Source organism: Aquarana catesbeiana, linkage group LG12 (genome assembly GCF_042186555.1).
Source record: "Aquarana catesbeiana isolate 2022-GZ linkage group LG12, ASM4218655v1, whole genome shotgun sequence".
Taxonomy (NCBI): Eukaryota; Metazoa; Chordata; class Amphibia; order Anura; family Ranidae; genus Aquarana; species Aquarana catesbeiana.
This window is the reverse complement of record NC_133335.1, coordinates 21,285,728-21,426,365: the sequence shown is the minus strand read 5'-3', so window position 1 is coordinate 21,426,365 and position 140,638 is coordinate 21,285,728. Positions and strand designations below refer to the sequence as shown.

The 140,638-nt window shown below is 44.1% G+C and overlaps 4 protein-coding genes across 6 annotated transcripts; 2 read left to right on the top strand and 2 right to left on the bottom strand.

The window, feature by feature from the left end:
• Positions 1 to 106: 106 nt before the first annotated feature.
• Positions 107 to 14,231, top strand: GMEB2 (glucocorticoid modulatory element binding protein 2; the record flags this gene model as incomplete). 2 transcript variants are annotated; one of them, XM_073607369.1, is given in 6 exon segments in its annotated part: positions 107 to 210; positions 3,231 to 3,385; positions 7,388 to 7,468; positions 9,679 to 9,816; positions 12,222 to 12,344; positions 12,850 to 14,231. In XM_073607369.1, coding segments are annotated over 6 exon segments (1,227 nt in total), but the record flags the coding sequence as incomplete, so codon positions are not given.
• Positions 14,232 to 31,598: 17,367 nt separating this feature from the next.
• Positions 31,599 to 54,208, bottom strand: LOC141113975 (fibronectin type III domain-containing protein 11-like). Its single transcript, XM_073607367.1, has 2 exons — positions 52,682 to 54,208; positions 31,599 to 32,577 (listed from the first exon to the last, which is right to left on the bottom strand). Exon 2 carries the CDS (start codon positions 32,554 to 32,556, stop codon positions 31,624 to 31,626), a length of 933 nt encoding a protein of 310 aa, XP_073463468.1. The 5' UTR covers positions 32,557 to 32,577; positions 52,682 to 54,208; the 3' UTR covers positions 31,599 to 31,623.
• Positions 51,634 to 122,375, top strand: HELZ2 (helicase with zinc finger 2). 2 transcript variants are annotated; one of them, XR_012236839.1, is made up of 21 exons: positions 51,634 to 51,825; positions 56,299 to 57,256; positions 60,155 to 60,338; positions 67,807 to 67,923; positions 68,223 to 68,755; positions 72,400 to 73,032; positions 75,947 to 76,724; positions 79,591 to 79,666; positions 82,543 to 85,933; positions 89,844 to 89,929; positions 94,144 to 94,275; positions 97,071 to 97,235; positions 99,447 to 99,588; positions 101,050 to 101,166; positions 103,483 to 103,675; positions 106,718 to 106,852; positions 108,510 to 108,725; positions 110,318 to 110,471; positions 113,018 to 113,185; positions 116,163 to 121,668; positions 121,865 to 122,375. XR_012236839.1 is itself a non-coding variant. In XM_073607366.1 (20 exons), the coding sequence occupies exons 2-20, from the start codon at positions 56,307 to 56,309 to the stop codon at positions 116,279 to 116,281; spliced, it is 8,289 nt and encodes a 2,762-aa protein (XP_073463467.1). In that variant the 5' UTR covers positions 51,634 to 51,825; positions 56,299 to 56,306; the 3' UTR covers positions 116,282 to 122,375. The 2 variants fall into 2 exon arrangements, 1 of the variants encoding a protein (XP_073463467.1); XM_073607366.1 differs by having other exon boundaries at positions 116,163 to 122,375.
• Positions 122,376 to 126,063: 3,688 nt separating this feature from the next.
• On the bottom strand, positions 126,064 to 126,967 carry LOC141113318 (fibronectin type III domain-containing protein 11-like). The gene has a single exon (XM_073606373.1). It carries the CDS (start codon positions 126,940 to 126,942, stop codon positions 126,064 to 126,066), a length of 879 nt encoding a protein of 292 aa, XP_073462474.1. The 5' UTR covers positions 126,943 to 126,967.
• Positions 126,968 to 140,638: the final 13,671 nt, after the last annotated feature.

The following is a 140,638-nucleotide window of genomic DNA, read 5'->3' as shown; positions in this document are numbered from 1 at the left end:
GTTCTTAATCCGGCATTGACAGGAGCAATCTTGGTATAAATTCCTATTTCCACAACAAGTCCGCTATCTAATATCTTATTGGTCTCTGTATTTCTTCAATTTTCAGTATAATGAACACCTGATCAGTCCAAAAGAATTTGTGCATTTGGCTGGGAAATCTACCTTAAAGGACTGGAAGAGAGCCATCAGGATGAATGGAGTCATGCTCAGGTCAGCACATAATTGGGTAATCATATTGTGTACTCATTGTTGACTCTGCAGTACCTACAATTGCATGTTATCTTTGTTTTATTGTGCTGTTTTATGTTAAAGCGGAACTTCACCCTAAAGTTTTTTTTTTGTTTTTTTTTTTTTCCTGTCAACAATTGTGTATGTATTTTACTCTGGATTGTCTCAGACATCACAGCCTCCTTCAGTATGTGTAAAGTAAAAAGCACCTTAACCGCTTCAGCACTGACACCTGTTTACTTCTTATGGACCAGAGCAATTTCCAAATTTCTGCTATGAGCCTGTTTATTCTGCGATCATTTTGTCATTACCTAAAGAAGAACTGCAGTCTGCTCACATCATTTGTAATGAAAACATCTTTGCCATTCTGAAGCTTCCCTCCAACCACTTTGCATATTGTTTTATATATACTGTGACTCTGTACTTGCCAAATATGCTGCAGAAATCTCCCTCCACTAAGTCTGACTGCATCCATTTTTTAACTGCGGGCAGCTGAAGGATTTACACAGAGGCACACCTCCAGCTCTGCAGCTCTCATTGGCCCTCTCATCACTCATCCCCACCTCCCTTCCTGGTAAACTCTCGCCAGAGTGAGCTGTGCATGATGTCATAAGCCTAGGCTACTGACCAGACAAGAAACTTCCTGGATTTACCCCCTTAATGACCAGGCCATTTTTTGCGTTAAGGCACTGCGTTGCTTTAACTGACAATTGCGTGGTCATTTTTCCCTACATATAGAGCTTTCTTTTGGTGGTATTTGATCACCTCTGCGGTTTTTAAGCGCTATAAACAAAAAAAGCCGACAGTTTTGAAAAAAAACAAAAAACAATATTTTTTACTTTTTGCTATAATAAATATCCCCCCCCCCCCAAAAAAAAAAAAAAATCTTCATCAGTAAATGTATTCTTTTACATAGTAGGTGAGGTTGAAAAAAAGACACAAGTCCATCAAGTCCAACCTATGTGTGTGATTATATATCAGTATTACATTGTATATCCCTGTATGTTGCGGTCGTTCAGGTGATTATCTAATAGTTTTTTGAAACTATCGATGCGCCCCGCTGAGACCACCGCCTGTGGAAGGGAATTCCACATTCTCGCCACTCTTACAGTAAAGAACATATTTTTGATTAAACAAATCGCAATAAGCGTATATTGGTTGGTTTGCGCAAAAGTTATAGCATCTACAAAGTAGGGGATAGATTTTTGGCATTTTTATTATAAATTTCTTTTTTTACTAGTAATAGCGGTGATCAGCGATTTTTAGTGGGCCTGCGACATTGCGACAGACACATTGGACAATTTTTACACTTTTTTTGGGACCAGTGACATTTATACAGCGATTAGTGCTATAAAAATGCACTGATTATTGTATAAATTACACTGGCAGGGAAGGGGTTAACACTACGGGGGCGATCAAGGGGTTAAATGTGTTCCCTGGGAGGTGTTTCTAACTGTGGGGGGAGTGGTCTGATTGGAGGAGGAGAGAGGTCACTGTTCCTAATCACTAGGAACACACGATCTCTCTCTACTCCCTTGACAGAACAGGGATCTTTTTGTTTACATTGACAGATCCTCGTTCTGCCTCTCTGTGGAGTGATCGGAGGTGGCCATCGGACATCACGGCCACCGGGCATGCGCATGGTTTCCGGTGATGCGCCGCGGGCCTGCTATTGCCATTAAAGGGACCGCTGTACCGGTTCGGCGATTCGCGCAGCCGAGCCAACTTGTCGCAGTGTAACGGCGGCGGCTGGTCGGCAAGCAGTTAAACTGACTTCATCTGCAGATGGAAGTTCATCCCTTTGATCTGTAGATGAATAAACAGATACAAAGATAAACGATGTTTCTTTCTATCTTCCTGTTTCAGCTGCTGAGCAATGTTGTTGATAAACATTGCCCGGCTGCTTTTTTTTTTTTTTTTTTTTACAGCTCCAATTGCCGTTGTTCTGTCAAAAGAGCCAATTTGTCAAAATCTCTAATTACGTCACTTCCAGTGACTCTCCAGCAGCAGTAATTGCAGATTTCGACTACTTGACTGTCTTCACAGAACACCGGCAGCGCATACACTACGGTACGCGACATGTTGGCTTTTTTTTAATACAGAACAGCGGCTAAGGACTAAAAAGTTGTCGCCGTCTTGGAGGTGGCCTTGTTGGTTACTAGCGGTCGAACTAACAATGTCCACTCATTATATTGTGTACCGTAGTGTATACGCTGCAGGTGTTCTGTGAAAATAGTCAAGTTGTCAAAAACTGCAATTACTGCTGCATGAGAGTCACCGGGAGTGAAGTAATTGGAGATTTTGACAAGTTGGCTCCTTTGACAGAACACCGGGACGTCGTTTACACTTCAGTTGTCAACAAGGGAACCCCACTAACAGCTGAATGAGTCCACTGGTCCCCCCCCCCTCGGAAATGCCAGTGGGGGGAATGCCGCAGCCGAAAGAACCAAGCCTGAAAGTATCGGAGCATTTGCATGAGTATCGATACTTTTGCATATACTTAGTATCAGCACCGATATGGACATTGCTGCAACCCTAGCTGCAAGCGCTGATTGGATGGCAATCGGCTGCTGGTTTTCCAGCATGCCTGTTGGACAGAAGCCGGACAGGCTGTTGAAGCGGCCGATATTCAGCCTGTGTACAAGCCTTTAGAGCATGGGCCTCAAACTGGCGGCCCTCCAGCTGTTGCAGAACTACAATTCCCATGAGGCTTTGCAAGCCTGAAAGTTACAAGCATAGGCCGAGGCATTATGGGACTTGTAGTTCTGCAACAGCTGGAGGGCCGCCAGTTTGAGAATCCCTGCTTTAGAGTGCTGGAACCAGGAAACACACTCTAGTGGCATTTTCTCAGTGTTCGATTCAGGTCGATTATACTGACAACCCCAGTGATATAACCAGTGGAGCAAACTTAACAGCAAAGTTGTGTACCCTCTTTAAATGCAATCATTTAATGTTTAGGTCGAGTGTATCTGTAAAGTCCTGTTTACTTTTTTTTTTATCAGGAAAATAATGGATTCAGGGGAGCTGGATTTTTATCAACACTCCAAGGTCTGTTCCAACACCTGTCGAAGTACCAAAATTGACGTGACCGGGAACCGCGTGTCCCTCTGCAGCCAGGTGTCCACGGAGTATATTCCCATCACCACATCCAGCGACAGTGAGTGGAGACTCGAGACTAATGCTTCTTTCATCTAATACATTTTTTTTTTAAAGGTATCTTTAGGCTCCATGCACACTGAAGCTCATAAACGGCTGTTTTTGGGAGTTTGGGTGTTTTTTTAAACAGCCCATAAACTCTCCTCTATGTTATCCTATGTGTCCATGGACACATGGACGTTTTTGGAGGTTTATCAGCAGTGGAGTTTATGGGCCGTTTTCTGAACGCCATAAAATCGAGTTGTTTATCTGACCACAAAAAAACGCTCAAATGCCGATAAACGCTCAAAAACGTGGCTCACCAGCGTTTTAACGTTTTTGATCTATTGTAAAAAACGCTGACGCGGAAAAACGCTAATAAACGCTATTGCAAAAACGTTGAAAGACTCATTGCAAAGCTACTGGCGTTTTTTATAACATTATTTTAAGGCCCAGTGTGCATGGAGCCTAATTAAATTTTATTTTACATATACATACATCAAGCAAAACAAGATACACGAAACAGGGGGTACATAGTCAGAGGCTAACAATACAGCCCGTATAAAAGAATAGGCAGACATACGAGGTGTGTCTAAAAAGTTGGGTGAATGGTATCAGAAAACAAACAAAACAGAAGATACAAAAAATTCATTTTATTGGCCTTCAAAACTATCGCCATTTTTCACAACACACTTTTGGCAACGTTCATAAAGCTTCTGGAAACTGTCAGCAAAGTCCTCTTTAGGAATTGATGTCGCACATTCTTGGTTTGCCGCCACGTCTGCGAAATGTGCGCCTTTAATGACACTTTCTTCAGGCAGGCAAATAGAAAGAAGTCCACAGGCGCCAGAACAGGGGATTACGATGGATGATCGAGAATAGGTACGCCGCTTGGATTCCGGATCGAATTGGTAGCACCAGGTCTCATCCCCTGTGACGATGGTTGGCAGAAAGGATGGATCCTGGTCACACATGGAAATGAAATCTCCAGAGGTTTCCATCTGCTTTTTGCGGCACAAACCGGGAACAGATCTTCCAGCTGCCCAAATCTTTGCGGATGATGGTGCGTACCATGTCCTTGCTAATGCCCAGTTCCCTACCTCTCACACTGACTACGATCGACTGCCCACAGCGGGGTTTATTACCCTGACGGTCACGTGTACTCCACGCTAGGTGGCGCTTCTTGACGTTTCTCTGGATTGCCATGTGCATGTACGTGCACCTGGCCCATGTTGTCACTGAGATATTGGACTATTCACCAAACTTTTTAGACACACCTTGTATACACATAAACCATAGTGTAGAAATGCCCATCTCGGGTTCATACCCAAATAAAAAGGAAACTGCTGGTGAATTTACAACTCAAGGTACAAAAAAGATCCAAGCTTTGCCAGCAATGTGTGGCAGGCCCATCAGAACATCAATAGATAGCAGTCACGTCACAGATATATACAGTATAAGAGACCAAAGTTATTTAAACCTCTGTCACCCGAAAGTGCAGACGTCCATCCCGACCAAATTTTGTCGAACGTTTTAGGACAACCCCTGGCGGGGTACATTAGTTTATACATGGGTAACACCTTGTTGACCAGACAGGCCATCATTAAGAGTGCCCAACTATGCTTGCCCTTTCTGGCCAGCTCCTCCATTCATAGAGGCTGTACTATAGCTTCTATGAATGAAAAATGATCTATGAATGAATGGAGAATGGGTGCATGAAAGCTCCAACCCTCCTCCATTCATAGATCCGTAGATCGATTTCAATGAATGCAGGAGCCAGCAACACGAGAGACCCATTGGATTAACAGTAAGTTATGTACCTTGTGCTGTGTTCTTTTTTTTTTATGACTAAACTTATGATTGAGAGCTGGATCCCCAATGGCCACAGGATCAGGAACACTGCCACCTGGTGTTAAAGCTGTATTAAACCCCAAACCAGAATTGTAGTATTTTTCAGTTTACCAATCATTAGATGTGGTGGCTGCATCAGTTTTTTCTTTTTATTTGGCTTTTTCACCTGGTGATCTATCCAGGAACACACCTCCTGTATTACTGAGACACAACTCTGGAGGAATGAGCATAGGTAGCGCACAGCAGACAGCAGCATTATCAGTCTGGGGGGGTGGGGGTTAAATATATTAGCAGATTTAGATGCACTAACAAATTGAAGCCAAACTGCAGCTCACGCTTTATAATTAGTTACAGTAATTAATTTTTTCCTTTTTGGGATAAAGGTTTTACATAAAAGTTGAACATTTTAACCACCCCCTGCCAGTGTTAAAGTGGAGTTCCACCCATTTAAAAGTCAGCAGCTACAAAAAGTGTAGCTGCTGACTTTTAATAATCAGACACTCACCTGTCCCACAGTCCAGCGATGCGGGTTTACGAAGCCCCACTCCTCTCCGCGGCGTCGGCATGCTAATGCCGCGTACACACGATCACACGTTTCGACAACAAAATCCATGTTTTTTTCCCAGAGGAATGTTGGCTCAAACCTGTCTTGCATACACACGGTCACACAAATCTTGTTGGAAATTCCGAAAGTCAAGAACGCGGTGACGTACAAGACGTACGACGAGCCGAGAAAGATGAAGTTCAATAGCCAGTGCGGCTCTTCTGCTTGATTCCGAGCATGCGTGGAATTTTGTGTGTCGGAATTGTGTACACACGATCGGAATATCTGACAACAGATTTTGTTGTTGGAAAATCTGAGATCTAGCTCTCAAATTTTGTTTGTTGGAAATTCCGACGGAAACTGTCCGATGGAGCCTACACACAGTCGGAATATCCGACAACAAGCTCCCATCAAACATTTCCCATCGGAAAATCTGACCGTGTGTATGCGGCATTACTGTGGGCGCCCAGCTGTGGCTTCCACTGCGCATGCGCAAGTGCACTGTGAATGGCCGGGCAATATTCTGGAACCTGTGACGTGTCCCAGAAGATTGCAGGGAAATATGGCATGTCGGGGTCACCAACACTTAAAGCGGAAGTTCCATTTTTGGGTGGAACTCTGCTTTAAGTGATTTGTCTTATCCATGTAAACTGATACATTCTGCTGGAAGGGTTGAAATTTAAGTGCCACGCCACTGCTAAGAGGTCCAGACTTTATTCCATTAAAGGTCAGGGGTACAGATTAAGAAATAGACAACACATTTCGGGGGTGTACATGCCCCCTTCACCAGGGCTAGAAATAACATGAGAAGATTATTATTAAAACCAAACAGTGTAAGGAGTGTCAAAATAATGACATAAAAGAGAACATGAGTGCTGAACAAAATAAGAATATGGGTGCTGAAAGATAAAAAAAAAAAAAAAAAAAAAAAATTATTATAATAATAACACTAATAATAATCATCACTATTATTAAAATGATACATTATGAATGAAATGTTAACCTAATAAAAAGAGACAAAAAAAATAAATAAGACACTCGAAACTGGTATGTGTATAAATTGAGCCATACATCATAGAATATAATTGTATGGAGGGAAAATTTTTTTTTTTTTTTTAAATATAATAAAAAATGTAAACCAAAAAATGATTATTATTATACAGGATTTATATAGCGCCAACAGTTTACGCAGCGCTTTTAATAATATTATTATTGAGATTACTACTGACAATAATAGCCATAATCACTATTGCTCCACATTCTGCTGGAGACCTTGAGCTTGTGAAAAACAGACTTACTGGCTGAATTACCAGATGAAAATAGAAGAAATAAAGCCTAAAAAGAAAAGGAATGCAGCCATCACATCAAAGAATTGGTAAGCTGCAATATGTTTGCTTTTGGGTTTAATGTCGCTTTATCACATAAAGCGACCCCCCCCCAAACCCCCCGCTGTCCTTGTCCTAGGAACAGGGCTTGTATATATAAAACAATTATGCAGAATGTATAAGAGAGTCAGTATAATGATCAGGCATCTAAAAAAATGGCAGAAGTCTCATGACAGGTAAAGCGTTCCATCACTGCCATACATAATAGATTCAGCTGCTTTTAACCATCTCTTCTCTTGTACAGCTTTTACTGTTAACGGGAGCCCAGCAACTATTACTATAGAGACGTGTGACGGATCGGGAGACTGGGGCAATGTGATTGGAGGTAAGTTCTGCAAATGGTATAACGGATATTTTTCGTTTGCAGTGAAAAGAAAAGTTGAATGAAAGAGATTGCAACTTCACAGTCTGCTGGTGAAAATGTTGTCGGCGTAACAAATCACTGTTTCATATATCAGATTGAAAGGTCCATCTATGCATGGAGCGAACTCTTTTTGAGCTCCAGAAGATTTTACCACCTTCATGACCCGGCCATTTTTTGCTATTCAGCACTGCGCTACTTTAAACACTTCAGCTCGGGAAGATTTAAAACCCCCCCCCTTCATGACCAGGCCATTTTTTACAATACGGCACTGCGGTACTTTAACTGACAATTGTGCAGTCGTGCGACGCTGTACCCAAATAAAATTGATATCCTCTTTTTTCCCACAAATAGAGCTTTCTTTTGGTGGTATTTGATCACCTCTGCCGTTTTTATTTTTATGCTCTATAAACAAAAAAAGACCATCAGTTTTGAAAAAAATAAAAAATATTTACTTTCTGCTATAAAACATATCCAATAAGAAAAATGTAAAAAAAAATCTAATTTCTTCATCAGTTTAGGCCAATATGTATTCTGCTATGTGTTTTTGGGTATAAAAGAATCCCAATAAGCGCATATTGATTTGGTTTGCGCAAAAGTTATAGCGTCTACAAACTATGGGATGGATTTATGGACTTTTTATTTTTTTTAATAGTTATTTTACTAGTAATGGCGGCGATTAGCAATTTTTTTTTAGTGGGACTGCGACATTGCAGCGGACAAATCTGACACTAAGTGGCACTTTTTTGGGGACCAGTGACACCAATACAGTGATCAGTGCTAAAAATATGCACTGTCACTGTAGAAATGACACTGGCAGGGAAGAAGGGGTTAACATCAGGGGCAATCAAAGGGTTAACTGTGTTCCCTAGGAGTGTTTTTTAACTGTGGGGGGATGTGCTTAACTGAAGAAAGACAGAGATCCGTGTCCCTGCTTAGCAGAAACACAAGATCTCTGTCTGTCTAGCACCTTTGCCGGTGGTATAGCCGCGCTGCCCATTCATTTCAATGGGCAGGAGCAGTGGAGGAGCGGTATACACACTGCTCCTTCACGGCTCCAAAGATGCTAGCAGGACTTTTTTTTAGCCACTGACCTCACCAGTGACACTAATACAGTGATCAGTGTTAATACTATACACTGTCACTGTACTAATAACCCCAGCTGGGAAGGGGTTAAAGCGTTTATTCAACACTTCATGTTCCTTATATGTGCCTGCTGTACCATGGTACTTGTATGAGAAAGTCTCCTGTTGTTTGTATGGTTTCCTTTGTGTGAAATCCCTGGTGAGCCTACCACTCCCTCTGCTTTCCTATTAAATCTGACCACACTAAGCAGGAGAACACATCGTGGTCAGTTCTCTTGCTATGCTGGGAACTTCGTATGCTCTCATGCAATGATCAGACTTGTCCTGACATGACCCCACTGCACAGCCATTTACTGGGAAGCTCGGTGTGCTGCTGCTTTTCCTCCCCCCCCAGCTCCTATGCAGCTGAGAACAGAGGGAATGTGATTACTTATTTAAAAAAAAGGTAAAAAAGATATTTATAATGTTAGTTTTTTTTTTTGTTTGTTTTTTATATCTATAAAAAAAATGTTTTGCCTTTCATTTCTATTTTAAACTGAATGGGTTGTTTTACAAGGTGATCGTTTACAATCACTTTAATATCGAGGGCGATCAAGGGGGGGGTTAAATATGTGCCCAACAATGTGTAATGTGTGTGTTATGTGCTGTTTTTTACTACAGATCTCTTTGTTTCTGATCCCTGCTTTGCAGAGATCAGAAACACAGATTGCTCCCTCTGTACAGAGCCCTCTGGTAATTGTCAACCCAGGGCTCTGAGCTGTGATTGCACACAGTCGGTCAGCAGGTCTTGGCCGTGAATCATTGGTCTGGCCTCGCTGACAAGCTCCTGCGCAGGCACGCACCCTAAACCCAAAAAAGTAGCGGCGTACAGGTACGTCACTTTGCCTGTGCACAGTCCATTGCGGGCGGTCCGGACCGCAAGTGGTTAAATCCGGCCACAAACAGCTCTGTGTGACAGCTCAAGCCTTTTGGAAATGTGCTCTGGAAAGAAAGATAGGAAGGCCTTGTGATGTGAAGTATCTGAACCATTTTTAAAATGTATTTTTATTCTTCATGCTCGACCCCCCCCCGGTTTTGTCTCCCATGCAGATGACACCCTGGTCTTTTGGCAGGGGCTGCGTGACGCTGGGCTCCTCGGTGATGTTATTCAAGAGTTTCATCGAGAACTGCTGGAGACAATGAAAGGACTGAGAGAGCGGTTGCAGACTCCCCCCATCCAGCTACAGGGTAATTCAGCTGTCAATGTGATTGATTCATGCTTAAAGCTTAAACTCTGGGATCAGCGTCCCACAACCACTATCCAGCCCACTGTATGCTTTTTAATACTTTTTCCAAAAGTCTTCAGGTCAGTTATGTGACATAGTGGTAGGAGGAGATCCTTATCCACTTGACCTCTGGAAGGTTTACCCCCCCCCCCCTTTATGACAAGGCCATTTTTTTGCGATCCGGCACTGCGTTACTTTAACTGACAATTGTGCAGTCGTGCGATGCTGTACCCAAATAAAATGTGTCCTTTTTTTTCCCTACAAATAGAGCTTTCTTTTGGTGGTATTTGATCACCTCTGATCACCCACCTCTATAAACAAAGAGAGACAGACAATTGTGAAAAAAAGCAATATTTTTTACATTCTGCTATAGAACATATCCAATAAAAAAATAGAAAAAAATCTAATTTCTTCATTAATTTAGACCAATATGTATTCTGCTACATATTTTTGGTAAAAAAAAAAAAAATTCCAATAAGCTTATATTGGTTTGCGCAAAAGTTATAGCGTCTACAAACTACGGGATATTTTTTTATTTTACTAGTAATGACGGCGATCAGCGACTTATAGGGGGGCTGGGATATTGCGGCAGACATTTTGACACTTTTTGGGAACCAGTGATCCTAATACAGTGATCCGTGCTAAAAATATGCACTGCCACTGTACTAATGACACTGGCTGGGAAGAGGGTTAACATCAGGGGCGATCAAGGGGTTAACTGTGTGCCTAGTCAGTGTTTTACTGTACTGTGTGTGGTGCTTTTACTAGGGGAAGAGATGGAATTTCTTCCCTGCTTTACAGGGACACAAACTCCATCCCTTCCCTCCTGTCAGAACAGCGATCTACCTTGTTTACATTGGCAGATCACCATTCTGTCTCACTTCCTAACAATCGGCGGGTGCGGAGGACATCAGGTACCGTGTATCCGCCGATCGGCTTTTGCTGTGTGTGCGCGCCCCTTTACCTAACTGGGAAAATATGTCATCACTTTGACGTTTAGTATGGGGTTTATGGCTGCAGGTAGATGCCATAACCCTGGTATCATTTTTTCCCTCAGGCGCCGGCCTTACTAATAAAAATGCTCCAAGCATCAACTTTAGAAGGGGCGGGAGGGTTCGTCCCAACCCCCGCCCCCCCCCCCCCCCCCAACCCCTGCTTTCCACTGGTTTCCAGGCTTAACTGGCGGATCAGGAAGCCCGAAAACCGATCCGTTGCTTGCGGTGGCTAGGCATAGAGATGAGCGAAGGAAAGATGGCCTCCGCTCATCTCTGCCCTAGGAGGACCGGAGCAACGTTGTGACCTCACTTCGTGTTCATGTAATCAAGGCCGCTTTCTTTTTTTTTTTTAAGCAAAAGATCAAAAAATGTGTTTTTGTTTTTAAGGGTAGAGGAGAGATTTGGGGTCTTTTAGACACCAGATCTCTCTTAAGGAGGACCTGACATGCTGTATTATTATCACAAGGGATGTTTATATTCATTGCGATACCAATAAAAGTGATTAATATTTTTTTTTAAAGGAACAGTGTAAAAATTAAAAAACTGAAATAAAATAAATCCCCAAAAAATAAAATGTTAAAGCGCCCCTGTCCTCGCTTGGTCGCGCGCAGTAGTGAACGCATACATAGGTCACGCCCACATATGTAAACGGTGTTCGCACCACACATGTGAGGTATCGCTGCAAACGTCTGAGCGAGAGCAATAATTCTAGCACTAGACCCCCTCTGTAACATCTCCACTGGTAACCTGTGGACATTTTTAAAGCATCGCCTATAGAGATTTTTAAATACCGTAGTTTGGTGCCATTCCACGAGCGCGTGCAATTTTAAAACATGACATGTATCTATTTACTCGGCGTAACATCATCTTTTATATTATACAAAATATTTGGGGTATATAATGTATTTTTTTTTTTTTTAAAAAAAATTGCATTTGAAAAACTGCTGCGCAAAAAAAAAAACAGTGTGATATAAAAAATAGTAACGACCACCATTTTATTTTATAGGGTCTGTGCTAAAAAATATATATATAATGTTTGGCTGTTCTAGCAAAAAATACTGATTTTCACTTGTAAAGTGTCAGAAAAAGGCCTGGTCCATGATACTTTGTTCTGCCAGTATGTCCTCAGTTTGTTGTAGACCTCTAGTGGCGAAGGGGGGTTAGTGCAGGGGTCCGTGCCGGAGCGGAGGTGAGTGTTGTTCCAGGAGGAGAGTGTTCTTTGGAATCCTTTTATTTGGAGCCACTGTTGGCTTATAAGTGGTTAGGCAGCAGGGACTGGGCCTTTTTAAGGACTAATGTTTGATCTCTTGCGCGTCTCTCACTATTGAATCTGTTTCTTTTCTTTCAGCCGGTATCCTCTTCTATTTTTCAGACGCTGTGCTGCTCAACAACATTGTCCAGAATTTCGGCTTACTGGATTTGATTAAGAAAGTGCTGGCCAGTCACAAAAGCCAGATGGACCGCTCTAGAGAGCAGTACACCAGAGATCTAGCAGGTACTCTTTCTCTAATGGTTTCTAGAAGCCAAAGTATATGCACAAAGAACCTTCAATGCTCAGCTACCCCCCCCCCCCCCCCAAGCCACCTCTTATACTGACCTGAGCCCGATTTTGATCCAGCGATGTGCATAAGAGCAGCAGCACTCTCGGCTCTCTCCCTGCTCATTGGCTCAGAGATAGCAGCGGGAGTCATTGGCTATCACTGCTGTCAATCACAGCCAGTGAGGAGGGAGTGGGAGGCCGGACCATGCTCTGTGTGTCTATGGACACACAGCCAGCTTGGGAGCAAGCCTGCATGAGTGCCCCTATAGCAAGCGGTTTTCTATGGGGGCACTCAGCAGAGGGGATGTGATCAGGAGCACGCTGGTGGTGGACCCCAGATGAGGAGGTTCGAGGCTGCTCTGTGCAAAACCATTACACAGATCAGTGTAACATGTATGGTATTAAAAAAAAATCTAAGTTTACAATCACTTGAGTGTCGTTGATATCCTTTTCTCCACAGCGCTGGAGCAGCAGTGCGATGAACATAGGAGACGAGCCAAGGAGCTGAAGCACAAGTCTCAACATCTGAACAACGTGTTGATGACATTGACCCCAGTCAGCATGCCCCCTCCGGCCAAGCGACCACGCTTAACCCGTGCAACTTCTGGCCCAGCTGCTATAAGCTCGCAAGTGTCTTCTCAGCCGACGCAGATCACCCTTCCCCAAGGAATGTCCCTCTCTCAGTTGACCAGCATCCCATTTGGTAAAGTACTGTCTGCTTCCTCCACCTCCATTAACAAGAACTCGACTTCCCAAGGCAGCTCGCCTTCCTCCCCAGTTTTGGGAGGCTACACTATCCTCACCCCTTCAGGAAGCACCTTCCCAAGCACTCTGGAAATTCACCCCGACTCCTCCAACCTCACCGTCCTGAGCACGGCGGCTATGCAAGACAGCAACACCGTTCTCAAAATGATGAGTCCCATCCAGCTGCTCACTTTGCCAGGGCTGGGCACCATACAGAACTTTGCACAGTTAGCGTCAGCCGGGGGTACCCTGGTAGCCATGCCCTGTGACTCGGCGGATGGAGAGGATGAACATACCACCATAGAGGTGACATCTCTGACCGAAGACCATATGCAGAAGTAGAGATGCAAAGCCTCATTTTTGGTACCTTAACAGTTTGGACGTGTCATGTGACTGTGATGGATGATGGGAGCTTAGCGGGAGGAAGCTGATGAACCAAAGAAGGAATAGGGAAGTTCTGTGCTTTACAGATCTGCGGCACATTGCACAGAATACGGCCGTAGATGGTTCTAGCAAACAGGATGTTGAATATTATTAGAGAGAGCCTCACGCCTTAGTGGTGAGATCTTCCTGTGGTCACTCCTAGGAAAGTCTTATGGTGCTTTTCTATGTGAGCCTGAGCTGTGCTTTCTAAATGAAGGGGCCAAGATGGAATCCCCAAACCTTCAGTGTTGTTATCATCCAATATCTGCATTGTACAGCGAGTTTAGCCACTAGGAGCTTGTACTCACTGGAATTTAAATGTATCAGAATATGACAGCCCTGCGAAATTTATCAAAGTAGATAGCGTTAGGTTGCACTAGGTGAGAACCCCATTTGCCGGTACCCATGAAGAAGCTTCCATGAACGCTGGAGCCCAATAGACTTTCAGCTTTCATCAAAGCTGCCCTTATGGAATCATGCAGGTTTATTCTTTATGGTGTTCATAAGAAAGGTGGAGAACAGACTTGTTTAGAATTCAAGCTAACAGGCAGTTTTTATGAACCAATAGGAAAGGCTCAAAATACACTCTATGGTCAAAAGTATTGGGACACCTGCCTTTACACGCACAGGAACTTTAATGGCACCCCAGTCTTAGTCCGTAGGGTTCAATATTGCGTTAAACCCACCCTTTGCAGCTATAACAGCTTCAACTCTTCTGGGAAGGCTGTCCACAAGGTTTGTCTATGGGAATGTTTGTCTATTCTTTCAGAAGCACATTTGTGAGGTCAGGCGCTGATGTTGGACGAGAAGTGGCTCGCAGTCTGCGCTCTAATTTATCCCAAAGGTGTTCTATCAGGTTGAGGCCAGTCAAGTTCCTCCACCCCAAACTCACTCATCCATGTCTTTATGGACCTTGCTTTGTACACTGGTCCAAATCATTTGGTGGAGGGGGGATTATGATGTGGGGTTGTTTTTCAGGGGTTGGGCTTGGCCCCTTAGTTCCAGTGAAGGGAACTCTTAAGGCATCAGCATACCGAGATATTTTGGACAATTTCATGCTTCCAACTTTGTGGGAATAGTTTGGGGATGGCCCCTTCCTGTTCCAACAGCAAGCAAGGTCCATAAAGACATGGATGAGCGAGTTTGGGGTGGAGGAACTTGACTGGCCTTCACAGAGTCTTGACTTCAACCCAATAGAACACCTTTGGGATGAATTAGAGTGGAGACTGCGAGCTAGGCCTTCTTGTCCAACATCAGTGCCTGACCTCTCAAATGCACTTCTAGAAGAATGGTCAAACATTCCCATAGACACACTCCTAAACCTTGTGGACAGCCTTCCCAGAAGAGTTGAAGCTGTTATAGCTGCAAAGGGTGGACCAACTCAATTTTGAACCCTACAGACTAAGACTGGGATGCCATTAAAGTTCATGTGCGTGTAAAGGCAACCAATACTTTTGACAATATAGTGTATGTGCCAGCTGATTTTTTTTTTTTTTTTTTTTTTGATGCACCTTGCCTACTTGGATTTGCCCAGCCTTGCACTAAAATCCTATCTGCATTCCACAATTCGCTGTGATCTCCAAGCTGCTAGTGTAATACAATGCTGGTATAGCCTGGGACTTTCATAAATGCACATGGATACTGGTTCTATTACCCCAGTAATATATGCAGCAGCAGACAGGGTTGAAGTGAGTGATATATGTTAAGCATCCAAAAAGTTGTCAGCTTTTAGCAATACAGTCAGTTTTCAGCCCTCTTTATAAATATAACTAGCACACAAACAACGGTTCTGAGTGTCTCTTCATTCTTGGTGAATACCCAGTGATGTCAATGCTTCTCTGTAAATAAATAGACAACACTGTTTGGAGAAGCTGCGTTGGGTCGAGGGCAAAGAACTTGCTGTAGTTCAGTGGATTTTTGTTTTGAGCTGCTTCACTCCCCAGATAGCTTTAAGAAGACATTGGGTGATTCCGTCCAATATGCATAACTGATCAATTTTTAGAGTAATGAGGGGTCAACAACTTTATACGAGACCGAGTACCGGAAGCTTACGAATAGGCCAAAAAACCCGTACAGATGGTTGTTGAGTGAGGTAGGGCACCTTTTGATCCCTGACTGGGTCTTTACTGCTGTCTGAGATCTTCCCACCAAAGTGTGACAGCCAGGTCTCTGGGTAGAGTTTCTCTTTAAATTTGTCCACTGACATGCCCACGATAATAGGAAATCTAACATTAGATGCCACTTTGCCATAATCTATGGAATAAAAGCAAATCGTTTGTTTATGTGACTACTTTTCAGCATTTTGCATTGTTAAAAGTACCAGAGGTGTTCACCAAAACAAATTCAGGGTGATTTGGAGTCTTTTCATGGATTGGTTTCTTAATCATTATTCTATTCTAGTTCTTCAGCAGTGTCTACTTGAACGTGAGACTTCAAGAAAAACTTATACTGAGAGAAACAATGGGTTCTGCCATTACTCGCCTCCTGAAAATTCTGGTTGCCTGGCAACCAGTAGCTTCAATATTTGCTAAACTTTTGACAAGGAGCAAGCACGCAGCATGAAAAGGCAGCAAAGCGTGAAGTTAACTCTTGATAAGCTTGTTTCAGTAAGCGACTTAGAAAGCATTGACATGATTGGATCAGTATGACAGCCAGACAACCAGTATATATTAAAAAAGTACAGAAAACTGTACAGGTGAGGTATCCCAACCCATCCATCTTTAGTGTTTCACTTTTACTACAGCAGGGCTATTCTAAATGTCTCAACAGGGAGAGCACAACCTTGTGTACCTATTTGCTGTAGCAATTGCAGACTGGGGAAATTTGGCCTACAAGAGATCTCACCAGTGAGCCAGCAAAGGGATATAGGAGTCTGCAAGATGATTTAAGGCGACTCTGAGGGAGATTTACTAAAACGGGAGAGTGCAAAATGTGGTACAGCTGTGCATGGTAGCCAATCGGCTTCTAACTTCAGCTTGTTCAGGTAAGCTTTGACAAAAGAAAAAAACCTGGAAGCTGATTGGTTTCTGTGCAGAGCTGCACCAGATTTTGCACTCTCTAGGTTTAGTAAATCAACCCCTCTGTTGCAGAGTTTCAAAAGAAATGTCAAAAAGCACGGCCTGCAAGAGAAGAGGAGTTATAGTCCCACCCATCCCGCCAACTGTTCTTCCGATCTTCACTTTGTTCTAAAGCTACAGAGGAATCTTCACACTCAACATTTCCAGGAGTGTCTGCGCCCCCCCTGCCCAGTGCCGTGGTTCCTTCCGTCAAACCCTATGGTTTTTTTGGTCCTGTAGTGACTGGGGCGCTGGGTGGAGAAATAGCAGATCATGATGGGGGGCACCGGAAATGTGTTAGAGAGGAAGAGACCATTTTTCTGCAAGAGAGTAGAGATCGGAGGAACTGGAAGCTAGCTGGACAGACAAATATAAATCCTTTTCTTAGCGAGGGTATGCTTTTTGAAATTTTTTAGACTTGGTGTTATGGTTGCCTTAAAGTATACCTCCAGGATTTGTTTTTTGTTTTGTGTAGGGTAGAGGAGAACCTTTGTCAAGTTTCATTGCTAGCTGAGCCACCATAAGGGAGACAGCCCCTCACTTCCTATATGAGGCTCCATAAGGTAGACAGCCCCCCACTTCCTATCTGAGCCTCCATAAGGAAGGCAGCCCCTCACTTCCTATCTGAGTCTCCATAAGGGAGACAGCCCCTCACTTCCTATCTGAGCCTCCATAAGGGAGACAGCCCCTCACTTCCTATCTGAGCCCCCATAAGGGAGACAGCCCCTCACTTCCTATCTGAGCCTCCATAAGGGAGACAGCCCCTCACTTCCTATCTGAGGCTCCATAAGGTAGACGGCCCCCCACTTCCTATCTGAGCCTCCATAAGGAAGACAGCCCCTCACTTCCTATCTGAGGCTCCATAAGGTAGACAGCCCCTCACTACCTATCTGAGCCTCCATAAGGTAGACCGCCTCTCACTTCCTATCTCAGCCTCCATAAGGTAGACCGCCTCTCACTTCCTATCTGAGCCTCCATAAGGTAGACAGCCCCTCACTTCCTATCTGAGCCTCCATAAGGAAGACAGCCCCTCACTTCCTATCTGAGCCTCCATAAGGTAGACCGCCTCTCACTTCCTATCTGAGCCTCCATAAGGGAGACGGCCCCTCACTCCCTAAAAAAGTAACATGGGTTCTAGTCTTCCCTTTACACTTCTAAATAAAGAATCATTTTACTGTTGTATTTGTCTTGGAGATTTCTTCCTGCTTCCTGGCCTGGCAAGAACAAAGTGAAGGAAAATTTCCCCAACATAGGCAAGCGAAAGGTCCTCCACTCTTTCCTACCCTCTCCAAAACAGAAAAAAAAAAAAGTTTTAGCTGGAGGTACTATAAGTCTAGCCATACATTAAGCAGGGCTGCACAAAAGAAATTAATGGAATCCCCCATCCATGCTAAACAGCATAAATAGAGGAATCTCCTCTCCTGCCTGTTATTTTTTTTTTACAGCTGCTGCTCCCACAGCTGTCAGACTACCCAATCAATGACTGCATCTGATTTGCTACAGACACTATTCAGATCGAGAACTTTCTGTCTGGCTCCTTCAATTTTCAGAACAAATACAAAGTACCTTTGATGCCCAATATTCATTTTGTTTGAATTTCATATTTATATATAAAAGAAGCAACAATTTATGTCTTTTTTTTTTTTTTTTTTTACTTTATCAGTTTCTTGATAACGAGATTCCTGGTAGCAGATGGCATGTAATCTCAGTTGTGAGAAAGCTGACAGTCTGAAGGATGGAGGTGACTAATAAAGTAAGGTAACCCCCATTATATCGGGCTTATTATATAGAGATGGCAGTTAAAGGATCAGTACACCCTAAAATTGGTATTTCAGTTACGATTGCACACTGCTGGAGCCAGTGGCCCTCTGGCTTCTTGCATGTTGCAAGAACTGAAGCCATAGGATTTCCCATATGGATTGCCTTAATGTTAAATCTAAAGTGACAACGGTCCTGATTCATCAAGCTGCAGTGGAACTTAGGGTATGCTAAATGGTGCCCAAGGCATGCTAGGTTGACAAGTGATGATACTGACTGAGAGGCTACATTAGCATGTCTTAAGCCAAGTTTAAGGTACCTTAAGTGCTGCTTAAAGATTGATGAATCACATGCTTTTAATGGCTCAGGTTGGTGAGTGGAAGCTAGGATCTGTTGAATGGATTCTGCCCACCGGTACGCACTCAGAACTGAAATGTCCTGCATTGACCCTTTTTACCAGAGCATGCTCTATTATATATCTCCAAAGTATCTTGGAAAGGGAGTTGTTTGTAAGCCCACAATGAATCTCTATAGCAATGCAAGTGAGAGGTTTGTTAGGATATAACGTCGACTTGTTATATAGTTTTGTTTTCTGATAGGTCTGGCTCATTTTTCCTGTGTTTATAATGCTTGGATGTACACAGGGAACTGCCTGTATTGCTAATAACTGAACCCTGTCTGGCTATTCACTGGATGGAGTCACTGGATGATGTAACAGGAGGAATAAAACACTGAAACACTGATCTTGTGTGATTTTTCTTTTCTTTTAATGTTTGTTTAAAGCCATCCTATGCCATCCATGTCAAGATTCTGTTCATCACACCACCCCTTTGTTTAAACATAAAATATAGTTGAGAGACATTAGAAATACTTGTTCGTTCTTGTTCATTGAGGGACACAGGAGGTCATATACTGTTGGGTTATACTGCCATCTACATGAGCAGTGAACCCTGGCAAACAAAAAAAATGTAGGCCAGACCAGAATAACCCCTCCTCTACCCAGCAAGCCTCCATTTTTTTTTTTTTTTTTTTTTTATTTCTAGTGTCCTAGGACAGTGGTCTCCAAACTGCTGCCCTTTCCTTGCCTTTATCCGGCCCGTGAACACCAACAGTGGAGCACCATTCCTTCCACTGACACCATTGATGGGACACTATTCCTTCCCCTTATATCAACAATTGGCACTAGTCCACCTCGTAATACATGGGACTATTCTTCAGACTGACACCAATAATAGAGCACCATTCCTGATGATGGGGCACTATTCCTCCTACTGACACCAATGATGGGACATTATTCCTCCTACTGGCACTAATAATAGGGCACTATTCCTCCTACTGACACCAATGATGGGACATTATTCCTCCTACTGGCACTAATAATAGGGCACTATTCCTCCTACTGACACCAATGATGGGACATTATTCCTCCTACTGGCACTAATAATAGGGCAATATTCCTCCTACTGACATCAATAATGGGGCACCATTCCTCCCTCTGACACCAATGATGGGGCACTATTCCTCCCACTGACACCAATGATGGGGCACTATTCCTCCCACTGACACCAATGATGGGGCACTGTTACTTCCCCTAATTGTCAGTATTCCAGCTCCTAACACCCTCTGAATAGCCTTCAGACTTCGCAATCGGTTTCCTACTGTGCATGCACGAGTCGTGCTTTGCTTTCTGAATGGTCCCACTGTCTTCTGGGACTTGTGTGTGTGTCCCAGAAGGCAGCGGGGGGAAGGAGGAGGGATGAAATACTCGGCGATCTTACCTGGAAGTGGGAGCAGGTAACTGTCAAAACCAGATACCCGCTCCCCCCCCCCAAAAAAAAAAAAAGTTCCAAATGTGGTGGGGGAGGGTGCGAACAAGTAGAGCTTCCCTGTTTGGGTGGAGCTCCACTTTAATTCTACTGACCAGAAGTTGGAGATCCTCCTTAAATCAGGAATTTCTTCCTGATAGAGCGGGTGTAGAGTCTTGTGCTTTATTTGCAATGGTTTGTTAAACACATCTAAACTTGTGTTCTATTTTGGGTCTGTTCATACAGATGCACACAGCGTACACCTGCCTGAAGGTAAGAAGCTCAAGAAAGGCCGATTCTTCTTCCCAATCTACTTCTGGAGTAGGTGTTCCCAGACCGTCAGCGTCTGGTTCTCTAACAGTCCATAATGGTATCAGCAAAAAACCTGCTAAACCATCTGTGAAACATTTAGCATTAAGGTGCACCCTTGCTTTTCCAAGTGCGAGACTGGTTGCTAATTCTTGTTGGTACTAGGGTAGTTTGCTCTTCAGGCATTCAGGTGCAGAGAGCATCCCTTTAGGCTAAGAGGCTAATCCCTGTCTCTGGCAGGGTCTTCAGCTACCCACTCTCTACTTCTCTGAGCCACCACACAGATTAATATACCTTCCCAGGTCCCCTTGGATTCTCCAATCCCCAGCAACAATTGCTATAGTTCCTATGCAGGCTGCCTCTCTTTTCTTCAGGAAAATTCTCTTCCCTCCAGGCATGTAAGGCTCAGTGGCACCTAGTATATAGTATGTCTCAATGTCTTCCCTTCCAGAAGAATCCTCTGACCTATTAATCCTCTGACCTACCAGCTTTGACTGTCCTTCAACCTGATAGGCCTCTAATTCTTCAGGGTCGCTCATGGATGATAAATCTCTGGAGTGTTGACCTTGGTGTCTGGCCCAGTCGTTTTCCTGGCATCCCCATTGTGGGACACTCATATGACCTTCTGTCCTCAACTTGGCCCTTAGGGGACAAAATATACCTGTCGGGATTTACATCTTCAAGGCCTGGCTGGACCTAGCTTTGTCAGGTTTTATCACTGAAATCTCACCTGTAGGAGAATGTAGCCAATATACTTCCTCTTTGGGAAGGTCTACAGCATGTGTACCTCCAGGTCCTTTGTCTAGACAGGGAGTTTCTCTTCTCTCCTTCTTTGCAGGTGCGTTGGGTGTTAAGCACCTTTCACCTGAAAATGCCTTCTTTTCTCCCATCTCTTCTCAGTCTTCCTTTTCCACATTCTCTGCTGAGCAGTCTACCTCTATTATCAGGTAGTCCCTGGTGTGAACACTCAGCCTCCCTATCAGATAGCTGATATGGACTCATCTCCCCTATCTCCAGGGGTTTTTTCTCATTGGAGAATTATTGTCTCTGGGGCTGCATTCTGGTCCTCCAAAATTTTTTTTTTTTTTTTTTTTGCATTGTGGGTTCATGCTGTCTTCACTGCCGAGGGGGAGCAGGAGTCCTCTTTGATTCTAAACAGTTAGTCTGGGACTTGTGGTGGACAATACCACGAGACAAAGTCTGACCCACGTTGTTCCCTTTAAGGGCAATCCTCTGGAAACCAGTTCCTCTCAGCTGGTAGTTTCTGGACATGGAGAAGGTGCTCATTCATACATTCCGGTGCTCTCTGTCCTTGCTTTGCTGGTAATATCATAGGAGGGCCCGGTGTCTCCCTAGGCTGTTGGTAGGTAGAATACAATACTGTGCTGCTGCAGGTATCCTCTGCCAAGAACAGGGACTTGCCACCTGAGGTTAGACCTATTTTCTTGTAGACCACTAATGGACACAGGTTTCACCCCCTCTGTGTTTACAATCATGCTTTTGGGTACTGTTTTCTACAAACTGAGGTATGCTGGATAGGGGAGGGGTTGTCCTGGCCTTCAGTATCTTTGTACACTGTTCTGATGGGCACTGATGGGAAGGCACAATTATGCAGCATTGATGGGCACCAATAGGTGGCACTAATGGGCACTGATGGGGAGACACTGACAGGTATCAATGATGGGCACTGAAAGGCAGCACTAATTGGCAATACTAATAGACGCTGGCATCACTGATCAAATGACGTCAAGTCAGTACAATGGAACCCCCCAGGCAGTCATTCTGCTATAGGCCGGGCAGGAAGGTGTTAAAAAAAAGAAAAGAAAATAGTATTTTTTTAAAAGAAATAATGTAAACAAGCATTACATAAATTAAATAGTTTGGATTTAAACTAATTTTCAACAGATTCATGCATTATATTGTGGTTAATTGTTATTGTTTACATTATAGTAAAAATGGTCAAAAGTAGTCTGCAAACTAGGATTCACCAACTCAATGTCTTTTATTATTGTATTCTTTCTTTGCCAATGAAAAAGAGGGAAGCACAGCAAATCTTGCACAATAAGGCCCCTTTCACACGGGCGGCTCCGCTGAGCGGAAGCTGCTTGCTCAGTGGGGGATTGTGCCACAGATCCTATTTGAGCAGGCAGGTGACAGGTCCATGTCCGTTTTGCTGTGCAGACCTGACACGGAAACAGTCCCGCTCTCCTCTTTGGAGCAATCAGATGGAAACGGACCACCTGTCCGTTTCCATTTGATGCCATCCAATCCGATCCCCCGGACGGATGGAGAATAGGACCACTATCCCTCTGTTTTTGGCGGGCAGGATCGGAGCGAATGGTGGCGGGTGTCAGCGGACATGTGTCTGCTGACATCCGCCACTTCATAGAGGACAATGCAGGGTCCAATCAGGTCCTCCTAAAAAAACTGATCGGACAGCCCGTGTGAAAAGGGGCCTTAAATGTATTTTGTTAATTATTTAATAAAGTGTTTTAAAACGGTAGTAACGCACAAAAAAAACAAAAAATAGTCCCCTGCAGGATAACAGCATAATGTGCCAGTATGCATTGCATACTAGCACATTATGAAAGACTTACCTTAGAACGAAGTCCTCCAGCAGTGAGCTGTCACCGCTGACAGAGCTTTCATCTTCTCTGGTCTTCCTTCCAGGTTCCAGGTTCGTGGGCTTTGCATTCTTGTAAATGTTGAAAAATTTAAAATAATGCATTTGGGTACCAGAAATATGAATGCAAGGTACTCACTAGGAAGAGATCCTCTGGGGGAATCTAGGATGGAAAAGGACCTGGGGGTCTTGGTAGATGACAGGCTCAGCAATAGCATGCATTGGCAAGCTGCTGCAAGCAAAGCCAACAATATATTGGCATGCATTAAAAAGGGGATTAACTCAAGAGATAAAACAATAATTCTCCCACTCTACAAGACTCTGGTCCGGCCGCACCTGGAGTATGTCGTTCAGTTCTGGGCACCAGTCCTCAGGAAGGATGTGCTGGAAATGGAGAGAGTCCAGAGAAGGGCAACAAAGCTAATAAAGGGGCTGGAGGGTCTCAGCTATGGGGAAACACTGCAAGCATTGAATTTATTCTCTCTGGGGAAGAGATGCTTGAGAGGGGATATGATTTCAATGTACAAATACCGTACTATTGACCCCACAATAGGGATAAAACTTTTCAGCGCAAGGGATTTTAAAAAGACATGTGTCCATTCACTAAAATTGGAAGAGAAGCGGTTTATCCTTAAACTGCGTAGAGGTTCTTTACTGTAAGAGCGGTAAGGATGTAGAATTTTCTTCCAGAAGCAGTAGTTTCAGCAGGGAGCATCGATAATTTCAACAAACTATTAGATGGGCACATAAATGACCACAACATACAGTTGTATGTATGTATGTATTTAAGCACGCACACAGGTTGGACTTGTGTCTTTTTTCAACCTCACCAACTATGTAACTTTAAATGGCTGAGCCGCAAGGACGTCACGACCGCGGCATGGCGCTCTCAATGGACGGCACACCATCCACATTGAGAGCGCAGTGCGCATGCGCTGGTGATGTCACTGGCTGCTGCTATTGTAAATATCTCCTAAACAGTGTACATTTAGGAGATATTTACTTACTGTACCTGCAGGTAAGCCTTATCCTCTTCCCATCCGCACTATAGCCGAATGACGGCTACAGCGCGGACCTGCTTTGCCAGGAGGGCGTCAATGGACGTCCTCCCGTGCTCAGGCAGCCTCCGGTGCACATGGCGCGCTCTGTGATCAGCGAAACCCCTTACCATGTGATCCGCTGTCAGCCAATGACAGCTAATCATGTGATGTAAACAGAGTCGGTAATCCGCTATTTTTTCCCCTCGAGCTGATGGCGCGAGGAGGAAAAAAAAAAAGCCGATCACCGGTGGCTATGAGAGGGACATCGGTCCTGATCGTGGAGAGCCTCTGCAGAGTCATCTGTGCCACCTTCTAGTGCCATCTACCACTGTACTACCAGTGCACAACAGTGCCGCCTACCAGTGCCCACGGTACCACTCATCAGTGCCCACAGTGTCACCTATCAGTACCCACAGTGCCACCTATCAGTGCCCACAGTGCCACCTATAAATTTCACCAATCTGTGCCTCATCACCTGTTCTGCCTATGAATGCCACCTACCAGTGCCACCTATCAGTGCCCATCAGTAACACCTTATCTGTGCCCATCAGCACAGCCTCATCAGCACATACCAATAATGAAGGAGAAAAATTACCTGTTTGCAAAATTTTATAACAAACTATGAAACATGTTTTTTTTTTTTTTTTTCAAAAATTTCTGTCTTTTTTTGTTTGTTTAGCAAAAAATAAAAACCGCAGAGGTGATTAATAACCACCAAAGGAAAGCTCCATTTGTGTGAAAAAATGATAAAAATTTCATATGAGTACAGTGTTGCATGACTGCGCAATTGTCATTCAAAGTGTGACAGCGCTGAAAGCTGAAAATTGTTTTGGGCAGGAAGGGGGTGTTAAGTGCCCAGTAAGCAGGTGGTTATCATAGGCTTACCTGTAGGTACAAGAAAACAAGGTGGGTTTTACTACCACTTTAATAAAGTGTTTTGTAGAGACTTGTTGCGATTCCGTTTTTTTTTTTTTTTTTTTTTATGCTTTAAGCTATATGCATTATTTTGTGCATACTGATATAGCTGCATCCTAAAGCCTAGTGCACACTTACCATTTTTTTCTCATTCAACCCAGTGGACTGAACCAAAAAAAAAAAAAGCTTGAGAGGCGCTCACTATACTAACTATGCGATTGTTAGTACAGCTCCCTCCCTGCTGAGCTATTGTGTTCTGAAAGGGGAATGCCCCCCCCACCCCCCAGAACACACCAGTCAGTGCTTGCAGACATTCAGTGGCGTCCCTAGGGGGGGCCAGAGGGGGCCCTGGCCCCCCAGCATTATACTGTGCCCCACCATGTGCCCCCCAATTAAAAAATGTATTTTTTTTTACAAAAAGGCAATGTCTAAGAGGGAGAGCGTCCCCAGTCAGCTCCTGCGGGTGATTCCTCTTCCCTCCCTCTGCTCGCTGACACTGCATAATGCGAGCGCTCACACAACCACGGCCGCCCGATCTGCTCCCTCCCCTGCATCCTCATTGGCAGGGAGAAGAGCGAGTTGCAGGAAGGACTCCACCAGGACTCTCAGTTGCTGAAAAAACAGACTGATTTCTCCCATCCTTAGGACAGGAGAACCAGCCTGTAAATTCCAAGAGATGCCAGACCAGCGCTGTCAATAGCAGGGGCAAGACAGCAAGAGGAGGCTGGGGAACCCCACAGTGGCAGAACACCAGGGCCCGGTGGCAAAACAACTTTTGCAACCCTGATAGTTCTCCCACTGCTTTGGACTCTTATATTTTCTTGGTATGCTGGTGACATATATCTCTTGTTTTTTGCCACCCTGGGGGGCCCCAATACAGTAGGAATGGAGCTCACTGCAGAACATGTGAAAGGGCCCATTGTGGGATCGTAGTAAAGGGCCCCAGAATATAAATATATATATATATATATATATATAAAATATATGTCATTGCATTTTATAGTTGCCCCCCTACTTTTGTCCCTGTCCCCCCATGTGCCCCCCCTAAATATGAAAGCTGGAGACGCCACTGCAGACATTGGCTGCGAGCGCTAATCAGATGCTGGTTTTCCAGCATGCCTGCTTGGCAAAAGCCGGCTGCTGTTCACTCTAGTTCGAATGCTGGCCGGTTTCTACTGATACTGGCCGATATTCAGAAAGTGTGTACCAGCCATAATTGGCATGTATAAAAGGAGACTGTGTCCGTGACATTTTGGCTTGTAATCGTGACCTGAAGCTTGGTGGGAATGGCATCCTAATGCGGAAGTGAGTTATGTTTTTTTTATTTCTTTTGCAAATGCACCATTTCAATTTTGCGGTGTATATCCAGCAAGTACACATTTCAACAGGAAATCCTCAGAATAAACGCTAAAGGTGTAAGCGGCATGGAACTGGCACCTCCAAAAAAAAAAACAACAGCTGCCACATTTATGTCTTGATGGATTCCTCTTATTTATTATATATCATTTACCTAAAAGACATTTCTGAAAAGAAACGAACATGCTATCTTCACCTTCTTGCTGGACTGTACTGCCGGCTCAGAGATGTCATGTAACTCCTGGTGTCCATGCAGTTGTTTTGTTTTGCTGTGTTCACAAATGCTTGGCACATGTTAGTCCCCTGCTGCAGCCTCTCACCTTGTGAATTGCTACAAAGTTACAATGTTGCTGTTGGGAGCAGATGGAGGAAATGCTTCCCTTTGTCTGCAGCACGCTGGTGACATCATCCAATCAAAGTCAGTTTAAGGACGGCTGTTTAAGTAATGCTGTTGCTGTAAATTGTGACAGCTCTGTACTTTGTTCATGCAGTCCTGTAAAGGACCACTTTAACCACATTAATATCGCGCTATAGCCGAAAGGTGGCTACAGCGTGGCTCTCTCGTTCTTAAAGGGCATCCTCCCAGAACGCGCCTCCCACGCGCTAGAGGTAGATCGATTATCGGAATGGCCGAATATTGATGGGCGATATTCACATTTTTCAAATAATCGATATCGGTCAGAAACGTACTGATATTAGTCAGACCTCTGTCCCCCGCCGGCTCTAAGACTGAGAACCAAGCGATCAAACAACGCTGATCGCTTGCTTCTCAGAGCTCCCTGAGCAGAGAACTGGTGGCTGCCAGTCACTGCTGTCTGCTCTGCCCCAACCCCTCGCTCACTGGAGCCGGCTCAGGCTCTCAGCGGCTCCCGTTACAGGCATGTGGGCGGATCCTGACTTCATTGTTGCAATCTTGCCCCAGCCTGGACCGGCTCTGTGACGTCAACCCGCTGTCTGCTGAGAACAAGTCACAGGAGTGCGGAACAAACTGCACTCCTGTGATCCAGCGAGCTTTGACTATACTTTTAAGCAGAACTAAACCCTCTCAATCAACATTAACTATTTTTATACCTTGTGCTGCTAGCCTTAGTAAATAGATAGGAAGATATATTATATTTACTTGTTTTCATTTTTTTTCTACATTTCTTTAGTTGGTTCCTGGCCTGGACCAAAATGATGTCATACATCCCAGGAGTCTTCATGGCATTTATTTTTTTTTTTCTATTATGGGAGGAAGGGTTTTCTCATCTAAGTACATTCTCCTATTCTCCTGCCTGCATGCCTGAGCTAAGGACAGATTGATTCCAGGGGGTAAATGCTACGTGAATCATTTGCTCTTACTCAAGATGGCTACAGCTAAAAATGCTAGGGGGTGTTTTTTCACAGCAATTTCTCAACAACGTAAAGCATGGAGACATGAATGAATGGATGGAGTTTGCTTTGAATATTAAAAATTTATGAAATGGTGTTTTTGGTTTGTGGAGCTCAGATACAGTTTAGTTCCGCTTTAAAGTATATATCCAAACAAAACTTTTTTCTTAGTTTTGTCTAGAGCGGGAAAGGGTTAAAGGATACATACAAAGTACTGTGGAAATAATAGTTATGAGCAAAGCTGGTAGATACAAAGATGGTAGTTACAGAACAATAAAAGATGACATTACATCATAGTGCCTTTCCTTTTTTTATTCATACAACATCGAAATCTCTGATTGAGTGTTCTATACAGTCTCTCTACATTTGTTAGGATATTATTCCAAGCATCCCCAAGAAATAAGCCAAAAAAATTGGAAAAGAAATATAGAGATAGGAAAGGGGTGGCAAGCATGGGCGTAGCATAAGGGGTTGCAGGGGTCACAATCGCAACCCAGCCCCTGCAGCCTCCCTGTCATATTATCATATCCTCCACAAAGTCCAGCTCTGATATGCCCTAGGGCCCCACAGCCATGCTCCAGTACTGGGCTTCCACTTTGCCTTCCACAGTCCACACCCCTCTGTTCTCATTGGCTGGGGAGAAGCTGTGAGCCATTTCCTGAATGGAGAGAGGTGAGAACAGCCCAGGATCGGGAAGTGTCTGTGCTGTGTGCTGGCAACATGGAATGGTAACCAAGTTAAGAGGAGGAGAGTGCCGTCCTGTAGCCACGATGGGACTGATGTCACTGGTGAGATATGACACTGCTCAGTGTCTTCTAGTCACTAGCTGGGATTCCCTGTACCCACCCGGGGATGTCTGCTTACCCCACTTCTTTGACAACTGGGGAAAAGACACACACCTCCGGGAGGTGACCTTCCCCCAACACCTGCCAACACTGACAGAGAAACCTTCAGAAAATGCTAAAACAAATCCCTTAACACCTCCTGAGTGGCTACAGGCTCCAGATTTTGCATTGCCCCCAAAACCCCCTGATGACCCCCTCCACCCTGGATGCTATGCCCCGCTGCTGAGCTTCTTTCCCAGTACAGCACTCTATACTGCTCCTCCTCCGCAGGGCGGAAATCACATTCCTTTACAACACAGCCAGTCAGCCATGATCTTCACAGGATGTATCTGCCTACTGCAACTACTCTGCCCTTCCGACCAGGGAATTTCATAGGTCAGAAGGGCAACATAAAAAGCAAGATACACCCTGTGAAGGCTGACAGACTGTGTGTAAAGGAATGTGATTTCAGCCTTGTGTAGTGAGTGTGTGTGTGGGGGAGCTGTTTACAGTGCTGGAATGGGAGAGGAGCTCTGCCAAAAAATGACCTGCCAGGGGTCCCTGTCCTCTGATTCTCCAGGGGTGATCCCTGTCTTCTGATTCTCCAGGGGTGATCCCTGTCCTCTGATTCTCCAGGGGTGATCCCTGTCTTCTGATTCTCCAGGGGTGATCCCTGTCCTCTGATTCTCCAGGGGTGATCCCTGTCTTCTGATTCTCCAGGGGTGATCCCTGTCCTCTGATTCTCCAGGGGTGATCCCTGTCCTCTGATTCTCCAGGGGTGATCCCTGTCCTCTGATTCTCCAGGGGTGATCCCTGTCTTCTGATTCTCCAGGGGTGATCCCTGTCCTCTGATTCTCTAGGGGTGATCCATGTCTTCTGATTCTCCAGGGGTGATCCCTGTCCTCTGATTCTCCAGGGGTGATCCCTGTCTTCTGATTCTCCAGGGGTGATCCCTGTCCTCTGATTCTCCAGAGGTGATCCCTGTCTTCTGATTCTCCAGGGGTGATCCCTGTCCTCTGATTCTCCAGGGGTGATCCCTGTCTTCTGATTCTCCAGGGGTGATCCCTGTCCTCTGATTCTCCAGGGGTGATCCCTGTCCTCTGATTCTCCAGGGGTGATCCCTGTCCTCTGATTCTCCAGCGGTAATCCCTGTCCTCTGATTCTCCAGCGGTGATCCCTGTCCTCTGATTCTCCAGCGGTGATCCCTGTCTTCTGATTCTCCAGCGGTGATCCCTGTCTTCTGATTCTCCAGGGGTGATTCCTGTCCTCTAATGTAAGGAGGAACTTTGGGAACTCGAAACTCTTAAGCCACTTTGAGTATCTTGGCGTGCGGTGGGTGTATCTGCACACGCGGTGGAAGTGGTGGGTGGTAGTGGGGGGGGCCCAGGTCAACTTTTGCATCGGGGCCCACAAGCTTTAAGCTACGCCTCTGGTTGCAAGTAGGGTAGAAGGGGAAAGGTGGGTTGGGGAAGGGTGATGTAAGGGTTACAAGCAGAGATGAGCTCAAGCATGTTCTGAGAGGGGTCTGAACTTCCTAAGCTATCAAAGCCAATGTATACACGCCTCTTACATACGTTCAGCTGCAAGGTGGGGAAATGTCTCGTCTGCCTATGATTGGCTGTCTGCTTTGACAGTTTCCCAGTGGGATAGCTCGGGTGGGTTTAGACTCATGTCCAAACATGCCTGAGCTCATCCTTAGTTATAAGCAACCAAGAAAAACTTAACATGAGTCCAATTTTGCATTGTAACCAGTATTGCAATGTGAGTACCAACTATAGGAAGGATTATAGACAGTACCAACCCGTTGTTGTGTTTTGTTTTTTTTTGCTATCTGGGGTTACATTAGATACATTTTCCCTCACTTCCTGTCCTGCTGGCAAAGTGTTATGACTTAGGAAGGGGAAGTGTCTGACAGCAACACAGACAGAAATAGTTATTTGTTATTGTGCAAGAAAACACTAAGGCCTCGTACACACGACCGGACTTTCCGGCAGAAAAGGTTCGACGCAATGATTCTGTCGGACATTCCGATCGTGTGTGGGCTTCATCGAACTTATTCTTTCAAAAATTCTGACATACCTAGAAATAGAACATGTTTCAAATCTTTCCGACAGAATTAGTTCCTATCGGGAAAACCGCACGTCTGACCAAAAACGACGCAAGGGCAGCTATAGTCGTACGTCATCGCGTTCTAAATGATCGGACTTTGGTGTGATCGTGTGTAGGCAAGTCCGTTTCAGAGGAACTCCGTCAAAAAAAACGTCAGAGTTTATTCTGAGGGAAAGTCCGGTCGTGTGTACGCGGCATTATAGGTCCCAGGTTAACAGCAGCCAAATGTCCCTAAAATGACCATAAAGTCCTTACAGCAGCCCCTCCACAGATAGAGGGGATATCTGGCATACAGCAGAGGAACTCACGAGGGCACTTCTAAGTGTAGCAGAAAAGAACTTTATGCATAAAAGAGTAAATATCCACTCACATGAGTATAAAGAATAAAGTGCATGTCATGTAACCCGAATACAGCCATCTGTGGTCCCAGGCAGTGTGGAAGAATATCTAGATAAGCAGAACAATAAACCACTGTGGAGAGTGTAAGCCAAGGCATGGAAGCCAAACTGTCAAATGTTTAACAGCGTGGGAACCTCAGCAGTGACATCAGATGCTGGGGGCGTGTGGCTACACATTTCAAGGTGGTAACGCCTCTTTCTCAAGCCTGCCTAACCAGCCATCCACCTCCTCTTTATGCATACAGCTGCCGGTAATGATATCCCCTCCGTGTTGGCAAACATTGCACTGCCACATCCCACCATTGTTGGGAAGCCCGCCCCGAGCAATGACATGCAAGCAGCATTGCAGCGTATACTATCGGCATCTGTAAGATGCTGAGGATATACACGAGTGTCAAAGGCGATGTAACTCCAGCTTCCCTAGACAAGTCTACCTTTCTGTGGGTAGCACAATAACTCTCAGACATGAATGTTTCTTCTCTCAGTTACTTTTATTTATATTTTTACGTTGTGTCACATTCTGTTTTGTAGTCACCTATTGCGTTAAGCTGTGGGGCAGGATGTTCCCAGGATGCCCTTGTACTCAGTGTAATGACATCATGCCACTCATCGTACACTAGGTTGCTCGCCTTGGTCCTCTGGATGGAAAACTCATATGTCTTATCTGGGAGAAGGATGTAGATCTTGAAGGTGCTGTCCTCCACAATGAATTCACCACTGTGTGCTACTTCATTTGCTGGTACATTTATTTGTTGAAAGCGCAGTTCAAAACTATCTGTCAGATGTCGCTGTCCAGAAACATGCCAGCTCAGATGAGCCCAATTGTCAAAAGCCGCTGACCCAAATCGATCAAAAATGACTGGCCCTTTCGTTTTCAAGAACAGCCTTAAGAAGGGAAGGTGGCGGGCTGCAGTTGAGGATATGAGTTGGTGTTTAATGTGCAGTGGCCCAGGCACTAACATGTTCCTGAAATCATTTACGATTTGTTTTAGCTCTGACAGATATTGACTGAAGGTCTCCTGCTTTGTCAGAGAGAATTCTCCTTCGTTTGACTGGACCATCTCCACCAGTTCTGTTCGGCTTTTCTTCATCTCTTCCAAGTATTTCTGCAGGAGAAACAGCTGCAGCTTGGTCTGGTCTGTACCCATTTCTTTGATATGTTTGTATCTCTGAGGGTCTACTAGAAGCATTGTGTTAATGTATTCTGGACCAACTAATGTTTTTGGGGGCAGAATGCTGATGAAAAAAGAACTTTTCCTGAGCAGATCCAGCCAACCTTCTAAATCTTTGAGCGTGGCCACGCACAGGTGATCGTCTATGAGCTTCAGGCAGGCCTTCCGGCAGTTGAAAACGGCAGGCGGTTCTCCTTCATCCTGTTCTGTTTCGACAGATATCACACTGCTTGACGTGTCATTGTTGCTTGTAGCTTCAGCCATTTACTTTGAGGATCTGTAACCCTATTCAAGATAAAGACAAGACATATTGGCAAGCAGACTCTTATAAAAAAAAAGAATTGGTACTTTGGGGGTTAAAGAATTTCTTTGGTTTTGGAGACAAGTAGGAAGCTAGGCAAAGTAGGCATTTCCTATTTTTTCCATGAAGGTTTTAGTGTATTCTGCAAGAATGGCATTTAAGCAGAACTAAACCCTTTTCATCGACATTAACTATTTTTAATCCCTATGCTGCTAGCCCTAGTAATTAGACAGGAAGGTATAATATATTTGTTTTAAAAACTTTTTTTTTTTTTTATACATTTCTTGAGTTGGTTCTTGGCCTGGGCCAAAATGATGTCATACATCCCAGGAGTCTTCATGGCATTTTTTTTCTATTATGAGGAAGAGGGGCTTTCTTAGCTAAGCACATCCTCCTGCCTGCATGCCTGAACTAAGGGCAGATAGATTCCAAGAGGTAATTGCTACATGAATCATCTGCCCTTACTCTAGATGGCTACGGCTAGTAATGCTAGGGGGGGGGGGGGTGTTTCACATCAATTTCTCAACAACATAAAGCATGGAGACATGGATGAATGGATGGAGTTTGCTTTGCATAATAAAAATTTACTAAATCGTGTTTTGGTTTTTGGTGCACAGGTACAGTTTAGTTCCGCTTTAAAGTGTATGTCCAGCTAGAGTGGGGTAGGGTTAGAACACCTAACACCTGTTTTTGTTTTTTCTTTATAAGATCCCTTTCACACTGGAGGCGTTTTTTCAGGCGCTTTAGCGCTAAAAATAGGGCCTGGAAAGCGCCTGAAAACTGCCTCATCTGCAGTCCCAGTGTGAAAGCCCGAGTGCTTTCACACTGGGGCGCTGCGCTGGCAGGACGTCAAAAAAAGTCCTGCAAGCAGCTTCTTTGAGGCGCTTTAGGAGCGGTGTATACACCGCTCCTAAAGCGCCCCTGCCCATTGAAATCAATGGGCAGCGCCACCAAAGCGCCTCGGCAGAGGTGCTTTTTGGGCACTTTTAACCCTTTATTCGGCCGCTAGCGGGGGGTTAAAAGCGCACGCTAGCGGCCGAAAAGCGCTTCTAAAACTACGGTAAAATGCAGCTAAAACTAGCGGCGCTTTTCCACCGACGCCCCCCCCGCGCTGTCAGTGTAAAAGGGCTCTAACATAAAAATGAAAAAGGATACAGACAAGGTACTTTGGAAACAATAGTTATGAGCAAAGCAGGTAGATACAAAGATGGTAGTTACAGGACATCAAAATCTCCAATAGAGTGTTTAATACAATCTCTGTACATTTGTTAGGATAATCCAAGCAATCCCAAGAAATAAACCAGAAAATTGGAGAAGGAATATAGAGATAGGGAAGGTTGCAATTAAGGTAGAAGAGGTAAGGTGGGTTGGGGAAGTGTGAAGTAAGGGTTATAAGCAGAGATGAGCTCAGAATTGTTCTGAGAGGAGTCTGACCTTCCCAAGCTATCCTGCCGGGAAGCTGTCAAAGCCAGTGTATACACACCACTACATTCACCAATGTATACACACCACTACATTCACCAATGTATACACACCACTACGTTCACCAATGTATACACACCACTACGTTCACCAATGTATACACACCACTACGTTCACCAATGTATACACACCACTACGTTCACCAATGTATACACACCACTACGTTCACCAATGTATACACACCACTACATTCACCAATGTATACACACCACTACGTTCACCAATGTATACACACCACTACATTCACCAATGTATACACACCACTACATTCACCAATGTATACACACCACTACGTTCACCAATGTATACACACCACTACGTTCACCGATGTATACACACCACTACGTTCACCGATGTATACACACCACTATGTTCACCAATGTATACACACCACTACGTTCACCAATGTATACACACCACTACGTTCACCAATGTATACACACCACTACGTTCACCAATGTTTTCACACCACTACGTTCACCGATGTATACACACCACTACGTTCACCGATGTATACACACCACTACGTTCACCGATGTATACACACCACTACGTTCACCAATGTATACACACCACTACGTTCACCGATGTATACACACCACTACGTTCACCAATGTATACACACCACTACGTTCACCGATGTATACACACCACTACGTTCACCGATGTATACACACCACTACGTTCACCGATGTTTTCACACCACTACGTTCACCGATGTATACACACCACTACGTTCACCGATGTATACACACCACTACGTTCACCAATGTATACACACCACTACGTTCACCAATGTATACACACCACTACGTTCACCAATGTATACACACCACTACGTTCACCAATGTATACACACCACTACGTTCACCAATGTTTTCACACCACTACGTTCACCGATGTATACACACCACTACGTTCACCAATGTATACACACCACTACATTCACCAATGTATACACACCACTACGTTCACCAATGTATACACACCACTACGTTCACCAATGTATACACACCACTACGTTCACCGATGTATACACACCACTACGTTCACCGATGTATACACACCACTACGTTCACCGATGTATACACACCACTACGTTCACCAATGTATACACACCACTACATTCACCAATGTATACACACCACTACGTTCACCAATGTATACACACCACTACGTATATGTAAATGGCCTATACCTATAGCAAGGTCTTTCTTTCAACTAGTCAGAGCTGCATAGTTTGTTTTTTATTTATAGATGCCCCTTATCTGCATAGGCAGTTTTGTGGCAAAGGTGAACTATCCCTTTAAAGTGATATTAAAGGTATTTTTTTAAAAATAACAAACATGTTATACTTTTTTTTGTTATGCAATGGCTTGGCACAGAGCAGCCTCGATCCTCCTCCTCCTGGGTCTTCCGCCGGAGCTCCTGGCTCCTCCTCTTTTCCAAGTGCCCCCCCCCCGAGCACCGCTGTGTGTGTGTCCAAAAGACACACAGAATGTGTCTCGGCCCCTGCTCCCACTCCTTCCTCACTGGCAGTGATTGACAGCAGCAAGAACCACTGGCTCCCGCCACTGTCTCTTAGCCAATGAGGAGGCAGAGACCCTGGAGAGCAGCTGCTCTTGTGCACGTCGCTGGATCGCGATCGACCATGAGTAAGTATTGGGGGGCTGCAGGGGGAGCTGCATATGAAAGGTCTTTTATGTTCATGCATAGAATGCATGAAGGTATAAAAAAACATTCAACCTATAGAATCATTTTAAGCTGCAAATGGCAGCAGATGGGGATGTACAGTATACATGCCTCACAATGCTTTGCGTCCGCAGCAAAAACGACCAAACATCTAGCGATAGGTGGGCGGCAAACATGATGAAGACAACCCATTGGGGCGAACGGGGAAACGCTGCTTGCAATGCATGTGGTTGCATGTTTGTCAGAAAAATGGGGTCAAAACAGGCAGCAAGGAAGCGTTACATTGCCTGCTCCCTGTCTATCAATCACCTCTGAAAGGTGATCGGAACGCAGATCTAAAGCTACCCTTGAGGCTTTCTGTAATAACCTCTGTGAATGCACTACAAACTACCAACAGGCAGCAGTTAGAAAAACCAGTTATGTAGCCACTACTTACCTGCCATTTTGTCCTAACGATGTAAACCTATAAGGGCCTGTGTCAATGGCATCAATTTGGGACACCGACAGGCGCGTTTTACCTGCAGTTGACCTCCTTAAGCCTAGTTTTACATTGCCTCGGGTTAGAAACGCACACAATTTCAACCCGGCAATGCAGTCCGACATCGGGGGGGGGGGGGGGGGGGGGCGTTTTAATAGACATCTGTACAGGTTCTTGCACAGATGTCTATTGAAATCGCACCCAAAGTCGCCAAAAGTAGTGCAGGAACCAGGGGCGTTGCTAGGTCTACAAAAGATCTGGGGCTAGAGCCCATAGCGGTCCCCAGAGATCCTCCCCCTTAAAATCAGGGTCCCCATAGAGCCTCCCCCTTAAAATCAGGGTCCCCAGAGAGCCTCCCCCTTGCATCAGGGCCCCCAGAGAACCCCCCCCCACTTACATCAGGGTCCCCAGAGAGCCTCCCCTCCCCTTGGGGACCCCTGCAGAGACTCGGGGCTATGGGCCCCAGATTCGGGGCTATAGCCCGAAAAGCCACCCCCTAGCGACGCCACTGGCAGTAACTACTTCTGGGAATCGGTGCAGCGTTGCCGGCAATAGCAGCCGATTTGGCATGCGATTTGACATGCCTGACACCATTATGTCAAAAACCTGTCTGACACCAAAAGCGGGGGGTTAAAAGCGCCCCCGCTAGCGCCTGAAAAGCACCGTTAAAACTACGGTAAAGCGCCACTAAAACTTACCGCTGGCGCAGAGCGGTACCAGTGTGAAAGGACTCTAAACAGGGGCGGACTGACCATTGAGCCACTCGGGCACTGCCCGACGGCCCTGGGCCACTAGGAGGCCCCATCAGGGTTGCCAGCCTCAGTAAAACCAGGGACATGTATGTATAAATCTGTGTTTTTTTTACATCTGTCTGTGTATACTGTGTGTACATGTATGTGTATACTGTGTGATTGTATACTGTGTGTGTGTATACTGTGTGGCCCCATAATCTCTGATTGCCTGGGGGCCCCATAATCTCCTATTGCCCGGGGGCCCCATGAGCTATCAGTCCGCCCCTGGCTCTAAATACCCAGAAATAGGCAAAATTGGTTAAAACGCACCAATGTAAGGAGCAGCACAACCATCCGTGTCACAGAGGCAGTCCTAACTGACTTGCTTTCAACTGCCTAATCTTGAAGGTGTGAGGTCAGGCCTCTGATTGGTAGCAACTGTCACCAGGGCAACCAAAGCCAGCATCCATCTTGGTAGAACTTATCCCCAGAGTACCAAGTGTAAGCATCCATGTAAATAAAGCTGGACTGGGTTGGGGTGGAACAATATACATCTTCGGTGACTATAAAAAGGCTGAATAGTCCAATAATCCCTTTATACAGATGCTGATTCTGTCAAACTTATGAATCATTTTGTCTTTGATAAGGCTTCATTCACACTTGTGCTTCTTTTGGACATCAAAGTCACATATCAAGTCGCAGCCCATTCTTTTCAATGGCACCCATTCAAAACAATGCAACTTAAAGTTGTAGCCACTTTGAAAAGGTTTCGGAGAAAAAAACTGTGCTGGAGAAACAACTTAAAAAAAAAATTAAAAAAATGCAACTCAAAAGTGAAATACACAACAAACAAGTAAAAAGCAAAAAAAAGGAAGTTGCGCTATGTAGCTCATAGCGCAACTTCCTTTTTTTGCTTTTGACTTTGAAAAGGTGCCTGCACTACTTGTGCGACTTTTAATGTGACTTTGGTCCTAAAGAATATAAAGTCAGATCAAAATGGCATCGAAATTGTGCTCCGAAGTCGCACTGGAAATTGTGTGACTTTGATCCTGTAAAAGGACAATGGTGACTGGTTCTCTTTCAAGTAAAGCTTCTTGAGAGAACACGAAGGCTGCCATAGCTGACCTGCAATTGCTGCCTGGGTATTCTGATGCACGGGCTTTTAATGGTTTCAGAGTTGGATTCACAAATTTAGAAGCTCTGCCCACCTATTAATCAAATTATTGAAGCAAAGAGGGACAGCATGGCCTGGGCTGCTGATAAGGCAGTACGGCCAACCCTCCTGTAGTGGGCCTGGACCCCATCAGTTCTAAAGGGGGGACCTGGGCACCTGCTGTCTTATTGCAGACACTCATCCTCTTCTGCCTCCCCCTGCAGCACTGCCAGCTTCTCCTCCTCCTTCTCCTCCTCTCCCTCCCTCCCTCTTCAAGGTTCTCCTTCCATCTGCTGTCCAGGCCCCCCCTTTTTTTGCTCCTTTCCCCCAATACTGCCGACTTCCCTTCTCTCCTGCCGGCAGCTGCTGCAGGCACACAAGGGGATGTTTCAGTATGGAGAGCGGGGGAAGGGCCCGTAAATATGTAATTTACTGGCCCCTTCTTTTTTCTGAATGAATACAGTAAGCGATTGGTACCAATCACTCCTGTGTCCATTCATAACTGAAGCATAGTCAATTGTGTTTACTATGCTTCAGTTTGTGAATGAGTAGGAAGCCTCAGAGGGCTTCCTATTCATTCACCTGTGCAGCTGAGGCTACAGAGAAAAGGGCTGATAAATCAGTCCCTTTCGGCCAGGGAGGGGCCTGTCAGGTAGGCTGTATTGGGCCCCGTGATTTCTAACAGGGTTGTAGGCAGGTGACACGTCCTCCCTGTTCGCTTCCTCATTGGGTGCCAAGTGTGGGTCACATAGGAGGCCTGCCCCAGGGTGGGTTCTTCTGGGCTACGCTAGGCAGCTTGCACAGGGTCACTTGCCTTACACATGGGGTACCTTTACTTGAGCCCTGCTCACCAACTGGAACAGATGACTTAACTTTAGTTAACTCCCATGATGTTAATGTACACCAGGGATATGCAATTAGCGGACCTCCAGCTGTTGGAAAACAAAAAGTCCCATCATGCCTCTGCCTGTGGATGTCATGCTTGTGGCTGTCAGAGTCTTGCTATGCCTCATGGGACTTGTAGTTCTGCAACAACTGGAGGTCTTCTAATTGCATATCGCTGATGTACACCATTACTGTCACTTGTTGCATTAACCACCGCTTACTTAAACCCCCCTCCTATCCAGACCAATTTTCAGCTTTCAGCGCTGATGCACTTTGAATGACAATTGCGCGGTCATGCTACACTGTACCCAAATGAAATTTTTATCGTTTTTTCCCCACAAATAGAGCTTTTTTTTGGTGGTATTTGATCACCTCTGCGGTTTTTATTTTTTGTTAAATTTTTTTTAAATATTTTGTTATAAAATTTTGCAAACAGGTCATTTTTCTCCTTCATTGATGTACGCTGATGAGGCGGCACTGATGGGCACCGATAGGTGGCAATGATGGGCACTGATGGGTGGCAGTGATGGGCACTGATGGGTGGCAATAATGGGCACTAATCGGTTACACTGATAGGCAGCACTGCTCGGTGGCACTGATTGGCACCATTGGTGGGCATTGATAGGTGGCACTTGTGGGCATTGATAGGTGGCAATCATGGGCATTGATAGGTGGCACTGGTGGGCACTGTGGGCACTGGCAGGTGGCAATGGCAGGTGCCAGTCTCTTCCTAACATCCCTAATCCCTAACTCGGGCTTGGTAGCTGCCACAGCATACCTGCACACAGGACAGAGTCCGTTATGGCAGCATTCCAGATTTGGTGCCTTCAGGCAATTTTTAGCTCTCACCGGTCTCGTACTCTGTAGAAGGCTCCTTATCCATAGGGGCTTCGGCTTCAGGAGTAGGCTATATGGACGGACTCCGTTGAAGGCAAAATGTCTTGTATTATGCACACCCCATCATCAACAACATGTCTCTCTCTGGACCGGACCCCTGTCCATTTTTAGAGAGCACGGGATCAGTGGGTTTGACCCAAGAAAGCCCACCAAGGAAGACCCAGGAAGCAAATTAAAGTGGTTGTAAAGCCTTAAGATTTTTCACCTTAATGTACTTTATGCATTAGTCCAATGAGGAGAGCGACAGTGGCTGGAGCCACTGCGCCCGTGCACATCACTGGATCGAATCGTGCTCAGGTAAGAAAAAAGGGCCCCCCCCCCTTTTTCTTACCTGAGCCCGATCCAATCCAGTGATGTGCATGGGCGCAGTGGCTCCAGCCACTGTCGCTCTCCTCATTGGACTAATGCATAAAGTACATTAAGGTGATTAGCAGCTGTCAATCAAAAGCTGTAACACGGGGGGGGGGGGGGGGCAGGGCCAAGTCACGCTGTCTGTGTCAATGGATGCAGCAGTTGGACCCAGGAGCAAGCCTGCAAGGGTGCCCCCATGGAAAGTGGCTTTTCCGTGGGGGCACCCAATGAAGAGGAGGGGCCTGAAGCACCATCAGGAGATCCCAGAAGAGGAGGATTGGGGCTGCTCTTTGTAAAACCATTACACAGAGCAGGTAAGTATAGGCATGTTTGTTTTGTTTTTTTTTTTTAATTAAAGTGATTGAAAGGATCGTTTTTTTTTTTAAATAACAAACATATCATACCTCCACTGTGCAGCTCGTTTTGCACAGAGTGGCGCCCCGAACGTCCTCTTCTGGGGTCCCCCCGGCGGCTCTCGCGGCTCCTCCCCACATCAGATAACCCCCTAGGAGAAGCGCTCTCCCGAGGGGGGTTTACCTTGCGTGCGCGCTCCTGAGTTCAGCATTTGCGTCCATAGACACGAATGCCGGACTCGGCCCCGCCCTCGGCGTCATTGGATTTGATTGACAGCAGCGGGGGGCCAATGGATGCGCTGCTATCAATCTATCCAATCAAGAGCCGGGAACCTGTGGAGATAGGGACAGCGCGTCCCCGCCGAAGAGATGAAGCGGCTCAGGTAAGTAAAACGGGGGGTGGGGGGGGGCTGGAGGGTTGGTGACTGCCAGGGGTTTTTTCACTATAACGCATTAATAAAAAACACCAGGGTTTACAACCCCTTTAAACGTTTATAACCACTTTAACACTAACCCTCCCAGACTAAACCTCAGCATGCTTTCATGGTCATATGGGCTTTTATAACTTTGCTAAAGGCATTAAAAAACAAAATCGTTCAGGGTTGTTAAACACAGATCTTGCCACTTTGTGCCATTAGGCTGTATTTATCATTGCCCATATATGCAGCAATGCGCTACAAAACACATCCGCTCTACTTTTTAATTATTGTAGTTGATAAAAAATGTAAAATTTTCCTTGCATGTGATTGGGTATTCTTTTCAAAGTGAAGTTTCACCTCGTTTACAAAGTTCTGGCGCAACTGCACTTGCAAAGAGCACGGCCTATTTGCCTTTATTAAATGAACCCCCAATGTATTGAAATTTGTCACAGAAGCTGATCTGTTTGCATTATATTCTTTGGCTTTGGTAGGATAGTGCCATCTAGTGGTTCTTTTGAAAACTGTCAAACGTTTACCTGCATACTTATACTGTATGGAGATAATGAGGGCGTACATTTTTGTCCTCCCGCAAATGCCTAGGTGTCCCCCCCCCCCCCCCAATACATTCTCATTGCAAAACAAGCATGCAGCTAGTGAAGTCAGAACTTCTGGTTTGCATAATTGTTCCTCATCAGTGACTCAGAAAGCATTGAAGTATTTGAAACTCTCAACCAACTTTTCTTTTTTTAATTCAACAATGACCGCCTATGTATTTTCTCATTACATTTTTGCTTTAAAGGAAACAGCAAATAAATTTGGTTGACCAAGGCCACGTGAATTACTTAACCACCTCGGCTCCAGAAGGTTTTTACCACCTTCACGACCAGGCCATTTTTTGCTATTCAGCACTGCGCTACTTTAACCGCTTCCCGACCGCTTCACGCACATATACTGCGGGAGAAGGGGCAGGTACAGGCAGAATCACGTACCTGTATGTTGCCCTTTAAGAAGCGGCTTGCCGCAAGCTCCGTGAGTGTGAGCGCGGGTCCCGCGGACTCGATGTTTGCGGGGATACCCGCAATCGTCTCACGGAGAGGAAGAATGGGGAGATGCTGATGTAAAGTGACAGGACACTGATCCCAGCTCCCTGTGATCGGGAGCGGTGATCAGTGATGTGTCACACACAGCCCCCCCCCCCCCCCACAGTTACAATCACTGTGGGGGACTGGAGGAGCACGGAGGATGTGAAGGGGGACTGGAGGAGCACGGAGGATGTGGAGGGGGACTGGAGGAGCACGGAGGATGTGAAGGGGGACTGGAGGAGCGCGGAGGATGTGAAGGGGGACTGGAGGAGCACGGAGGATGTGAAGGGGGACTAGAGGAGCACGGAGGATGTGAAGGGGGACTGGAGGAGCACGGAGGATGTGAAGGGGGACTGGAGGAGCACAGAGGATGTGAAGGGGGACTGGAGGAGCACGGAGGATGTGAAGGGGGACTGGAGGAGCACGGAGGATGTGAAGGGGGACTGGAGGAGCACGGAGGATGTGAAGGGGGACTGGAGGAGCACGGAGGATGTGAAGGGGGACTGGAGGAGCACGGAGGATGTGAAGGGGGACTGGAGGAGCACGGAGGACTGGAGGAGCACGGAGGACACTGAGGGGGGAAGGAGGACGCGGAGGGGGACTGGAGGAGCACGGAGGAGGACACAGAGAAGTACACAGGGGACAGTCAGGGATGATCAGTTCGGCGGTGGGGGGGAGTTACAAGCACCGATCTCCCTGTATAGATTTCAATAAAGTAGCTGAAAGCCGGGGGGGAAGATCCAAATCATCAAAACTGGCGAAAAGTTCCTTTGATAACCATAGCAACAGAACTATTGTGCTTTTGCCCACAATGACTTTGTAGAAAATATTCATTTTGTTTAAATGTCAATTTACTTATCTTTTTTTTTTTCTTCTTTTTACCTTATCAGTTTCTTGATTAATGAGATTCCTGGTAGCAGATGGGATGTGATCTCAGTTGTAAGAAAACTGACAGTCTGAAGGATGGAGGTGACTAATAAAGTAAGGTAACCCCCATTATATCGGGCTTATTATGGAGAGGTAGCAGTTAAAGGATCAGTACACCTAAAATTGGCATTTCAGTTATGATTGCACACTGCTGGAGTGAGTGGCCCTCTGGCTTCTTGCATGTTACCAGACCTCCAGCTGTAGGATTTCCCATATGGATTGCAAGTGACAACGGTCCTAAATCATCAAGCTGCAGTGGAACTTAAGGTATGCTAAATACTGCCCCAGGCATGCTAGGTTGACAAGTGATGATACTGACTGAGATGCTACTTTAGCATGTCTTAAGCCAAGTTTAAGGTACCTTAAGTGCTGCTTAAGCTTAATGAATCAAGTGCAGTGATCCTGCTTGTAATGGCTCAGGTAGGTGAGTGAAGCCTAATGCCGTGTACACACGGGCGAACTTTTCGGCATCAAAGGTCCGATGGACTTCCGACGGACTTTCGAGCGAACGGATTTGCCTACACACGATCACACCAAATTCTGACGGATTCGTACGTGATGACGTACACCGGACTAAAATAAGGAAGTTGATAGCCAGTAGTCAATAGCTGCCCTAGCGTCGGTTTTCGTCCGTTGGACTAACATACAGACGAGCGGATTTTTCAACCGGACTCGAGTCCGTCGGAAAGATTTGAAACATGTTTCACATCTAAAGTCCGTCTGGTTTTCGCCCGAAAAAGTCCACTGCAGGTCCGATGAAGTCCCATCGGACCAATCCGGTCGAAAAATCCGCCCATGTGTACACGGCATAAAACCTGTTGAATGTATTCTGTCTGCCGGTACGCACTCAGAACTGAAAGATCCTGCACTGACCCTTGTACAGGAGCATCCTCTATTATCTATACTGTAGCTCCAAAGTATCTCGCCAAGGGAGTTGTTTGTAGGCCCATAATGGATATTGACAGTGATCCTAAGTGGGAGTTTTTTTTAGCTTATAACGTTGTTTATTTGTTATATAGTTTTGTTTTTTGATATATTTGGCTCATTTTTCCTGTGTTTATAATGCCTGGATGTACACAGGGAACTGCCTGTATTGCTAATAACTGAACCCTGTCTGGCTATTCACTGGAAGGAGTCACTGGCTGAAAAAAACACTGAAAAACTGATCTTGTGTGTTTACCTTTGCTTTCACTGTTTATTTGAAGCCAACCTATGCCATCCATGTCAATATTCAGTTCATCAAATCACCCCTTTGTGTAAACATTGAAAAAAAAGAAGTTAAGAGACATTAGTAATACTTGTTCTTTCCTGTTTATTGAGGGACACGGGAAACCATATATTGTTGGGTTATACTGCCACCTATAGGGGGATTGGGCCCTGGAAAAATAAATGTAGGCCAGACCAGGATAGCCGCTCCTCTACCCAGCATGCTTCAGCTTTTTTGCTGGTGTCCTAGAAGAAAGAATACCCCTTCATCTGACAAAAATCTAGCCAATGTTTGCTAGCCTTTTGCTAGGCATTAAGACTCGCCAATTATCAGCCTAGCTGTGAAGTGCTGTACCTGAACCCTGCTGGACTAGATGTGTGGGTTTAGCCTGGAAGTCATCTTCAGGCACTGGGATCCACTTGTGGTTCTTTCCTGCTAATGCCAGTTTACCGCATGAGGGACTAAGCACTGTCCTCATTTGCTGGGTAGAGGGGCATGCACCTTTTTTTTGTGCCATTCAGCACAGAGGAAGCATTGTTCTGCTGCTGCTTCTGATTTGCAAAAGAGCCACGAGAAACTGATCTCTGGGGACACGTACAACAAATTTCAACGGATTTGGCAACCCTGGTTAGATTGGGGACAGAGAATTATGAGATTGGGGACAGAGAATTGTTAGCTATTATTTTAGCTCTTAAAGAATGGAGGCATCTCCTTGAAAGTACCACTGTGCCGGTCCTCATGACCACAAGAATATCACATTCTTGTCTGAGGCAAAACACTTATCTCCCAGAAGAGCGCAATGGGCTCTTTTTTAGTCAAGCCTCAATTACATAGTCTCATTTTTACCCGGTACTAAAAATGTAAGGGCTGACGCATTGTCGCAACAGTTTTCCTCCACTTCCAAGATTGAGTCAGTGCCTGTTCTTGTAATACCTCCCGATCACAGTCTGGCTACTCTATGTATCAGTCTCACTTTACCTTTGGGTGACAGAATTCTTGCCACTCAGGTCCATTCTCCTCCCGAAAAACCTGGTGACTGCTGCTTTGTCCCTGAGAATCTCCACACTGCTTTGCTCCAGACTTACCATTCTCCCAAAGTGGCTGGCCATACAGGTAAGAATCAACTTATTTGGGCTATTTCTAAGCAATTCTGTTGGCCTAGTTTTGCGCTGATGTAACCGCCTTTGTCGCCGTTTGTTCCGTGTGTGCTCAGTGTAAGACACCACAACTCCTTCCAGTGGGCCTCCTACAACCCATACCCAATGGAGAGAGGCCTTGGACACACCTGTCTATGGATTTTATTGTGGAGTTACCCAACTCCCAGGGAAACACAGTTATTCTCATGGTGGTTGACCGATTCTCGAAAATGTCACATTGTATACCACTAAAGAAGTTGCCTAAATCCAAGGAACTGGCATCCATTTTTGCTCGAGGGATATTTCGGTTACATGGGCTACCCAAGGTTATCATCTCCAATAGGGGTAGCCAGTTTTTCTCCAGGTTTTGACGAGCCTTTTGTGCACAGTTAGGAATTCAGCTTTCCTTCTCCTCTGCATATCACCCGCAGTCCAATGGGGCCGCAGAACGAGCCAACCAAGCCTTGGAGCAGTTGCTACACTGTTATATTTCCGACCACCATAACAACTGGTCAGACCTTCTACCTTGGGTGGAGTTTGCTCACAATAGTGCCATCAATACCGCTTCCCGATTGTCTCCATTCATGACGAATTATGGTTTCCAACCATCCATGTTGCCTGACTCATTTGTTCCCCAAAGGATTCCTGCATTAGAGGAGCATCTCCGTGGTCTTCATTGCACTTGGGTGCAGGTCCAAGAGTTCTTGCGACATGCCGGTGAGAAGTACAGACTCCATGTTGACCGCTGACGCCTGCCTGCGCCTTCCTACCAGGTTGGGGAGAGGGTCTGGCTGTTGTCTCGTTACCTCCTACTCCTTATTCCCTCACTGAAACTGGCACTATGGTTTATTGGGCCTTTTCGTATTCTCTGTAGGATCAATCCAGTAGCTTACGCATTAGACCTTCCTTCTAACAAGCATAATTCAAATGTTTTTCATGTCTCCTTATTAAAACCTTTGGTGTGCAACCACTTCACCAACTCGGTACCACGAGGTGCAGGTTGAGAACCATGAAGAGTATGAGATACAATCGATCATTGACTCCCGTAGGTTCCGTGGGTGCATACAGTACCTGGTTCATTAGAAGGGGTACGATCCGGAGGAACGCTCTTGGGTCTCATCCTCGGACGTACATGCTTCTGTTCTCCTCCGTGTTTTGCATTTTACCCTCAAACCTGGTGGTCCTCCAAGGGGGAGGGGTCGTTGAGGAGGGGGTACTGTCAGCGCTGGGCTCAGCTCTCCCTTCTCAGTGCTCAGGTTGCTCAGCTGTTGGGTAATTGCCAGTACTCATCGTTCCACAGTGGCTCACCTGGTGTTCATTTCCTGCTCTTGAGTCTAGCCCACAGCCACCCCCTTCAGGCTATTTAAACTGCCTGGCTCATTCATTCAGTGCCTTCGCCTTGGTCAACATATCTAGAGACTCTCTGCTGTGTTCCTGTTGAAGACTTGTCTGACTAATGTCCCTTCTGATTTCTGGTCCTGTCTGCTGCCTCCGACTATGCTGATCTCTGGCTTCCTGATTTCCTGGCTTGTTCTGACTACCCGATTTGGCTACCGAACCCTGGCTATGTTTTGACTACATTTACTATTTGTACTATTTTTACCACTTTATTAAAAGGTGTGATATTTTTTTTTACTGCATTTTCAATCACCGTCTGTTTCATGGTTCCTGACAACAATCACTTTAAATTCCCTGAATATAGGTAATTGTACCGTAAGACTATAAAATGTGCAGACTCCTAAATAAATGCCATCCCTACCAAGGTGATTTCAAACCTTTTCATAAATAGTGCAACCAACCCCTCCTATCCTTTTGCAGTTAAAGACAGGGCCATCTTAGCCTCTATTGAAATGTGCAATTTGAATGGTATTGTACATGTGATCAGCTATGACTCCAGTCATGGGACAGTATGAACACTTTGTTGAGAGCTAACAGCAAACTGGCATCTGTTACCCCTAAAGGCATACTGAATTCAACATAGACTGTGCATAAGCTATTAGGAGCCATGTAAATGTAAACATTGCAGAAAACTACATTGGTAAGAATGATTATGGGTAAAGTTATATTTATTTTATATATAATTATTTCTAACTTGAGATTTTTTTTTTAGGAGGCAGTCCAATTCAGGGTTTGGGTTCGCTACGTGAATTTAAGTGTGCCACTAATGAGCCTTTTTGTCGGAAACACATCCCCTGGTATATAACCAAAGTCTTTTCCCATGCAAATTTGCATGGTGAGGGTGTTTTTGTCAGATTGACCTTGGCAGAGAGAAATGTATAGATGTGAAACAAGGCTCTTTTTCATCGATGTGGTTAGTAAAAAAGTAAGTACTCCTAATGCTTTAAAATGCTTCTACATCTGAAATGAAAAGGCTGTGTGCACCAGACCCTTATGAAGACTGGTGCAAAGAAAGCAATAGGAAAACTGATGAAGTTGCCTATGACCAATCACACTTCTTCTTTCATTGGAAAATCCACTTGAAGCACAGCTCATGTTTGCATCAGGGATATGGTAGATAGACTAAGGCCCCAAAATGGAACTAGTGTGTCGTCAGCAGAGGCGCCCATTCAATAAAAAGGTGCTTTGAAGTGGATTCTTCAGGAAGGTTGGTATTTATTGATCATAAAATCAAGTATAAAAACACCGTCAACGCGTTTCCTGGCTCTTTAGTGGCCACTTCATCAGGAAAGGGTATACAGTACACTTTAGTGCGTGGGATCTGTGTGCATTCCTTTAGCCCAGAGTATACTGTGATAGGAAAACTGATAAAGTTGCCTAGGATGACCAATCCCACTTCTTATTTCATTGGAAAATCTCTTTGAAGCACAGCTTATGGTCCTCTCTGGCATCAGGCAAATGTGCTGCTGGTGAGGTATCAAAGATTAATGTGAAGACTGACAATTTTTTTTAAATGCTCTGAATTTAGGTGGCTGTAGCTTAAGACTGTAAAATGTGCAGCCGGAGCTACAGCGGTGACGTCATCACGCACGTTGAGGCGCTAATCAAGGCTCATTGTTAGTGAAATTCCATCTTTGATATTTGCAAATATACTTCTTGTTTTAATTAAAGCTGTTCTTAATAATTCATCATGAGAGATCTTTTTCCTCTTGCTTGTTGTTGACATAATTACGAGCAGGTGTGCTATATGGTGGATTGCTGCTGTGGGCGAAGTGAGCTCTGTTTTGACATACTGGGAAGCCATCACCCATCCATGCATCTATTCGGGTTCTCTCCCTTAAATTGTAGCCTGACCTACTTCTTTTGACGTCTGAGGATCTGGTAAGCTTGCGACTGTGGGTGTATACAAGTGGTGAAGAATCTATCCATCTGTGGGCATATCTGGGTTCCTGTATTTTCACATTTGCACCCAGTTATTGACTTTTGCACTTAGCACTTTTCATTATTTGGGACTTTTATTCAAATTGCTTTTTTCAATGCTTATATGATTTTTGTGGATCCTTCATGAACGTTGTGTTTTTATTATTTATTGTATTTTTGTTATGCACCTTTCATTTGCTGGCAGTGCAACACAATTTGGTTAATTGCGGTTTTTATTTTTTGTGTGGATATTTAGTGAGTGCAGCTGCCTGTAAGGCGAGTCGAGTTATTGCCAAAGAGCTCAATTTTGGTCTCATCTGACCACAGCGCTTTCTCCCAACCCTTCTCTGAATCATTTAGATGTTCATTGGCATGACTGTACATGTGCCTTCTCGAGGAGGGGGACTCACCGTGTTTGGAGGAAGAAATATGCTGACTATGACCCTAAGAACACCATCCCTACAGTCAAGCACGGAGGTGGAAACATTATGCTTTGGGGCATTGAGGGGCCAATGGATGGGGCCATGTATTGCAAAATTTTGGGTGAGAATCTTCTTCCCTTCCCTCAGTGCTGGGGGGATATCTGGGGTGTAGAGGGGTCAGAGTGCTGGGGGAATATCTAGGGTGTAGAGGGGCCAGAGTGCTGGGGGGATATCTGGGGTGTAGAGGGGTCAGAGTGCTGGGGGGATATCTGGGGTGTAGAGGGGTCAGAGTGCTGGGGGCGATATCGGGTGTAGAGGGGTCAGAGTGCTGGGGGATATCTGGGGTGTAGAGGGGTCAGAGTGCTGGGGGGATATCTGGGGTGTAGAGGGGTCAGAGTGCTGAGGAGATATCTGGGGTTTAGAGGGGTCAGAGTGCTGTGGGATATCTGGTGTGTAGAGGGGTCAGAGTGCTGGGGGATATCTGGGGTGTAGAGGGGTCAGAGTGCTGGGGGGATTTCTAGGGTGTAGAGGGTCCAGAGTGCTGGCGAATATCTGGGATGTAGAGGGGTAAGATTGCTGGGGGGATATCTGGGATGTAGAAGGGTCAGAGTGCTGGGGGGATATCTGGGATGTAGAGGGGTAAGATTGCTGGGGGGATATCTGGGATGTAGAAGGGTCAGAGTGCGGGGGGGATATCTGGGATGTAGAAGGGTCAGAGTGCTGGGGGGATATCTAGGGTGTAGAGGATCCAGAGTGCTGGCGGATATCTGGGATGTAGAGGGGTAAGATTGCTGGGGGAATATCTGGGGTGTAGAAGGGTCAGAGTGCTGGGGGGATATCTGGGGTGTAGAGGGGTCAGAGTGCTGGGGGGATATCTGGGGTGTAGAGGGGTCAGAGTGCTGGGGGGGATATCTGGGGTGCAGAGGGGTCAGAGTGCTGGGGTGATATCTGGGGTGTAGAGGGGTCAGAGTGCTGGGGGGGATATCTGGGATGTAGAGGGGTAAGATTGCTGGGGGGATATCTGGGGTGTAGAGGGGTCAGAGTGCTGGGGGGATATCTGGGGTGTAGAGGGGTCAGAGTGCTGGGGGGATATCTGGGGTGTAGAGGGGTCAGAGTGCTGGGGGGGATATCTGGGGTGCAGAGGGGTCAGAGTGCTGGGGTGATATCTGGGGTGTAGAGGGGTCAGAGTGCTGGGGGGATATCTGGGGTGTAGAGTGGTCAGAGTGCTGGGGGGATATCTGGGGTGCAGAGGGGTCAGAGTGCTGGGGGGGATATCTGGGGTGTAGAGGGGTCAGAGTGCTGGGGGGATATCTGTGGTGTAGAGGGGTCAGAGTGCTGGGGCGATATCTGGGATGTAGAGGGGTAAGATTGCTGGGGGATATCTGGGGTGCAGAGGGGTCAGAGTGCTGGGGGGATATCTGGGGTGTAGAGGGGTCAGAGTGCTGGGGGGATATCTGGAGTGTAGAGGCGTCAAAGTGCTGGGGGGGATATCTGTGGTGTGGAGGGGTCAGAGTGCTGGGGGGATATCTGTGGTGTGGAGGGGTCAGAGTGCTGGGGGGATATCTGTGGTGTGGAGGGGTCGGAGTGCTGGGGGGATATCTGCGGTGTAGAGGGGTCAAAGTGCTGGGGGGATATCTGCGGTGTAGAGGGGTCAGAGGTCCCAAAAGGGGAAGCTCCGCTTGTCTGCCTCCTACCTACTTGATGTCTGTTTACCTGCGCTGCCTCCATTGTAGGAGCCCCAGAGCATGACTTTGCCCAGGGGCCCATGATGCTATTAAAACGGCCCTGCTAACTACAAGTTAGTTACCTCTGTGCTTGCCAAAAAGGATTTCTCCACCAAGTACTAAGTCATGTTTTGCTTGGGGATCAAATACTTATTTTACTTTCTGAACTGCAACTCATAACTTATAACATTTGTATTGCGTTTTTTTTTTTTCTGGATTTTTGGTTGATATTCTGTCTCTATCATTTAAAATACACCTATGATAAAAAAATTATAGACCCCGCATTTCTTTGTAAGCGGGCAAATGTCCAAAAATCTGCCGGGGATCAAATAATCATTTTCCCCTATTGTATGCGCTGGTGAGACTTTAGCGCAATTACTTTTGGTTTATTACGTTTGATTATGGATTTAGCGACAATTATCGATCATTTATAAAAATATGAAGAACTGCGCTAAAGAACGTCTGAAAAATTAAAAATAAAGCAGCAATTCTATGTGCAACACAAACAATACTGAAAAAATGGTAAAAATCTCGCTTAATAAATACTGATCTACTGATCATTTATAATTTTATATATTTTTTTTTTTTTTTTTTTTTTTTTTTAGGAGGCAGCGCAATCGGTGGGTTTAGTTTGGCTACGTAAGGGGTTAATCGGCAACCGCTGTACTCCTGTGCAAATGAGGCCTTATACTTCCCTTAGCACCATCATAAACCCTGCCCATCCAGCCCTCACCCTATCCTCTCTCTGCTCTCTCTGAGCATCACTCGCCTGGCTGACAACTTGCAATGAAAGAGGTGGGGCTCTGTTGACATCAGAGCAGTAAACAGCCCTGAAAGCTACTGAGTGAAACGAAACTGTAAGAGACAGAAACTCACACAATGAGCAAAACCGGTCAAAAAGCATACACACATAGAAGAGGCAGAGAGTTTTGGATGCTGTCGTCCCCAGGCAACGCGAGCCTCCTGTCTTCTCTGGTAAGAATTCATCGTGTGATCCTTTAAATATGTGTTATTATGGGCTTTGTCGCTTTCTGCAGGAACAATACAGCGATCCTTGCGTCCCTTTACAACAGGGACAGCACCGGGTTTGACAGCTGGTCACCAGAAACTTCCCCTTTTTTTTTTTTTATATATACAGCCGTCTTAAAAGAACAATACATACGAATTACAAACTCATATTAAAACAAGTTAAAATAATAAAAAAAAAATATATATGTCAAGGGTTGTGCAGTGTGGCAAGCTATCTTTATAATTCCGAGGAAAGGTTGAAGGTCTGTTCACCTTCAAAACACCTTTTTTTCTTTTTTTTTTTACTAGCTGGGGCTAATGTTTTAACTATTTTATAATCTTTACTAATTCATTATTAAGTACCATAAGGAATCTCAAAGCTTAACTCCTGGCAAATGCCTAAATACACATAAAAAACGTATGCCGCGTACACACGAGCGGACTTTATGGCAGACTTTGCCCGGCGGACGGGATTTCGTCGGACAATTCGATCGTGTGTGGGCTCCAGCGGACTTTGTTTTCTCAAAAGTTGGACGGACTTAGATTTGAAACATGTTTTAAATCTTTCCGTCGAACTCGAGTCCGGTCGAAAAGTCCGCTCGTCTGTATGCTAGTTCGACGGACAAAAAGCCACGCTAGGGCAGCTATTGGCTACTGGCTATGAACTTCCTTGTTTTAGTCCGGTCGTACGTCATCACGTACGAATTCGACGAACTTTGGTGGATTGTGTGTAGGCAAGTCCGTTCATTCAGAAAGTCCGTCATAAAGTCCGTCATAAAGTCTGCCGTAAAGTCCGACCGTGTGTACACGGCATTACACTCACCGGCCACTTTATTAGGTTGACCTTGCTAGTACCCGGTTGGACCCCCTTTTGCCTTCATTCTTGGTGACATAGATCTAACAAGGTGTTGGAAACGTTCCTCAGAGACTTTGGTCCATAGTGACATGATGGCATCACGCAGTTTTGTCGGCTTCACAACCATGATGCAAATTTCCCATTCCACCACATCCTAAAAGTGCTTTATTGTATGAGATGTGGCGAGTGTGGAAGACATTGGAGTACAGTGACCTCATTGTCCAGTGGTGAGATGATTGGAGCTTTGTGACATGGTGGATTATCCTGCTGGAAGGAGCCATCAGAAGATGGGGACACTGTAGTCATAAAGGGATGGACATGGTCACCAACAATACTCAGGTAGGTCGTGGTGTTTAAACCTTGCTCAGTTGGTACTAAGAGGCCCAAAGTGTGCCAAGAAAATATTCCCCCCACTATTACACCACCAGCTTGAACCGGTGATACAAGGCAGGATGGATCCATGCTTTCATGTTGTTTACATCAAATTCTGACCATCTGAATGTCGCAGCTGAAATCGAGACTTACATTTTTCCAATCTTCTATAGTCTAATTTTGGAGATCCTGTGCGAATTGTAGCCTCAGTTTCCTGTTCTTAGCTGACACTAGTGGCACCCGGTGTGGTCCTCTGCAGCTATAGCCCATCTACTTCAAGGTTCAATGTGTTGCGTGTTCAGAGATGGTATTCTGCATACCTTGGATGTAACGAGAGGTTATTTGAGTTACTGTTGCCTTTCTGTCATCCCCAACCAGTCTGCCCATTCTCCTCTGACATCAACAAGCCATTTTCCTCCACACAACTGTCGCTCACTGGATATTTCCTCTTTTTCCGACTATTCTCTGTAAACCCGAGAGATGGTTGTGTGTGACAATCCCAGTAGATCAGCAGTTTTTGAAATACTCAGACCAGCACATCTGGCACCAACAACCATGCCACGTTCAAAGTCACTTAACCACTTCCGGACCGCCGCACGCCGATATATGTCCTCACTTTGAGGACGGATATCGTTGTTATTGCAGCAGCTAGCTGCCATAACCCCGGTATCACCATGTTTGGCTGGCGGTCCAGTACAAGATAAAAGTGGTTTCTGTGGCAGATCACTTTAATCGGTGGCGGGAGATGGCCCCCCCCCCTCGCCATGCTCCCATGCCCTCCACCGCTTACCGGAGCCGTCGGCAGCGGCGGAGGAGATCAGATCCTTTTCCTAGCCTGACATGGAGACAAGTGAGGGGAAGATGGCCTCCGCCCGTCTCCATGACACTTCAGGGCGGAAGCGACGTCAAAATGTCACTTCCGCCCACAGCTCTTAAAGGGCCATTTTTTTTTCAGTTTTTTAAATGACAATTTTTTTTTTTTAATTGCATTTAAGTGTGAATATGGGATCTGAGGTCTTTTTGACCCCAGATCTCATATTTAAGAGGTCCTGTCATGCTTTTTTCTATTACAAGGGATGTCTACATCCAGTGACACAATTTTTTTTTTAAACAGTGTAAAAATAAAAAATAAAAGGTAAAATAAATAATAAAAAAAAAAAATTTAAACGCGTCCCGTCCCGCCGAGCTCACGTGCAGAAGCGAACGCATACGTGAGTAGCGCCCGCATATGAAAACGGTGTTCAAAACAAAAAAGTGAGGTATTGCCGCGATCGGTACAGCGAGAGCAATAATTCTAGCCCTAAACCTCCTCTGTAACTCAAAACATGCAACCTGTAGAATTTTTTAAACGTCGCCTATGGAGATTTTTAAGGGTAAAAGTTTGTCGCCATTCCACGAGCGGGCGCAGTTTTGAAGCGTGACATGTTGGGTATCAATTTACTAGGCGTAACATTATCTTTCACAATATGAAAAAAAATTGGGCTAACTTTACTGTTGTCTTATTTTTAATTAAAAAAATAAGTGCGCTTGTAAGACCGCTGCGCAAATACGGTGTGACAGAAAGTATTGCAACGACCGCCATTTTATTCTCTAGGGTTTTAGAAAAAAAATGTATCATGTTTGGGGGTTCTAAGTCATTTTCTAGCAAAAAAAAACATTTTTTTAACTTGTAAACAACACATCTAAAAAAAAGAGGCCCGGTCCTTAAGTGGTTAAATCTCCTTTCTTCCCCATTCTGATGCTCAGTTTGAACTTCAGCAAGTCGTCTTCGCCACATCTAGATGCATAAATGCATTGAGTTGCTGCCATGTGATTGGCTGATTAGTAATTTGTGTTACCAAGCAGTTGAACAGGTGTACCTAATATAGTGGCCGGTGAGTGTATATGGATGCTGTTTTACCGAACAAAAGATTTGTATTTTTGTCCATCCAGTACTGGGATTTGTTCAGCTACATAGCACACCCCTGTGTTTTTTTTTTTTTTTTTTTTGCTGTAGGTAAAAAGGACCTCCCCCCTCCCTTCCCACATTCCTAATCTGTGAACCTTTATACATGAATAGGGGAGAAAGAAAACAATCACACCGTATCCTGTGACTTTTTCTTCATACTTTCCTATTGTGCTGCCTGGGTTCCCCATTGGCACACTGCCATTTAAAAAAAGTCATGAGACGATGATGTCATGCATGATGATGTCCTGCCATAAAACTGTGCAGACACGGCACCACCGCCTTCAAGAAAACTAGGAGGTGGAAGGGAAAAAATTGCAAGTAAAAAAAAAAAAAAGAAAGGGGGGGTCCACTTTGGGTTAAACTTACAGGTCTTGTCCCTTTCCTAGTCTGTGACTGAACAGTGAAAGGAGAAGTAGCAGACTGATAAGCTCATCTCTCTGTTACTTTGCTTTCTCCTTCTATCAGCATGCTCCTTATTGGAACATTTATTTATTTATTTATTTCAGGTACTTATATAGCGCCGTCAATTTACGCAGTGCTTTACATATACATTGTACATTCACATCAGTCCCTACCCTCAAGGAGCTTACAATCTAAGGTCCCTAACTCACATTCATACATACTAGGGACAATTTAGACAGGATCCAATTAGCCTACCAGCATGTCTTTGGAGTGTGGGAGGAAACCGGAGTACCCGGAGGAAACCCACGCAGGCACAGGGAGAACATGCAAACTCCAAGCAGGTAGTGTCGTGGTTGGGATTCGAACCAGTGACCCTTCTTACTGCTAGGCGAGAGTGCTACCACTACACCACTGTGGAACATAAGGGCAACAGCACGCCTGACTGTTTTCTTTTCCTAGTCTGAGCTCTACTGGTACAGGTTTCAATTAATTAGCACAGAGCTGCAATAATGGGTGGAGTTCAGCATTTACTACCTCTACTTTTGTATTTGCCAGCATGTACAGTAACCTTAACTCCAACTAACAACCTAGATGGTGCAAAAGATGTATATAAAAAAAAAAAAAGTATGCTTGTTGGTCTTTTTTTTATCAAGCATGAGCAGGGACCTTTAATGTCCTTTTGAGAAAATGAGGATGATTCTTTAGACCTTGGTGCTGGGTGGCTGGATTATCTTTAGTATCCTAGTCAATGTGAACTTAAAAGTCCTAATGGTCCATGCTAGGGGACTTGTGGTTTTAGTATACTGTATGTCATTATAATCAGTTCTACTTTTCTGATTGCTCATTTATACTGTTGTTGAAGGCTTAGCCATGGGACAGTTTGCACCATTGGTTCCACCGGATGTGACGCCACTTCTAGCAACTGTGGAGCTCCGCCTGGCATGCGCCAAGTGCAGCAAGAGGCTTTACGAGATCACCTACACCTATAACCCTGTCCATCACAGCTGCAATGCCAACCTGCTTCTTTCAAGGTCAAGGAATGCTAAAGAAGTCAATGAATGGCACGAGGTGAGGCGCCGCCCTGCTTACCCAGTGCCAGCACGTTATGCCATCTGCTGGCACTACCGGCCCACCAAGGGTTGCATCCTGCACTACCAAAAATGCAATTTTGCTTGGACTGAGGAAGAAGTTCATATCTGGTCTTTTGAGAAGCACCATAATCTAGAGAGGAGCCACCTGCAATCAATTCTACTAAATAAGCCCATAGCAGGTGCTAGCCTCAAGGAGCTTAGTAGCTGGGAAGATATCTTAGGTGAGTTTGGAGGACGTTTTCAGTATATCTGTGAACAGTGTTTCCATCAAAGTCCTCGGAAGGTCACTCTTACCAGCTTATGCCAATCCCACCCTCGCCCAGTCCCTCTTCTCGCTCACATCGTTACCGACAATGACAGGAAACAATGCAACGCCATCCGACCTGTTCCTTATGTGCCCCATGTTCAACTGTGTGCCCACAGCTCCAGGGGTCTCCTGTGTCGAGAGGAAATTGGGCACTGCCCCAAAGCACACAGCGAGGTTGAGCTTGCGGTGTGGAAAATAGAGCTGAAATACGGCCTCAGCCGGAGTCTTATACAGGAGGAGGATGGTGGAGAGGACATAGGTTTCTACTGCCGCCTCTGCTTGGTGAGGGCAAGCACTCAAGAAAGTTTTGAAGCACACTGCTCTTCACTGGAACACGAGCGTATGCTTAAGGCAGATTCGTCACCAGTGTGGAATCACCGTGACCCGCCAGATGGCATGAAAAGATTCCTTCTCTGTCAAAAGTAAGTACACATGTCCACCTAAAACTGATGGATCGTTGTTTGCTAGATTTCCAAGAGTAAAACCATGTCCAAATCAAGAAAGCAGCCTAGGGTGACAACCATGGTTCCCTCCAAAGATACACTACGGTGAATGAGTGTGATTTCATCCTAGGGCTAGAAGTGTGTTGTCTACAGGATTACCAGGTATAATTATGAACAAAAAGGTCTGAAAAAAAAGAAAATGAATCTACCTAGAACATCTAAGAACTGGTAAGCTGCAATATATCAACGTGTATCTAACCCAAAAACAAAAATGGAATATATTGCAGCTTACCAGTCCTTAGATGTAGTGACTACGTTGTTTTTTAGGCTTTTTTTCCTTTATTTTTAGATGGAAATCCTTGCAGTAACATACTTCCTGCCCTAGGAAAACAAAACTTACTCGACTTTATGTATCAGGAGAACAGAAACATAGCATTGAGGGGCGTGGTTCTGTAGTTCCCAGAGAACATTTCAACTGATAAGTCAGCACAAGCAGAGAGCACAGGAAGTTATCATCTCACAAAATTTATGATACTTGAATTTATCAGACAGATACACCATATTACCAAAAGTATTGGGACGCATGCCTTTACACGCTCATAAACTTTAATGGCGTCCCAGTCTTATGCCCCGTACACACGGTCGGATTTTCCGACGGAAAATGTGTGATAGGAACTTGTTGTTGGAAATTCCGACTATGTGTAGGCTCCATCACACATTTTTCATCGGATTTTCCAACACACAAAGTTTGAGAGCAGGATTCCGATCGTGTGTACACAAATCCGACGGACAAAGTGCCACGCATGCTCAGGATAAATAAAGAGATGAAAGCTATTGGCCACTGCCCCGTTTATAGTCCCGACGTACATGTTTTACGTCACCGCGTTCAGAATGATCGGATTTTCCCACAATTTTGTGTGACCGTGTGTATGCAAGACAAGTTTGAGCCAACATCCGTCGGAAAAAATCCTAGGATTTTGTTGTCGGAATGTCCGAACAAAGTCCAACCGTGTGTACGGGGCATTAGTCCGTAGGGTTCAATATTGAGTTGGCCCACCCTTTGTTTCAATTATTTTTATTAAATTATTATACACATACAAACATTCCATTTCAATTAATTTCAAAACCATATTAATATATATAGGCATTTACAAAACATTCATAATAAACAAAACATAAAACACAATTGATACAAACATGGATATATCTCAAAATATACTCCAACATGTTAGAGATATTCCATATTCTCCCGCCGTCTAGTCGTCCCCCCATCCCCCCCTCGCAAAAAAAACCACAAAGGTGTTGTCCTTTATCCTTGTTATGCTTGTGAACAGTGCCCTAGTCCCCTACCTATAGCGTTACATTCTCTTAGTGACATTCCTTCTTATATAAATAAAACATGACATATCACATCCCTTTTTATTGATTTATGAGGAGGAAAAATTCTTTTACCACCTGTTGGAAATTCCTCCTTAAAGTGCCTATTTCCGTGAGGGAAAAACAAAACAAAAAACTTTATAATACCCTCACCCATTGCCTATAATAGAGTTGGCCCACCCTTTGCAGCTATAACATCTTCAACTCTTCTGGGAAGGCTGTCCACAAGGTTTAGGAGTGTGTCTATGGGAATGTTTGACTTTATGGACTTTGCTTTGTTCACTGGTCCAAATCATTTGGTGGAGGGGGGATTATGGTGTGGGGTTGTTTTTCAGGGGTTGGGCCTGGCCCCTTAGTTCTAGTGAAGAGAACTCTTAAGGCGTCAGCATACCAAGACATTTTGGACATTTTCATGCTTCCAACTTTGTGGGAACAGTTTGGGGATGTCCCTTTCCTTTCCAACATGACTGCTCACCAGTGCACAAAAAAAGGTCCATAAAGGCATGGATGAGTGAGTTTGGGGTGGAGGAGCTTGACTGAGTCCTGACCTCAACCCAATTCGAGCGGAGACTGTGAGCCAGGCCTTCTCGTTCACATCAGTGCCTTACCTCACAAATGTGCTTCTGGAAGAATGGTCAAACATTCCCCATAGACACACTCCTAAACCTTGTGAACAGTCTTCCCAGAGTAGTGGAAGCTGTTATAGCTGCAAACGGTGGGCCTACTCAATATTGAACCCTACGGACTAAAACTGGGATGTCATTAAAGTTCATGTGCATGTAAAGGCAGGCGTCCCAATACTTTTGGAAATCTAGTGTATATAAAAAAAGGTTTTCAGTGGTGTATTTAAAGCCTAAAGCTGTCCATACATAAATCCATTTTTTTTTTTTTGTGTTCAACCAGCGAGGTGAAGAAAAAAAAAAGGACACGCTCGAGGTTGATGGGGGAATCTTTCCCGCTGAGCTATTGTAGTCTGTCAGCAGTAGGTAGATCGACTTTTATGCAACCACCCTGCCCATACATGGATCAAACTTTGATCTATGAATGGCCGGCCTAAGTTTAGCTAAAACTAAAAATAGAAGAATCTCACAAATGACAGTTAATATGATGTGTCCTTTGTCCTGATTCTTCTGCTTTCAGTAGAAATCTTGCTGTGTTCTGTGGAAGTAGGAAATAGGGGGTAGGTCACAGCAAGATATCTACTGAAAACAGAAGAATTGGGACAAGGGTCATATCATGCTAACTTTAATGTCTTTTGTGCTGATTGTTCTGTTTTTAGTTTTAGCTTAAAGGGGTTGGAAACCCTTGTGTTTTTTCACCTTAATGTATCCTATGCATTAGGGTGAAAAAACTTCTTACACTGACCGGTACCGTGGTTTCGTTTTTGGTGTGTTTTTTTTTTGTAGTAACCACTCTTTTATCCTACTAATGTGCATATAACATACTATGTATCTTAGTTTATAAGTAATTTTTGTCCTGACTAATTTTTTTCATATAAAGCCCATCACAGTGCATCTATGGGGAGGGTTGTGGGAATGCCCACAGCCAAGAAGAACTGGAGGAATGGATCCTAAGGGTGAAAGTAAGCAGACGGAACAGGCAGGTGGTGGAGGAAGAAGGTCTGCTATCTTACCGGGACCAACTACTACAAGAATTTCACCAGAGCAGTAGTGACATGCCGGTGGTAAGTAAACACATAAGGAGGTGGTCTTCTATGATCTCTTCATCTTACTACAAAGGGATGATAAACATTATACAATATAACCTTGGCTTGTGAGCGTTTCGCAATACGAGCTATTTTTTTTTCTAAATCCTTACTCGATTTGCAAGCGTTGTCTCGCAAGATGAGCAGGATTCAAGCCTCTGTGGTGTGCAGTACCGCATGTGGCCAGAGGTGCGGGGGCACCGGTGACGCTCAGAGACACTTGATTCCCAAGTGTCTCCGAACGTCTCTGAGTGTTTCCGAGTGTTTCCGGTGCCCCCGCACCTCTGGCCACATGCGGTACTGCATACACCAGCAGTGGAACGCATTATCTGAGTTTTCATAGACTCCTTGTCAGAAACCATGAAATCACGCCGAGACAGAAGTACAGTTTAATCACACTTGTTTAATAATAAAAGTAAAAAGAACAAACGTAGTCAAAACATAGCCAAAGTTCAGTAACCGGAACAGATAGTCAGCCAAGCCAGAAGTCAGGGATCAATTTAGAGGAACAGCAAGCAGGATCTGGAGCCAGAAGGGATGTCAGCAAAGCAAATCTTTAAACAGGAACGCAGGAGATTGTCTCTTGTGATACTGACCATGGCAAAGGCAGAGGTCCTCTGGACTGGACGGCTTAAGTAGGCAGGACTGACGAGCAGGATATCATCAAGAGCTGAGTAACTGTGAAGAGAAAGGAGCTGGCAATTAGCCGACAGCTGAGCGGCCAGCTCAGAGAAGGAAGGGCTGAGCCCAGCCCTGACATTCCTATGGGGAAGCCCGCTTAGATATAGGAGTGATTTTGATTACAAGCATGCTTCTGGAACTAATTATGCTCATAATCCAAGGTACTACTGTATTCACGCTTGTCTTGGTGGCCAAAGCTTCCTTTGTTAACCAATTAAAGGGTCAGTCCACCCAAAGCTCAGTTTTTAGTTTTTCGTAGATGGTGGATAAGTTAAAGTATAAATAGAGGAAAAACTTTTTATTTGGTTTTGGTTGGGGGGAGAGGGATTAGAAAACCTGTCAGTTTGTATTGCTCTCTGTCGTCCCCCCCCCCCAATTAGGGAGATTCACCTTCTCTCTTTGTCCTGTTTGCCATTATCATTGAAAGTGAAAGTAAAGGAAAATTACACATTTTGGGTTGTCCCAAGAAAAGTAATAGAGGAGAAATCTTCCAATGAAGACAGTAGTTTCTGGTGGCCTGGGGGTCCCCAAGGGATTCCCTTTATTTGCAGGGATTTCCTCTCACTTCCTGTTTTAGCTATGAGACAGGAAGTGAAGCGAAATCTCCCCAATGGGGCACAGATGGCAAAAAACGAGTCAACAGGGGTTTTAATCCTCCCTTGCTCTATCCAAAATGAAAAAAAAAAAGTTTTGTCTATAGTTCTACTTTAAATACGTAACAGTTCCTTGTATGTCTTGAGGAGGGTCATATCTGTTGGTTTCCCAGGCCTGTGTGTCAGATTTAGCATTAAAGAGGAAGTAAAGCCTCTGAAAATAAAAAAAATACACCCTGCAAGACAAAGGCATAATGAGCTAGTATGCATAGCATACTAGCTCATTATAAATTACTTACCTGAGATCAAAGCCGCCGCATTGGCCCTCGTTCGCCACCTCCGACGCCGCCATTTATCCCGGAATGACTGGCCGGAGCCGCGATGAAGTCACTCTCGCACATGCTCGCTGGTGCCGCCACTAATGGCATGATGGCTGTTAGAAACGGCACGCTCAGTGCGCCTGTGCCCGATGTCTACAGTGCATGCACCGTAGACATCGGTGCCGCTATTTCTGCAAATATCTCCTAAACCTTTTAGGTTTGGGAGATATTTCTTGCACCTACAGGTAAGCCTTAATCTAGGCTTACTTGTAGGTTAAAGTGGTTGTAATGGGTTTACAACCACTTTAACAGTGAAGCACTGTGAATTTTGTATCTATTTTAAATTACGGAGAATGTACCAGGAGAGGGCGGGGGGGGGGGGTCATACAATGGTGGTTAGTGGCGCCCAGCAATGCAAGGCAGGTCAGAACTCCCAGCACTTCACTGTAAATGAGGGGCTCCCAAAACTTTAAGGTGGCTGGAAACATCCCCGCTCCAGGGTGGTTGGGATCACTCCAACTTCAAGGTGGCCGGGAAAAAACAGAAGGTTTCTTTGTCTATCTTGTGCATTGATAGCCGATTCAAAAGGCACATGTTAACTCACCGCATCAGAAAAGAAAATTATACGGGGACCTATTAGACCAGAGTTGAAGCGGTAGTTAACCGCGGCCAGGTATGTCGTCCCCTTCAGAGCAAATGCGCCGTTGACGTCACTGGCTGCATCCAGTGTGAATATCTCAGATATCTCAATATCGAGCAAAATGACGTTGGCAAAGTGGTTGCGATATCCTGACTGGATGTCATATGATGTTCTCAGGATATCAAGCCACTGCGCGCCCCCGGGGGTGCACATCGCAGCGATCTTTGTTGCGGCGTGTCGGTCTGACACACTGCAACTCCTGCCAGTGCCACCAGTGATGCCTATCAGTGAAATATATCAGTGCCAGCCATCAGTGCCCATCAATGCCCATCAGTGCCGCCTTTCAGTGCCCATCAGTGCCGCCTATCAGTGCCCAGCAGTGCCGTCTATCAGTGCCGCCTGTTAGTGCCCAGCAGTGCCGTCTATCATTGCCACCCATAAGTACCCATCAGTGCAGCCGTTCAGTGCCCATCAGTGTCACCTATCAATGCCCATCAGTGCCGCATATCAGTGCCACCTATCAGTGCTACCTATAAGTGCCCATCGTCAGTGCTCATCAGTGCCACCTCATCAGTGCCATCTCATTGGTGCCACCTCATCGGTGCTGCCTTATCAGTGCCCATCAGTGCAGCTTATCAGTCCCCATCAGTGAAGGAGAAAACGTACTTATTTACAAAATTTTATAACAAATACAAATAAAAACTTTTTTTTTTTTTCAAAATTTTCGGTCTTTTTTTATTCGTTTAGCAAAAAATAAAAAACGTAGAGGTGATCAAATACCACCAAAAGAAAGCTCTATTTGTGGGAACAAAATGATAAAAATGTAGTTTGGGTACAGTGTAGCATGACCGCGCAATTGTCATTTAAAAAGTGACAGCGCTGAATGCTGAAAATTGGCCTGGGCAGGAAGGTGTGAAAGTGCCCGGTATTGAAGTGGTTAATATAGGCTTACCTGTATGTACAAGTTTAAAAGTGGAGTTTAGTACTGCTTTAATTGGCATTTACTCATAGCATTTACTCAGTCCAATAAAATAAATCAGCTTGAGGCAATATACACACTGAGCTTTGTTTGTTGTGTGGGCAATTAGAGAATATATTTTGCAAACTTAAAGCATGAAGAATATTGACACAGGCCGCTTGCTTCGCGTGTGGGTTTCAGGGCACAGCCTCAGTCTGCAGAGTACTTGGCACAGTGTAAAGCCAGGCATTAGATTATGGCTGGGCTATGCATGCAGACCAGCCAATAACCAATCATGCCAAACATTCATGTTTGTGTATAGCAGAAGTTCATGTTTATTTAATAGAGGAGGGAAGGGGGATGCATTTAAATGGTCAGCATATTAATATAGAAAACAATAGCAGCAAGGTAAAAAAAAAAAAACTTAACTATTTAGATCAGATAAGAGTGTGACCGCAATCATTTATGTAAGGCAGTATTTCTCAACCTTTTTTTACAGTCAAGGCACCCTTTATAATTATGGACAGTCTCAAGGCACCCTCCAAAATTATGGGCAGTTTCGAGGCACCCTCCAAAATTATGGGCAGTCTCGAGGCACCCTCCAAAATTATGGGCAGTCTCGAGGCACCCTCCAAAATTATGGACAGTCTCGAGGCACCCTCCAAAATTATGGACAGTCTCGAGGCACCCTCCAAAATTATGGGCAGTCTCGAGGCACCCTCCAAAATTATGGACAGTCTCGAGGCACCCTCGAAAATTATGGGCAGTCTCGAGGCACCCTCCAAAATTATGGGCAGTCTCGAGGCACCCTCCAAAATTATGGCCAGTCTTGAGGCACCCTCCAAAATTATGGGCAGTCTCGAGGCACCCTCCAAAATTATGGGCAGTCTCGAGGCACCCTCCAAAATTATGGACAGTCTCGAGGCACCCTTCAAAATTATGGGCAGTCTCGAGGCACCCTCCAAAATTATGGACAGTCTCGAGGCACCCTCCAAAATTATAGAACTGACTACTATTTCAATGTTTCTCTTCTTCCCCAGTTTTTCTCCATCACCTAGTTAATGTAACCCCAACGCTGATGGACAGAGGCAGGGGAGGTTCAAACCAGCATGCTATGCAAGGGACTGACACGGCTCCCAACTGTCCCTGATTTCGAGGGACTGCCCCTGATTTGGAGCAATGTCCCTCTGTCCCTCATTCCTCCTCATTTGTCCCTCATTTTGGTCTGATCTATATAAATGTATATAAAATGCACTTTTTATCTTGTTTTATCAAAAAGTGTTTTCCAGCGTTAAACCTTTCATTTGATTTTTAAATTGCTGCATTTGTAAATTCCAAAAGCCAAAATAAAGGAATAGTAGTGGTAAAAAAAAAACACTTGTGGGTTTAACCAATCTTGTTTTTTTGTACAATTCTCCTTTAAGGGGGTGTGGCAAGGGGTGTGTCCTATGGCTGCATACTTTTGCTGATAGGTGTCCCTCATTGCCATCTCAAAAAGTTGGGAGGTATGCTGACATCCTCCTTATCAACTGATGATGTCATTGCTTGTTTGGAGGTTAGCGGTTGGAAGGTCGTAATGGTGCGCAATGAAAACCTGTGGCTTTGTGTAACTAAAAGGCAGGCTTCATCCACCCACTGCCTTGTATACAATTTTTGGGCACTTTTTAGGCATTTTGCCAAGGCACCCCTGAAGAGACCTCAAGGCACCCTGGTTGAAAAAGGCCGATGTAAAGAATATCCTGTGTTCTTTTGGCCAGTGTTCCACCCCTATATCAAGGAGCGCTAATGCTGTGTCTGGATCAATGTGTATTTTAGTAAATGATTAAAGAAAAAAATGTCATTTCATTTTACAGTGATGAATGGCTCGGGAATATCGCTGCCAATCTTTCAAGAGTGTAGTACCACCTATTCAATATCTTTTTTGCAGATTCCCAGTGCGAGATCCATGTCGAACCTTTAAGAGGCCATTAAATGGTTTCTTCTATTGTTGGATGGAGAATATGCAGTGATGATATTTTTTCCATCTGTCCATGCTTAGGTATTTAGCAAAACTATTGTAATTTGATAAAGTTTAGTAGAGGACTGTGGTCCCTTTTTTTCTGGTAATTTGTTAGTTTTAAAGCTGGCCTCTGTATAGTTTGCCCATTGTGGTGCAACAAGCTGCTTCCCATGACTCTAGATCCCTGGTGCCCAACCTGCAGCCTAAGGGCGATCACTTATCTGTATTTTTATATTGCCTTGTAATAGCAGTGATTTCTAGCAGCCTCTTGCAATATGTCTCCAGTCTATTACTGTGTCCTAAATCATATCTCCAGTCTCCAACACCTCCTATACCAGTGATGGCGAACCTTGGCACCCCAGATGTTTTAGAACTACATTTCCCATGATGCTCAACCACACTGCAGAGTGCATGAGCATCATGGGAAATGTAGTTCCAAAACATCTGGGGTGCCCAGGTTCGCCATCACTGTCCTATACCATGTTCACAGTCTCCTAAAGCATGTCCGCAGTCTCTGACTATCTCTTATATTATGTCTTTATGTCTGACCAACTACGATCTTATGTCCACAGTCTCTGAGTTTCTCTTGTATCATGCCCTTAGTCTTCAATTGTATCCTGTTGTGTGTCTGTTGTCTCTGATAGTGAATACTCAATGAATTTTATGTGTGACTCTTTGGTGATGTCAGAGGTTGCACTTGGTACTCCTATATCAAGAAAGTTGACCACCACAGCTCTAGATCCAAGTGATGGAGTAATATTTCCATTGCTCTTAGAGGACTGTTTGTAATAAAATTGGTGTGGAATCATCTAGGGTAGGTAAGTAGTAATTTCCATACTTTGATGGTCGCTAATATTGTATCCAGGTAGCAATGATCAGGTTTATGGCCTAGCTCCTAGTATTGCTCTGTGATGATCTGTGGTGGTTGTTTGTTCAATTTGTTTTCATAGTTCACTTCATTCTGGAGACCACCAGGATTTTGCCTGATCCAGTATGATGGCTTTGGAAAACCCATACCTATGGCTTTGTGGAAGTGTGTTATTTTGCTTCCTCAGATGCAATGGCATAGTATGCTCTTCATATTTGCAGATACTTTGTAGACAGCGAGATTGGCAATCATAAGAGGTAAAAGTATATTTCAGAACAATAAACATTTTAGGCACTACAATTCTTCCAGTGCATTGTTGCATTAGTTTCACTAGTAGAGCAGAGTAGTTGGCTTGGAACATACTAGAACTCATTTCAGGGACGTCTATTAGCTCATTGTGGACTTTTGCATGTTTTTATATAGCCCGTTCTTTCCTTAGATTGTCCAATCTGTGTTTTCAATTGTGTAATTTTTGCCTAAGTTCATTTTTCAGCTCTTTTCTTAGCAATAAGAGCATTGTCTTTAAAATGTGTTCCGACTCTGGATGGTTAGATATGTTGGGAGAGCTGCAAGTGACTCATAGGCCTCTGGAGCCTCCTGTGCCTAAGTAAAGTCATCCACTGTTTGCTTTTTACTCATCGGGCCTTTGAAGCAGGGTGACACAGATGGAGATATTGAGGGTCTCATATAAGCCGTTGGAATGTATTTGTGAGTCTGGGAGGAGGTCTTCCAAATCAGAAGGCTGTTCCAAATGTTTGCTGGATTGGACATCCGAGAGTAGAGTGTCATTATCTGCCCTGAAGTCAACTCAGGAGTCTTACTTCGCCAAAAAAGAAAATTAGTCTTGCTGCCTGTCAAGTGCCCAACCAAACACATTGCACGAATACTAAGAAGCTAGCTGACAGCATGCAGGCTCAGGCAGCTGACAAGCTAGCAGCCATCAGATTTTGGAAGTGACCTCTGACCCTACATTTAGCTTGCCTGATAGGTAGAATTTAATGACAGGCAGACGCCTAATTGCTAGTTGCTTTTACAAAGACATATGACTTTCTATGGTTTCAAGGAACACTCAGAAATGAAACCCAATTGTTCAAATACATGCAAGAGAGACAACCTGTCTACTCAGGGCTTCCCCCTTATTAATCCAGGTGTTTTGGTATTGCACCATTCCAGCAGGCCTGCTCAAAGCATGTACAGTACTGTAGATGTAGGCTGGGCATTCCCGTTACTATCTACTGTTGCTCCACAGAGAGAAAGGAAAGCTACACAGCACAGACCTACCTGGAAATTCTTGTGAGAACTCACTAAATCTTGCTTCCATAACTTTATCAAAACTCGGATAATAATTTATAACTTAAGAATACTTAGAAATATCTTTTCCCCCACAGCTCTCAGAAGAAGGTGAAAGCATTCAAGGTGTTAAAGTCTCGTGCGATAGTCCTTTAAAAATTCAATCTAATCAAAAGCCGGTGAAAAATGCGTGGAATTTTACTGTTCATTCCAAGGTAAGGAACACAAAGGGAATGCAATTTATTATTTTTAAAAACCTAGTGCACTAAAAATTTTCTGTATTGCCTTTAGTAGTCAGTCAGTTTGCAGTCTAAGTGATGTCCCCAGTTTTTAGGTAAAGAATAAGGTACATTCTCAGTGATGTCATCAGCAACAGTAAACGGTTAGGCTGCATTCATTTAAATAATTTTGAACAACGTGGCCTAGCCTTGTCCAACTGTATATTTATTTTCCTTTTTCCTTTGTAGGGTTTGACTATCTTTAGGGCATTAACTGTTGACTTATTTTGCTATAGATGCCCCTCCAACACGTGGCTTTACTGAAGATGGATCCTGGAGCTGCCTTTTCATTAAGAGCCCAAGGTTTGCCGGATTCCTGCCAACATGCCCATGGCCACTGGTTCCAGGTTAGGAGCTCCCGGACATATTATTATAAAGTCGAAGTGAGCGCTGAATGTTCAGTGTTTGGAGTCTTTGAGAAATGGTTGACTATGGATTTTGGAATCCGGCCCATCTTGCTACAGAAGATCTTTGTGCAGGTGGGATGTCAGGAAGAAATCCCGAGTGATTTGGAAAAGTCTCCAGAACAGGATAACAGCCCACTGACATCGTCTGAACGCTGGATCCCAGGAAAGCAGTTGTGGATCCCATGCAAGGAGAGAGCGCATGAGGAAGAAAAACTTTTGAACATGTATAAACCTCCCTCCATGAATCCAAGTTATGGTGGGAGAACCGCAAAGCAACAGGCGCTGACAGTAGAAAATTATCGGGAGGTGATGCACATCAAAGTTCTTCAAGAAGAGGCCGCTAGAGAAGAGATAATAGCCAGGTGAGCTTAGGTGACGTACAAGGATAGCCACACCTAAAACTTAAGCTGGCCAAACACATTTCAGTGTTATTGTACAATCTCTGTACATCCTTCCTTAGATTTACCAACAACCTAACAGGGAATGCCTATGTAAACCATTCCGTTAATATCCAATCATGTAAGCCCTCTCACCACATAGATGTTGGTAAATCTTAAGATGATTGCACAAGAATATTATAATGTTTATAGCCTGTGTAGGCAGGCTTTTGTTTGCATCAGGTGGGTTTTCATTCCCAAGCAAGACTATAGGAATGCAAAACCAACTTGAAGCAGTTCAAATGTAGGTCAAATGCACCTGATGTAATTGACACAAGCCCAATGCCAGTTGACACTTGCCCATGTGGTCCCGTTACATGGTTCACGAGTCTTGGCCTAGTTGCTGAATGGCTCCAGTTTCCACCTTGCCATTCATCTTTCGCAGCATGCTCATGTCAATATGCTTATTTTCTGTAAAAACCTGGATGATTGTGGTACATCACCTTAACAAAGCACCCCATAACTGTCAGCACCTTGACAGAACAATCCATTTAGCTGCCTGCAATGTACAGGAATCATTTAGGCTTGAAGAGGCCCGGCATATGTTTCCTGCATCACCAACAAAAAACACCAATTACTGAAGTTATGTATTCATCAAAAATGCTGTTGGTATATGTTTCTGTTCCTCTGCACAGCGACATTCAGAATCAAAGAGTGAGGACCAACTCACACCATGAAGCCAATTTTCCTCAACTACAGTACACATGTGATGATGGCGAACAGCATGCTGACCTAAGGAAAGAGTGGAGTAAGCACTGTGGTGAATCATGAGGGTGCTGCTGCTTCCTTATTAACAAATCAGCAGGCTGGGGAGTGTGTCCCCGACCAAGCAATGCAGCGGGTGTTGTGGAGATCCGGGGTTAGGGTCTGGATCACAAAACTGTCTGCAAAGAATTGCCAAGACTTTGGTGGCTGCAGCTGTTCCTATATACTGTATGTGCCCTTCTGAAACGTGCACATAATACATTTTTTGGCAACTGCTGTTGGGCATGGCTCTTTCTGTTCTAGCTAAAGAACATCTTTATGTCATATGCTAGGAAAATATAAATATATATCTCTACTTCAGAAGACATAGCTGCAAAGCACACAAGGATGCTAAAGTGATAAAGTAATGTGAAACTTTCAGGAGAGTGAAATTCCATCCAAAACCTTCACTAGGGTAGTTCAGACGTAACCCAGCTCCCCCAAACACTCACATACCCCAAAAGCTAACCACCCACTTGATAGAAATCAAACACTTCTTAAAGATGGGTTTAAATGGCCGTAAGGCCTTTTATTATACAAAATAACTATAACCATCAATAACCATAATAAACAATAAATAACCAATATATTACAGATTTACATTACTACTAAAGTACATTACTACTAAATACATTACTACTAAACTACCATCAGGGAGGGAGAGAGGGACGTTCTTTTGATGGCTTCTGACTCTGTTGCATCCAAACCCCCTCACTGCAGTCTAATGTACTACGCTCCTCCTCACACCGTCTCCTCGACCAATCACGTGAATACCTCCCCTTTCATATTTTTTCAAAGACTTCATTCTACGCTGCCTGGTTCCCCCTTCACCCTGTCATGCCAGCCCTACCCATATTCATGCTTCATATATTTTTCTTTGTTTCAGTTTTTGCACTGTGTCGACCCCTTTCCTGGGAAGATTTGTCTTCACTTCTTGTCCTAGTTTTCCCAGGGCTCTGTGCAAATACCTGTTTTCTTTTTGTAGTGCACACTGCAGGACAGGGATGTCAAACTCTATTTCATTGTGGCCTGCATCAGCAGTGTGGTTGCCTTTAAAGGGCCGGCAGTGCAGATTTCAGGACTATACTACACACAGAGTGCAGAGTTCAGGAGTGAATTACGTACAGAGTGCAGAGTTCAGGAGTGCGTTCCATAGAGAGTGCAGGGTATAGAGGTGCACTCTGTACAGAGTGCAGAATTCTGGAGTACGCTACGTACAGAGTGCAGCATTCAGTAGTACTCTATGTACAGAGTGCAGAGTTCAGGAGTACGCTACGTACAGAGTGCAGCATTTAGGAGTACTGTATGTACAGAGTGCAGAGTTCAGGAGTACGCTAAGTACAGAGTGCAGCATTCAGGAGTACTTTATGTACAGAGTGCAGAGTTCAGGAGCACGCTACGTACAGAGTGCAGCATTCAGGAGTACTCTATGTACAGAGTGCAGAGTCCAAGCATACGCTATGTACAGTACAGATTTCAGGAGTATGCTGTTGGATCCATGAGCCACTGAGAGCAAAGTGGTCCCTTGTAAACACAGAAGAAAGTGGAGCAGTGACAGTGGAGAGTGTGAGTGGAGGGCGAGAGCCAGAGGTGGCAGAATGGTGTTCCGCCACATTCCTGAAAAACTGGGTGCGAGGGCCACATGACAAGGCCTGGCGGGCCAGATTCAGCTCTCGGGCCTTGTGTTTGACATATATACTGTAGGAGATTCTACAAAGGCATATATGTTGGATGGACTTCAGCAAGGGGAAACAGAAGGTTCACCTCAGAGCAAACCCTCGAGTATTACCTTTATAGGTAGTAAAGTGGAATTTAAGCATGACCGGCAGTGTGAAAAATTACAATGGCGTTGACCCCTTTTAATACTATCCAAAACTAAAAAAAAAATTAATTGGAGCTTCCCTTTCCCGCTTTAAATCGAAACTCCAGGCAAAAAGTTAAATGCACAAATTAAAGCGATTGTGATTGTAAAGTCTAATTTTTTTCTCTATTAAAATAACATGTTATACTTACCTGTTCTGTGCAGTAGTTTTGCACAGAGCAGCCCAGATCCTTCCATTCTCGGGTCCCTGGCTGGAGCTCCTGGCCCGTCCTGTGAAGTGCCCCCACAGCAAGCAGTTTGCTAAGGGGGCACCCGAGCCGAGCTGCAGCTCCGTTTGTCCACTCAGACACAAAGCTGTGGTTCAGCCCCACCCCCTCTTTCTCCTGATTGGCTAACTGAGTTGGATTAACAGCATCGGGAGTCAATGGTGCTGCTGCTGTGTCTCAGCCAATCAGGAGGGAGAGTCCCGGGGTGGCTGAGGCACTTGTGGACATCGCTGGATAGAGATAGGGCTCAGGTAAGTGTTAGGTGGGCTGCTGCAAACAAAAGGCTTTTTATCTTAATGCATAATTTGTGTTCATGACTGCGAACTCGCTAAAGCCATCCTGTGAGGAAGCTGTCACTGTGGACAGCTAACCACCAGTGGCCAAGGCATTCTCTGCCCCACAGCCTCACATATACAAGGGCTGTGTATACACGTGGCTTCGTGCTGGGGAAGGTCTCAGACACTTTTGATCGGCTAAACGCCGTGACAGCTTCTTGGCTTTCTGTCCGAACACGCCTATCCTCATCCCTGCTCTCCACCTCACCTCCAGCTTATGAGGTTGGTGACCCATTAAGCAGTAAAACTAAATCAAAAAATTGCAGATTAATCTTTCTGGTTGTGGCAAGAGAGTGTAAATCTTGAGTAATCACAAAACCTTCACTATGCTAAAATAGTGAATTGTTTGGGTGGAATTCCACTTGAATACCTTCAGCTGACCACCATCTTTGCATTCTCTAGGTTAAACCTGAAGGCTGATGTGACCTTGACCAGGATGCTAAGCTTGCAGAATGGTGAGATGAAGTTCTCTTCAAACGGGGAGCTTTTTGCAAAGGCGCCACTTCCTAAGGGCCTGACGAAAGACACAGAGGAAGGATATTTACTACAGAGGTCCGTGCCCACTGCCTTGGTGGCTCCCAGTCTGCAGCAGGGAGACAAAGTCTATGAAGTGCACATGGAGCTCAGCAGTGAATTAGATGGCAGTGTTGTGCTCCGCATCCCAGAACGGTGCTGCCGTGAGCTGTCTCTTCATCCGGAATCCTCTGTCAAAATGGAGATCCAATTCCAGCTTGACCGGCTGCCATTCTGTGTGTATCACGAAGCCATAGACCGCCTTTTAGATGTGGCCCTATTGCTGCCGGACCTAAGCAGGTGTTGCGTGCCCACCTCTGAAGAGCAGATGTCCTGGGGCAACAGCAAGCAAAAAATGGCAATCTCTTACATAACCGAAAGAGTGACGGGCAAACAACCTGTGGCCCCACTAGTTATTTATGGCCCTTTCGGGACTGGAAAAACTTCAACCATGGCCAAAGCTGCACTGCAAGTGATCAAACAAGCCGGAACCAGGGTGCTGATCTGCACTCACAACAACAGGTACTGACTGTAAGCAAACGGTATATTAGAGACAATTTATTTTTAGCTTTAAAAGTTTTTAAAATATTGTTTTATGAATTTTAAGCTTAAACAACGTTGTTTTAGAAATGCATTTTTAAATAAACACTGTCACTGGGTGAGGAAAAACACGCTGAGCTATAAAGTTTAGACACATAGCGGGAGATTTACTAAAACTGGAGTGTGCTGCTCTTTTATTGTCAAAGCTTAAAGCGGAGTTCCACCCAAAAATGGAACCTCCGCTGATCGGATTCCTCCCCCCCTCCGGTGTCACATTTGGCACCTTTCAGGAGGGAGGGGGGAGCAGATACCTGTCTAATCCAGGTATTTGCTCCCACTTCCGGTGATAGATCACCCGCAGGCTCCGCGGTGATCTACGCCATGTCCGGCCCCTCTTCCATCCCCCCTGCTGTCTTCTGGGAGACACACAGGTCTCAGAAGACAGCAGAGACACTTCCTGATTCCCTTACCGAAGATGGCGGCGCCTCCACCCGAGAGCCGAGGGACAGAACGGCTTCGGGTGAGGATATTGTGGGCGCCCTGGACAGGTAAGTGTCCATATTTTAAAAGTCAGCAGCTGCAGTATTTGTAGCTGCTGACTTTTAAAAAACGTGACGCACGGGGGGGGGGGCTTGGCGGCAAATTCAAAAAGTACAAAAAACATAACACATACAGTACACTGTAATCTTACACAGTGAAGGAAACAGAGCAGGGAGCGGAGCCCGGCACACAGAGCATCGGGCGGAGGACAGAGCCCGCAGACACAACGGAGGGGACATCGCAGGATCCTGGTGACAAGGTAAGCAACCAGGACCAGGATTCTTCAATGTAATCCCGAGTGTGGCTCGAGGTTACCGCTAATGGTACTGAAATTTAACCCCCGAGTCACATTCAGGAATACCACCAGGAAGGTTAAAAGCTGGAGTTCCGCTTTAAAGTGGTTGTAAACCCTTTACAACCACTTTAACCTACAGGTAAGCCTAGATTAAGGCTTACCTGTAGGTGCTTGAAATCACTTACCTGTAGGTGCTTGCATCGTGTAGGAGATATTTGCAAATCGCCATAGGGCGATTTCTCCTGCGCATGTGCCGGAGTTAGAAAGGGCACACAGTGCCGTTTCTAGTTCGGGTCATGCCGTTAAAGGCATGACCCGTTAAAGGCAGCTCCCGCGCGCATGCGCGGGAGTGACGTCATGCGGCTTCACACGACTCCGGCCAGTCACAGAGCCGGAGTTTGCGGCCCCGGAAGGATGAGGGGTGAAGAATGGACGCTCGCTACTAGCGAGGAAGACGGGGACATCGTGGGCTTCTCCTGCAGGTAAGTGTCACATAATGGGCTACTATGAGATGCATAGTGGCCCATTATGCTTTACCTTTGCAGGGAAACAAAGAGGAAGTAACACCCATCAGGGTTTACTTCCTCTGTAAATCACATTGCTAGCCTAAATATTGAAATTTGCACTTAAAACTGTAAATTCGGGAATACAGCCAGGGAGGTTAATGCATAGAATGCAGTAAGGTGAAAAACCTAGAGAATTTACAATTTCTTGTTTAAAAAAATGCAGGCAGATAGGCCTTTATTGCACAAGAGTCTATATGCTAGCAATTTAATTCTGATTGTACACTGAGCCTCAGGGAGAGAACGAGAAGCTGAGTTCCGAGCATTATTGCTTAATGTGCAGTGTCATTTCTTTACGTGGATCACTTCATAGAGCATCTCTTTAATTCAGACTAATAGGTGTTGATTTTGACATCAAATTTCAATTTAGTTTTAGTCATAGTCTTCTGACTAAAATGTCATTTTTGTTTTAGTTGTATTTTAGTCATCTGAATTGTTTTACTTTTAGTCGTATGTTATTCGACTAAAATCTCCAGCACAATTTTAGTCGACTAAAATGGAATGGGTTTAGTTAAATTGTAATGCATTATTTAAGCATTTCTCAAAAATTTCCTAACTCCTGGAGTAAAAATCTAATAACATGTTATTATTTATCGTATTAAGGTTTTTGTACATGCACTACAGACACAGATTTACCCGTAAATCCCGTAAAGGTTTTTTTACAAGAATATTAAGTTTTTGTCAAACAGAAGTGCAACTTTAAAATATTTAAAAAAAAAAAATCAGCACTTCACTAGCTAAAAATCAGAACTGAATCTGTGCAATCAAAATTGGATGAGGGGGTTATGTTAACCAACAGAAATAACAATAGTAATGCTCTCACAAGCTTCAATGTAAAACAGGCCTAGAATTAGCTCAATGTGAAGCCATCAGTAGTGTTACTAGTCCCGACTGGAGCCGCTGGGATCATGGAGAGGCAGTAGATGCCGGGGATAAGATCCAGAGAAGCTGTCAGAGAGCCGCCGCAGGAACCTCAGAAGAACTGTCAGATGGAGCTGTCAAAAGCCTTGGTGGTAGTGGCCAATCAGGAACCATTTCAGAGGAAAAACCACTCCTCCTTCATCGGCCTCTTCCTTCATCAACGGCGTGGTTTTGCCTCTGAAACAGTTCCTGATTGGCTACTAGCACCCAGGCTTTTGACAGTTCCATCTGACAGTTCTTCGGAGGTTCCTGCGGTGGCTCTCTGACAGCTTCTCTGGATCTTATCCACGGCATCTACTGCCTCTCCATGATCCCAGTGGCTCCAGTCAGGGACTATTAACACTACTGACAGCTCCATATTGAACTAATTCTATACCTGTTTCACACTGAAGCTTGTGAGTTCATTACCATTGTTTTTATACATTTTATATGAATAAAATCTTGCTGCTCTATTGGTGGTCTGGCACCTCTCTCTCCCCTTCCCTTACTATAAAACAAAATGCCCCTCCCTCGCATTTTTGTTTCCGCATACATTTCTCTCATTTTAGCTCAGCATACATTTTTTTCTTCCCCCTAGTGCTGCTGATCTCTATATAGAAGAACATTTTGATCCATATGTGAAATCTGGTCACCCAGAAGCTACTCCACTACGATTGAAGTACACCTTGAGTCCTGTCAACAGGACAACACCCATCACTTTACTCTACTGTGCCCTCACAGATGACCAGTCTTGCTTTGTTAAGCCCACCAAGGGTCTCCTGGACAAGCACCGCATCGTTGTGACAACCGCTGTAACGGCCAGGGACCTAGATGTACCCAGAGGTTATTTCACTCATATATTACTGGATGAGGCAGCACAAATGATGGAGAGTGAAGCTCTCATACCATTAGCATTAATGAACCACAAGACACGGGTGGTGGTGGCTGGAGACCACATGCAGGAGACCCCAAGGTTCTTCCACAGGACCAATGTGGAAGAGCACACCCTACTCACTCGGCTTTTCACCCATTATCAGAGTAAAGACTGCCCAGCAGCTAAGAACAGCCGCATTGTCTTCCACCAGAACTACCGCTCTGTACCCGCCATTACCTCCTTTGTGTCCCGTTGCTTTTATGTTGGACGTGATGATGCTATTGAGGCTTGTGCAGTCCAACCAATGGAACCTCCTCCGGGATGCCAGGCCCTGGCCCTGTTCCATGTGCATGGTCAGTGTTCTGCTGAAGGCAATTCATGGATAAATGTGTTGGAAGCGCAGCAGGTGGTGGAGACCGTCAAAGATGTTCTTCAACGTTGGCCACAGAATTGGGGGAAGGTGAACGGGAGCAAAATTTGCGTGGTGTCCCATGGTTCTCAGGTAAAACATTTTCCAAATATTCCCAGTCACTATAACTAAGGATCCAATGTTTATTGATCTTTTGAGTACTTTTTTTTCCCATGCTCATAATTTCACAACTCTGAAAGACCTTCATAATTCCGAGCTAATTTTTTTTCCAGGATCTTTCAAACTCTTTCTCTTGAATCACATTTGTAACCTATCCATACCAACTTTATTTTACCCGTTTTTTTATTTTGAACAGGCACCATCCACCTATCCTTTGTTCATGGTCCATGTGTTCAGTTGATATGAACACCGGTCTTATGGTACTGTAGCGGTCTTATGGTACTGTGTTAAAGTTGAACTTCAGACACATATAAAACACACAGATTAACACAACTCGTTATCTATTATATATTATACAGTGTAAAATACACAAACAAATGAGCTCTGTACCACAAAGATAGCCCTTACTCCGTGTATCCATGGAAAAAAAAAATATAATACAACATACAAACTCAGATCAACTGCTGACACCTAAAAGATTTAAAAAAAAATTCCCATATATCAAATCAAAATATCAATCTGAGTTTGAGGAGGTGCTGTGATCAATCAAAACCCAAAAAAAGTAAAGTAACGGAAGTTAATCACTACACAGTCACCTCCATCACATCCAGTGTCAACAAACGTGAAATGGTGATATCAATAAAGAAAGAAGTTCATAAGTAATGTCCATACTATTCACTTATTTTATCTTCTCCCCCACCAAGTGACACCTTGGATCACCACGTGTATACTGTACACATCCACACCCTTCTAGTCAGGCATTCAACAACTCGACATGGCTCTCATAACAATGATTGGCATGCAGCGCTTTTGTTAATGTGGAATCAGTCACCCTTCTTCGGAGGCATAAACCTCCAATGACTTCTCCTTACAGTATATCACTCCACAACAATATAATAAAAAAAAAGAGGTTAATAGTTTACAAAAAAGAAAAAGAGGGAACTTCCATAGCATGATACTACATAAACACTATTTAAAATTGAACTTACTAACAAGCATATAAAAGAAAGCACAACCAACAACTCCCAATTCAATTAATTGAAGCTCCAGTAGTGCGGTATACAGGCCAAGTTATCGGCGCCTCACCTGGTCCTCTACTTCGTCACATCCGGTGCGTCACTTCTGGGTCGCCATCTGACGTCACTTCCAGTTGCTGTGTAGCAACACCTTGACGCGTTTCGTCCTTCCAACTTTTCAACAGGGGGTGGCTGCATGGCAAAGAAACCTCTTCTAAACAGTCAGGCTGCAACTTGTTAACCATTTGTATGCTGATACATCGTACCCACAGGCACTGATCTTATTGAATGACTAAAGCTCCCAACAAGTACATAGCATGCCAAAATAAAATAAATATGTGCTGCACTACCAATCCTCAAACACTTAAATGTGGCACAGCATTCTGAAAAGTTCAGTCATGGCCCACAAATAAATATTCTTCCTACATCACAAGTGTTGCCAAATGTATCCTATGCATTAAGTTGAAAAAACACCTGGCAGTGACCGGCCCCCTAGCCCCCCAGTTTTACTTACCTGACCCCCGTAATTTTGTTGGCAGAGACGCGCTCTCCCTCTCTCCACGAGGTCCTGGCTCTAGATTGGATAGATTGATAGCAGCGCAGCCATTGGCTCCCGCTGCTGTCAATCAAATCCAATGACAAGCGCGCCAGGGGACGGGGCCGAGTCCGGCATTCGTGTCTATGGACGCAAATGCTGGACTCGGGAGCGCACCCGCAAGGTAACCCCCTCAGGAGAGCACTTCTCCTAGGGGGTTATCTGATGTGGGGAGGAGCTGCGAGAGCCACCGGGGGACCCCAGAAGATGAGGTTCGGGGTCACTCTGTGCAAAACGAGCTGCACACTGGAGGTATGACATGTTTGTTATTTTTTTTTTTTTAAAAGAAACGAACCCTTACAATCACTTTAAGCATGTACTCTACCCAAAACTACCCCCAAAAAATGGTTGCCTACACTTTAAAGTATAAATAGGCAAAAACTTTATTTTTATTTTTGGATAGAGCGGAAAGGGATTAGAATACCTGACAGATTAATGGGTGGCACAGTGGTGTAGTGGGTAGCACACTTGCCCAGCAGTAAAAAGGGTCGCTGGTTCAAACCCCAACCATGACACTACCTGCCTGGAGTTTGCATGTTCTCCCTGTGCGTGCGTGGGTTTCCTCCGGGTACTCCGGTTTCCTCCCACACTCCAAAGACATGCTGGTAGGTTAATTGGCTTCTGTCTAGGATATGAATGTGAGTTAGGGACGTTAGATTGTAGGTTCCTTGAGGGTAGGGACTGATGTGAATGTACAATGTATATGTAAAGCGCTGCGTAAATTGACAGCACTATACAAGTAGTAATAATAATTTATATTGCTGTCTGTGTTCCCATTAGGGAGATTCATCCTCTTTATCTTGGTGATCATTAATCCCAAAAGTGAAAGGAAATCCCAAGTGAGTAGTCAGCAGAACAGGAATATAGGGGAAATCTTCCAATGGGTGCACCAGCTCTGGTGACCTTGATGACTACAAAGGATTTCCTTTACTTTGGAGGGATTTCCTGTCACTTCCCATTGTGGCTACCGGACAGGAAGTGAAGGGAAATCTCCCCAACAGATGGCAGAAAAAGCTGACAGGGGTTATTATAACCGTCTCTTACTTTATTCAAAATGAAAAAAATAAAAAAACATTTTGTCTTCAGTTCTACTTTTAATTTTATTTAATAATAGCACAGTTTAGGACAGGGAGATAAAAGTTGGTGCATATAAGATTCCTAAAATAATTTTGAAGCCGGATATACCTGTATGTGTTTATAGTTAAACCTCTCCTCTCATCCTCTGCAGGTGGTACTCATACGTCAAGAGCTACGCAAAGTAAGACTGTCTCATGTCATTGTGAACAACTATGACAACATTATCGGTGAGCCCCAGTACCACCTTTTTAGTTGTTTTTTTTTGTTTTTTTTACTGAGACCTTATGCTGCATGCAAACTGTTTTATTGTAAACGCCAAGGAGATGTTCCCTAAAGTAGATATTCTTTATGGCACTTAAGCCGGCCATACATGATTTGAAATTCAGCTAGTTCAACAGGGACCAATCAAGATTTGAACAATCTATAGGCAGGCCAATTGTACCCAGGTCAATCCATTAATCGACTTGGGTACCGGCATGTCGGATTTTCGGCATGTAATTATTGCCTGCGGCAAACTATGTTTCTTTCCTGCAACTCGTGGTTTAAATGCTGACTTCCCTCTGCCTTTGCTAATGTAGTACCCCTTATGCAATATTAAGAAGGGAAAATAAAAAAAATTTCAATGTTGCCTAGCTGTAAAATGACCGCACATCTCTGGGTCCTGGGCAGCTGTTGCAAAAGCCGAAAATGGTAAGGAATTCCCAGAGCAGTGACGTCACCCCACTGACACCAATGCTCTGGGTGTTGTCGGAGTCTTCTCCCATCAGTCACAGCAGCATGTGATACACAAACCTCATAAAGTAAGCATAAAAGCTTCCTTTACCCTTCCTAACCCTAGGTTCACATCTATGTGTTTTTTAGTGCGTTTTGAAGTTTGCAGAAACGCACTACAGTCCATTAAACTTAGTTTCCATGGTACAAGTTCACATCTATGAGATTTGCGGCATTTTTGGAAAGGGTCTGGAACTTTTTTCCCGCGTTTTGCGGGTAATAGATTTCAATGGAATTGCACCAGAAATGCAAGTGTTGTGTTTATGATGCGATTTTTGATGTGTTTTGCATTTTGCGTTTTTTATTTTAATGCTGTATATAGCTAGTTGCTAAGCAGGGGGCCAGGAAGCCGGCTGCCTCGTCCTTAACAACCAATGAGTTATCAGCTGTCAACGGGGTTCCCTGCTGACAGCTGATTGTAAAAGATTTTTTTAAAAATTGGCGTGGGGTCCCCCCCCCAGGTCCATTCCAGGCCCCCCCCCACGTCAAAAAAATGTTTTAAAAGGCATAGAGTCCCCCCCCCAAAATCCACACCTAACCCTTTTCCGAGCATGTACCCCAGCAGGTCAGGAAATGGGGAAAGGGAGGGGACGAGCGAGCCCCCCCCCCCTCCTGAACCATATAAGGCCACATGCCCTTGCCCATGTTGATGGGTACAAGGGCCTCTTCCCAACAACCCTAACTGGTGGCTGCTGGGGTCTGTGGGCGGGGGGGCTTATCAGAACCTGGAAGCCCCCAGATCCCACCCCCCACATCGTACCTCTACCCATTCACCTCAAAAAGCAGTGAAATGTTAAAAAAAACAAGAGCCGTTTTTTGACAAGTTCTTTATTAAAAAATAGCTCTGAGCCACCTTCTCCCGATGCCGTCTTCTCCCACCATCACCTCCCCTGGTGCCGCCTTCTCCCGCCGCCGTCTTCTCCCGCCGCTGTCTCTCCCGCTGCTGTCTTCTCCCACCGCCGTCTCTCCCGATGCCACCTTCTCCCGCTGCCGTCTCACCGGCTACAATCTCTCCCGGTGCCATCTTCTCCCGGTGCCGTCTTCTCCCGGTGTCATCTACTCCCGCCGCTGTCTTCTCCCGCCGCCGTCTCTCCCGCTGCCATCTTCTCCCACCGCCATCTCTCCCGGTGCCATTTTCTCCCACTGCCGTCTCTTCAGCCACCATCTCTCCCGGGGCCATCTTCGCCCGGTGCCGTCTTCTCCCGATGCCGTCTCCTCCCCGATCTGTCTTCTTGTGCTATCTTCTCCCACTGCTCTCTTCTTCCTCGCCGCCGGATACCCACTGTATTAAAAAAAAGCTGCTCTTCTTCTGTGGCTGTCTTCCTCCGTTGTGTTGTCGCCCGCTGTCTGGCATCCCTTAAATAGCCATGGGGCGTGGCCATCCAATGACATCACCCGGAGAGCCCGCCCTTGCTCACTTTGGGAGGTTTTCAGCAACAGTGCTGTCACTCAAGGAACAGAGGGCAGAACAAGGTGTGACCAGGTGCTAAGTGACAAGCCAACGGCTTGTGAATCAAAATTGACAATGCTGAAAGCTGCACATAGCCCCCCCCAACAAATTTTCATCCCACTTTAGTGCCAGAAAGTATTGCAATGACCGCCATTTTTATTCTCTAGGGTGTTAGAAAAAAAATGTATAATGTTTGGGGGTTCTAAGTCATTTTCTAGCAAAAAAAATGTTTTTAACTTGTAATCAACAAATCTCAGAAAGAGGCTCGGTCCTTAAATGTTTAAATGCATAAGCAAACATTTATTTTATTGCAGTTCACCAATTCTTAGAGATGATAGCTGCATTAGTTCCTTTTTTAGTTTTTCTTTCTTTAATTTTTAAACAGACCAAGCTGTCCTGCAGATGTAGCAAGATGAGAGTTGAAGCAAACCATATAAAAGTCACAGGGTTGCATACAATGGTCAGCTTTTATATATTTATGTAAAACCTTTATTCCAAAAAGGAACAAAACTGTTGCTGTTTAAAAAGTGTTAAAATTTAGCTTCAGTTTGTTAGAGTATCTAAATCTGCTAGTACATCTAACACTCCTCCATCCAGAATGGGACACTTTAATTAATACAAGAGATGTGTTACTGGCCAGATCACCAGATGAAAGCAGGGGGGGAAAATCCTAAAAAAAAAAAACATAAACAAAATACATCTACTGATCTGTAAGCTGCAATATATTGTATTATATTTTTGGTTTTGAGTTTAATACCGTTTTAAAGTCTTACAGCCAAATAGACCACATCCATCACTTTCAGACAAATTCATCACATGTACGGTAATTATTGTCTTGATGGTTCTTCTTCACAAGTCTAGCTCTTATCATTTACTTTGCAGGTCAAGAGTTCTTTGTCATCATTCTAAGTACCGTGCGATCAGTTGACAGCCTCCCAGCTCAACCTCCCACTTATTCCACTTTCAGTCTGGACTTTTTCTGTGATCCACGAATCCTAAACACCATCCTAACACGTGCCCGTGCCCAGGTCATTGTAGTTGGAGATGTAGTGGCCTTATGTTCTTTTGGAGCTTGTAGTCGTATCTGGAGAAGCTACTTGCGGGAGTGTCTGGAGTCCGGCAGTGCCAATCCACCAGACCTTAGCGTGGAGGGGATAAAGCAGATGGCTTCTGATCTGCAAGCTTGGAAGCAACAGGAGGAAGAAGAAGATACTGAGGAAGACAGTGATTCTTGGACAACCGATGTGGATATCAATGCGGAAGATGCTATCCTCCAAGAACTGTTAGACAGTAAAAATGAGGCATGTGTTACTGTGTCTGCGGAAGGAATGTTGGAAATGAGACCAACGGTTAGTTCCAAAAAGGATGTAGACAAATATACAAACTTTCCCACACACACACTTGAACAATACCTGATAATGCAACCCAACATATACAAAAAATGTCACTTGGTCAAGGAAGATTTCGACCGTGGCTATGCAGTAACCCTTGATGACCCTGTACCCCGTCATATTGCTATTCATGGACGGGAGAACTGTAGTATAGGATTTAGTGGCGATCAGGTTGTTGTTGAGTTGTTCCCAAATGTCCAACCAGACAAAGGAAAAGTTGTTGGGGTCCTTAATGCGGGTGAAGAAATTCGGAGGTTTGTTTGCTACATGGATACTTATGACTCTAACATCATGGTCCCTGTTGACCGAACTGTCACTAAGATTTACTGTCCAAAATTTAAAGAAAAGCCAAACTTTATTCCAATCCGTGAATATCGGAATGGTCGTGTAGCTACTCTAGGGTTTGAGAAGGTAACACAGGAAATGAGACGAAATACTATTTTTCTGGTACAGGTGGTCCGATGGCGGGAGGGTTTCTACTACCCTTTGGGGATTGTAACTCAAGTTTTCCCACAGAATTTGACCTTGGAAAATGGACTAGAGATATTAGACTTGGAATATGGGATTGAACATAGTGATGAGTATCCCAAAAAGGCTTTAGAAGAAGCCAATAATCTACCAGCAACTCTAAAGACAAAAGACAGAAAAGATTGCAGAAAAATTGTAACCTTCACCGTGGATCCTTCCAATGCCAAAGATTTAGATGATGCCATCTCTGTGCAAGAACAAGGTGAATACTATGAGATTGGCATTCACATCACAGACCTTGCTGCTGTAGTTCCTCAAGGTGGTGACTTAGACAGTGAAGCACAAAGAAGAGGTGTCACCTTTTATTCCCCTGGGAATGAGCCAGTGCACATGTTGCCGCACAAGCTGTGCTCTGACCTTTGCAGTTTGAAACCACATTGTGACCGGATGGCAATCTCCTTTTTTGTACTAGTGGAGAAAAAAACTGATCAAATTGTGAGTGGTCACTTTTGCCGCTCTGTAATCTGCTCTGACCGTCAGCTGTCATACGAGGAAGCCAATTCCATTCTGGAAGATGAACGTGATAGGCCACGGACATTTGTTAGCATAGAGGGTTGTCTTTGTATTACAGAACACTTTGCAAAAATCCACCGAGCCTTCCGCTTAGAGAAAACTGCCAATTACAAGCAGCCTGACGAAGGTTGTATGCCAGGATCCCGGGATGCCCGAATGATGATCGAGGAGCTCATGATCATGTACAACAGTTGGGCGGCAGATTATTTGACAAACACAGATGAATTTATGAATCTAACACCACTACGATGCCAAAATGGTATAAGCCTTCAGAAAATTGAGGAGATGAGGAGAAAATTTGAACACGTTTTACCTTTATCTGCTTATTTGTCACATCATCTGTTGGCGGAAACTGAATTACCAAAGCCATCATCTGAGCAAAAATTTACCATGTTAGCCTCGGTATGGAATCAGCTGCAGGATCCAGCAACCAGCCATTCCAAAATTACAGACCTTCTCTCCACAGATGACCTGCATCCAGAACTGAGCTATGCAGTTCGGGAATTTAGAAGTCAGCTTGGTCGCTCTTATTTCACTCGTTCTGGCACTCCAAATGCCAATGGCCATTACTCCCTTCAAGTTGATGACTACACGTGGGCCTCATCACCTCTCCGACGGTACATAGACATTGTGGTGCAAAGATTGCTCCAAGGGATCCTTACAGGTAACCCAGATATAGCCTTCAGGATTTCTCCCAAGAACATGGACTTGCTGTGCCTTGACTTTAACAGGAAAGTTAAACGTGAATCATCATATGAGAAGAAAGCGCATTCGCTAAAGTTCGCTTTGTCATTACGCAAAGTAGTACAGCAAAAGATTGCAGTGGTCATGACAATTGATGTTAGGAATCGAAGTTTGAAGGCAATTTTTCCATTAGATGGAGACTCCCTTACCAGCCCAATGAAGCTGGATTACTGCCATCTTCAGCCAGAGAAGCAGCCAGAACCTACTGAAAATGGCTTACTTTTGACATGGAGACGTCGTGTGTACTCCTACAATAATTACAAGGATGAACCTCTGAGCAATCTAGCTAGGAAAGACATAGTCTCATTTAATCCCTATGCCTGGCATGAAGCAATAAAAGCCATAGGTCAAGGACAACCAGAAGAAGCTTTAGCATCCTTAAAGTATGGTAGAGAGAAATCTGACCAGATGAGCTTTGTGACTCGCAGCAAATGTGGGCATTATATAGAAATATCTCTTGAACTACGGGCTGGGGAATCTCTTCCTATACAATTTTGCACTGTTACAGAACGGGGTTTGCCAAGCCCAAGTCTCCAGCTTTGCACTCTGGCCCCAGGAATCCATCTTTGTTTGGAGCATACATCTCGGCCCATTGAGTGCTTCTCCAAATTGGCAAACCGAGCGCCTCTTAAAACCTACCGCAATGTAAAAGAGTATCAAAATGTGTGGCTGCCACTGTGCGCCATGGAAGCAGCAGAGTGTGCTGTGAAGGAGGGGGCATCTATAATACTGAGAGATGTGCCCATCAATTGGATGCGAGAAGGAGGTTCCAAGCAATCTGTGGGACTAAAGGGCACCTTTACCTTGACCCCTCTACTTATCAAAGAGTGTGACCTGGAGATGGACTTCCAAAATTGCTACCTGTGCGTGCGGTTGGAAGGGCTGCCAGCAGAAAAGACACAAAACCCTTTTGATTTGCAGAGCTACACATGGGTGGCCCATGGCCTAACAGAATCCACAAGTTTCATCATGAAAGAGAAAGGTGGTGATGTGGACTTTAAGTTACACCAGTGTAATATGCATGAAGTTCCTGAGAAAGCTTTGAGATCTACAGACCCCTTTACCATGGAGATCATACCTAAGCTATTGCCGGATATGTAAGCATTACGATTATCTACCTTTCTGTATATCTGCCTCTTACGTATTTATTTCTTTATCATTTTTATTGTATCAACTATATTTTATGTCTCTTATGTCTTGCCTTACTCTGTATCTGTATGTGTATATGTCTCATATCGGTATCGAGGATGTAACAACCCCAACAATGAGTCCTTAGTTTTGTCACATTAGGATACAGGATTAAATTTGCAGTTGGTTGTTGAGGCTTGCTCATACTGGTAGCATGCACCTTTATTAACCACTTCCCAACCAGCCGCCGCAGTTATACTGCAGCAGGTTCGCTCCCCTGCGCGAACCGCCATACTGGTACGGCGATCCGTGCACTAGCTTTTGCGCGCGCGCACCCGCCCCCGGAGCTCGCCCGCGAATCTGGCGGACTCGATCTCCGGCGCCCACCTGCGATCGCGGGAAAGAGAGCCAGAGCGGGGATCTGTCAATGTAAATAAACAGATCCCTGTTCTGACAGGGGAGGAGAGAGATCTGCTGTTCCTAGTGATCAGTCAGTCCTAGGGAACACTTAACCCCCTTCCCTGCCAGTGCCATTTATACAGTGATTAGTGCAATTTTTATAGCACTGATCACTTTATTGGTGTCACTGGTCACCAAAAAGTGTCACTTAGGGTCAGATGTGTCCGCTGCAATGTCACAGTCCCGCTAGAAATCGCAGATCGCCACCATTGCCAGGAAAAACAATAAAAAAAAAATTAAAAGTTCCTTAATCTTTCCCCTATTTTGTAAACGCAATAACTTTTGCGAAAACCAATCAATATACGCTTATTGCGTTTTTTTGTTTTTTTTTTTACCAAAAATATGTAGCAGAATACATATTGGCCTAAACTGATGCATAAATTAGTTTTTTTATATATATATTTTTTTGGATATATATTATAGCAGAACAGGGGGGGATCAAATACCACCAAAAGAAAGCTCTATTTGTGGGAAAAAGGGACATCAATTTTGTTTGGGTACAGCGTCGCACAACCGCGCAACCGCGACGTAGTGCTGTATCGCAAAAAATGGCCTGGTCATTAAGAGGGTAAATCCTTCCGGGGCTGAAGTGTTTAAAGAGACTCATTCTGCCTTTTTAGTACTCTCCTTCTCAGTGCCACCACCACCCCCCGCTGCTCCATTCCTCCACAGTCCTAACATTGTAAACTATGTGTTGGATTGTGTCACAACTTATATAAAGTTGAGGATCTCACCCATTTTGCCATACTACAGGGTTTAGGCCTGGTGATTAGCTGCTAAGGAATGTGCACATATTATTTACAAGCTTTAAAACAAGCCCTTACTGACCTCTGTAGATGCAGACATTGCGGAGTAATTCATCCTCAAAGATCACAATATAAGCTGCGAAGTCAGGTCTCATCACTGTTGCCAACCCATTCCTGTGCACCTGCTTTGTTATTACATTAAAAGAGGGAGTAAACCCTGATGGGTTTTACTTCCACTTTTGCTCCCTGCAAAGCCTGCAAATTAAAAGCATAATGGGCTAGAATGCATCGCATACTAGCTTATTATGTGACACTTACCTGCAAACGATTCCATCGCTGTCCCCTGTGCAGGCTGTGTCCATCTTCACCCCTCTTCCTTCGGGGGGCTGCAGACTCTGGCTCTGTGACTGCCCGGAGCCGCGTGTCGTCAGTACGTTTTCCACTACCTATAGGTAAGCCTTATTCTAGGCTTACCTATAGTTAAAAGTCCAAAGAGAGAGGGGTTCCCCTTGGGTAGGACTTTAGCGGCACCTGAATAGGAGTCACAATCAATTAAATAGAAAAACAATCATATATTTATTTAGAAAATACAAGGATAAAAACATGTATCATGGAGTGTACACATCAACCATAACTGATATCGCAAGTAGTGGAAATGGATGGTAATTGAATTAGAGCCTTCACCCGACGCGTTTCGGAGTCTACAAAAGATACTCCTTCCTCAGGGTAGATAGGATATAGAAACTCTATAAAGTAAGTACAAACAGTCAATAGCCTATACATGCCATCAATAAATGGTATAATATTATAGAAAACTGTCAAATACACAACTTACAATTGCAAAAATCAGATGCTTATAGCGCACTCCATAAAATTCAAAACAGCGTCAAAAGCAACACAGTGGCCACAGGAGACCGCCATCGCCCTTTGGAGAATCAGTATATAAAATTCTATAGTAACAAGCCCAAAAAATCATCAAAAGGGCTCAACGCACGTGGGACATGAAAAAGGACCAGCTGAGGCCCATGAAACAGATCCTATGATGAAAAAGGAAAAGTAGAAAAAAAGAGAGAAAGAGACACAGTACATGTACAATTGTACATGTAAGTTGTGTATTTGACAGTTTTCTGCAATATTATACCGTTTGTTGATGACATGTATAGGCATTTGACTGTTTGTACTTTATAGAGTTTCTACCCCTGAAGAAGGATTATCTCTTGTAGACTCCGAAATGCGTTGGGTAAAGGATCTAATTCAATTACCGTGCATTTTGACTACCGTATATACTCGAGTATAAGTCGACCTGAATATAAGCCGAGGCACCTAATTTTACCACAAAAAACTGGGAAAACTTCTTGACTCGAGTATAAGCCGAGGGTGAGAAATGTGCAGCTACTGTAAGTGGAAAAGAGGGTCAACAATGCCCATTTGCAGCCTCACTGTGCCCATTTGCAGCCATAGGTCCCCCGAACTTCAAACTCGATAGTTAAGGGTTCCTAGTTGCCCCCTAGCTGCAGCCAAAATTTGGGGTCTCTGGACACAAAGGGTCCGAAAGGAAATTGCTGCAGATGGACACAGTTGACCGAATTTGGGGCCCCCGTATCTTGGGGCCACTTAGTGCAAACCCCAAATTTGGTGTGCAAACCCAGTGAAACTAGCACTACGACATATCCAAAGCTGGGGTTCCTAGCACCAAGTGGCCTAGAGATACAGGGCTCCAAAGTCAGTTTGGAAAATGTCGAGCACTTTTCTGCAGCAGAGAATGACATTTTCCGAACTGAATTTGGGGCCCCATATCTCGGGGCCACTTGGTGCTAGGAACCCCAGCTTTGAATATGTTGTAGCGCTAGTTCCACTGGGTTTGCACACCAAACTTGGGGTTCCTAGCAGCAAGTGGTCCCGAGATACGAGGCCCCAAAGTTGGTTCTAAAAATGTCATTCTTTGCACCAGAAAAGTGCCTGACTCAAGTATAAGCCCCGAGGGGGGCACTTTTTAGCACAAAAAAATGTGCTGAGAAAACTCGGCTTATACTCGAGTATATACGGTACTTGCGATATCAGTTATGGTTGATATGTACACTCCATGATACATGTTTGTATTTTCTAAATAAATATATGACTATTTTTCTATTTAATTGATTGTGACCCCTATTCAAATGTTGCTAAAGTCCTACCCAAGGGGAACCCCCTCTCTCTTTGTATTCGTATATTTAGATATTGGCTCTGTGAAACAATAACTGCTACCCCTCTATAGTTAAAAGTCAGGAGGGAGGATTTACAACCACTTTAAGCCTCCTTTACACAGATTAATAAACACAGACGGAGCCGGACAGCAGCAAGAATCAGCCGCTCCTTGAGGCTGGGCTGACCTTCGGTCGCGGACAGCTGTGACCGCTCAGCCTGTACTAAGCAATGACAGGCTGACAGGATCTGCAGCTGTTGACATGTATCAGCACATTGGATTGACAGTGCTTCACCACAGTACACCCACAAATGAGGACTGGGTAGATGTTTAATTTCCTATTACACCTATTACTCGGTAAAACATCTGCTTGTTCTATGACCTGCTAAAATTGGACATGCTTTGTCGCTATTTTTCATTTCTCGATTATCTACCTGTCCGTGTCCATTCATTCATCCATCTTTTATTTATTTGTCTTGATTTTCTTCTCAGACGGAAGGAAAGGGCTGTTCGCGACCTGAATAAAGCATCAGAACTCACAAAGAGTATTGTGCTCGGAAAGCAGGTTCCTGACGTAGGTACGTAACTATGAGTACTCTCATACAATGCGATACAATACAATGCCAGATATAAAGACAGCACAAGTGAAGTACATCAAACTCAGTTAAATAAATAAAAGGTGAGAATCATTCACAAATGCACAGAGCCTAGGAACTTACAGGGGCATCTGAAAAAAATTAGAATATCATCAAAAAGTTAATTTATTTTAGTAATTCAATTTAAAAAGTGAAAGTCATATATTATATAGAATCATTACACACACAGTGATATAATTAGGGAATTTCTTTCTTTTAATTTTGATGATTATGGCTAATGCCCCGTACACACAAGCGGAAATTCTGCCAGCAAAAGTCCGATGTGAGCTTTTGGTCGGAAATTGCGACCGTGTGTATGCTCCATCGGACTTTTGCTGGCCGAATTCCAGCCAGCAAGAGATTGTGAGCAGGTTCTCTATTTTTCTTTTTTTTTTCTGAAAATGCGTTCGCCTGTATGCAATCCGGACGCGCAAAAAATCACGCATGCTCTGAAACAATTTGAAGCATGCTCGGAAGCGTTGAACTTCGTTTTCTTGGCTCGTCGTAGTGTTGTACGTCACCGCGTTCTTGGCGGTCGAAAGTTCAGAGAACTTTTGTGTGACCGTGTGTATGCAAGGCCAAGCTTGAGCAGGAATTCCGTCAGAAAAACCATCCAAGATTTTTCCGATGGAAATTCCGCTCGTGTGTACAGCTAGTGAAAACCCAACGTTCAGTATCTCAGAAAATTAGTATATTGTGAAATAGTTCAATATTGTAGACTCATGGGGGTTTATTTACTAAAGCTAGAGAGTGCAAAATTAGTCACAATTCTGCATAGAAACCAGTCAGCTTTCAAATATTATTGCCAAAGCTTAATTGAACAAACTGAGGTTAGAAGCTGATTGGTTTCTATGCAGAAATTTAACTACTGTGTTTATTGGCGTATAACATGCACTTTTTCACCCTGAAAATCGGGTGCAAATAGCGTGTGCGTGTTATACGCCGATACTTCAATTTTTGCTGCCTCGGAAGGGACAGGGAGGGGGGCGGGACGAGCTCCGTCAGATTACATACAGTGAGAATCTCCTGTTTACTTGGCGGCCTCTGTAATAGGAAGTCCCGTCTCCTGGGCCACCATTGGACCAGTGTTCTGTCTATCATAGGAGATTCTCACTGTATGTAATATGTCGGCGCTCGTCCCGCCTCCCTCCCTGTCCCCTCTAGGCTACAGATGGGCATCAATCAGGCTACACTGATAGCAATGGTGAGGCTGCTGCATTCATGGAAATGGTGAGGCTGCTGCATTGATGGCAATGGTGAGGCTGCAGATGGGCACTGACCCTTATTTTGCTTCAAAGTTCCTTATTTAAAATTTAAGTTTTTTTTCCTAAAACTTCCCTCTTAAAATGAATGTGCGTGTTATACGCTGATAAATACGGTCATTTTGCACTCTCTAGCTTTAGTAAATAAACCCCATGGTGTCACACTCTAATCAGCTAATAAACTCAAAACCACCTGTAAAGGTTTCCTGAGCCTTTAAATGGTCTGATTCAGTAGGTTACGCAATCATGGGGAGGACCACTGACTTGACAGTTGTCCAGAAGACAGTTATTGACACCCTCCACAAGGAATTTAAGCCACAAAAGGTCATTTTTAAAGAAGCTGGCTGTTCACAGAGTGCTGTTTCCAAGCATAATAATGGAAAGTTGAGTGGAAGGAAAAAGTGTGGTAGAAAAAGGTGCACAAGCAACAGGGATAACCACAGCCTTGAGAGGATTGTGAAGCAAAGGCCATTCAAGAATATGGGGGGTATTCACAAGGAGTGGACTAGGGCTAGTGTCAGTGCTTCAAGAGTCACCACACAGACATATCCTGGACATGGGCTACAACTGTTGAAATCCTTGTATCAAGCCACTCCTGAACCAGAGACAATGTCAGAAGCGCCTTACCTGGGCTAAGGAGAAAAAGGACTGTTGCTCAGTGGTCCAAAGTCCTCTTTTCGGATGATTGCATTTCATTTGGAAATCAAGGTCCCAGAGTCTGGAGGAAGAGTGGAGAGGCGCAGAATCCAAGTTGCATGAGATCCAGTGTGAAGTTTCCACAATCAGTAATGCTTTGGGGAGCCATGTCCTCTGCTGGAGTTGGTCCACTGTGTTTTATCAAGTCCAAAGTCAGCGCAGCCCCCTACTAGGAAATTCTAGAGCACTTCATGCTTCCCTCTGCTGACCAGCTTTATGGATATGCTGATTTCATTTTCCAACAGGACTTGGCACCTGCCCACACTGCCAAAAGTACCAATACCTGATTTAATGATCATGGTATCATTGTGCTTGATTAGCCGGCAAACTCGCTCGACCTAAACCCCATAGAGAATCTATGGGGTATTGTCAAGAGGAAGATGAGAGACACCAGACCCAACAATGCAGATGAGCTGAGGGCAACTATCAAAGCAACCTGGACTTCCATAACACCTCAGCAATACCACAGGCTGATTGCATCCATGCCACGCCGCATTGATGCAGTAATTCATGCAAAAGGAGCCCCAACCAAGTATCGGGTGCATACTATACTGTACATGGACATACTTTTCAGTAAGCCAACATTTCTGTATTAAAAATCCTTTTTTTTTATTGGTCTTTATGTAATTGAATATTGGCATGCATTAAAAAGGGGATTAATTCCAGTGATAAAACAATAATTCTACCGCTCTACAAGACTCTGGTCCGGCCGCACCTGGAGTATGCTGTCCAGTTCTGGGCACCAGTCCTCAGGAAGGATTACTGGAAATGGAGTGAGTACAAAAAAGGGCAACAAAGCTAATAAAGGGTCTGGAGGATATTAGTTATGAGGAAAGGTTGCGAGCACTGAACTTATTCTTTCTTTAGAGAGAGATGCTTGGGATATGATTTCAATATACAAATACCATACTGGTGACCCCACAATAGGGATAAAACTTTTTCACGGAAGGGAATTTAACAAGACACGTGGCCACTCATTAAAATTAGAAGAAAAGAGGTTTAACTTTAAACTACGTAGAGGGTTCTTTACTGTAAGAGCGGCAAGGATATGGAATTCCCTTCCACAGGCGGTGGTCTCAGCGGGGATCATCGATAGTTTCAAGAAACTATTAGATAATCACCTGAACGACCGCAACATACAGGGATATACAATGTAATACTGATATATAATCACACACATAGGTTGGACTTGAAGGACTTGTGTCATTTTTCGACCTCATCTACTGTACTATGTAACTATGTAATATTCTAATTTTCTGAGATACTGAATTTTGCGTTTTCACTAGCTATAAGCCATAATCATCAAAATTAAAAGAGAGAAATGCTTGAAATAAGTTTGACGGAGGTGGGAGGAAGACTGGTCTACTGCTTTATATTGTAGAATTGGGAAGAGGACAGTATGAATAATCATCAGAGATTAGCCAAGGGCAGTGATGGAGAACCTTGGCACCAAAGATGTTTTGGAACTACATTTCCCATGATGCTCATGCACTCTGTAGTGTAGTTGAGCATCATGGGAAATGTAGTTCCAGAACATCTGGGGTGCCAAGGTTCGCCATCACTGCCCTAGGGATATACTGTAGGACTCAGAACAGGGCGGAGCTGAATTTGTGATCAGAACTGATATATTGGAGAGGTAGCAGAACAAAATGGTGGTCCTATGGTGAGGTCCTAAAGATACATTTTCTTTCTTAGCTAATACTTTCTATTTTGAAAAGCGATAGATTCAGCAACTATAGCATTCAACAAACTTAAAGCAGATTTCTTGAAGAAATTACAGCACCACTCACCTCTAGCCTTGGATTGGTGAGAACAGATCTGGCTGTAGCTTTTAGCTATAGGCAAAGTTAAAAATGATGCAATCTATCACTAGGATTATTACAGCATATATAGTTACATAGTTAGTCGGGTTGAAAAAAAGACACAAGTCCATCAATTTCAACCAAAAAAAAAAATACAATCCCATATACACAAATCTACACCCACATTTGATCCAAAGGAAGGCAAAAAACCCCAGCAAAGCATGCTCTAATTTGCTGATCCCCTGATAGGGGGAGTTTTTGTTATTCCGGGTTCCCCCATAACATAGTATTATTATTTGTTGATCCGATGACTTTCCACTTCCTTTGTTGGATTCTCAGTATCAGAATATAGATCTGTGTCTGTTTCTCTTTACAATTGCTCTGTTTTTTCTTACAGACATGAACAAAAAGTTTAAAACTCAGAAGTTATTTACCATCCCAGAGAGACCCCGTCCACTCAATGAAAGTCAGACAGGAGCTGTACGCAAAGCCTTGACTCAGCCCTTCACCCTTATTCAAGGACCCCCTGGTAAATGTTATCCTAGAGCTGTGATGGTGAACCTTGGCACCCCAGATGTTTTCGAACTACATTTCCCATGATGCTCATGCACTCTGCAGAGTAGTTGACCATTATGGGAAATATAGTTCCAAAACATCTGGGGTGCCAAGGTTTTCCATCACTGTCCTAGAGTGTCTCCTGTGTGTATATATATTGTCTCTTGTGTGTGTGTGTGTGTGTGTATATATATATATATATATTATATATATATGTATATATATTTATGTTTAGATCTAGTATATATAATGGTGTCTATGCCCACACCTAAAAAAAATATGTTCCATGGGGAGCCTACTTCCCCAGTCTTCAGAGCCATACTTGTAGCAAACCTGTCCACATGCTCATTCCATGACTGATAGGGGGTGATCTGCAAACTTATAGTACACGACCCATATTATATAGTCACTGACATAGACTGTAGATATACAGTACCTACACCCACTGCATGCATACACGATGTTCTGCTACATTGCTCTGACAGATAGAATGCAGTGTTCATTTTACACAGCATTTTCCATTGGCTTGTGCCCTGTTTCTCCAAAGCAGGGGTTTCCAAACTGTGGATTGCGGGCCAGATGTGGCCCTTTGCTTGCCTTTATGCGGCCCTTGAAGCACTTGTCCTTCCACTGATACAAGGCACTATTCCCCCCACTGACACCGATTATGGGCCACTATTCCTCCCACTGACACCGGTTATGGGCCACTATTCCTCCCACTGACACCAGTTATGGGCCACTATTCCTCCCACTGACACCAGTTATGGGCCACTATTTCTCCCACTGACACCAATTATGAGGCCACTATTCCTCCCACTGACACCAATTTTGAGGCACTATTCCTCCCACTGACAAAAATCGTGTGAGGCTGGGTTCACACTTATGCAAATTGGATTCGGATTTCACCGCATCCAATTCGCATGACAGGAGATTGTGACCGGCTCTCAATGGAGCCGCTTCACACATCTCCGGAGCGGCTGCGGAGCAGATTGCACAGGGGTCTGATGCGGGCCAGAAAAGGATAACAGGGACGCACCGGACCCCTGCTATATCAGCCGCATCCGTCTGCAGTGTGAACCCAGCCTAATTCTTTTTACTCCCACCAAAGCCAGAGCATTTTCTACTCCCACTGGCCACAGTCCAGTCCCCCTAACTAAAGTTTGAAGGGCAGTAAACTGACCCTTTGTTTTGAAAGTTTGGAGACCCCTGCTTTAGAGCTACAGGACTAAGCTGACACCATTTATGTGTCTTCTGCTGCTGCAAAATTATATGGCACCGCATTTTATAATTGCTTTTCTTCGGTCTTAGTTGAACCATAAGTCTCAGCACACCAAACCCGAATTTCTCCTGTCTCTGTAAAACTATAAGTGGGCATCTTTTCAAGTCACAAGCAGCAAAGTACAATTTTACCCCTGTTTTTAATGTTTATTAATATGAAGGTTTGGCATAGTTTGGCCACATACAAGTGTTACATGTAATTTGTTCCGAGACAGGTGAATTTCTCTCTCATCCATTTGGGTACACAGGAAATATTTAACCTGCAGGTTATACTGCCACCTACAGGAGGATTGGACACTGTAAAACAGGGGTGTCAAACTGAATTTCATTGCAGGCCGCATCAGCATTATGGTTGCCATCAAAGGGCCAGTTGCATCTGTAAGACTAGATGTCCAGAGCACCCCACTCCCCTTACATCAGATGTCAAGAGCCCCCCCTACCATCAGAAGTCAAGAGTCCCTCACCTTCTCTTACATCACAGTGCACCCCCTTACCTTGTGCTGCTGCCGGGAAGAAGCTGGGGGTGGAGCTGAAAAGCAGAAAGTGCAGAGTCTGGAGGAAAGCCAGAATCTGCTGAATGTGCAGACCAGGTAAGGTGGAGAGGAGGGGCACAGGGAGGCACAGGATCTGTAAGAGGATTTCTGTCCTCTCTGCTGCTAACTGCTGAGACGGGGAGGGGGGGGGGGGGCAGATACGAGCCTCTCCGTGGCTGCATGGAAAAGTGCAGGATCTGGATAGGTGTTCTGTCCTCCTCTCTGCTGCTGACTGCTAGGCAAGGTAAGGGGAACAATGAGGGGGTTGCAGGAGAGGTGTAAGGGCCACTTGAAATGGCCTGGAGGGCCGGATTTGGCCCCCGGGCCTTGTGCTTGACACATGTGCTGTAAAGCAAAAGACTTGAATTAGATAATCCTTCCTACTACCAGCCTGCTTTAGATTTTGTTGCTGTCATAGGGTGATGGATGCCTTCTCTGCAGCTCTTAATTCTTAATTCAAGACATTGCTGCTGAAGTTTGTCTCTGCAATTACAGCTGTCCAATGTGGTCGTCCTAAGCCTAGCATTTAGTGTACCGTATCCAGACCCCGCTGGACTGGACATTGCAGGGATAGCCTGGCTTTTCAGGTACAGGGCTCCACATGGGTAGTGATGAGATTGAGTTTGGTCTGAACCTGGAAGTTACCTGTCATTGCTGAGCAGTACAACCTGAAGGTTAAAGACTTCCTGTGTCTCTCAATTGACTTCAAGAAAAGGGTTTTACAGTGAGTACAAAATTATCTTCCTTGTCTGGAGCTATATATATATATATATATATATATATATATATATATATATATATATATATATATATTTTTTTTTTTTTTCAGGAAACAGCAGGGAAAATAAACAGTTCATACATACAAGGCAGTAGATTCCTCCTAGCAAAGCCCCAGTTTTACCCCATAAGGAACAGGAACATTCCCGTTACTCTGCTGACGGCCATTTTCTCTCATCAGGCACTGGTAAAACTGTGGTCGGTGTTCACCTGGCTTACTGGTTCCATCACATAAACCAGTGTGCAGAGATAGCCGCGGACAATGAAGCTGAGGAAGAAGAAGTGAACGGCCGACGAGTCCTCATGTACTGTGGTCCATCAAACAAGTCGGTGGATGTTGTAAGCGGTAAGACATGACTTTGGAGAGTTCCTATGTTTAAACTTACATAGAGACTCTTCTTTTTTTTTTACCTTTAATAAGGTTTTGTGTGTTTTCCCCAGAGGAATTTAAAAGGGCAGATGTATTTTCTCTAATATAGAACTTGAGGTTTGGGTCTTTTAGCCTGCCAGACACAACGGCGGTTGATTTACTAAAACTGGAGAGTGCACAGTCTGGTGGAGCTGTGCATGGTAGCCAATCGGCTTCTAACTTCAGCTTGTTCAATGAAGCTTTGACAACAAAAACCTGGAAGCTGATTGGTTCCTATTCAGAGCTGCACCAGATTTTGCACTCTCCAGTTCTAGTAAGTCAATCCCATTGTGTCAGAGGCGCTCCGACCTTTGTGCATATCTGTACAGGAATTTGTGTAAATATTTTGCTAATCATTACATGTTTACATTAATTACCGTATTTATCGGTGTATAACATGCACTTTTCCCCCCCTGAAAATAGGGGGCAAATTACGGGTGCGTGTTATACGCCAATAGTGTACCTCGGTGTCAGAAACCATGAAATCAGACAGAGACAGAAGTATAGTTAAATCACACTTGTTTAATAATAAAAGTAAAAAGAACAAATGTAGTCAAAACATAGCCAGAGTTCAGTAACCAGAACGGATAGTCAGCCAAGCCAGAAGTCAGGGATCAAAGTAGTGGAACAGCAAGCAGGATCATGAGCCAGAAGGGATGTCAGCAAAGCCAGTCTTTAAACAGGAATGCAGGAGATGTTTCTTGTGATGTTGACCAAGGCGAAGGCAGAGACCCTGTGGACTGGACGGCTTAAGTAGGCAGGACTGACGAGCAGGATATGAACAACAGCTGAGTAACTGTGGAGAGAGAAATGAAGAGAAATCCTGGACGGCCGCACTCAGTGAACAAGAAGGCACCTTTATTGTGACAAAAAATACCAGAGCAGGTCACATGAAAAATGGGTTGTTACAGGACAGCAGCTAACGCGTTTCACAGATGTGAAACGCGTTAGCTGCTGTCCTGTAACATCCACTTTTCATGTGACCTGCTCTGGTATTTTTTGTCACAATAAAGGTGCCTTCTTGTTCACTGAGTGCGGTCGTCCAGGATTTCTCTTCATTTCTCCATACTTTCTGCAGAGCCAGCACCTGTGAAGGCTGAATTAGGCGTTTATTCCTATCCAGGTGTGGCGATCCTGGGAGCGGCTTTTCCTCTTTAACTGTGGAGAGAGATAGGAGCTGGCAATCAGCCTACAGCTGAGCGGCCAGCTCAGAGAAGGAAGGGCTGAGCCCAGCCCTGACACTCGGAGGGCAAGGAGGGGGACGAGCGCCGCTAGAATTCAACGAGCCGTCATCTCCTGTTTACTCGGCTCTCACTCTGCAGTTACACACACAGTCCCGTCAATCACAGGAGCTGGTCCAATGCCGATGGCGGAGGCGGGACTGTGTGTGTGAGAGCCGAGTGAGAGCCGAGTGAGAGCCGAGTAAACAGGAGATGACGGCTCTGTGATTTCCTGCACTGTTCAGGCTGCATTGATGAGAGATGGTGAGGCTGCAGATGGGCATTGAGGCTGAAAATGGGCATTAATCAGGTTGCATTGAGGCTGAAAGTGGGCATTAATCAGGCTTCATTGAGGATGAAAATTGGCATTAATCAGGTTGCATTGAGGCTGAAAGTGGGCATTAATCAGGCTGCATTGAGGATAAAAATGGGCATTAATCAGGCTGCAGATGGGCATTGATCAGGCTGCATTGAGGCTGCAGATGGGCACTAATCAGGCTGCATTGAGGATGAAAATGGGCATTAATCAGGCTGCATTGAGGATGAAAATGGGCATTAATCAGTCTGCATTGAGGCTGAAAGTGGGCATTAATCAGGCTGCATTGAGGATAAAAATGGGCATTAATCAGGCTGCATTGAGGATGAAAATTGGCATTAATCAGGCTGCAGATGGGCATTGATCAGGCTGCATTGAGGCTGCAGATGGGCATTGATCAGGCTGCATTGATGGGAGATGGGGAGGCTGCAGATGGGCACTAATCAGGCTGCATTGATGGGGACTGACCCTTATTTTGCTTCAAAGTTGTATATTTAAAAAATAAGTTTTTTTTCACGAAACTTCCCTCTTAAAATGAAGGTGCGTGTTATACACCTGTGCATGTTATACGCCGATAAATATGTTACTCTGCTATTCCTTTTTTTTTTTCAGAAATGCTACTCCCACTACGTGACAGGCTCCACCCAGTGCGTGTGTATAGCGAACAGATGGAGCTGAGTGAGTTTCCCTATCCTGGAAGCAATCTCAAAGTTACCGGATATCTCCGAGAAGGGAAGCCTAATGAAACATTGAGGTAAGAGGTCTGGGGAATAGTCATGGCACCAGTGGTAGTAAGGATTTTAACGATACCTCCATCAAAGGTGCATGACAACACAGTCACAAGGAGAGAAATATGAGGTTGGGGGGGGATTACTCTGTAAAGGCTATTCTATTCTGTACAGAAGTGCGTGAATTCACATTTTAAATTTGCTAATTCAGCCTGTCATAATACCTTGTAATGGTCCAATAATGCTACCATTACAATACAATTTGTCAGTATGTAAAAGACCTATACCATTTACACATATGTATATTAAAGTTCCCACCAGAGTTTGAAACCATTAATGGGAACTTGAAAATAGAATAGAATTGTGCAGGACAGGACTTCCGCTTTTCAGACTGTTGAATGTTGGTGAATTTAATACTCTGCAAGATTTGAAAGCAGTATCAAACCCAAAACCAAAAATCAGGGTTGCACCGATAACGTTTTTTTTTTTAACATCAAGTACTAGCCTATACCAGGTACTGATACCTTTGTGCGATGTGAACCCATACAAAATGAATGGGTTCAAACTGGACTGCATAGAATCGCATGCAATTTGAACAGGAATGCGGTGCGATTTCTATCCGAATCACATGCAGTTTCTCCCACTGCTCCTGTATGACCCCAGTATAGAAAGACAGGTATGCGCCAGCTAAGTGCAGCAATAGGCAAACCTTTATTAAAAAATATACAGTATATATAAATCAGGTAGGGGCCGCGCTCCTATGTACAGGGTGCCCTTTGTGAATAAACCAAAATTGTTACTGTCACAAATGTGAACATTAACCAAAGTTGTTACTCTCCCTTGAAACAAATAATATCATCAACACAATGTGAAAATACGCATCCAAAATTGATTCCCAAAGTGTCCATAAAAAGTGAACCATAAAATACAATTTCCTAATGTCCCTTAATGTGTATCATAAATAACCGAACCCAGCAGATGTAATATACAGTCATTTCCTCAGAATTCCCCACAAAGGGGGTGACTTCTTCTTAGATATCCACCACTCCATTTATGTTACATCCCCCTGAGGAAGCCACATGACCCTGTGCAACGCATAGGGGAGGGGCTTGCTGACATCACGTCGTGTTTGTTACACAAGATATTGAGATAATTATATTACCCGGGAGCATATCTCGCATGTCAAATTAAAATCTGTATGGTCATAGTGTCCTCGTCCCGTGGGATGCCAATAATTGAAAGCCACGGCCGCTTGCAGTGCTCACAGGGCTGAAAGAGATGTATACGCAAGTATAGGCAGTCTGCCCCCAAGCTGACATCACTTCCGCCCTATACTCACGTGTGCGCTCCAAGCTGGTTTACAGGGGTCCCAAAACTTCCTACATCTCCTCCGGCCATTTTTTTTTAGTGACTGCTGGGTGGGGGCGGCGCCTTTGCTCAGGTTAAAATGTTCTGCAAGGTGACTGATGGTTGTTTGTCCCCTACAGACCTATTGCCCTGCATCACTTGATCCGGGAGCCCTCAAAACCCCACAGCAAAGATATTCGACAGATGGACCAAAGAATCCGCGATGGAGAAGAGATGAGCCAAGAGGATATAGATATGTAAGTTAAAAATAGAGGGGGTTACATGTATCTCATACGTCTCCTTTCATTGTGTGTTCTGTGTTTTCCTGTCCCTCTGTCTCGACTCCTTTTGCATCCACCTCTGTTAGGACGTTGTGGCCATTGCAAAGCAAACCATAGTTGCCACCTCCCCCTTCACATATAGTATAAAACAAATATTAGGGGGTCCCAACTATGATGAAACTATTTCTTTATTGGTGATAAACATTTTTAGATCTTATTTTATCCACCTCCATCTGTGCATGCCGAGTCATCCATTATGCAGGGAATCATACAATCCATGAATCGTGCTTGAAATCCTAATTTGCATACCGGTAACAGGACAGATCTACATGCAAAATTTCAGAAGAACCAAAAAAAAAAGGCAAAGTCGGCTATTCTCTTGCTTTGATCATGTCAGGTTGCAAAAAGTAAACTTACGTTGGATCTTAGGTACTAGTGAGGCCCCTGGGGGTGCAGAAAAAGAGGTTCTACACTTCGTAGACTTGAAACAGCCTAGCACCCAAAGTACAATTTAAATCCAACACCAATTATACCCTTGTGGGTTCTACAGGATTCTCTAAAAGTACAGGGGCATCTCAGAAAAATTTGAATATCATCAAAAAGTTAATTTATTTCAGTAATTCAATTCAAAAAGTGAAAACTCATATATTTTATATAGATGCGTTACACACAGAGTGATATATTTCAACCATTTTTTTTTTTTAAACTTTGATGATTATGGCTGATGGAATGATGGAACCCAACATTCAGTAAGTATCTCAAAAAATTTGAATATTATATAAGACCAATAAAAAAAAAAAGTTTTTTTAACCACTTAAGGACTGAGCCTCTTTCTGAGATTTGTTGTTTACAAAAACATATTTTTTTGCTAGAAAATTACTTAGAACCCCCCAAACACTATATATTTTTTCTAACACCCTAGAGAATAAAATGGCGGTCATTGTAATACTTTCTGTCACACCGTATTTGCGCAGCGGTCTTACAAGCGCACTCTTTTTTGGAAAAAATACACATACAATTTTGGATGCGTATTTAATTAAAAAAATAAGACAACAGTAAAGTTAGCCCAATTTTTTTTTTTTATATTGTGAAAGATAATGTTACGACACGTAAAACTGATACCCAACATGTCACGCTTCAAAATTGCGCCCGCTCGTGGAATGGCGACAAACTTTTACCCTTAAAAAACACCATAGGCGACGTTTAAAAAATTCTACAGGTTGCATGTTTTGAGTTTCAGAGGAGGTCCAGGGCTAGAATTATTGCTCTCCCTCTACTGCTCACGTATGCGTTCGCTTCTGCACACGAGCTCGGCGGGACGGGACGCGTTTAAGGAAAAAAAATGTTTTTTTTTCTTATTTATTTTACCTTTTTTTTTTTTTTTTTTTTTTTTTTACACTGTTCTTTTAAAAAAAAAAAATTGTGTCACTTTTATTCCTATTACAAGGAATGTAAACATCCCTTGTAATAGAAAAAAAGCATGACGGGTCCTCTTAAATATGAGATCTGGGGTCAAAAAGACCTCAGATCTAAAATTTACGCTAAGCCCAGGTTGCTACGATAGTAGCCTTCAGCTCGTCTGCATTGTTGGGTCCGGTGTGTCTCATCTTCCTCTTGACAATACCTCACAGATTCTCTATGGGGTTTAGGTCAGGCGAGTTTGCTGGCCAATCAAGCACAGTGATACCATCCATGATCATTAAACCAGGTATTGGTACTGTTGGCACTTCATACTTCCCTCTGTTGACCAGCTTTATGGAGATGCTGATTTAATTTTCCAGCAGGACTTGGCACCTGCCCACACTGCCAAAAGTACCAATACCTAGGTTTTACTAGCTGTAATATTATTATTATATAGGATTTATATAGCGCCGACAGTTTACGCAGCGCCATAATCATCAAAATAAAAAGAAAGAAATGTATCACTCTGTGTGTAACATATCTGTATAAAATATATGAGTTTCACTTTTTTAATTGAATTACTGAAATAAATTAACTTTTTCATGATATTCTAATTTTGTGAGATGCCCCTGTATATCCTGGCAGTTTATTCAGCCCCTCAGTGCCAATTAAAAACCAAAACATTTGTTTTGGGTGTAGCTGCCATGTAGAGCAGAGGATTATGTGTAGAGGTAAAGCCTATAACCTGTAAATCAAGTTTATTTGTTCTGAATGTTGAGATTTAAGATGGCTTCTGATTGGTTCCCAACACTTACACCTTTTCTTATCTCCCCCTTTGCTTACATTGCCTTTTTGAAGATGTCGAATTGTGTCTTACTCTTTCTGTTTCAGGTACAAGGCCCTGATAGCTGATGCCCGCAAAGAGGAGCTGAAACATCATGACATCATCTTGTGTACCTGCGTGGCATCTTCCAGTAATATGCTGACAGAGGTGCCTATCACGCAGGTGGTCATTGACGAGTGCGGCATGTGCACCGAGCCGGAGTCTCTTGTGCCACTTGTTAGCCACAAAGGTGTACAATCGGTAAGTGGAAATGCCATGCGCTGTGTGCTATGTATATGGTGCAATACTCCTAAATTACTGGTGAAGGCAGGGCTGGCCCTACCATGGGTACCAGTGGGTCCATTGGACCCAGGCAGCACTTTGAGAGGGGCAGAAAATTGAGCCACGGCCACCTCTCCTTCTCTTCTATTTACCCAGCAAATTGCAACCAAGTTTTTTTTCCAGCAGTTTGGTGTGTCATGATGACAACTGCCCCCCCCCCCCCCCCTGCCGCTCTGCATGCCCCTATACTACCCTAGCCTGCCCCTATACTACCCTAGCCTGCCCCTATACTACCCTAGCCTGTCTATATACTACCCTAGCCTGTCTATATACTACCCTACCCTGCCCCTATACTACCCTAGCCTGTCTATATACTACCCTAGCCTGTCTCTATACTGCCCTAGCCTGCCCCTATACTACCCTAGCCTGTCTATATACTAACCTAGCCTGTCTCTATACTGCCCTAGCCTGCCCCTATACTACCCTAGCCTGTCTATATACTACCCTAGCCTGTCTCTATACTGCCCTAGCCTGTCTCTATACTGCCCTAGCCTGCCTCTATACTACCCTAGCCTGCCCCTATACTACCCCAGCCTGCCCCTATACTGCCCTAGCCTGCCCCTATACTATCTTAGCCTGCCCCTATACTACCCTAGCCTGCCCCTATACTACCCTAGCCTGTCTATATACTACCCTAGCCTGTCTCTATACTGCCCTAGCCTGCCCCTATACTACCCTAGCCTGCCCCTATACTACCCTAGCCTGTCTATATACTACCCCAGCCTGCCCCTATACTACCCTAGTCTGTCTATATACTACCCTAGCCTGTCTATATACTACCCTAGCCTGCCCCTATACTACCCTAGCCTGTCTATATACTACCCTAGCCTGTCTATATACTACCCCAGCCTGCCCCTATACTACCTAGCCTGTACCTATACTACCCTAGCCTGTCTATATACTATCCTAGCCTGTCTATATACTACCCTAGCCTGCCCCTATACTACCCTAGCCTGTCTATATACTACCCTAGCCTGCCCCTATACTACCCTAGCCTGTCTACATCTACCCTAGCCTGTCTATATATTACCCCAGCCTGCCCCTATACTACCTAGCCTGCCCCTATACTACCCTAGCCTGCCCCTTTACTACCCTAGCCTGTCAGTATACTACCCTAGCCTGTCTATATACTACCCTAGCCTGCCCCTATACTACCCTAGCCTATCTATATACTACCCTAGCCTGTCTATATACTACCCTAGCCTGCCCCTATACTACCCTAGCCTGTCTATATACTACCCTAGCCTGCCCCTATACTACCCTAGCCTGTCTATATACTACCCTAGCCTGTCTATATACTACCCCAGCCTGCCCCTATACTACCCTAGCCTGTCTATATACTACCCTAGCTTGTCTATATACTATCCTAGCCTGTCTATATACTACCCTAGCCTGCCCCTATACTACCCTAGCCTGTCTATATACTACCCTAGCCTGCCCCTATACTACCCTAGCCTGTCTATATCTACCCTAGCCTGTCTATATATTACCCCAGCCTGCCCCTATACTACCTAGCCTGCCCCTATACTACCCTAGCCTGCCCCTATACTACCCTAGCCTGTAGGTATACTACCCTAGCCTGTCTATATACTACCCTAGCCTGCTCCTATACTGCCCTAGCCTGTCTATATACTACCCTAGCCCGTCCCTATACTGCCCTAGCCTGTCCATATACTACCCTAGCCCGCCCCTCTACTGCCCTAGCCTGTCCATATACTACCCTAGCCCGTCCCTATACTGCCCTAGCCTGTCCATATACTACCCTAGCCCGTCCCTATACTGCCCTAGCCTGTCCATATACTACCCTAGCCCGCCCCTCTACTGCCCTAGCCTGTCCATATACTACCCTAGCCCGTCCCTATACTGCCCTAGCTTGCCCCTTGGAATTGAACATAATGGTATGTCATATAAATTTGCATATAGACAAGGTGCTGATGCATGTAAATCTGACTTCCTGATACTTTTAGTTTTAATTATCATTTGTCTGAGGATGGGCTTTCGGCAACATTTGTGAAAGTCCAGTGCGGTTGCCTTCATCTGGCCTCCGATGTGACTTCTGGGTTAGGACAGCAGTATCTTGTCACCAGGTTTTAGGCTGAGCCATCTGCCTCTTTTGCTCCCATATGTGCAAATGAGGGGTTGCTGAAACCAGGGAAGACTCTGGCAATATTACTTTCTACTTTCTCCACTGCAGGTGGCGCTCATCCTTGTAGCTTGAGAGGAAGTCAAGAGGAACATAGTTCCTCTTTGATTTCCTGGGTCACTAGGGAAGCAATCCGGTTGGATGCTGCCCCCCCCGCCATGTGACTCTGGCAGCCATCTTGGGTCAGGCAGAACCTATTTAAGGGCCTGGCTCCCAGGCTTGGCACACGTTATGCAAGTGGGTAGTGCAGGGAAAGGTACCCAGCCTGATAGGGACAGTACTAGCATTAGAAAAAGGTTACTGACGAGGAGGGAAAGCGTAAGGTCGCAGCTCTTTTGGATAGCTTCCTGTTTAAGACAGCCAGGCCGCATTCTGCCTTATTTACAGACGCTGTCGATCCGGCCGAAATCCGCTCTTCACATTATTGAAAACCGTGAGTGTACCTGCGTTAGGCAGCTTTCCCACTGGGTTTGTTATTATCTGTTATTGCATTACTTCAATACAAGTCTTCTATTGCACCCGACTGTGTAAAAAATTACCTTGATCCTTTAGAAATCTTGTAAGTGATAACTTCCTGTCCTCTCTGTCTGTGCTGCATTCTTCTCAGTTATACTGTTGCCAGCTATCTCTGGGAACTACAAAACACCTCCACCTATGTTAGTGAACAGGCAAGGCTGCTCCTCCGTAGGTACAGCATGCTGAGTAAGTGTTGCTAGTGGCAGGATCGCTAGGTGATAATAAAGGGGGAAAAAAGGCAAAAAGTTTGAAGTCCTTCTAAAACAGTGAAAGTTCATCTTTTCCCTTGTTTTTTGTCCCAGATTGTGCTGATTGGGGACCATCGTCAGCTCCGCCCTGTAGTAATAAATGAAGTTTGTAAACTTCTTAAAATGGATCGTTCGCTGTTCGAGAGGTATGAGGAAAGGGCGCTGTTTCTGGACACTCAGTATCGTATGGTAAGAAGCATGTCTGTATCTTATGTACATAACAAAGGAAGTAGGGGGGTCCAGATAGTGGCACACAGTCAATATGGAACTATAAGTCCCAGCAGTCCCAGTGTCCAACTAGCAGCACACAATCAATACAGAACTGTAAAATATTTACAAAAATGTGAGGGGTGTACTCACTTTTGTGAGATACTGTGTGTATATATGGACATGCCAAAAAAAGTCTTTTATTTAACCATTTAAAGACCAGGCCTCTTTTTCAGACTCGGTGTTTACAAGTTAAAAATAAGTTTTTTTGCTAGAAAATTACTTAGGAACCCCAAACATTATACATTTTTTTTCTAACACCCTAGAGAATAAAATGGCGGTCATTGCAATACTTTTTGTCACACCGTATTTACAAGCGTACCTTTTTTTGGAAACAGTACACTTTTTTAAATAAAAAATAAGACAGTAAACAGTAAAGTTAGCCAATTTTTTTTTATATTGTGAAAGATAATGTTATGCCGAGTAAATTGATACCCAACATGTCACGCTTCAAAATTGAGCCCGCTCGTGGAATGGCATCAAGCTTTTACCCTTAAAAATCTCCATAGGGGACGTTTAAAAATTCTACAGGTTGCATGTTTTGAGTTACAGAGGAGGTCTAGGGCTAGAACTATTGCTCTCACTCCAACGATTGCGGTGATACCTCACATGTGTGGTTTGACCACCGTTTTCATATGCGGGCGCTACTCACGTATGCGTTCACTTCTGCACGCGAGCTCGTGGGGATGGGGGCGCTTTCAATATTTATTTTTTTTTATTATTTATTTTACTTGATTTTATTAATTTTTACACTGTTTAAAAAAAAATGGTGTCACTTTTATTCCTATTACAAGGAATGTAGACATCCCTTGTAATAGAAAAAAAGCATGACAGGACCTCTTAAATATGAGATCTGGGGTCAAAAAGACCTCAGATCTCATATTTACACTAAAACGCATTTAAAAAAAAAAAATTGTCATTTAAAAAAAAAAAAAAATGGCCCTTTAAGAGCTATGGGTGGAAGTGACGTTTTGGCGTCGCTTCCATCCTGCAATGGTATGGAGACGGGTGGAGGCCATCTTCCCCTCACTCATCTCTATACCCAGCAAGGGAAAAGATCCGATCGCCTCCGCCACTGCCAATGGCTCCAGTAAGCGGCGGAGGGCACCGGAGCGAACCCGCCGCAGAGACCACTATTATCGGAAAGCGGACTGCCGGCCAAAGAAGAGGATACCAGGGTTATGGCAGCTAGCTGCTGCCATACCAACGATATTCCTCTTCAAAGTAATGGATGTATATCGGCAGTCCGTAAGTGGTTAAATACCCACATACCTTGTGATATGAAAAAATTGCAATGACTGCCATTTTATTCTCTAGGGCCTCTGCTAAAAAAATATATATGTTTGGGGATTCTAAGTAATTTTCTAGCGAAAAAAAAAAAAAATGCAGATTTTTACTTGAAAACAAAAAATAGGCCTGATCTTCAAGTGGTTAAATTGTATTTGTATATCTGATTTATTGACGACATATCCAAACCAAAAATCCCATATATTGTAGCTATACAAACTTTTTGGGTGATGAGGAAATGTGACCCTGGGCTTTGTAGCTAACCCCAGTTTTGTGTCTTCTTTATCTCCAGCATTTAGATATTTGCATGTTTCCATCTCGGGAATTTTATAATGATCGCCTCCGTACCAGCCCCCAGCAGAATAACATGCCAAACAGTCTCTTTTTTACACGAAAGTTTCACCGTATTGTATTCGGGGAAGTGAATGGGCAGGAGCAAAGCCTGATGGTCACCACTGCAGAAGGGAACATTAGCTCAAAGGCGAACCTAGAAGAGGCCAATGAAGCAGTATGTATATATCTGTTATGTTGTCTTTACTACCTTTTTAGATATCTTGTTACCTTTTTCCAAAATCTCAATTAAATGACCAGTAGACCTTAAGGCCCCTTTCACACTGGGGCGGAGGCGGTAAAACGGCGCTATTGTTAGTGGCGCTTTACCGGCAGTATTCGGCCGCTAGCGGGGGCAGTTCTACCCCCCTGCTAGCGGCCGAGAAAGGGTTAAAAAACACTGCAAAGTGCCTATGCAGAGGCGCTTTGCCGGCAGTATTGCCATGGTGTCCATTGATTCAATGGGCAGGAGTGGTGGAGGAGCGGTATACACACCGCTCCTTCACCGCTCCAAAGATGCTGCTAGCAGGACTTTTTTTACCGTCCTGCCAGCGCACCGCTCCAGTGTAGAAGCCCTTGGGGGCTATATTTATCAGTTTTTTATTTCTGAAAAATAGTATATATATTTCTAATTTTACTTCACCAACTTAGACTATTGTGTTCTGATCCATCACATATAATTCAGATTAAAAAAACCTTGAACTAAAGGCTGTAATGTAACAAAATAGGTAAAAAGCCAAGGGGGGGGGGGGGGGGGGGGTGAATACTTTTGCAAGGCACTGTAGAAGAAGCAATAGTCTGCAGTGAGGATTCTACAGGGAAAACCCATTTACTAGGCCAAGGCCATGGATGAAACCCATCAAAGTGAAATCCCTATGGGCATCTCATACAAAAACGGCTCTGGCAGCGAAAGGGTTAAAGCAGAACTAAACCTTCCAATCCTTTACAACCAAGAAAGCTGCCATCTTAATTTGATCTGCGGTTGCTGTGGTGCTGCACATGTGATCAGTCATTGATTTACAGAGTTATCAAAGGTTCTGGTAGAACTTTAGACAGAAGGTAGGAGATATGGCAAAGACCCATGCATTGATTGCCCACTCAAAATATGACATATTTGATTATACACAATTGCTATTTGAAATAAAAATGTGCAGCTGTAATTGTAATTGTGGTAAAGAACAGGAAAAGCGTAAACAATAGCCCAGCAGAATTTATTTCTTCATCTTCCGCTCAGCATGTTGGGGTAGTGAACATCTAGGGCAGGGGTCTCAAACTGGCGACCCTCCAGCTGTTGCGAAACTACAAGTCTCATGAGGCATTGCAAGTTTGACAGTTACAAGCATGACTCCCACAGACAGAGGCATGATGGGACTTGTAGTTTCGCAACAGCTGGAGGGCCACCTGTTTGAGACCCCTGATCTAGGGGTTGATTTACTAAAGGCAAACAGACTGTGCAGTTGCCCTCTGCAAGTGCAGTCGCTCCAGAGCTTAGTAAATGAGGTAAAGCTTCACTTTGCAAAGAGTACCCAATCATATGCAAGGAAAAAAAAAAAAAAACAGCATTTTTGGCTAGCACGTGATTGGATGACGGAAGTCAGCAGAGCTTCCCCACGCTTGTTAAGCTCTGGAGCAACTGCTCTTGCAGAGTGCAACTGCACTTTGCAAAGTGCACAGTTTATTTGCCTTTAGTAAATCAACCTCCTAGTAAACATGTAATTGCTAACGTGTCAGTTCCCAGTCTGATCAGTGCACCCTCTTTTTTGTTTCCAGGTTCGTTTGGCTGCCTTGCTGGTTTTACAGTCTATAGAACAAAGTGAAATTGCTATACTGACCGCTTACAATGCACAGGTGTCAGAGATCAGCAAGAGGCTGCAGGCGATGAGACTGAGCAATGTGACCGTCTCCACCATAATGAAGAGCCAAGGTTAGTGTGTCATTGTTGTACTGCCGTGCATTTTCATTATAAAAGTATAGTGTGTTTTTAGAGAGTGTATACTCTGATTAATTTAGTGTTACCTTTAAAACAGTATTAAATGCAAATTTACATAAAACAGTGACAGGCAGGGTTTTTTTTTCTGACAGAAGAGACCCTAATGGTCTCTTCTGTCATAAATGCTTCCCCCTGCCTGTCAGCCATAATGTACACTGAGATGCACAACTCATAGTACATTTACAGCACCCTCTCTGTGCCGTGATGACGTGACTGCCATGCACATACATGGGAGCAAGGCCATTGATGAGGCAGTACAGCCAGACCTCCTGTACTGGGCACGGGCCCCATCAGTTCAGAAGGGGGGCCCGCTCCCTCCCTCCAGCTGTGCTGTGGGGGGGGGGGTCAGTTCTAACATCCGCACCCCCCCCCCCTTTCCCCTGCCTTCCGGTACCCCCTGTGTGCCCCTTTTCCCTGCACCATTGCCGGCTTCCTTCCTCTCCCACTGGTAGCTGCTATGGGCACACAAGAGGATGTTTCAGGATGGAGAGCAGGGAATGGGGCCAGTAAATATGTCATATAATAGTGATTTTAGTGTATTTTTAGCGAAAATATCATTTTATGGGGGGTGGGGAGGGGGGAGCAGGGCCCTGTCAGCTAAGCAGCATGGGGCCCCCATGATTCTAACAGCAGTCGTTCAAGCGGCTGAAATAGGGTTGCCACCTCATCCCTTTAAACCCGAACACATATGAATTACACAGATTCTGAGGCTGATCTAATGCAGATAAAGCAACAAGGGAGTTTAATGAATATGTGTTCAGGTTTAAAGGGATGAGGTGACAACTCTAGGCTGAACACCAGAAGAAGATGGAAGTGCCGGAGCAATGACTGTGCAGCACTGGAGGGAATCCTTGGAGAGGTAAGTCTGTAAGGCAAACAAACACATTATTGCATAACTCTGAAGGGGGATCTTCACTTGGTCCCCGAACCAACAATTATTTTTTTTAAACCCCCCCCCCCCTTACCTTGTTGCCAGTCTTGCACAGTCAGGGTACTCACCTGCCCAGTGGATCCAGCCTTGTCCTGCTGAGATTGACTTCTCTTCTTTCCCCTCCTTTTGGTTCCACGCCGCCATCTCCTTTGGTGACGTCATCGGGAAGCAGCCAGCTCTTCCAGGTTCAGCCAGGCAGCGTTCTGACGACATGCCGCTAGGCCCTGCCCCCTCCTCCTTCCTCGATGAAAGACTATAGCCCTGTACACACGATCTGATTGTTGGCCAACAAAACAATGGACTTTTGTCCGAAGGGTGTTGGCCCAAACTTGTCTTGCATACACACTGCCACACAATTGTTGGCCAACAAATACGAACATAGTGACGTACTACGTTGTTTTTCAGCTCTTTAGCGCCACCCTTTGGGTTCCTTCTGCTAATTTCGTGTTAGTAGAAGTTTGGTGAGTGTTGATTGGCGCTTTTCATTTCGCACTTTTCATTTCGCGCTTTTCAGTTTGTTTCTGAACGGCCATTCGTCAACCAGACATGTTGCGGAATCGGAGGAGATAACGTGTTATTTATTATTGGCTTTGGAGTTATTGCTTTGACATTATTTTTTTTGGTTGAATATTAATTTGATTTGTTATATTTTCTATATTTTTGGATGCATAGAATGCACTTTTTGGTTACATTCTATTGGCAGATAGCATGTCTAATTTTATTTGTTTTCTTTTTTAATGCACCATAAAAAAATAGTGTAGAATAATACTTGGCTATGTGTTTTACTTCAAATGACAGTTTGGGAGTCGGCAGTTACATTTTAAAAAATACAATGTAAAATTAACAAGGGACACCAACATAGTTGTATCTTTGATCTTAAAAACTTCATGATAATGGTGTTGTGGTAACTTGCCCAAATAAAAAAAAAAAAAAAAGCATAATAATATTATTCTTGATATCACTAGAAAGAAAAAAGCCTTTGAAAATTTGTTTGCAATAACTCCATCAGTATCACCAGCAAAGCAGCTTCATTATTATCCCATTATAGAAGAAGAGAATTGTGCGCTGCATTTCCAGATTTCATAATTTGCCGCGTCACGAATGTAAATTGTGCATTACGAACGCTAGTTTACAAGACGCTTCCGGCTCGTCCTTGCTTCCCAGCATGCGTGTTTGTACTTTGGACTTTTGTCCGACCGACTTGTGTACACACGATCGGAAAATCCGACAACAGATATTTGTCCGTGGAAAATTTTAAAGCCTGCCATCCAACGTTTGTCCGCGGAAAATCCAACAACATTTGCCCGATGGAGCGTACACACGGTCGGATTTTCTGCCAACAGCCTGACATCACACATTTCCCGTCGGAAAATCCGATTGCGTGTATGCGGCTTTAAGCCAACCATAGGGGGTTCGAATCTAAAGTTAGCACCCTGGCTACTGAGATAAAACCAGCTATAGGATAAGCTTTCTAAACGCTTTTAAAAAGGGTTATCGTTTTTCTTCTCTTTTGCTATGAATCCTCATTCCTCACTGTCTACTCCTACAGGGAGCGAGTGGCGATATGTCATCTTTTCCACCGTGCGCTCTGCTTCCGCACAAGACCTGGACAGTCATCCCACCATCGGCTGGCAGAGGAGATATCTTGGATTTCTGAGTGATCCAAACCAGATTAACGTTGCACTTACCAGAGCCAAGGAGGGCCTCTGTATACTAGGTGAGAGGTGACACATTTAGATATTCATGTATATAGCACCATATAGGAATAAATATTCACTGGTCTCATGCAAGAGTTAAATACTCAGTCTAACATTATCATATAAAACTGGCATATAAAAATAATAATTGCTCCTTTATCGGGCTTTACTTTATCTAAGGATTAATCTTCAGTTTGTAAGTCAGAGGTTATCGGTTTGAAAACGCTTGCCTTTTAATCTGCCTGGCCTCTTCTACTGCCTCCCCAGCTGTGATTGCTTAATGCTATCAAATATTAAAGCCCCGTTGTTAACCACGTCAGCCCCGGAAGATTTGGCTGCTCAATGACCAGGCCATTTTTCTGCGGTACGGCACTGCGTCGCTTTAACTGACATTTGTACGGTTGTGCGACGCTGTACCAAAACAAAATTGACGTCCTTTTTTTTTTCCCCACAAATAGAGCTTTCTTTTGGTGGTATTTGATCACCTCTGCAGTTTTTATCTTTTGCGCTATAAACAAAAAAATGCGTCGATTTTGAAAAAAACACAATATTTTGTACTTTTTGCTATAATAAATATCCCCAATTTTTTTTTTTTTAAAAAAGCTAATTTTTTCCTCAGTCTAGGCCGATATGTATTCTTCTACATATTTTTGGTAATAAAAATCACAATAAGCGTATATTGATTGGTTTGCGCAAAAGTTATGGCGTCTACAAAATAGGGGAAAGATTTATGGCATTTTTATTATTATTATTTTTTTTACTAGTAATGGCGGTGATCAGCGATTTTTATCGGGACTGTGACATTGTAGCGGACAGATCGGTCACTTTTGACACATTTTTGGGACCAGTGACAATTATACAGCGATCAGTGCTCTAAAAATGCATTGATTACTGTGTAAATGTCATTTACAGGGAAGGAGTTAACACTAGGGGGCGATCAAGGGGTTAACTGTGTTCCCTCAGTGTGTGTTCTAAATGTAAGGGGATGGGAGTGACTGGAGGAAATAACAGATGGTTGTTCCTAGCTAGTAGGAACTCACAATGTCTCTCCTTTCCTCACAGAACAGATTTGTGTGTTTACACACATGTCCCTGTTCTGGCTCTCGTACCCCTGATTGCGCGTGGCCGGCGGTCATCGTGACCGCCAGCCATGCGCATCAGCACCCCCGCATTGCAGCGGGTGCGCGCCTGCTATCCCGCTTAAAGGGACCGACGTACAGCTATGACGGTTCGCAGGATCGTGCCGACCTTCCGCAGTATAATGATGGCGGCTGGTCGGAAAGCGGTTAAAGTAACACCAGGCACAAAAACGTTCATTTAAATATATTGCTCAGTGGATATATATCCACTTTGTGCACCTTTGCAAACCCAGAAATTATTTTGTAAAAATAGCAGTGACATCGCTGTGCTCTACATAGCCTGTACAGAGAGCAGAGCTGTGGGAGGAGCCAAACAGGCTCCACCCACTACAGGCTGCCTGCAGAAAACTACAGGAAAGGTGGAGACCAGACCACTCACCCTGCAGAAGGGGGGAGAGCAGCAGTGATCGGTCTGTATTACAGGAGGCTCCTGCACAGAGGCAAAGTTTTCATACTTGATTACTGCACATAGGGTGTATATCGAAGAAATATACAAGGTACACCAAAAGATTCAAGTGAGCATATACAGTACATGACTCTTGTATTTAAATGATATATGCTGATCATGGAGTTCAGCTTTAAGAATACAGCACTACCCTGTTTCCGCAAAAATAAGACCTAGCGTGATTGTCAGTGATGGCTGCAATATAAGCCCTACCCCCCAAATAAGCCCTACCCTGTTTCCCCGAAAATAAGCCCTACCCTGAAAATAAGACCTACAAGGACTTTAACTAGGGCTTATTTGTTGGGTAGGGCTTATATTGCAGCCATCACCGACAATCACGCTAGGTCTCACGCTTGTTATTTTTTTTTTTTTATTTGTTATATTCGTTATGGTTTTAATGCAAAATCATACAAAAAGTGCCTAAGGCACTTAAAAGTTACAAAAACGAAACCTTACAAAGTCTGGGCACCACCCGTGCCTATGAAAGAATTAAAGCGGACCATCAGTAAATTTTCCAACTTTTATCTATTAAATCTTCTGCCCTTGTTTTAACTTTGGATAGTAAAAAAAAATTAAAAATTCTGCCAGTAAATACCTTATACAGCCCACGTCCTGTTTCTTGTCTGGTAAAAAGCCTAGGCTTATGACATCATGCACAGCTCCTTCTCTCACTCTGGTAAGAGTTTGCCAGGAAGGGAGGGGGGATGAGTCATAAGAGGGCCAATGAGAACTGCAGAGCTGGAGGTGTGCCTCTGTGCGTCTGTGTAAATCCAGGAAGTGAACAGGCAGCAGCTTCAGCTGCCCACAGTTACAATGGCTGCAGCCAGACTCAGTGGAGGGAGATTTCTGCAGCATATTTGGCAAGTACAGAATCACAATATCTATAAAATAATGTGCAAAGGGGTTGGAGGGAAGCTTCAGAATGCCAAAGATGTTTTTATGACAAATGATGTGAGCCGACTGCAGTTCCTCCCTTTTTGAGTCAAAACCTTTTTATTAATAAATTGCTCTTTCAATGCATACAATACATTGCAGCCGGTAAGTAACAAAGTACACATAGCAGTTCCTCTTTAAAAGACAGCACTATATTATTTGATTCTGTTATGCATGCTCAGAGGCTGGGAGGCAGCTACAAGGTCAGGCAGTAAAAGGAGCAGCAGCTATCTGATCTCTGGTGACTTCTGATCCTGACTCTCAAGCTGAAGTACTATCCTAAGACAAAGAAAGTTAAGCAAATAGGAAATCTTTCATACATAAGCCTGCACAATTGTAATTAATACTGAATATTTGGATTGTTGCATAAGTAAATCCGTGACAGGTTCTCTTTATCAGTGCAATTTATAACACATAGAGCTATGATTCTGTTTTGTGCCATTAAAATTTATTTATTTATTTTTTAATTATTTTCCACAGGAAACTCTAAACTGTTATGGTGTTGTCCTATGTGGAAGAGACTTCTGCAGCACTACATCCAGAGGGGGGCCCATGTCCCTGCTGCGGAAATCATGGTTGTGCAAAACCGCCGACGTTGAAAAAAGAAAAAAATCTCACCTATTCTCAGCTTCTGAAAAAAAAAAAAAAAATAATGGTGCTGGTCACCTGTGCAATAAAATCCTGACACTGCTTCAGAGAATGCATGCGCCAGGGTTTGGGCAATGGGCACAAAAGAGGACATTTTTAACCATTTTTAAATCTCACACCTTTTTTTTTTTTTCTTCTTTGTAGTCTTGTACCGCCATGTGTTATCATTTCATCGCAATTTCCACTTGGAGTTCTCTTTTAAAATACATTTTCCCTTCCTGTATTCCCCTCCCATGCTACATGCCTCGGATGTTGCGATACGGCACCGCGTTGTTTTTAACTGACAATTGCGCGGCCGTGCGACGCTGAACCCAAATAAAATTGACGTCCTTTTTTCCCCCACAAATAAAGCTTTCTTTTTATTTTTTGGGCTATAAAAAAAAAAAAGACAATTTTCAAAAAAAAAAAAAAATATTGTTTTACTTTCTGCTATAAAACACATCCAATTAAAAAAAAAAAAAAATTCTGCATCAATTTAGGCCAATATGCATCCTACTACATGTTTTTGGTAAAAAAAAAATAAAATCCCAGTAAGCGTATATTGCTTGGTTTTGAGCAAAAGTTATAGCGTCTACAAACTATTGAATAGATTTATAGACTTTTTTCTTTTTTTTTTTTTTTTACTAGTAATGGCAAAGATCAGCAATTTTTAGCGGGACTGCGACTTTGGGGAAGGACAAATCGGATACCCAACTGACACTTTTGACACTTTTTGGGGACCAGTGACACCAATACAGTGATAAAAAATGCACTGTCACTATAATAATGACACGGGCAGGTAAGGGGTTAACATCAGGGGTGATCAAAGAGTTAACTGTGTTCCAGGGGCATTGCTAGGTCTACAAAAGATCTGGGGCTAGAGCCCATAGCACCGCAGTAAAGAAAGTCATGCGCTTGGGCGGGCATACACAGTTATATAATATATATATGTGTGTGTGTATGTATATATCCCCAGAGAGCCCCCCTTACATCAGGGTCCCCAGAGAGCCCCCCACTTACGTCAGGGTTCCCAGAGAGCCCCCCTTACCTTAGGGTCTCCAGAGAGCCTCCCCCTTAAATCAGGGTCCCAGAAAGCCTCCCCCTTAAATCAGGGTCCCCAGAGAGCCTCCCCCTTAAATCAGGGTCCCCAGAGAGCCTCCCCCTTAAATAAGGGTCCCCAGAGAGCCTCCCCTTAAATCAGGGTCCCCAGAGAGCCTTCCCCTTAAATCAGGGTCCCCAGAGAGCCTTCCCCTTAAATCAGGGTCCCCAGAGAGCCTCCCCTTAAATCAGGGTCCCCAGAGAGCTTCCCCCTTAAATCAGGGTCCCCAGAGAGCTTCCCCCTTAAATCAGGGTCCCCAGAGAGCCTCCCCCCTGCATCAGGGTCCCCAGAGAGCCCCCACTTACTTAAGGTCCCCAGAGAGCCTCCCCTCCCCTTGGGGACCCCTGCAGAGATTTGGGGCTATAGCCCCAAAAACCCATCCCTAGCTACGCCACTGCTGTGTTCCCTGGGAGTGTTTTCTTACTGTGTGGGGGATGGTTTAACTGAAGGAAGACAGAGATCCGTGTTCCTGTTTAGCAGAAACACAAGATCTCTGTCTTCCTTACTAGCAGAATGGCAATCAGCCTTGTTTACATAGGCAGACCGCCGTCCTGCCTCTCTCGGAAACGATCGCCAGGTTTCCAACAGACATTGGGTCTGCCAAACCCGCTGATTGGCTCAGCGGCGCCCACCCCAGAGCCAAAGAAATAAAAATCACGTACAGGTATGTGATTTTGCACTTAAGGGCTGCCTTGCCGCAGTATATGTACGTGGGGCGGTCCTTAAGCAGTTAAGCTGGCCATACACAGAGCAAATTTCAGATGGGTCCTAATGAACCAGCCGAAATTTAGGCAATGGGTGGCCCTGTCTCCATGCGGCTGTCAAACAATCTGAAAATAGAATGAGTTGGGCAGATAATTGTCAGCTGAGCAGTGGATACATCTAATCAGGTGCAGGCACTGTTTGGGTGCTTAACCGCTTGCCGACCAGCCTCCGTCATTTTATTGCGTCAGGTCGGCATGATCCCGCAAACCGTCGTAGCTATACGACGGCTTGCGGGATAGCAGGCGCACACGCGCGCCCGCTGTACTGCGGGGGTTGCCGATGCTCGTGGCCGACGGTCGCGATGAACGCCAGCCATGAGCGATCGCGAGCATGAGAGGCAAAACAGGGACGTGTTTGTGTAAACACACAAATCCCTGTTACGTTCTGTGAGGAGAGACAGATCGTGAGTTCCTATTAGCTAGGAACAACGATCCGTCATTTCCTCTAGGTCAGTCCCCTCCCCCTTCAGTTAGAAACACACACTAGGGAACACAGTTAACCCCTTGATTGCCCCCTAGTGTTAACCCCTTCCCTGCCAGTGACATTTTTACAGTAATCGGTGCATTTTTATAGCACTGATCGCTGTATAAATGTCAATGGTCCCAAAAATGTGTCAAAAGTATCCGATGTGTCCCCCATAATGTCGCAGTCTGCTTAAAAATCGCAGATCGCTGCCATTACTAGTAAAAATTAAAATAATAATAAAAATGCTATAAATCTATCCCCTATATTGTAGACGCTATAACTTTTGCGCAAACCAATCAATACACGCTTATTGTGATTTTTTTTTACCAAAAATATGTAGAAGAATACATATCGGCCTAAACTGAGGAAAAAATAGCTTTTTTAAAAAAAAAATGGGGATATTTATTATAGCAAAAAGTACAAAATATTGGGGGTTATTTACGAAAGGCAAATCCACTTTGCACTGCAAGTGCACTTGGAAGTGCAGTCGCTCTAAATCTAAAGGGGTAGATCTGAAATGAGGGGAAGCTCTGCTGATTTTATCATCCAATCATGTGCAAGCTAAAATGCTGGTTTTTATTTTCCTTGCATGTCCCCGTCAGATCTACAGCGACTTTACTTCCAAGTGCACTTTCAGTGCAAAGTGGATTTTCCTTTAGTAAATAACCCCCATTGTTGCTCTTCTTTTGTTTATAGCGCAAAAAATAAAAACCGCAGAGGTGATCAAATACCACCAAAAGAAAGCTGCATTTGTGGGGGGGGGGGGGGACACGTACATTTTGTTTGAGTACAACGTCTCACGACCGCGCAATTGTCAGTTAAAGCGGCGCAGTGCCGAATCGCAAAAAATGGCGCGGTCATTCAGCAGCCAAATCTTTGCGGGGCTGAAGCGGTTAAAGTATTTTAGTTAGTTTATGTGTTTTACTTAATTTGGGCTTCAGTTGATTGACTCTTTCAACCAATGAGTAGTTTACCGTATTAATGCATTTTTAAATTCTTTTTTTAATTATTTAATTTTTTTAACCCCAAAGAAAAGTATTAAAAAAAAAGAAAGAAAAGAAAATAGTATTTTATTTTTTTTTTTTGTTATTTCTTTATTTATAGCAACAAGGTAAACAAGCATTTCATAAATCAGATAGTACGTTATGGTCTTAAACTTATTTTCAACAGGCTCATGCAATAAATTGTGGTTAATTGTTATTTATAGTAGGCTAGAAACTAGGATCCACCAAAGAGATATTTTATTATTGCATTCTTTCTTTTGCCAATTACAGAACTGATCCCCTACATGGCTCTCTTTCTCTGTGCAGCAGCTGAAAGCTGGAGCCCTACAAGGGATCAGTTCTGTAACCCCCCCCCCCACACACACCCGCTGCCCCCATTATCCTCCCTGTCCACCACCCTCTTCCCCGTCTCTCCCCCTGCAGCATTGCCGGCTTCAATCCTGCCTGCTGCTGTGGGGGATGTTTCAGGATGCAGGGGAAGGGGCCAGTAAATATGTAATTTACCAACCTCTTTCTTTTCTTAAAGCGGAGTTCCACCCAAAAGTGGAACCTCTGCTTAACTGACTCATTTGGCACCTTTCGGGGAGGATGACGACAGGTACCTGTTTTTGACAGGTACCTGTCCCAACTTTCGGGAGACAGCGCTGCGGTGCCATCCCTCGGAAGTTCGGCCCCCCCCCCCTCCTCCTTCCTCCGCCGCTGGACCAATTAGAAAGCGCAGCGTGCTTCGCGCATGCGCGGTAGGGAACCGGCTGTGAAGATGAAAGGCTTCACTGCTGGGTTGCCTTACCACAAATGGTGGCGGCAGCACCCAAGAGCCAACCTGAAAATCGGCTGGGGCGCCCACATCAGGGTATCCCTGGACAGGGAAGTGTCCTAATATTAAAAGTCAGCAGCTACAGTATTGGTAGCTGCTGACTTTTAATTTTTTTCGTGGGGGCCCGGAACTCCTCTTGCATATTGGCATGCATTAAAAAGGGGATTAATCCAGAGATAAAACAATAACAAGACTCTGGTCCGGCCGCACCTGGAGTATGCTGTCCAGTTCTGGGCACCAGTCCTCAGGAGGGATGTACTGGAAATGGAGCGAGTACAAAGAAGGGCAATAAAGCTAATAAAGGGTCTGGAGGATATTCGTTTTGAGGAAAGGTTGCGAGCACTGAACTTATTCTCTCTGGAGAAGAGACGCTTGAGAGGGGATATGATTTCAATTTACAAATACTGTACTGGTGACCCCACAATAGGGATAAAACTTTTTCGCAGAAGGGAGTTTAATAAGACTTGTGGCCACTCATTAAAATTAGAAGAAAAGAGGTTTAACCTTAAACTACGTAGAGGGTTCTTTACTGTAAGAGCGACAAGGATGTGGAATTCCCTTCCACAGGCGGTGGTCTCAGCAGGGGGGGGGATTGATAGTTTCAAGAAACTATTAGATAAGCACCTGAATGACCACAACATACAGGGATATACAATGTAATACTAACATATAATCACACACATAGGTTGGACTTGATGGACTTAAGTCTTTTTTTCGACCTCACCTACTATGTAACTATCAGGGGTCTGTTTAGACCCCTGATATTTCACCAAAGCCAAACCATTATTTGTGTCCTCTAATAATGATTGTAGTGTATTTTTAGCAAAAATATGTTTTCGCTATTTTGGGGGGGGGGCCCTTGTCCTTTGTCCTACTGACCCCTATCGTCTGTTCTGCCGGCCCCCTGTACACTTCCCTGCTAATCTCCTATCCTCCACCCCTACTTGCATTTTTGACTGCAATCCGACAGGCTAAGTCCGATCCTATCTGTTGGTCATAGCAGGTAACCACTTGTGTTCTTTGGACCACAAGCTTTCTTTATACATTCCTGAAGGGCCAGCTGAATACTTTTTGTAGGTCACCAACATTCCAGATGGCAACCTTGCCATTAAAACAGCTACCGGAACTTACTTGGAACATGCTGCTTAATATAGAGGTCCACATTTTTCCATCTCTGATATTCGAACTCGTACGTTGAAGACAACCAGGGTTTGCTGCCATGTTTTTTTTTTACTTGAGCAGCATCTAGAACAGTTAACTTAAAATCATCTGACATCCTATGTCAGTGATGGCGAACCTTGGCGCCCCAGATGTTTTGGAACTACATTTCCCATGATGCTCCACTACACTGCAGAGTGCATGAGCATCATGGGAAATGTAGTTCCAAAACATCTGGGGTGCCAAGGTTCGCCATCACTGGACTATGTCATAAAGTGCCTCAGGGATAAAACTAGGTTCTAGTAAATGAATGGGTTCAATTTCTAACTCTCCTACAGGATAGCTACAAGTGCTGGGTAGACTTGACATGTCCCTTTAAATCCTAAAGGGTCAGTCCACCAACAACTTATGGGTTAGAGGTGGATTTTTTAACCCACTCTGCTCTATAATGTGCAGAAAGAGTGAGAAGCCTTTAGCAGGGGCAGGTAGGTAGAGCTGTGAACAAGGAACATCTTTATATATCAGATGGATTGACCCTTTTATTGGCCTTTTTTAGGATTACCTGGCTAGTTCAGGCTTTTAAACCACTGTAAAGATCCCTCTTCACATTTCTCGAAGGTACGGCATCTGGAAATTTGTACATTGTATTTGGTATAGCCGTGAAAATTATATTTTCCACAATTGTTTATTATGTGTTTTATATGTATAATGTATTTTTAGGTTTTAATTCTTGAAATAAATTTACCTACAATGTCAAATTGCTGTTTTCAGTGTGGTCTGCGTTGCCCATATCTATGAGGTGTCTTCATTCATTTTCTTTTCTTTCAGGCATTTTTCACCTGGTGATCCTTCCGCACTTCCTTTCCTAAGGTGACAACACTTAATGTACTGTGTCTATTGAGAAGCAGTGTTGTCAGCCCAGGACAGAAAGTGTTTTAGGACAACAGCACATCTCCCCCACTCATCTCCATACACAGGGCGGAAGTTACTGTAGCTCGCGGAAGTGAACTGGGCAGGGTTGATACCTAATGAGTACATAATGTGTGCACAAAGCAGAGAACACAAGATAGTTATAAGCTCGCTGAATTTCTGGCAGAAGTTTGCCCTCATAGAGCATATACAGCAGTGGTGGCTGGTGCTCAAAATTTTTTGGGGGGCGCAAACAGACTGAAAAATTCTGAAAGAACCCCCCCATCAATTGCAGCCTCACTGTGCCATCAAACGCAGCCACTGTGCCATCAAATGCTGCCACTGTGCCATCAAACGCAGCCACTGTACCATCAAACACTGCCACTGTGCCATCAAATGCTGCCACTTTGCCCATCAAATGCAGCCACTGTGCCCATCAAACGATGCCACTGTGCCCCAAATGCTGCCACTGTGCCCATCAAATGTTGCCACTGTGCCCCAAATGTTGCCACTGTGCCCATTAAATGCTGCCACTGTGCCCCAAATGTTGCCACTGTGCCCCAAGTGCTGCCACTGTGCCCCAAGTGCTGCCACTGTGCCCCAAGTGCTGCCACTGTGCCCCAAATGCTGCCACTGTGCCCCAAGTGCTGCCACTGTGCCCCCCCCGGCATCTGCCCGGCACTTACCTTGTCTCGGGGGGTGAGCGGGTGACGGCGGCAGGCGGTGAGTTGTGTCCGGTGTCCTCCATTTCTTCCCCGACCCCGATGTCTTCTCCCGCCTGCTCCTCCTCTCGTCCTCTGCTATGATTGGACGCCTGATAGGTTCAGTGTTCGCTTTGCTAACATACAGCTGAGTGAGAAGTGAACCCACAGCGTTGCGCCCGCTTCTCACATTTTTGGGCGCCTATTAGAGCCTATGGCTCTAATCAGGTGCTTCCAAAGAACACCCCCGCTGGTGTAATTCAGATGCCCAGCTCCCCGGAAAATGGGCCGGGCACCTGAATAGGGGGTGTCAGCAGCGACCATAGAAAGATAAATGCAATGCATGAATCTATCTATGATGATTAGAGCGGTGCAGGAGAGGGGGGGGGGGGCGGCGCTCCTGCGCCCTTTATGGACGCACCGCCACTGATATACAGAAAAAAAGCTTTTAAAGTTATGTTTATAAGAGATGTATTAAAAAAAAGGAGTTCATTGTCAGAGTTTACATGTACTTTATATTTGTAGCCCCCTTATCGTAAACCAGGGCTACTATGTCAGTTTAGTTTTTGGCCGGGCTTGTAGTTAGCTAAGACTGATTGTGTAATTTCTCACCTGTTTTTTTTCCCCTAAAGTTAAAGTTGTTCTAAAGCCCAGTTCCTACTGCCGTGACTTCAAAGTTGCACGACTTCCCCGTGTCTTTAAAGCTGACATTTCAACGCAACTTCAGCAGGACTTGCAGGCAACTTCTTTAACAGAAGTCATTGCAAGTCGTGCCGAAGTCGGACCAAAAGTAGTGCAGGAACCTTTTTCTAAGTCGGAGCAACTCAAGTTCCATTGCACTGAATGGGGTGCGACTTGGGATGTAACATGTGCTCTCAGAGTTTGTAACGGCCTAAAGGCTGAAGGTTTTTTTACCTTCATGCGTTCTATGCACAAAGGTAAAAAAAACATTCAGTATGCAGCTCCCCCACAGCCCCCTCATTAATACTTACCCAAGTCCCATCCCGATCCAGTGATGTGAAGCGGCTGCTCTCCCGGATCTCTGCCACCTCATTGGCTGAGACACAGCAGAGCTATTGGCTCCCGCTACTGTCAATAACAGCCAGTGATTTAATGAGGAATGAGCAGGGGGCCGAGCCGAGCCCCGTTTTGTGTGTGTTAGGGACACACAGCGAGCAGGGCTTGGGAGCGAGCACACTCAAGTGCCCCCATAGCAAGAGGCTTGCTATGTGGTTACTCTGAGAAGAGGAGGAGCCAGGAGCGCCGGCGGTGGGACCCGAGAAGAGTAGGATTGGGGCTTACCATTGCACAGAGCAGGTAAGTATAGGATGTTTGTTACTTAACCTTTCATTTAACCTTTAATAGCCCTTTAATTTGCAGAGAAAGAAAGATACCACCGCTTTAGGAAGGCCGATTAGGAACGAACATCTCCTCTATGGTGGAAGCAACAGGTGCAGGCAATGCTTGTACAATGAAGTAGTGAGAAAAAGTCCTCAAACTACTATATTGCCTTTATTGAATAACGATCATCAAAGATACATGCCACAGCAGAAAAATACAGGAAAGCTGACGCGTTTCACAAGTCAACTGTAGTCAAGCTATGATTAAGCACTGACTACAGTGTGAAACGCATCAGATTTCCTGTATTTTTCTGCTGTGGCATGTATCTTTGATGATCATTATTTAATAAAGGCAATATATTAGTTTGAGTGCGGCTGTCCAGGACTTTTTCTTACTACTTCAGCCCTTTAAGTTGGCTTGTGATTTCTCACTGTCACCAGTAGATGTCACTGGTGTCACAGTACGGGATTTCACAAATAAAACTAAGTTATTAATATTTATGTTTCCTTCAGCCAGTCTAGTAGGAGGTTTATGGCACTGGCGCATGCTGGGGAAGGATATAAATATGGGGGACAGGCCATGCGCTCCCTCACTTCCCCTGGGCTGAGGCCTAGGGAGATACCACTGGATGGAACTTCGCTGTTAGGCCCCATAGCCTGTTGTGGGGCCTAACGTGTGCTGAAGTGGCCCTGAAGCTGCCCTGCCTGGTCTGGAGGAAGCCGTGCCAAGAAAGGAGACCCAGGGAAGGCCCCTTGCCATAGATAGCCATAAAAATTGGCTGGTCTCTCAAAAAGGGCCTGGTGACTCATTGGACGCAGTGAAATTTGGGAACGTGCTTACAGTGTTGCCGGGTTGGCTTAAAGATTCTGACACTGTGAAGCTGGACATAGATCTGGAGAGCCTGTAAATGATCTTCTGCAGAATCTGAGACCCCTAACCCTCCCTAACCATTCTGCAATAACACTTTAAAAAGGCAAAAGTGACTGGCGCCCAATATCCTTTCTCGGTCCTTCCAATTTTCACCATGGACTCCACCTTGGGAGGTTAAATGGTAGTCCGCCCCTGCCTCTGGAGTTGCTATCCTCCTGCCTTTGGGGTGTGAGAGGAGTGCTACATATTGACTTGCCATGTGCTTGCTGAAAGTGAAAATTAAGCTTGTGTGATGGAGGGGAGGGGAGGGGAGTTCATAGTGCATTCCTAGTGTGCTCATGTTCTCCAATAGTCCAAAGAATAGATTGGAGGTGGGGTAGTGGCATGACATCTTAAGAATTGCTGGGTTTGAAAATGTGTTGTCCCCATCTACCTGTAAAGTAGGAGCAGGGTCAGGGGATTGGAGGAGGCTAGTTCTTATCGCCCATAACTTTTTAGACAAGTCTACCTTCCTGTGGGTAACGCAATAACTCTCAGACATAAAAGTTTTTCTTTTACTTTTATTCATTGTGCATTATTGCATTGCGTTTCGTAGGCACCTAATGGATTTTGGAACAGGAGGCCCTCAGATCTCCCTTGTACTCAGCGTAATGGCGTCACACCACTTATCGTACACTAGGTTGCATGTCTTGGTCCTCCTTATGGAAAACTTGTACGTCTTTTCTGGCAGGAGATTGTCGATATTTAACGCGTTGTCCTTCACAGTGTACATGCCGCTGTGTGCCACCTCATTTGGTTGGACGTTTAGCTGTTGAAAGCTCACTTCGAAACTGTCGCCTGTCAGCAGACGCTTCCCGGAAACGTGCCAGCTCAGGAAAGCCCAGTGGTCGAAAGCCATTGACTCCGATCGATCAAACGTCACTGGCCCTTTGGTGCTCAAGAACATCCTTAAGGAGGGAAGGTGGCGGAGTGTAGCTGGTGATATGAGTTGGTGTTTAATGTACAGTGGCCCGTACAATAACATGTACTTGAAATTGTTTAGGAAGCCCTTTAGCTCCCACACACATTTAAAGAGGCTCTCCTGTTTCGTCAGAGTGAACTCGTTGTCGTTGGACGGGACCGTCTCCACCAGTTCTGCTTTGATCCTCTTCAGCTCTTCCAAATATTTCTCCAGGAGAAGCAGCTGCATCACTGCCTGGTCTGCACCCAATTCTTTCATACGTTTGAATCTCTCAGGGTCTAATCGAAGCATTGTGGTGGTTTGCACATACTGTAGACCAAACAATACTTTTTTGGGCACGATGATGATGAAAAAAGAACTTTTTCTGAGCAGTTCCAGCCGATCCCTGAAGGACCTGAGTGTAGCTTTGCTCATGTGATCATTTATGCGCTTCAGGTAGGACTTCCGGAATTTTGAAACGGCAGGCGGTTCTTCTTCATCCCGTTCTGTTTTGACAGATGTCACACTGCTCGACATGTCGTTGCTCCTTGCAGCTTCAGCCATTTACTTTGAGGATCTGTATCACCGTAACCCTATCCAAGATAAAGGCAAGATATATTGACAAGCAGACCTTTATAAAAACAAAAAACAATTGGTACATTGGGGTCAACGAGTGTCTTTGGTTTTGGAGAAAAGTAGTGTATTTGCAAGAATGGCATTTAAAAGAGAAGTATGGGAATCCATTTTTTAATTTTTTTTTTTTAATCATACTTACCCTGTTTTCCCGAAAATAAGACCTAGTGTGATTGTCAGTGCTGGCTGCAATATAAGCCCTACCCCCCAAATAAGCCCTAGTTAAAGTCTTTGTAGGTCTTATTTTCAGGGTAGGGCTTATTTTCGGGGAAACAGGGTAGGGCTTATTTGTGGTGTAAGGCTTATATTGCAGCCATCACTGACAATCACGCTAGGTCTTATTTTCGGGGAAACAGGGTACCTAGCTGGATGCTGCATCGGTCCCCCCGCCGGCTCTAACACTGAGAAACGAGCGATCAAACACTGCTGATTGCTCGGTTCTCATAGCTTCCTGAGCAAGGAGCTGCTGACTGTCAGTCAGCAGCTCTCTGCTCTGCCCCCCCCCCCTGCGCTCACTGGAGTGCTGGGCTGTGGAGGCCGGTTTAGGCTCTCGACTTCAGTGTCGCGATCTTGCCCGAGCCGTGACGGCAGCAGACAGCAGATTTAAGCCTGCTGTCTGCTGAAAACGGGTCACAGAAGTGCAGAACGAACTGCACTCCTGTGATCTACAGGAGAAGTTACATCCAAACGAGGGCTGGCCGTACTTCTCCTTTAAGCAGAACTAAACTCTCTCAATCAACATTAACTATGTTTAATCCTTATGTTGCCAGCCTTATATTTGTTATAAACTTTTTTTTTTTCTACATTTCCTCGGTTGATTCTTGGTTCTTGGCCTCGGCCAAAATGATGCCATTCATTCCAGGAGTCTTCATGCCATTTTTTTTTTTTCATGGGAAGGAGAGGCTATCATAGCTAAGCACCCCCCCCCCCCTGCCTGCATGCCTGAGCCAAGGGCAGCTGGATTCCAGGAAGTAAATGCTGCATGAGACATCTGCCCTTAATCAAGATGGCACCGGCTAGAAATGCTAGGGGGAGTGTGAACCAAGCCTCAGTCCTTAAAAAATGTCTCGGTGCTTTAAAGGGCTTGTGTACATTGGCTTTCGTTCATATCAAAACTGCTTTTCACCCCATACAAGTAATTAAAATCAGAAAATGTAATAAATGTATAATTTTTATTTCTTGGTGGCCTACACATGGAAGGATACATATGGTATGCGCCCCCCCCCTCCTCTTTCCCAGCCCACAGGACCAGTGATATCTACAGTATATAAAAGTTTTAATATGGCACTCATGGATTCTTGTCTATAGATAGGACAACAATGGGGGGTTAATCCTTGCATATATGGGTACCAGGAAAGGAGAATTACAGTAGCTGTTAATTCAGTTTTCCTGGTGCCAACATGGCAACATACATATGGCTAATAACTACAGTAGATGAAATGGGAGGGACATGCTTGAAACTAAAAGCTTTATTAGTCTACAATGAGCAACAGAATCTACTGTGGTTAGAATGGCCCTGCCAACTTGATTGCTCCAAGAAGTTAATGTAAGCAAACCAGGTGGCTGCTTTGCAAGTCACCCCTGCAAGTTTCACCCAGGATGAGACCATTTTTTGCAGACTAATAAACCTTTTTTTTGGCATGTCCTCCTCCATTACATCTTGTTATATACCATGTGTATGCTACCATGTTGGCAGCAGGAAAACAGAAAATTATTTCAATACCTACCACAATTTTTCTATACTTGGCAGCATATTTGTTCCCCTATTTTGTCCTAATTGTTTACAGGTAGATATGGAAATAAACCTTTATTCAGACTGATTACACCTAAAGACATGCCGCATTTGCCCATCTATGGACAAAAATACTGCACTTGGGAGGTTATCACCTATTTTAGACAGAAAAATGTTCATTATCCTATTTCTGAAAAATAAGGTATTAGTCAACTAGGGGAAGACATTACCATCCAATTAGACACAGGAAAGGTTAGGTGCCTTGTCTAGGGCCACAAGGCTTTCACTTAAGTGGAATAATTTTTTTTTTTTTTTCAACATTGTAGCCAAAGCTCTTATTATTTTACCTATCACCTGCTCTTAAGTAACAGATTGTTCAGCCTCCTATTTCTAACTTTTTTTTTTTTTTATTCGTCATTTAGGAAAAATTAGCTAAAAGAACACAATGCCATCTACTGAGACGCTTGGGAGGAGAAGTGGCTTGTCCAGGGCTGCAATGTGTGTTTAGTCACATGGATTTGAGTTCTCGGGCCTTATTCACGTGACAAAAGTGCAAAGCAGATTCTTGCTGACAGTTGTGCAAAGCAATGACAGGCTGACAGCTGTCTAGATGTAATAGTACATAGAGCAATCGAGGACAGATGATTGCCCCTGGACCAGTGTCCAAACACCAGTGGACGCTGCCAGCCTGTCAATGCTTTGTACAGGTGGAGTGGCCGCAACTCGACATATCCCCCTGGATTCCTGCCGCAACAGATTCCAAACAGAGCACAATGAGCACCACGTTCACCCCGTAGGGGCTAAGAAAGAAACATTCCACAGTACAAAGCATCATAAGGTGCCAAATAAAGCCAGAACAATATAAGTATAAACAAGTAAGATCCAGTGGGATATTCCATAACGTGCATCTATACCAAAATACCAAAAGATACAGTAGGTGTCCCATCTGTGATACAACCCAAAACAGGGAAAGATAAGGAAAGGAACAGATGGATAGAGGCCCTAAGGATAAAAGAAAGATAGCGAAGGAGGCAAGTACGGATGCGGAGGGGAAGGAGGGAGACATGGACTCAGGGCAGTCTCTCGTGTCAGTCATAGGTGTCCAATAGTAGCCAGCATAGGCGTGCGCACAGGGTGTGCCGGGTGTGCCCAGGCACACCCTAATCCCCCCATGCATGCGCATTAGTGTTATCGTTCCGTCTAGCAACAGGAACATGGGAAAGATCTCCCTCTTACCGGCTCTGCCATAAGAGAAGTGTTTATCCTTTTCTCTTTCACTGTGCCAACAGGGAGATCAATGTGCCAGAGTCATATATATGTAGATAGATACACATATATGTGTGTTTGAGCTTAAGGGTGCATACCCTAATGCATTAGGTTGCGCACACCTATGGTAGCCAGATGTAATGATGGGAAAGAGTACTCAATCCATGGTTCCCTTATTTTGAAAAACTTTGAGTGAGAGTCCTTCAAAATAATAGACATCTGTTTGTTAATCATGAGGGCCGTCATATGGTCCTTCACTCCCTGAAAAGAGCTTGCAGGTTTTTTTTCCAAGCTAAATCCCTTTTCTAGTCAGAGTGCTTATCCCCTCAGCTATCACCTCCTCTCAGAAAAATAAGAATTTATTCTCCTATTTCTGGAATAAGAGACATTACCAAATTGGAAGTAACTTAACATAAGGGATTACAAATGTATTAGAAGTGCGTTGTCCAAGGACACAATGCTGTCACTCTGAAAAATATAGAACTTTTTTTCCAGTTTTTGCCAGTATGCCTATCCTCAGAGCTATCCTCTGCTCTCAAACCCCAGAGCACTCATCCTCCTATTTATGCCTTTTTAAAGTATTAGTCAACTAGAAATAAAAACTTAAACCAAGGGAACACAACTATATCCATTGGGACGTTTGAGAGGCAATGTGGCTTAACCATGGCCACACGGCTATCACTAGATTTGAACTCTCCATATCCTTTTTTTCATTATCTAGAATTCTTAGCCTCAAAGCTACCACCGCCTCTCAGATGTGTTTGTTCTCACATTTCTGGAATATTAGGCATAAACGTTAAACCAAGAGAACGCAACTGTATCCACTGGGATGCTTGAAAGGCAAAGCAGTGGGTCCAGGACCAATAGGCTTTCACTAGATTTGAGCACTAGGACTTTTTCCTTTTCTAAGTGTAATGCCGCGTACACATGGCCGTTTTTTTCAAAAATTAGAAATCTCTGTATACGTATAAATGAACACCTCACCAACATAGAACAGCCTCTCTAACCACTTCAGAATCCATCACAATAGGGACCCTGGTTTAGCCAGATTTTTTGGTATAGACAGATTAGATGGTGATTGGAGGGGAGGGAATATGGTTCAGAGGATCTCAAAAAATGAGACGGAATTGATATAAAAATTAAATACACTCACTCCAGCAGGTATCAACGTTGGTATTGATCTGAATTGTTAGCTGTCTAATTTTTGAACTATATTTTGTAAAAGGATGAATCCATTCCAGTATTATCTTTGTTTTATGAGTAATTAATCCAATTCCCCTTAAATAATAATTTTCTCCAATTCATTTTATTCGATTTTCTCAATTTACAATTAGCCACAAGATGGCAGTTTAGATATTTTATTCAATTTTCTCAATTTATAATTTTTTCATTGTAGTTGACTATTTCAGCCACAAGATGGCAGTTTAGGTATTTTTGCCATATATTTGTAGTTTGGCTTCTAGCCACATGGTGGCAGTCTATGTTAATATGAATTTGTCATTTGGTTGTGGCTCGACCTTTTTCGACCACAAGATGGCAGTTTGGATGTGTTTGACACATTCAGCATGTAAATTTGGTTTAAATTAATTTTGAATAATAACATTTTAATAATAATATATTAGTTTTTTGAAGTTTATATCCATCCACTTCTTTGTGTTTATATCTCTCTTCGTGATTATTAGGGATGGCACTGGATTGGATATTCTTAATTGGCGATTGTATTTATATGGAGGTGACGTATGACCCCTGATGACGTCAGAGCGTACTGACGAAACCGGTAGGGTATACCGAACGTAATACGTTACTTCCGCCATAGCCGCGTGGCTGAACATCAGCAGGGTTCGTGTTTGTGTAAAGACTGTCTGCTCGAACGTATGTGGTTTTTTCACTGTGTTTTTATTATGATCGGTTTCATTACGATCGTTTGTATTATGATTTTCTAATACATTTTTGATATTTTGACATACTTCACTATGGGAACATTTCTTTTTTTCTCCCAACCTATGGCATTGATGGTCTAATGATCAATCCCGCACCGAGGGTTTTAACAAGTCCACCCAGTGTCCAGGCAGGTCACAGCATCTTCATCTTCACAACACTTGGATCAAGCCGCGGCGGTGAGAGTCCAAATCGGAATTTTCCATACAAGCGCGCTCGACTCCTGTAATGAGAGTCATTACTTTCTGGTGAGTAAAGAAGGGTAAAGAAGAGGGAAAAAAAGGGGGAAGAGAAAGTAGGGAAGGAAGGAAGGGAAATAAGAGAGAGAAAAAGAAAAAGGAAAGAGGGGGGAAGGAAGGTAGAGATAGATAGGGGACGGGGCGATAAGCCAACTGGTGCATCTATCCATATATACAAAGTGGTATATCCCCTTTAGATCTACCTACAACTACCCTAGTTAATGGCTAGGAGTAGCTAACCAAAACATATAATTCCACCAGGACCATAGGCATAACAGCATGGAAACATTCAAGAAACATGACCCCTATCTGTCCCGGAGTATCACTTGGTTGAACCCAGTATATAATACATCCGATCCCACCGGAAATGACTGAACCGGAAATGGCTCACCGACGTCATATCCGGCGCGGGTGCCCCTGTAAGAGCGCATGCGCCAAACCTTTAACCGCCTCATAGACTGCAATCAGAAGACTGACGTTGGTGAGCCCTCTCAGGTTCAGTCATTTCCAACGGGATCGTATCTATAAAGGCGGACGTGACAGGGATAGTCAGTGGGACGCATACCACGGTGACGGCGAGGCATGGCTCTGAGACTGAGGGGTATCTGTATCTCCATTTTCTACACACAACCATGCACTTTGTCTCTGCAATACCCAGGTAACCAGCCATGGAGCGGGATGACCCTTAATAATTATGTTTAGTTATCTAGGATATCAGCTCTTGGCGCTCTTTAGTGGGCAGCTGAGCATTCAGTGTGTTGCTATATTTTTATGGCCGCTCTAGGTTTTGGATGTATTATATACTGTGTTCAACCAAGTGATACTCCAGGACAGATAGGGGTCATGTTTCTTGGATGTCTCCATGCTGTTATGCCTATGGTCCTGGTGGATATATATGTTTTGGTTAGCTACTCTTAGCCATTAACTTGGGTAGTTGTAGGTAGATCTAATGGGCATATACTGCTTTGTATATATGGATAGATACACCAGTTGGCTTATCGCCCCGCCCCCTATCTATCTCCCCCTTCCTTCCTCTTCCCCCCTCTTTCCTTTTTCTTTTTCTCTCTCTTCTTTCCCTTCCTTCCTTTACCAATTTCTCCCCCCCCCCCCTTTTTCCCCCCCTTCTTGTCACTTAGCATCTAGTGTAGATGTAGTCAATTTTTATGCTCCTACATATATGATGATGTAAAGGATTTTGCATCTGAATATATATGTTTGGTTCTGTAGATAACTATTGGTTTATAACCATCTTGCCTTGTATATGATCTGATGCCCACCAGACCAGTTCCGTGACATTGACATCACTGTTCAATTACTGGATGAGGGTTCGTTCATTCTTTTCTGATGCTACAGTTGGTACAGTGTCAATTTCATAGAATCTGGTGAGCACTTATATTAATGTCATTAACTTTTATATGTATATGATGAACAAACTAATTGTAATTGATACTAATGTTATCTGTATGATGTTTTTGCTACTTGAATAATGATTTAGATGCATGTTGAGCTGCCCAGAAGAAGCAGATAAGGAGTTTGCGAAACGAGCCAGCTTACTGCACACACACAAGCATCTTTCAAGCTTTTATATTGATTGAGTATCATTTTTTGGTCAATTTTCTATATGGCCTAATGCTACTGTCAAAGAAGTTTTATGCTTTGTATATTTTGTAATAAATTTTCTATTTTATTACTATCCACTGTGTATGTACTTACCTCAGATACAGTGACATATCCGTGAAAGTCCCATCACCTTATGGGAGAGTGGTGCTCTCTAATTTTGCTCTAATTTTATCAGCCAGAGCCCTTAACCTTTGAGCTATCACCTCCTTTCGTACACCTAGGTGTTCATTTTCAAATTTCAAGAATATAAAGCATTGCCAAAAAAGGATTAATCAAGGCAACACACGGACCCATGTAAGAGGTGAAAAAGCATGACTAGGTTCTCACAGCTTTGAACTCTTGGCCTTGATTTTTTATTAGCTAGAGCTCGTATCCTCTTAGCTATGACCTCCATCCATAAGAGTTTGAGTTCCTTCGCCTATTTCTGGAATATAAGGCATTAGCCAACTAGACGGAAACAAGGGAACACAACTATATCCACTGAGACACAAAGCGACTTGCCCAGGATCACAAGGCTTTCACTTTGATGGACTCGTACTTGTAGCCCTGCACTTTTTTTGAGCCAGTAGTTGTATCCTCTAAGGCTAAGCTGTCACCTCAAGCACATCAGTGTTCATTCTATCAACTATATCCATTAGGACATGTGAGAGGTAAAATGGCTTGCCCAGGGCCACGGCTTTTGAATAACTGGATCTCTTTTGGAATTTTACTGATAACTCCACATCCTAACCTCTGAGTTATCAAAACCCTCTGCCTGTGAACGTGTTTATTATCCTATTTCTGGAAAACAAGGCATTAACTAACTGGACAAAAACTAAAAATAAGGGAACACAACTATATATGAATAAGAATATATATGCCAAATATCTTGTCCTCTGAGCTATAACCTCCTGTCAGGTATTTAAGCATTTCTTCTCATACTTATGGGATAAAGATTATTGGACAGCAAGGAAAAGAAACATCAATTAAGGAACTCGAATTTCGATCCCTCTATGGCTAATTATAATTCTCAAATTTCTGGAACATAAAGGCATTAGCCAACTAGAAAGAAAACTTAAACTAAGGGAACACACCTAATTCCAATGGGATGCTTGAAAGGTGAAGATACCTGCCCAGGGGCACAAGGCTTTCCCTCAAACGGCTTTGAACTCTTGGACTTTTTTAACCAAGGACTTGTATAAGCTATTCTGTCCCCTCAGTCACAAAACTATAATTTCTCCTATTTCTGGAGTGTAAGCAATTAGCCAACTAGTTATAAAATAAAACATGGGGGACTATATAAGAGTTAGGGTTGAAAATGTATTTATTAGCAGTTTAACAAACAATACAAGGAGCAACATCTCAAGTTACAGTTTAGTGACAATCACAAGCAAACAAGTTGTGCTGAGTCAGCCCAATGGCTATCGCCCACAGCTTGACTCGACATACATTGTATTAATTGCATTGACGACCGTCACTTGGGACTTATGCCCCGTACACACGGTCGGACTTTGTTCGGACATTCCAACAACAAAATCCTAGGATTTTTTTTCGACGGATGTTGACTCAAACTTGTCTTGCATACACACGGTCACACAAAGTTGTCGGAAAATCCGATTGTTCTAAACGCGGTGACGTAAAACACGTACATCGGGACTATAAACGGGGCAGTAGCCAATAGCTTTAATCTCTTTATTTATTCTGAGCATGCGTGGCACTTTGTCCGTCGGATTTGTGTACACACGATCGTAATTTCCGACAATGGATTTTGTTGTCGGAAAATTTTATAGCCTGCTCTCAAACTTTGTGTGTCGGAAAATCCGATGGAAAATGTGTGATGGAGCCTACACACGGTCGGAATTTCCGACAACAAAGTCCTATCACACATTTTCCGTCGGAAAATCCGACCGTGTGTACGGGGCATAAGAGTAATTTTAGTTGTAAGAGTATATAAGAACTTTTTTGTATTTTACATAGAGAGGCAGAGACCTTGACTTCTGAACTATAACTTCCTGTCAGGTTTTGCATTTGTTTTTGTATAAGGGAATAAAGATGATTGGCCAACAAGAAAAAAAAAAAAAACAAGAAAAAAACCCCCATCAAACTAAGGGAGCATAACTCTATCTACTAGGACAGTGGTTCTCAACCTGTCCTCAAGTACCCCCCACCGGGCCATGTTTTCAGGTTTTCTTTTACTTTGCACAACTGCTTTAAATCAATATCAATGACATGGTACTGATAAGAGCTATTTTATTTAAGGGAAGTTCCCAAAACATGGCCTGTTTGGGCTACTTGAGGACTGAGGTTGAGAACCACTGCACTAGGACACTCGAAAGATAAGGTGGCTTGTCCAGAGACTTAATGATTTAATTTGAATGGTTTAGAACGTTTGGCCTGTTTTCAGAGTAGCCAGAAGTTCTACTATGCGAACTATACCCTACTGCCTACTGAGCTACCACACCAGTCCATATACCAATGCTCAAATGTCTAAGCTTCCAGTCTCATATTTCTGGTATATTAGGTATTAGCATTCTAGAAAAAATTCTCAGTAATGCAATTCTATTACTTGGGTGGTTTTGAACTCTAGATCTTTTCTTCCTTAATTGGAGATTAACCTCTGAGCTAAACCCTTCTCTTGGAAAGAGGGCTGCTCATTCTCCTATTTCTGGAATATAGGGCATTAGCCAACTAGAAAAAAAAAACTTAAGTCACTCGCATGGATTTGAGCTCTTGGTCATTAACTTTCTATTAACCAGAGTTCTTATCCACTGAGCTATCGACTTTTCTAAGAAGCTGCGCTGTTCCTTCACCTATTTCTGGATTATAATGAATTAGCCAACTAGAAAAGGAAAACCCTTAAGAGATCAACTGTATCTACCAGAATACTCGAAAGGTGAAGCAGCTTGACATAGGTCACAAAACTTTGAACTTTAGGCTGTTAGTACGCCTTCATATCCTTTGAACTATCATCTCCACTTGTGCACAGAAGTGTTCATTGTCATATTTCTAGAACATAAGGCATTAGCAAACTAGAAAAAAGATAAACCAAGGAAACACAACTTATACTACCTGCACATGAGAGGTGAGATGGTTGGCCCAGGGCTGCAGGACTTTCATCCAGATAGATTTGAACGCTTTTGTGTTTTGTTTTGTTTTTTACATCCTTATCCACTTTACTATCACATCCTCTAGACTAGAGGTGTGTTTATTATCTTATTTTTAGAATATAAGACATTAGCCAACTAAAAAAACAACTTAAATTAAGGGAACACAACTATATCTGTTGGGACACAAGAGAGTCAAACTGACGGAAGGAAAAAAAAAATCCTTGTTGCACATTTGTTTGCTAACACTCAAAACCACTGAGCTATCTATTCTTTTTGTATGCTATAACAATTTACCTTCTATTTCTGGCTTTTTAAAGGCATTAGTCCACTGAGAAAAAAAAAACGTAAACCAAGGGAATCCAACTATATCAGCTGGGACACTTGACATGTGAAGTGACTTGCCTAGGACCATGTGGCTTTCACTCTTGGGGGTCTACGAGGTGTGTCCAGAATATAATGAGAATAAAATCCCTACACTCGAGAAGGGCTCTGTGAAGGGAGAGGCTGGCCAAGGTCACTTGGAGTGGGATGCCAGGTATACATTAGAACACTGACTAGTTGCATTCCAGCCCTGTCAGAGTCGAGACAGTTTTTTGTGATACCCTGTTCAAGTGCCCTGTATTAAGAAAAATGCAAGCGAGTTTGGAACAGTGGTACGTGATAAAATTTTGTGTGAAATTGGGTAAAAGTGCATCAGAAACTTTAGAAATGGTGAGAAAAGCTTATGGAGAAGCTGCACTATCATCTGCACAAGTGTACTAATGACACAAGGCCTTCGAGAAAGAACAAGAAGGTGTCGAAGATGAACAACGATTAGGACGCCCCTCTTCATCATAAATGGAACAGAATTTGGATGCAGCGGGGACTGTTCTCAACCGTGGCTCGCTATCAGAATGATTGCAGAGGAAACGGGAATTACCAAGTCAATTGTTCATGAAATCATGACTCGGGATTTGAACATGAGAAAAGTGTGTGCAAAACTTGCTCCAAACTTGTCCCCTGATCAGAAGGAACACCGCCAACTTGTTTGGCAAGACCTGTTGGCTCCTTTGGAAAGAGAGCCTGATTTTTTGAGTCGAGTGATCACAGGAGGTGAATCCCGGGTGTTTGAGTATGATCCTGAGACAAAGAAACAAAGTTCAGAATGGCACACCCACGTCACACCAAAGATGAAGAAGGGTTTGAAAGGACACAATTTTGGTAGTGGGTACATTCACGTCCAAAGAGCCAATATGCAGGATCTGAACGCCATCCCACTTGAAGACTTCCAGGGATGCTATGAAGAATGGAAAAAATCACTGGGAGCGTTGTGCACACTCACAAGGTGCAAAGTTTGAAGGAGACAATGTTCAATTGTAAAATTTCAATAAGATAATTTTTTAAATATCATTACTTTCTCTTCTTGTGAAAAAAAAAAAATCATTACTTTCTGGACACACCTAGTACTTATATGACATTAGTTGCACGAATGTAACAAACATTTGTGCAAACTGAACTAAATTTCACCATATGTTTTTTAAAAAGATTAAAGTAGAATTAAAGGCATTTTTTGTTTTCACTTTGGCTAGAGTAAGGGAGGGTTATAAACCCTGTCCGTTTTTTTGCTATCTGTGTCCCCTTTGTGGAGATTTAGCTTCACTTCCTGTCCAAAGGGCAAAACAAGAAGTGAGAGGAAATCTCCAAAAGCGAGGGAATACCTGGTTGTCACCAAAACCAGTGACCTCATTTGAAAATTTTTGTTTTATTGCTATTCTGTGGACAACCCAAAATGTAGTTTTTTTTTGTTACCTTCACTTTTGGTGATATAGATAAAAAAAGGCAGATAGGGAGGGTGAATATTTCTAATGGGGGCACAGACAGCAACACAAACCTGACAGGTGAACTAGCCCCTCTTCTCTTATATCTAAAACTTAAAAAAAATAAAATAAATTCCCTTTAGTTATACTTTAACTCCTGACTCATCAGTTCCATCTAGTGGTCAAAATGCAGTATGTTTTCTAATTGAAGTATATCAGGAAGCTATACCTCATTTTAGCCAATAGGTGGAGCTAATGAAACAGGGGTTAATCCATTTAAACACCTGCGGTGAAATTTAGTTCAAAGTACAGGAATGTTTCAGACATTGTTGCAGCAAATGTTTTATAAAATAAATAGACTCTTTGGTCTTTATTTTATTAGCCAGCATTTTTATCCTCTGAGCTATCACCTTATTTCATACACATAGCAGTTCATTTTTATATTTCTGGAATATAATGCATTAGCAAACTAGAAAAAAAAAACTATAAATCAGGGCAACATAACTAAATCCGCTGGGGCACAGGAGAGAAAAAAAAGGCTTGTCCGGGGCCACACAGCTTTCATTCAGATGGGTTTGAACTCTTTTGAGCGATTACATATTAGCTATTATCCTTAACCTGTGAGCTATCACCAGGGGCGTTGCTAGGGGGTGGCTTTTGGGGCTATAGCCCTGAATCTGGGGCCAATAGCCCCGAGTCTCTGCAGGGGTCCCCAAGGGGAGGGGAGACTCTCTGGGGACCCTGATGTAATGAGGGGCTCTCTGGGGACCCTGATGCAAGGGAGAGGCTCTCTGAGGACACTAATGTAAGGGGGGGGGCTCTCTGGGGACACTGATGTAAGGGAGGCTCTCTGGGGACCCTAATGTAAGGGGGGGGCCCTCTGGGTACCCTCGTGAAAGGGGGAGGCTCTCTGAGGACTCTGATGTAAGGAAGAGGCTCTCTGGGGAACCTGATATAAGGGGGGCTCTCTGGGGACCCTGATGTAAGCGGGGGGGCTCTCTGGGGATATATATACACACACACGTATATTACTGTATATACATGTGTATGCTCGCCCAAGCGTATGACTTTCTTTACTTTCTTTACTACGCTGCTATGGGCTCTAGCCCCAGATCTTTTGTAGACCTAGCAACGCCCCTGGCTATCACATCCTCTCAGCTACAGACTTGTTTATTATCCTGTTTCTGGAAAATAATGCATTAGCCAATTAGACAAAAACAAAAAATAGGGGAACACAACTATATAAGAACTATAACTTTTTTTCCCTTAATATAGTAGCCAGAGATCTAGTTCTCCTGCTTGGTGTTGATGCATTTGTTCTCATATTTAAGGACTAAAGATTATTGGTCAACAAGAAAGAAAAAAAAAAATCAAACAAGACAACACGTCCATCTACTAGGACACATGAGAGGTGAAGCATCTTGCCCGAGGCCACACATCCTTCAGGGGGATTGCTTTAAACTCTTTTGCACAGTAGCCAGAGTACCTATTCGCTGAGCTACCACCTCTTCCGAGACAGGTATGCATTCATTGACATGGTTCTAAAATATAAAGCATTAGCAATCTAGAAAAAAAAAACTGGACCAAGGGAAGGTATCAACATCCACTGGGTATAACATGTGCGCCGTCAATAAATTTGTTTTGTTCCGTTCCGCTTCGTACTAGAATTAATTCGTATTTCGTAATTTGTGTCTGAAATTTTGTATGAAAATTTGTTAGTTAACTTTTCGTAACAATTACGAATGTTCGTTATGATGAATTTATCATTATGAGGGGCTCCCACCATCCCTGTGCTGTGCTGACTTCCTGGGTTTTTAACTTTTAGGTTCGTTAACTTTTTCGTAACAATTACGAACGTTCGTTAGGAATTTGGATCCGAAATTTGTAAACGAAATTTTGCATTTCGTACAAAATTCGGAAGCGTAGCAATTTGTATTTTCCCGAATGTAC

Excerpts from the sequence above, each read along its gene's own strand:
- LOC141113975 (XM_073607367.1), bottom strand. The coding sequence starts at position 32,556 with ATGGCTGAAGCTACAAGCAACAATGACACGTCAAGCAGTGTGATATCT.
- HELZ2 (XM_073607366.1), top strand. The coding sequence starts at position 56,307 with ATGGGACAGTTTGCACCATTGGTTCCACCGGATGTGACGCCACTTCTA. Across the intron at positions 73,033-75,946 it reads ATCTGCACTCACAACAACAG|TGCTGCTGATCTCTATATAG; the intron begins GTACTGACTGTA and ends TCTTCCCCCTAG. Across the intron at positions 106,853-108,509 it reads TGGACACTCAGTATCGTATG|CATTTAGATATTTGCATGTT; the intron begins GTAAGAAGCATG and ends CTTTATCTCCAG.
- LOC141113318 (XM_073606373.1), bottom strand. The coding sequence starts at position 126,942 with ATGGCTGAAGCTGCAAGGAGCAACGACATGTCGAGCAGTGTGACATCT.